Genomic DNA, 132,639 nt, shown 5'->3' on the forward strand with positions numbered 1-132,639 from the left:
CGTGGCTTCTGCAGGGGATAGATTCCAGGACCCCCATGGATAACAACATTCAAGGATGGCCAAGTCCCTTATATAAAATGGTATGGTATCTACACATAACCTACGTACATCCTCCCATATACTTTAAATCATCTCCGGATGATCTCTGTAATACCTAATATAATGTAAATGCTGTGTAAATCATTGTTATACTATTTTTTCAAATTGTATTACTTCTTATGGTTGTACTTTTTTCCCAGATATTTCAATCTGCTGTTGGTTGAATCCGTAGCTTCGAAACCCACAGACATGGAGGGCCGACTATACTCAGTAACTGTTACCTTCGATCGTAGTTATTAATCCTCCATCTCTCTGAGAGGACCTCAAAATTGAGGTAGGGATCAATGAGAGAATGAGAGTGGGATCCTTTTGTGGACTGGGAAGCACTAATGAATACGAGTTGTGGTTATCACACAGAGTTCTGGAATCAGAAAGCACACCCAACCCTATCCCTGGCTGTGCCTGCCTACCCAGCCCAAGAGACCTCGGGCAAATGTCTCCCCTCTTTAAAGTATGACCCCTTGCCTTAATAAGATGAGGAGGTGAGCAGAGGGTTTCAGCTGTCTTCTATACCTAGTTGTGGAGGATGAGAAGAAACATATAGAAGAATCCCAGGATCATTCAAGCCTTTAATGAGCCAAGACCTAATTAAACTAGAGCAGCCTGCGTCCAGGTGCAAAGACAAGCAGCCCCCTCTACTGGCCACAGAAAAACACAGGCTTTGCTTCGGCTCAGGGTCCACCATGATGTCTTTATAGGCTGAACTGACTCTTTGTGGGAGCTCTTTCTGGAGTCCACGTCATGAATCCTAATCTGAGCAGTAGGACATTACAACAAACACACAGTAAAGAGTTGCCAAACCAGATAACATTGCAAATGACAAACAATTCCTTTTAATTAAATACAAACAAGGGAAAAAGGCACCATGGCCCATTCAAGTATTTTGCATAGATGTACAAATATTGTAAACAATTAATAGGTGGACAAGAGAGAAGATCTGTTTCCCATGAACAATCTCCCAAATAAAAAGAAAATTCACATTGCCCTGGATCCCAGACACATACAAACACACAGTGGACGGTGTGAGAGGACACGCGGGGTGTGGGGGTGTGACTTTGGAAATTTGGGTTTGGATTCTGCAGAACCTCTCCTTTAGCAGGCTTCCCTTGGGAAGGGGACCTTTCCAGTTGGCATTCTTATGGCTTTCTTGGGTGTCCAGCAGGGCTGTTCTACACATGATTAACATAAACACTGACTTTGGAACTGGTCCCCAATTTTCAAAATTCAAGTTGTCCATACCCTCTGTCAAGAACAAATGAGGAAGTAGGCAGGGAGAGACTTTATTCAAAAGGGTTACTGCAGGAGGTGGTGAGGGGCTATTGCAATACAAAGAACACTCAACCAGAAAATCGGCAAGTCTCAGACCTTAAGATCTGCAAGCATCTCAGAGTTGGGGCAGAAAAGGGCTTTACTTTTATAGGGAGAAGTCAGCAAGGCTGAAAGGAACCTATGGCTAGCAGACAAGATGGAGCCAGGTGCCCAAGCTAAAGCTTCCACAAAGACAGGGCACGAAATCTCCTGAGGTTTGTTTTAGAGATGGCTCTAAGGCCTCTAAAAAAATGATTGGGTTGTAAGATTGGCAGGTTAATTCTGTTTTTAAAGAAATTTACCGACATCTCCATCTGCATGAAGAGCTTGCTAACTCACTAAGCCAAACTTGAGTTAAGCTTCCCTCCTCCCCACAGACCCTGGACTTTGGCCCACCCTCAGCCTGAGCCAGCAAACAGCCCCTCCCCTGAAAAAATAAAAGGCTGGGCACAAAGTGATTCCCTGAACGCAGCTCTTTCTAGCCATGTTTATTTTTTCCAATAAAAGAAAAGGCCTTTTCTGCCTGGGCTTTGAGATGCTTGCAGATCTGCTGTCGGTAGGTCTGAGCCTTCTCGCCATTCCCATAGGCCCCTTCCTCTCCCTTTTACAGTATTCCCTCTCCTCTTCTGCAATCATGCTTTGGAATAAGGTCTCACCTTCCCTAAGCCCAGATTTATTTGTATTTGACACCTCAAAACAGCACACTGGGCAGTGGAGAGAGAAGGGGATGCGTAATGGCCAGTCTTCCTCCTGGGCAGCCTCCCTGAACAGAGCCAGGAGTGAAGCATCAGCAGAACTGGTTGCTGCAAGTCTCCATCAAATGCCAAAACATTCCACCATCTTCCAGTTCACAGTACAATTTGATGGGATGGAGGTGATATTAAAATAAAACAAAACAAAAAGCCAGAAAACAGCAACCCAGGTCTCCTTCTGGTGTGGTTCCAGGGAGGACGAACTGCAGTTCAGACGGCTCATGTAGTCACTATGGCTGTGGCGCTGTCACTTCAGAGCCATCTACCTCCTGATGTGAGGGAGAACGGCTGGAGAAGCCACAGGAACAATGTGAGGCATGGGGTTGGGTTTTGAGGATGTCGTTCGTTTGTTTGGCAGGGGGGTGAAAGGGGATATTTTCACCTTTACTTTTCTGGAACCAAGCCTTGAGGCAGAGGGTGACAAATTTAAAGAAAAGGTGGTCTCCTGACTTAATCGGGCCACAGGAAAGGTGGGGAATGAATCTCTGGAGCAAGGATGACCCGCAGCAGAGAAATGGGGAGCCTATATCACAGCCACCCTGAGGGAAGAGAAACTCATGTTCCTGAGATCTTTCTAAACCCACCCCAGGCTTTTCCCCAGGGGTACATCGGACATTTTCCACTTATTTCCAAACCCAAGAACGTCCACAAAGCACCTATTGTGTGTAGAGAACTATAAGGAGGCCCTGGGGTGGTGAACCAGAAGCTCAGCCACAGCCTTGCAGTGAGGTTTTCAAGAGCAAACAACTGCTCATTGCAGGAGGGGAGGAGGCCCCAGGAAAGCCTCAGAGGAGGACAGTCAGGCCAGCTCCTATCCGGAGAGCCACCCAGCACCTTTGTAGGGGTGAGAGTCAGTCTCCCAGAAAACATCTCCATAGCAAAGCACCACACGGCCCTCGTTCCCTGCTGCAGGGAGGACAGGAGCCACAGTGGAGCCCCTCACCTGCTCAGAGGGTCCGATAAGGGCAGTGAGCAGAGAGAGAACAAAAGGAAGTGAATGACAAAAGGCTGGGTGGGGAGACACTCCCCAGCTCTGACTGCTCCAGCGCAGCTGCTGCTGGCTGCCTTCTCCAGGGATCTCGGGCAGCTCCCTCGGTCAGAAACGGGTCTGTCTCTGCTCAGAGGGCAACAGTCCTGCTCGAGGTCAATGACCAGCCACTAGGGCAGGCTGGCTCCCTCACGTGTACTTTGCAAATAGCTGGGCTTCTTAAGGGGGCACCTCGCCTAGATTTAGCTCAGAGAGTAAGGAGGAAGACCCCCTCACCGTGCTGAGGTCACAAAACAGAATGCATAATAACGATATGACCCCAGTGGCCATGTCCCGAGTCTACTCTGGTCACACTCCTGAGAGCCAAAACTGAAATCCAGTGGCTGACTGTGAGAGAGGACTCTGACTTGTAGGTCACAAGCACCTGGTCACCAGAAGGTCAGGACTGCTGAGGGTTTGCTCACCAAAGCACCACACATTAGAGCGGGAATGAGAGGGGAAGGAAGAGAGCAAAGCACGGGGCACCGGGAAATGCGGCGGAGAAAACAAAGGGCAAAAATTATCCAGAGTCGGGAGTCGCAAGCTTTGGCATCACGGCTCAGAGGAAGCCCAAGCCCGGTGCGCCTCCGGCTGTCTACACTGCCTGTGAATAGTACCTGTCTGAATCAGAGTGACCCGTGTGAATACGGGGACGCAGGGGTTTGGGGAGAGGTGGGAGGGGACTTGGCTTGTTACATGCAGCCACACAGCCAGAAGCCATTACCTCAACCAAGCCCTGGGCAGAGCCACCACAGTGGCTGGCTTGACCCCCTAAAAGCTAAAAGGAGTAAATGCCAGTCTCTGTCCAGCCCAGGACCTCTGAGGAGGGCAAAAGCAATGGGAAGCCCTCGTGCATGCCCTGTACCCCAGGAGTGGATGGATGCTTCTACAAGCGCATGTTGGCCTGAGGGGCTGGGCAGGACTTTTCCCAGTGGGCTTGCCAGCCTTGACTGTCTCCATCAGCACCTCAGGGCTGGGAGTCTGGAGGAGAAGCTGCTATCCACCCTCCTCCTGGTCTCCCCTCCCCACCTGGGGCTGTATATTGCACAAAACAACACCTAGAAGCCATTGGATCGTAGTCCCTCTGGGCTTCCGAGGAAGCCGAGGAGGCACTGAGTCAACAAGGAGATTTTTGAAGATGTGGAGGTTCCCGGAAGAAGGTGGGAGGAGCTCATAGGCAGCCAGACATGCTTCTTCCGGATTCCATGGCCATGGGTCCTCTGCAGTGTCCAGAGAGCTCAAGAAAAGGGAGGAGCCCCTTGGACAGGTCTAGATTTTCGAGCTAATCATCCCTCCAGCCCTCTGTGATCTGTATTCTGGAAACTGGAAAGAAAAAGAAGGGAAAGAGAGAGACGTCAGCTTGACGCAGATCAGTGGGATGAAGGAGGAGCTGTCCTTCCGATTTAACAGCTTAGGAGGGATGGAGTAGCCACTGAGAACAAAGGCTTCTTGTGGAAGTCTATCCATATGTCTGTTCACCCAGACTGTCAGTCCTGCAGGGAGGGGTGTGGTGGGTTCCCCCGTCTCAAGCTGACCAGTCACCCCTCCTTCCTCCCTTCCCTGCTAAGGCAGCAGCACAGTCCATAGATTTCCCAATGCCTCGTGGGAATACAGGGTGGTCAGCCAGCTTCTTCACCTCAGCCCTTTCTGACCCAACTCCCAGGACTGGCAAACTGAGACTATGTCAGCGCACAGAGAAGAGGTACGAGGAGGGGCCCTGTGTGCACAGCCTCCCACAGGCCAGGTGGCTTCTACCAATGCACTGCCTTGCTCGTCACAGCAGCCTGATGGGGCTGGTACTACTGATCATCATCACCTGTGTACAGATGGGGAAGCAGACTCAATGGGGACTTGCTCAGGGTCCCTCTGCAGGTCAGGGGCAGGGGCAGGGCTGAAGCCACCGGAGCTCAGGACCGTAAGCACCACCTTTCACATGAAGCCAAAACACCACAGTCAAGCAGGCACCAAGACATGTGAATGGTTTGCCCTTGGCTTTTGTTCTGGAAGTTCAGTACAGACCACAAGAAATATGAATTGCTTTGTTTTCTTAACTCCACACCTGCCCCCTGAGAGCCCTCTGGTACCAGCTTTCACCCTGAGGGCTTCCCATGGACTCACCTTTGGGGCAGGTGCTGCCACAGGCTGGGACTGCCGAGGGCTAGCACCAGGAGGCCACAGCGTGGCTGCACCCCCTGGCCTGGGGAGGGCCCTGCGGCCTGGCACTGGGTTTGCTGGGAGCGCCTTCTGGGGTGGTCGAGGCCTGGAGAAGTCCTGGAGAGAAAGCAATAAGCCTTACTTGAAGGCCAGAGGCCTGTTTGAAAGAAAAATATCCCTGCTTTCTTACCAGTCAAAATCAGACAGGAAAAAATTATAACTGTATGGTCTCATTTAGAAAGAAACTGTGCGTATGATGTGTTTATATTCTCAAGAGGAAGTCAGGAGAGCAGCTGGCAGTATCTATTAAAATTACAAATAACCATTCTCTGATATAGTAATTCCACTTCTTCTGACCTATGCTAGAGAACTATTTGCACAAGTGCACAAAAATGAAATCGCAAGGGTGTTCCTTGCAGCACTGTTTGTAACAGCAAAGAAACTATAAATAAGCAGAATTTCATCAGCAGAAAAATAACTAAAATTATAAAGTGACAGATGATATAGCACTTAAAAAGAATGAAGTAGGCTGAGAGGGGCTGGTATGGGGAGATGTTCAAGACTTGGCAGGTGGAACAAACAAGCTGTAGAGGATAGCTGATGTACAGTAAGTCACCACGCTCCCCACCTAATAGGAATGTCTACGAACAGAAAAACGAAAGGCTACAGATACAATTGGGAAGAGGTTATGCTGGGATGGGGTGCGAGACGGGAGGGGTGTGCTGCAGGTGAACGCTCCGTTTTTTTAACAAAAGCATGTATGTGTATTTCCTGTTCAGATTAAAAGAAAATTTCGTTTTCTTTTTCTTTTTTTGAGACGGAGTTTTGCTCTTATTGCCCGGGCTGGAGTGCAGTGGCACAATCTCGGCTCACTGCAACCTCCAACTCCCTGGTTCAAGCGATTCTCCTGCCGCAGCCTCCCAAGAAGCTGAGATCACAGGCACACACCACCATGCCCAGCTAATTTTTGTATTTTTAGTAGAGACGGGGTTTCACCATGTTGGCCAGGATTGTCTCAATCTCTTGACCTTGTGATCCACCCGCCTCAGCCTCCCAAAGTGCTGGGATTACAGGCATGAGACACCACACCCAGCTAAGAAAATTTAAACAGAGAAGCAGCTACATTTTGTGCATGTTGGCTGTCTATGTGTGCGGCACGTTTAATGGATTCTGTCCTTGCTGTGTTACTATTACCTTCATGTTCTCACCATTTCCACAAGGCTTTGCCCGGACTACCTTATTTAAAATCACACAGCCCCTACCCTGGCATTCCCTGACCTTTTTAGCCAAATATACCTCTTCTTTACTTTTCATGTCACTTACCCCCTTCCAACATACATAATTTATTTACTTGTTAAGTTGATTTTTACTTTATGCCTCCCCACCCCCCTCTAGAGTAGAAGCAGGACGGGGTCCCAGCTGTCTGGTTCACTAACACAACTTTGGCTTCCAGAACAGTGCCCAATATATAGAAGGTGCTCAACACATATTAGTTGATTGATTTTTTTTTTTTGTTTTTTGAGAGGGAGTTTTGCTCTCTTTGCCCAGGCTGGAGTGCAATGGCATGATCACGGCTCACCGAAACCTCTGCCTCCCGAGTTCAAGGGATTCTCCTGCCTCGACCTCCTTAGTAGCTGGAATTACAGGCATCTGCCACCACACCTGGCTAATGTTATATTTATAGTAGAGACAGGGTTTCTCCATGTTGGTCAGGCTGGTCTCAAACTCCAGACCTCAGGTGATCCACCCGCCTCGGCCTCCCAAGTGCTGGGATTATAGGCCTGAGCACCGAGCCTGGCCGATCCATTGTATTTTAAAGGGCAAAGAATGACTGGGCCACCCACAGGCCCCCAAGCTGTTGGGGTTTAAGGGGAAGCTAACTGCATAGATGGGAGTTCCAGTGCCTGCTCTTTCTGACTTGCTTCCCTTCTCAAGAGGGTCACGACCATGTATTAAAGTGGACAAAAGGCAAGCATGTAGAGAGAGCAGGAATGACTCAAAAAGCTGAGACCTCCCCCAAGAGCTTCACAGCACTAGAAACTGAAGCAAATTCTTAGGACTGAAAAGCCATGTTCCTCAGCTCCACCTGGAAGGACAATGCAATCCCACCCACCTTCCCCAGCCCAGAATAGCTGCCAAGTTGCAGTGGTTGCTGGAAGCCAGGACAGAGACCTTCTGGGGCAGGTGACAGCTGGGTGCAAATGCCAGGTTGCAACTGGGAAAGGCTGTGCTCCCAAGGGAGCTGTGCAAATGGGCCACTGAGGGGCTGGTGTTTGGGCAGGAGCCTCATCAGCATGTCAGCGCTGGGCCTCCCAGTGCAGCAACCAGCCACAGGCCACATCTGCAATGACCCAACTCAGCCCTGGCAGGTGCCTCGCCCAGCACTGTTTTCCTCTGCCTAAAGCAGAAACAGTCCTTCAACCACTCTGGCCCATGCTCCCTTCCATAAGGGAGGGCATCTCACTTGATCAGATTGCACAAGCCAGACACGGGGCATCATCATCCCCTACCAACCTCAAGTCCTGTCTATTTTCACATTTCTCATCAGCTTCACTCCATCATCCCTGCCTTCTCCCTGCTCCAAGCTTTTACCATCTTTCTTCAGGACAACCTTTAAATCTTGTAACTAGTATAACCATTTGCTGCTAGAGTAACTTTCTTTCCTTCTCTTCTTTCCCTTCTTTTCTCTCTCTCTCTCCTCTCTCTCTCTCTCTCTCTCAACGGAGTTTCACTCTTGTTGCCCAGGCTGGAGTGCAATGGCGCGATCTTGGCTCGCTGCAACCTCTGCCTCCTGGATTCAAGCGATTCTCCTGCCTCAGCTACCTTGGCCTCTCAAGTAGTGGGGTTTACAGGCATGCGCCACTATGCCCAGCTAATTTTGTATTTTTAGTAGAGACGGAGTCTCTCCATGTTGGTCAGACTGGTCTTAAACTCCCAACCACAGGTAATCCACCTGCCTTGGCCTCCCAAAGTGCTGAGATTACAGGTGTGGGCCACCGTGCCCAGCCCCCATTTTTAAAAACTATTTTCAAAATGCAAATATAATCACAGAAAAAGGTGAACAAATCACAAATATACAACTAGATGAATTATCACAACGCAAATACACTAAGTAATCCCCGTGCAGGTCAAACAGTAGATTAACAGCTTCAGAAGCATCTACGGGCCCCTTGCGGGAGCTACACCTCCCTCCTGCCTAAAGGCATCCCGAAGAGCGATCAATCCTGGTAAACAGAGAATCGCATTATGTCACCACTGTCCCCTTCCTATGGCATGCAGACCAAAGTCCTGACCCGCCAGGCCTGAGCATACTGTGGCTCCTCCTGGCCCTCCAGCCTCATCTCATAGCTCCTTGGGCTCCAAGCACATGAATCTTTAAGTCCCTTCAACCCACAGGGCCCTCTCCCATTACAGAGCCTCCCTATTAGTGGGTCCCAGCACCAGGAAAGCTCTTCCGTCACTTGCCCTCACGGCCTGGTTAAGTCCTGTTCCTCCTTCATGTCTCAGCTCAAATGTCACCTCCTCAGGGAAACCTTCCTGGATTTCCCAGACTAGGTCAAATCCCCGTTACTTCCTTCTGAGCACCCTGAGCCTCTTGTTCACAGCACTTATCGCTGTTGCAGTGCACCTATCCCGGAGTCACTATCCCAGCAGAATGTGAGCTCCAGGAGGCAAAGCTGCCATCTGCTTTCCTCATCATCGCCTGGCCCAGAGTGGAAGTGCATACGCTGGTTTACAATAAAAGGACTGAAGCAGTGACGAGGTTTCATCCATCACTTCTCCAGGGGATCCATGTCCCCCAGCTAGGAGGTGGGAGATATTTGATGGCAGACTGGAGACTGTGAGTGGCCCCAGGGAAGGAGGCTGAGTGAGGCTGTCTTACTCAGCTGGGTGAGAAATGGGTTCAAGTCCTCGCTTCTCCACTCACAACTGTGCAATGTCAGGCAAGTCCCTTCCATCCTGTGAGGCCTGGCAATCTCCAAGAGAAACGAGGGCTGCACAACTCCCTTCTTTGAATGGCTGTGAGGAGGAAGGTGGCAGTCCAATCTTATCACAGGAGCTTCCACTCAAAGCAGCTGCCTCCCACAATTTGCTCCTAGAGAGACCCCCACCTGGACCCTGGGGCCCAGAAGGAGCTGTGTTTTGGGGCACCTGCCACTGGCTGGGTAGCTTCCTGCACCTAAGACTCCTGCCAGCAGCTGCAGGGGCACAGACACAGGGCATGTGCAGCCTCCACCACCTCCCCACCAGTTGGGTCCCCACTGTCCCTGACGCCTCCTGACCTAGGGCTCAGCGCCTTGGGGTGACAAGGGTGAGGCAGGCCCCGTGTTCTCTGAACAAGCCTCTAGTGTTCCTTTTTGGAACAATGGTCTGAGTGGACTGCTCCCCCAACCCACTCCATCCTCCCTCCACCAGCACCCCAAGTCTCTACACTCCCCCAAGTCTCTAGACTCCCCCAAGTCTCTGCACTCCCCCAAGTCTCTACACTCCCCCAAGTCTCTAGACTCCCCCAAGTTTCTACACTCCCCCAAGTCTCTAGACTCCCCCAAGTCTCTGCACTCCCCCAAGTCTCTACACTCCAAGTCTCTCAACACCCCCAAGTCTCTACACTCCCCCAAGTCTCTAGACTCCCCCAAGTCTCTGCACTCCCCCAAGTCTCTACACTCCCCCAAGTCTCTAGACTCCCCCAAGTCTCTGCACTCCCCCAAGTCTCTACACTCCCCCAAGTCTCTACACTCCCCCAAGTCTCTAGACTCCCCCAAGTCTCTACATTCCCCCAAGTCTCTAGACTCCCCCAAGTCTCTGCACTCCCCCAAGTCTCTACACTCCCAAGTCTCTGCACTCCCCCAAGTCTCTACACTCCCCCAAGTCTCTACACTCCCCCAAGTCTCTAGACTCCCCCAAGTCTCTGCACTCCCCCAAGTCTCTAGACTCCCCCAAGTCTCTGCACTCCCCCAAGTCTCTAGACTCCCCCAAGTCTCTAGACTCCTTTCTCCCTTTCTTTCATCTCTCTGTTAGGGACTGAACTGTGCACTCATCATTTGGAGAAAAAAAATCATATGTTTAAGCCCTAACCCCAATAACCTCAGAATGTGGCTGCATTTAGATATAAGGTCTTTAAAAAGGTGATTAGGATAGAATGAGGCCACTAGGATGGGTCTTAATCCAAGCTGGTGTTCTCATAAGGAGAGTTGGACATGCAGAGACCCGGGATGCAGGTGTGCACAGGAAAGGCCATGTGAGAACACAGCAAGAGGGCGGTGGCCACCTGCAAGCCATGGAGAGAGGCTTCAGAAGTCAACTTCGCCAGCACCTTGATCTTGGACTCCTAGCCTCTAGAAGTGTGAGAAAATAAGTGTCTGCTTTGCAGCCACCCAGTGTGCAGTACTCTGCTGTAGCACCCCCAGCACACAAGTACACTCTCTACCTCCTCTCTCTCTCCGCTCCTCGACCTCTTGCTTTTTTTCCTTTCTTCCCTCCTTCCCTCTCTCTTCCCTCTCTTTTCCTGCATGGATTTTTCCATCCTACCTCTGCCCCACACGAAAGGAAGGGGAGAGCAGCGGTTTCACAGCAGAGAAACAGAAGGATGCCCTCAGCTCTGCCAAAAACTGTACCACCGCCCCACATCCCAAGGACCCTCCAAAGCCTGCAGCCAACCCCAGAGTCCGTAGGGTCAGAGACAGCTTGGGTCCCACGGAGCCCTCTGGACCACACCCATGGAAAGCAGTCTCAGTTCAGGGGTCACACCCAAAACACACAAACCAGTTCCGGAAGGCAGCCCGCCCGGCCGCCACCCAGGAAACACCTGTGTCTGCACTGGGGGCTCTCCTGCAGGGGTAGTCAGCGCCATCACAGCACACACACGCAGTAGGAACAGGCTGCTGGGCAGGCTCTGCTTCCATGAGCACCAGCGGTGGGGGCCGAGAGTCTAGACCCCACTCTCACCTCCCAGAGGCTCCTGCCCCTTGGGATGGGCAAGGCATCAGGGTACATCCCTCAGTAAGACTTTCTGACTAGTAGAAGGTACCAACAGGTACAATATGGTGGGAAGAGTACTATGAAGACTGAAGTACAGCCCCATCAGCCTCAGCCTTGAGGAGCCAGAGCAGGCTTCCTGGGAGAAGGGACATCTAGGAGCAGACCTGAGGATGCAAGAGCTGGCCAGGCAAAGGGCAGAAGGAGTGTCTCAGGCAGAACAAGCAGCATTTGCAAAGACCTAGCAAGCAGATGAGCGTGAGGAGCTGACTGATGTTAATCTGGGGTGGAAGGCGGGTAGTGGCTTGTCATAAAATAGGCCAACCGGAAAAAATACTACGTGGTTTAGGAGCTGTCTAGAACATCTATTTCCCCACGTTCATTGCTCTTACCTGCTGTGTGCCTCCGTATTGACTGAACTGCAGAAAAGGCAGTCAGCTCATGACCCCACAAGTTTCATCATCCCCACCTTTGCCATTACCCACTGAAACCAGCCTTAAGATTATAAATCATTCTACTCTAAAGACACATGCACACGTATGTTTATTGTGGCACCATTCACAATAACAAAGACCTGGAACCAACCCAAATGCCCATCAATGATAGACTAGATAAAGAAAATGTAGCACATATATACCATAGAATACTACGCAGCCATAAAAAAGGATGAGTTCATGTCCTTTGCAGGGACATGGATGAAGCTGGAAACCATTATTCTTAGCAAACTAACACAAGAACAGAAAACCAAACCCTGCATGTTCTCACTCATAAGTGGGAATTGAACAATGAGAACACATGACCACAAGGAAGGGAACATCATACATTGGGGCCTGTTGGGGCATGGGGAACGAGGGGAGGGATAGCATTAGGAGAAATACCTAATGTAGATGACGGGGTGATGGATGCAGCAAACCACCATGGCACGTGTATACCTATGTAACAAACCTGCACATTCTGCACATGTATCCCAGAACTTAAAGTATTAAAAAAAAAAAAAAGGGCCAGCCATGGTGGCTCACACCTGTAATCTCAGCATTTTGGGAGGCCAAGGCAGGCAGAACACGAGGTCAAGAGACTGAAACCATCTTGGCCAACAGGGTGAAACCCTGTCTCTACTAAAAAGACAAAAATTAGCTGGGCATGGTGGTGCGTGCCTGTAATCCCAGCTACTCAGGAGGCTGAAGCAGAATAATCACTTGAACCTGGGAGGTGGAGGCTGCAGTGAGCCGAGATCGCACCACTGCACTCTAGCCTGGCAAAAAAGTGAGACTTCGTCTCAAAAAAAACCCCCAAAACCCCCCCCAAAAATGTAAAACATAAAGAAAAATCCCCAGGCAACCAGTATTGAAACATTACACCTTAAAATTTGGTATTTATTATGAATCTGAATTTATAATAAATGCTTAAGCTTAAAAAAAAAAAAGGAAACTGGCCTTAAAAGCAATATTCCCAGCCCCTGGTTGCTGACAATGCACTTACCTGGGAAAGAATGCAATTGGGTGCAGGGGGAACTGGCCGGCTTGGGGGCGGCCTCCTGGATGACTCCGTCCTCTCTATTTGAGATGTGGGCCCTGGGGAGTTCCTAGCAGCTCTGCTCAGGTGTGCCGGCAGTAATGCAGGTGGGGACCCACCACGCAGATAATCTGGAGGGGGCCGGGGAGGAGGCTGGGAGGGCTTCCGCAGGATTTCAGGGGTGTTGATCACCTGTATGCACAAGGCAAGGAACCACTGAGACAAGAAATCACTCAGGGCTGCCACTGTGTGTCTCTTTGAGATACACCAGAGCCCAAAGGGAGAACAGACACACCAATCTATTAAAACCCCAGGATCCCAGATGTCAGATGCAACCTTTAACGTCATTAGGGGATGTCAGAACCAAATGACAGGTCTCTCAAGCCAATAAAAGGGCTTTTATTACCAATCCCATGGGCCCGCAGAGGCTCTTAGAAAAATCCAGCATGGCCCCAAGGGATAAAGGAAAAGCAGCAAAGTTCAGTGGTGCAAAGCTCCTACCTTTCGCTTGCCCTGGGGCGTCTGCAGCTTGAAAGTTGGGTTGGCATGACCAGTCCCGCTGTTCTGAGAAACCCTGAAGGGACAGCTAGAAACAAGAAATGGGGGAGGAGAAGAAAGGGGCAGGTGTTCAGCGGGGGACGCTGCCTGAGTTCCCTTTTACCCAAGCACGGCCAGCAAGCAGCTAAACCTTCCCCGAGCCTGCTCTGGAGGGAGTGGGATTGGTCTTCACAAACCCCGTCCTCCTAAGTAGAAAAACGTGTGGCCAATGGCGAACTCACGAGGAAACAGAGTTGGCCTTATACAAAGCAGAGCTTTCTCAGCACCTTCTCTTCACTCTTTAAGACCGCTCCCCTCTGAGGAGACACAAGGGTATCATGAGCCATCAACCAATCCCCATCAGGCATAGAGCCAGAAAGACCTGGGATTTAAAACCCCCCCCCAGAACAAGTGTTATTTCACGTGTTAAACATAAAGACGCACAGAGACTGTACATCTTCCATATCCAAAATAATAAATCACTTTTCAAATGGACACCAAAAGCGAACAAGGGTAGCTATTCTTGTATTAGACGAAACAAACTTTAAAGTAACAGTGGTTAAAAAGACAAAGAGGGGGCTGGGTGTGGTGGCTCACGTCTGTAATCCCAGCACTTTGGGATGCTGAGGTGGGTGGATCACCTGAGGTCAGGAGTTTGAGACCAATCTGGCCAACTTGGTGAAACTCCATCTCTACTAAAAATACAAAAAATCAGCTGAGTGTGGTGGCACACACCTGTAGTCCCAGCTACTCGGGAGGCTAAGTCAGGAGAATCACTTGAACCCAAGAGGCAGAGGTTGCAGTGAGCTGAGATCACGCCACTGCACTCCAGCCTGGGCAACAAGAGCAAAACTTCTACTCAAAATAAATAAATAATTAAATAAAATTGGGAACAAATCAACTAGATAAAGGGTGGCAAACAGATTTTATTTTACGTTTTAGCTTGAATTGGTTGGGGATATTCTGCTGAGAAGGACTCAGGAGTGATGACCAGAATCAGTAGACAGTACTTACAGTAAGATCAACTAGTAATGCCTGCCACAGTCACAGCAGGGGAGAGGGCAGTGTGTACCTTGCATTTGTCTCCCCTGAATTAGACCCACTATCACCAACACTTTTGCTAAGTTCCGCTTATGGAGACCTTTGTGACCATAAATTGACCTTGAGTCCTCCACGGAACCCTGTCATACCTGAACTGCTGCCTCAGCTTGGAAGGGAGAGCTGAGGGCTTGAGTTGGCCTAGTGTCTTGTTCTGTCTGCAGCAGTAGTACATCAGCAGGAGGACCACCAGCACGAAGATGGCCGCCAGCACTCCAGCCACCACAGAGCCCACACCTTTCAGAAACACAACCCAAGTGGGAGATTTAGGAGCTGTCTGGCTTAGAGCAGATTTCAAAATAGGTATCCCTGCTTCTTCTTCAGGCATTCGATTTGCATTTAATTTGTATTACTTATTTTAACTTACAAACTATAATTAAAAACACACATTATGGTCTGAGTGCGGTGGCTCATGCCTGTAATCCCAGAACTTTGGGAGGCCGAGGTGGGCAGATCATGAGGTGAAGAGATCGAGACCATCCTGGCCAACGTGGTGAAATCCCAGCTCTACTAAAAACACAAAAATTAGCTAGGCGTGTTGGTACTAGGTCCCAGCTACTCGGGAGGCTGAGGCAGGAGAATCACTTGAACCTGGGAGGCAGAGGTTGCAGTGAGCCAAGATCGTGCCACTGCACTCCAGCCTGGACAACAGAGCGAGATTCCGTCTCAAAGAAAAAAAAAAAACCACACACACACACACACGATATAACACTGGGAAACCACTAATGGTAGCTCAAAGAGCCAAGTCAACTTGCTTTGCAAAGACTCTACAATACAAAGCTTCTATAGCCACTTGTGCTCAATTGAAGACAGTCCCTTTTCAGACAAGCAGTCAAGCTCTGTTACAATTTGCCACTAGTTTTTAGCCTGAATCATGGTTTTCCTGGACACAAAGGAACCAACACAAATAATGCACAAAGACTTGGCCAGGTGTGGTGGCTCATGCCTGTAATCTCGGTACTTTGGGAGGCTAAGGTGGGTGGATCACTTGAGGTCAGGAGTTCGAGACCAGCCTGGCCAACATGGTGAAATCACGTCTCTACTAAAAATACAAAAATTAGCCGGACATGGTGGCAGGCACATGTAATCCCAGCTACTTGGGAGGCTGAGGCAGGAGAATTGCTTGAACCCGGGAGGCGGAGGTTGCAGTGAGTTGAGATCACACCACTGCACTCCAGCCTGGGTGACAGAGCAAGACTCCATCTCAAAACCAAAAAACAAAAAAACTAAAAGGCTCAGACTGATTTAAGACTAGAACTCTCACCTATAATCTGTAACTTTACATTTGGTTTCATCAAAACTACCCCAATATTCTCTCAAGTGGTTAATATAAATACACAGAATATATTTGTACTAACAAAACATACCTTTTATCAGTTTTACATATTGAGGTTTCTTCCTTGAAAGATTTTGGTGCTTTTTTTAAAAAGCTATTTTTTTTTAAAGAAAACTTTAGAAACCACAGTGCTAGGATTCTTGAGAGGTCCACTAAAATACTATAAAACTTTGCTGAGTGTCTGGTTCCCCATTTTAACTTGTGTCCATTGGAAGAAATCTAAACCACTGTGTGTCCCAGGTTCATGATTATTTTTAAATGCCCAAAAAGAAATAGTCACTGTGCCCCCTAAAAAGGACGGGAACATTCAATGACCTACAGTCTCTCTTACTCTCACTCTACCAGGCAGGCTCCCCCTCCTCAGTAGAAAGGATGGGCGAAGAGAGACTGAGCCATGTCCCCACACCACACTACGGGCGGTCGCTCCTCTCTTGGCCTCTCTGTATTGTGATTTCCTCTCTACAAAATTGGGACAATGAAGCTGACTCAGTGTGGATGCTCTGCAGCCTGCCACCTGCCCCTGATGCCCACTCTTCTCACAAAAGTGGGCAGTGGCCCCAGCAAGCTGGCACTCACTCTCAGGAGGCATGGGCCCACTGTCGATGCTGCCCCCGTGACCTGGTGTGTTGCAGAAGGGTGGGGCCCAGCCTGGCAGGCAGTGGCAGTTCTGGTTGTTGTTACAGACCTGGAGCGAAGAAAGAGCAGAGGCATCAGCACCCCTGAGAGCATCAGCCACCCACAGGGCCTGCCCCCATGACGCTCCCATGACACAGAGAAGCCAGAACCCAGCACGCACCCCATGGCCATTGCACTTCTTCCCGCAGCCTTCGGTTTCAAAGAAGGATGTGTTCCTGCACTGCCCCTCGAAACAAATCTGCAGGGGGAGAAAACGGATTGATCGGTGCAGTGAGAGGGACACTGGTTGGGAATTAGGAGGCAAGGTTTTGCCCTTAGAACATACGGGGACCCATGGCCTGGTGCGGTGGCTCACACCTGTAATCCCAGCACTTTGGGAGGCCAAGGTGGGTGGATCACCTGAGGTCAGGAATATGAGACCAGCCTGGCCAACATGGTGAAACTCCGTCTCTACTAAAATTACAAAAATTAGTTGGGCATGATGGCCTGTACCTGTAATCCCAGCTACTCAGGAGGCTGAGGCAGGAGAATAGCCTGAGCCCAGGAGACAGAGGTTGCAGTGAGCCAAGATTGTGCCACTGTACTGCAGCCTGGGCGACAGAATGAGACTCCGTCTCAAAAAAACAAACAAAAAAACCATATGAGGACCGAAAAAGGCAGACCCCTTCAGGTTATCATCAAAGTGAAAAACGGAAAGCCGCCCACAACGCTAAGGACAGGACAGCAGTCAGCTAAATTTGCTATTACTTTTGTGATTAGGGAGAAAACAACAAATATCTTGTTAAAGTATCATATTTAACAATAAAATATGTACTACTGCATACACCTATTATGTTGATGATGTTAATTAATTGTCATTAGTATGTACTAATTTTAATATTATATCTAAAAATAATGATGGTGACAGTACTCTGTGCCAAGTGCTATGCTAAATGCTTCCTGTTTTTCACAGTTTCATGGTCAGAACCGACTCTATGGGATAGTTACTATTATTTTGCTCAGGCTTCCCTAACTCCTAGTCCATTTTTAATTCCCATGATAATTAAGGATGAGGATAAAAGTGGCACTAGCTACGCCACCTAAGTGCTTTACCAGGGTGATTTTCTTTAATCCTTCCGACAGTTCTCTGGGGTGGGTGCCTGTTGTCACTATAAAGCGTCATGAAGGGAGCCACTGAGGCTCTGAGGTTGGGGAGGTGGCATCTGAGCCCAGGCATCCTTTCCGCAGTGCTCACTTCTCAATCCCTGCTCTGCAGCCTGCTCCTGGGTGAGCTGGGGGAAGGGACTCACATGGTTGTAGCCACACTTGGTTCCGGTCATCACCAGGCCTGGGTCCAGCATGTCACTTTCCTCCTCAGGACCTCGGTAGACGTGGGTGCCCCGGCACTGGATCTGCCTCCCATTCATGATGATAGTGGTGTCGATGGGCACCGCGTTGGACTCCAGGGGCCGGGCCTCGGAGCTCTGACACTGGATCTTCCCACACTTTGCATCTCTGGGCACGAGAGACAGGGAGGGAAGGAGGTGGAATCAGAGGCAGGGGAAGAGCTGGGGCACCAGAGCTTCAGTCTTTCTTGACCAAGACAGCAGGCTTTCGTGGGGTGGGGCAAAGGTTGAGGGCAGTTATATGCTTTGGAGACCCACGAGGAGAGACTCCATGTGGACTGACACCAGGGGAAGAGAACAGGCTCCCTGACCTGAGCAAATCTAGACCAGAGAACTGGCCTTGAAATGTCCTCTACTCCAAGAACAGCCCCTTAAGCTGAGCAATCTGTCTCTTTTTGCTCCTTACCCTGCCATCCACCCAGGAGCTCCAGCCAGAAATCTGGGATCATCTCCAACTCCCATTCTCCCTCATTCCTGGGCTCAAGCCATTTTCAAACCCTATCAATCTTCCCTCCTATATATCTACCTTAATTCATACTGCCCCATCCCGCTTACCTGGTCTGCAGAAGACTGATTTGCCTGCCTCCAGTCTTGCCCCAGAGGAGTCGAATTTCCACGCTGCTCTCAAGCTAAAGTCCAAACTCCCCTAGCCATGCATTTGAGGCTTTTCGTGATCTGGTCCATGCTAAACTATCCAGGCTAATTTCTCAGCAGACCTTCTCCTTTGCACCCCAACATTATACTTTAATTGTATCAAACTGGTCTCAGTTCTTTCAACTGCCAGTTTTTCTCTACTCATCTCTCTTCCTGTATCACCCTCCCATGAACCAGTACCACTTTCCACCCTGTCCACCTAGGTAACTGTTCCAGATGTCAGTGTAGGTATACGTTCCTTTGGGAAACCATTCTGACACACTAAGATGGGTTGGGTGGCTTTCTTCACTTTCCCATTATTATACTGTATTGTTAACTAAAAGTACCATGCACTCAGCACGGTATCTTACACATGGTAAATCTTCAACAGACAGTAGATGGATAGATGGATGGATGGATGGATGAATGGATAGATGGATGTATCAGTGGGTGAGTGGGAGCTGGAAGGATGGATGGATGGATGGATGAGTGGGTGAGTGAGTGGTGGATGGATGGATGAGTGAGTGGGTGATGGATGGATGAGTGGGTGAATGGGTGGATGGATGAGTGGGTAAGTGGGTGATGGATGGATGGATGAGTGGGTGAGTGGGTGGATGGATGAGTGAGTGAGTGGGTGATGGATGGATGGATGGATGAGTGGGTGAGTAGATGGAGGGATGGATGAGTGGGTGACTGGGTGGATGGATGAGTAGGTGATGGATGGATGGATGAGTGGGTGAGTGGGTGGATGGATGAGTGGGTGAGCGGGTGGTGGGTGGATGGATGGATCAGTGGATGAGTGGGTGGTGGATGGATGGATGGATCAGTGGGTGAGTGGGTGGTGGAGTGATGGGAGGATGGATGAGTGGATGAGTGGGTGGTAGATGGATGGATCAGTGGATGAGTGGGTGGTGGATGGATGGATAAATCAGTGGGTCAGTGGGTGGTGGATGGATGGATCAGTGAATGAGTGGGTGGTGGATGGATGGATGGATCAGTGGGTGAGTGGGTGGTGGATGGATGGATGGATCAGTGGATGAGTGGGTGGTGGATGGATGGATGGATCAGTGGATGAGTGGGTGGTGGATGGATGGATGGATCAGTGGATGAGTGGGTGGTGGATGGATGGATAAATCAGTGGGTCAGTGGGTGGTGGATGGATGGATCAGTGAATGAGTGGGTGGTGGACAGATGGATAGATCAGTGGGTGAGTGAGTGGTGGATGCATGGGAGGATGGATTAGTGGATGAGTGGGTGGTGGATGGATGGATGGATCAGTGGGTGAGTGAGTGGTAGACGGATGGATGTATCAGTGGGTGAGTGGGTGGTGGATGGATGGGAGGATTGATTAGTGGATGAGTGGGTGGTAGATGGATGGATGGATCAGTGGGTGAGTGGGTGGTGGATGGATGGATGGATGAGTGGGTGAGTGGGTGGTGGATGGATGGGAGGATTGATTAGTGGATGAGTGGGTGGTAGATGGATGGATGGATCAGTGGGTGAGTGTGTGGTAGATGAATGGATGGATCAGTGGGTGAGTGGGTGAGTGAGTGGTGGATGGATGGAAGGATGGATCAGTGGGTAAGTGGGTGGTAGATGAATGGATGGATCAGTGGATGAGTGAGTGGTGGATGGATGGATGGATCAGTGGGTGAGTGGGTGGTGAATGGATAGAAGGATGGATCAGTGGGTGAGTGGGTGTTGGATGATGGATCAGTGGGTGAGTGGGTGGTGGATGGATGGATCAGTGGGTGAGTGGGTGGTGGATTGATGGGAGGATGGATCAGTGGGTGAGTGAGTGGTGGATAGATGGAAGGATGGATCAGTGGGTGAGTGGGTGGTGGATGGATGGATGGATTAGTGGGTGAGTGGGTAATGGATGGATGGATGAGTGAATGAGTGAGTGGTGGAGGGATGGATGATCAGTGGGTGGTGGATGGATGGATCAGTGGGTGAGTGGGTGATGGACAGATGGATGGATGGATCAGTGGGTGAGCAGGTGATGGATGGATGGATGGATGAGTGAATGAGTAGGTGGTGGGTGGTGGATGGATGGATCATCAGTGGGTGAGTAGGTGATGGATGAATGGATGGATGGATGGATAGATGGGTAGCAGATGGGTGGATGGTTAGTTGGAATGATGAACGAATGAATGAGTGAATTAATGAATGAGTACCTATTCAAATTAGGGCATGATTAGCATTTTGCAGAAATGACCCAAAAGGGCTGATTCCCTGCCCTACTATAAAATGGTCCCCAAAAGAAGCCTGATCAGCTTTCTAGGAAGCAGTGCCAGCCACACCCTCCTCTGATTTCCTTAGAGCTGAATGGTGCATTGTCAAACAGGGGGCCAAGAATAGATGACTGACTTCAACTGATTTACATAAAGGTGCAGCTCTGGGGCCAGCCATGCTGCTGAGCTGGGCAGCAGTGAGTACAGAGCAGAAGTGGCTTTGTCACCCTTATTTCATGGGGCCCACCCTTTGGTCATCACCTCATGTTGCACTTCCTGTGTTCACCATTCATGTCCTTTCCACAGTTTCCAAAGGTGTCTCCGGCCACATTCACCTTCTCGAAGCAGAGATCAGGGGCAGGCCGGGCTCCTGGGTGGGCAAGCAACATCTATCAGTACACTCACCTGTCAGAAGCCCCCAAGGGCAAAGGTACCTTTGGTAAAATCGTGAAGTGAAGAATATTTTCTGAGAGGGAATACTCAGCCTCTTCTTCCTGTTCCCTGTCAGGTTACTCCATCCCCACATTCTCATCAAGACCCTTTCAGAGAAGAATGTTTTATATAAACTCTTCCTACCTCATTGAGGATTTATATCTGTGTGTGGGGAGGGTTGCATACTAAGCAGGCTCTCTGATGTAGAAGCCATGTCTCATTTCAAGATTTTAAAAAATAGGTCATACGTGCACAGTATTTTAAAGATATAAGTATGTCTTAGAAAATTTTTCTTGTAGTCATACTAGTTCCTACTACTTCTCTACATTCTGGAGAAATAGTACTTATTAACAGTGCATTTTCTAAAGATACTTATATCTCTAATTTCTATATCTCCTACATATAATTCTGTGTGTATCTTCTAGAGATAATCTCTCTAATAAAGAATGGAAGCATATCAAGGGATTCTCCTGTCTTAGCCTCCCAAGTAGTTGGGATTACAGTATCCACTACCACGTCTGGCTAACTTTTGTATTTTTAGCAGTTACAGGGTTATACCATGTTGGCCAGGCTAGTCTTGAACTTCGGACATCAGGTGATCCACTGGCCTCGGCCTCCCAAGTACTTACTGGGATTACAGGCATAAGCCACTGTGCCCGGCCTTTTTTTTTTTTAAAAGAGATGCTACCTCACTCTGTCACCCAGACTGGAGTCCTACAGTACGGTGGCTCACTGCAGCCTCAAACTCCTGGGCTCAAGCCATCCTCCCCACTCAGCCTCCTGAGTAGCTGGGATTACAGATGCAAGCCACCACATCTGGCTTGGAAGCCCATTTTATTCACTGTTCTACACCTCGCATTTTTCACTTAATTTTTTGTGGAAGATGATTTTATTCAGTAAATATAGGGCTGCCTCCTTGTTTAGCCACGAAGCATTGCATTATGTGAATGTACCAGAACTAATCGGTCCCTACTGAAGGACACATAGTTTGTTGTTGGTATAGCTGACATGGTGCAGTAAACAACTTTGTAAATATATCCTCACACACATGGACAAGTGTTAGCTTCATTTCTAGGTATACCTCCAAATTGCTTTTCATAGGGGCCATACCTACCTGTTTCTTCACACCCTCTATTCACAACACTATCTATTCACAACAACTATTGTTGTTATATTATTATTATATTAACTCTCAGTCTTTGCAATCTGATACATGAAAAATCTCACCTCATAATAATTATAATTGGCTTTCAATTGGTATGACTGAGGTTAAAGGTCTTTTCATAGCTTAAGGGCCATTTGCATTTGCGTCTCTGTCTCCATCCTCTACTCATTTTCTTTTGGATTACTCATTCATTTGTCCACTCTGAGAATGAAAAGCATCAAGGGGCTGGGAAGAAACACTGTCCTCTGGTTGTCTCTGAACATCTAACCTGAGTCAAGGGGCTAAAAGAGGTAGTATCTAGAGGTACCATCTTGAAGCCAAGATTCCAAACTACTCTGAGGGCCAGGGGAGGCTGGATGGGAGATGATGGGCTGGGGAGAGCCATGCTCCCCAGGAGAGCCTTACCGGGTCCCCACAGCTGCTGGCACTGCTCCTGGTAGGTGAGGCACATGCCGTTGTAGCAGTAGGCCTGGCCACCCTCACAGGGGGTACCATCCATCTGGTAGAAGTTGGTAGGGCAGTGGGGAGACTTGCCCGTGCAGAACTCCGGGAGGTCACACTGCCGGGCCTGCTCACGGCACAGGGTCCCAGGAGCCAGCAGCTGAGCCAAGGAATGAGAGGAAACACACAGTCAGTCTCCTCCCTGCCCTCAACCCTGTTGCCCAAGGGCTATAAGCATCACTCTCACAGAACAGAAGTTTCCATTACCATGATTTCATAGCACTTTTGACATGACCTCATTAGCTCAAACCGTCTTCAGCCTTCCCATAGGAATACTGACAGAATTTCAAGGTGTTTTCACAAATGCTATCTCACTTTCTCTCATAGCAGTCTTAAGAAAGAGGCAAGAAATAATACCTGTACAATTTACAGTCCGCTACATGCTTTAGTAATAGCTGCTTTTATGCAGCTCCCACTGAAGTGCCCAGTACAAATATGACTTCATTTAGTTTTCATGACAGTCCTATGTAATATAATTATCCCTTCTACAGATGATAACATATGTAGGCTTAAAGAGGTTAGACTATGTATCCAAAGTCTTATAAGTGGCAGAGGAGCCAGACCCACTAACACACACACACACACACACACACCCACACACCCCTAGCATTCACAGAACATCTGTGAGTTTACAAAGCACCTCAGCAATAATACATCCCCACTATGGAGCCGGGCACTGGGCTGAGTATGTGACATACACGTATCTTGTGGGATCCTCACAACTTCCATGAGATAGATACTGCTATTTGCCCCACATTGCAGATCAATAACTTGCTCAGCAGCACACCTGGGGCAACAGGTGACGATTTTTAGAGCCTCCCTGAGTAATCAGTGTTACTAATACTCGCCCCGTTTTCCAAATAAAGAACCTATGCTTAGATAGTTACTAGGCTGCCCCAAATCACATAGTCAAAGTCAAAGTCTCGAACATCAGGGAATCCTTTCTGAGGCTCAAACTGAAATTCTGGGGTGCAATGAAGGGGCCCACTCCATACTCATGCTTAGGCGTTGGGCGAAGAGTGGAAGAACTCGACCCAGCACAGCCGCCCTGAGGGAAGCATGGCCAGACCAGATGCTGTGCAAATTCTGACAGCCAGGCTAGGAAACCTGTGACTGAGAATAGAGCCCCCTCCCCTGCTCCTGGGCAACTCCTCGTCACCCACAGGGTCCTCCCGGGAAAGAAGGCAGACAGGTTTCTCCACTGACCACTCTCAGGCTGAGAAGCCAGCTGAGCAGCTTGCTGAATGGATGCCCAGTTGCAAGTGTAGGCAGGGATGGTATATGCAGGAGGAGGCTGGAGGACACACCTCTGCCACCCAGGGCCAGGTGGAGGCAAAGAGGACCCGCCTCAGAGCCAGCCTGCCTAGGCACAAATCCCAGCTCCTTAACCATCAGCGGGGCCTTGGACATCTGCTGTGTAACCTGTGTGTGCTCACTCACCCACAACTCAGGATGATAACCTACTCATGGGGTGATTAAACACGAGTTAGAACAAAGTATGTGAATGGTAATCCGGCACATGACGAGCACTCAGCAAGTGCTGGGCAGATGCCTGGGCCCACAGTTCCTGCCTAAAATGTTGGGGCCAGATGGGGCTCAGGCTTTTCAGATTTAGAAAGCAGGCATTATAATACATAGGTTCATATGTATATGGGTGTACATATATAATTACACATGTATATATATATATGGATAATTACATATGTCTGCATATATAACTACATATGTATACTATATCAGCAAGGCCGGGGATAACATCTTCTGATCAAACATATTAATTTTTCTGCAATGGAATATAAATATTCACTTTAGGAGTGATTTTTTAAAAAGATTATAATTCATCTCATGTCAATCCAGGTCAAGTTTTGTCACCAAATATGTTTACATTTTTTTTCGGCTTTTAGAACTCTCTGAATTACAGAACCGTGGATGAGAGATTGTGGTTCTACAGTAACGCTAGCGGTAATGGACGATTTATGTCCCACGTCAATATTACAGAAGTGGGCTCCAGAGTCAGGGAAAGCTGGATTCAGGCCCTTCCTGACTGCCTGATTCCCAACAAACCTCTTATCCTTGATAAGTGCGAGTTTCCACATCTTAAAATGAGGATGATAATATATATTTTATGGGGTTTTTGTGAGGAGCAAATAAGATAACGTACATAAAATTCTCAGCACAGTGCCTGGCATCTACTAAGAGGTCCATTAATGCCAATACAGATTATGATACTTATTATTGTTTACAAGCTCAATAAAATCAAGCCCACTCTCTCTGGACACTTCTTTAAATAATAATAATAAAAAAAGTACCATTCCCAAAGAGCCACCAGACTCCTCTGGGATGATCTGAATTCAGTGCGGCCCAGTATATGAATAGTAAATTTTACTCAAGGCACCTTTCCTGCTCCGTGTTTCTGAAACTCTTGCCATCACTGCCCCAGGATGCAGGCAAATCCCCAGCAGAGCAGTCCTGTAGTCCTGCTGTCAGATCAGGGCCCACGGCGCAGGAAGGAGGAAAGGGCCACTTACCTTACACTGGTGGCAGCAGGAGCCGTGGGCACACTCCGCCCCTGGCCTCAGGGTGCAATTAGAGGCATTGCAGCAGGGGTTGTTACATTCCTGGGGAGACAGTGGGGTGGATGTGAGTCGGGGAGGGCCTTTACCACCCCCAACACTTTCTTCAACCCCTGCCCCTACACCCTGGGAACCCCAGCTCTCTAGCAACTCTTTTTTTTTTTTTTTTTTTGAGACGGAGTCTCGCTGTCACCCAGGCTGAAGTGTAGTGGTGCAGTATCTCGGCTCACTGCAACCTCTGCCTCCTGGGTTCAAGCGATTCTTCTGCCTCAGTCTCCCAAGTAACTGGAACCAGAGGTGCATGCCACCATGCCTGGCTACTTTTTGTATTTTTGGTAGAGACTGGGTTTTGAACTCCTGACCTCAAGTGATCCACCTGCCTCGGCCTCCCAAAGTTCTGGGATTACAGGCACGAGCTACCGCATCTGGCCTAGAAACTCCTGATCTCAAAAATCATGTGACAGCTTTGTCACTAAGCTAGTGGCATTTATCACAAGAACCATATATATGCACAGTCATTAGTAACATGATTTGGACACAGCTACATTTTTTTTTTTTGAGACAGTCTGCAACCTTCTCCTGATTTCAAGTGATTCTCGTGCCTCAGACTCCCAAGCAGCTGGGACTACAGGTGCATGCCAGCATGCCCGCCTAAAACACAGCTACATTTTGAGTATGAATATTTTCCCAGGCATTTTCTACACACATACATATGTATTTATATTTATTTTACAAAATCGTAGTATCCACAGTGTTTTGTTTTGTTTTGTTTTTAATTGTACTTTAAGTTCTGGAGTACATGTACAGATCTTGCAGGATTGTTGCATAGGTACACACATGCCATGGTGGTTTGCTGCCTCCATCCCCCCGTCACTACATCAGGCATTTCTCCCAATGTTATCCCTCCCACCCCTTTTCACCCCCCGCTGTTCCTCCCCCAGTTCCCCACCCCACAACAGACCCCAATGTGTGGTGCTCCCCTCCCTGTGCCCATGTGTTCTCATTGTTCAACACCCGCCGATGAGTGAGAACATGTGGTGTTTGGTTTTCTGTTCTTGTGTCAGTTTGCTGAGAATGATGGTTTCCAGATTCATCCATGTCCCTACAAAGGACATGAGCTCATCCTTTTTTATGGCTGCATAGTATTCCATGGTGTATATGTGCCACATTTTCTTTGTCCAGTCTATCACTGATGGGCATTTGGGCAGGTTCCAGGTCTTTGCTATTGTAAACAGTGTCTCAGTGAACATACATGTGCATGTGTCTTTACAATAAAACCATTTATAATCCTTTTGGTATATACCCAGTAATGGGATTGCTGGGTAAAATGGAATTTCTATTTCTAGGTCCTTGAGGAATCACCACACTGTCTTCCACAATGGTTGCACTAATTTACACTCCCACCAACAGTGTAAAAGTGTTCCTATGTCTCCACATCCTCTCTAGCATCTGTGTTTTTAACTTAATATGATATGCATATTTCTCCCTGTAACCATGTATTCTTCTAAAACTGACTTTTTAGCACAGTATATGGAAATGTTATGATTTGTTTTTCTCATCCCCAGTAGAACATCCAGACACTTTGTCTTTCATGGGCGCCCTCCTGCCCCAACCCTCCTCACCTTTCTTATCTCATAAAAAGGGGCTGGCAGTGCAAGGGCCTGCTGGGACAACCTCTCTGGATAGTTTATGTGAACTCCTGGGTCTGTTTCCTCAGACTTCCTTCTCCATCTTGCTTCCCTTCCTAAGCCCTTCCTGGCCTGGACCTTTCTGGAACAGAGGGTCTCCAAGGGTTCCTTGCTCTCCTCTCTTGCTTCCTTCTCCCCAGTCTGAGATTTTCAAAAGATATGATGAGGTGCTCCAGTGACCCCGAGTGTCCTCATCATACTCTTAAGTAGTCACAGGCCAATCCATCAGCCAGTGATGAGTGTGTGGGGTTCCACACATCTCTCCACCACAGCCTTAGGAGGCAGCCTTGTCCCCATTCCACAGATGGGGACGCTGCAGCTCAGGCAAGTCCAGTGGCTGACCAAGGGACATACCTGCCGAATTCAAGTCAGGTCTACCTGGGGCCCGCCTCAGGCTTATCAGCCTCATCATATCCACAACTGTCCGGAGCTCTAGCCTATGGAGAGCCACATCCCATCCCCTGACCACAGACACCTGTCCACCTGTCTCCCCCAAGAGAAGAAATACAACACTTTCCTCCCATTAATCACCCACCATGCTGGGCTCCATGTTCCTGCCTTCCTAATGTACCATATTTCTTCCCACCAAGGCACAGGCTCCCCTTCCACCTGCCTTCCCTCCTGCATGCCTTGCTAACTCCTAACACAGCCTTTAGATAGGGGTTCCACGTCACCTCCCACCCAAGCAAGGAGGTTCCCCCTCACATTATATATGTTCAAAGCGCTGTGTAATTTGTCTTCCTAGCATTTGCCATGGACTGTACATATATTCTTTTGCAATTATTTCAATCTGTGTTTCCCCCACTAGACTATCAGCTCCCGAAGGACAGGAACTATGTCATTTTTGCCATTCATCCTAACCCTAGGACCAGACACAGTAGCCCACACTCAGTGTATCTGTTGAATGAGCAGTTGCTCAGAACATAAGCCAACTGGCCAAGCCCACTCTCAGGCCATTCCTCAACCCCACTGGGCCCTGCATCCTCACACCACTCCCTCCTTTCTGACGGGTCTGGGTTGATCTCTCTGGGCTCACAGTGATGGGGTGCCATCCTTGACTAGTTCTTGTTTTATTCTGGAAGTTACATGCTGGCATTAAAAACAGAAAATCACATCATAGGCTGGGTGCGGTGGCTCATGCCTGCAATCCCAGCACTTTAGGAGGCTGAGGTGGGTGGATCGTCTGAGGTCAAGAGTTCAAGACCAGCCTGGCCAATGTAGAAAAATCCTGTCTCTACTAAATATACCAAAAAAAAAAAAAAAAAAATTAACCAGGTGTGGTGACACACACCTGTATTCCCAGCTACTTGGGAGACTGAGGCAGGAGAATCACTCGAACCCTGGAGGTGGAAGTTGCAGTAAGCAGAGATCATGTCACTGCACTCCAGCTTGGGTGACAGAGCAAGACTCTGTTTCAAAGAAAACAAAACAGAAAAGGCCATAAAATCAAATTGTTTTTTCCCATATAAACACAACTTCAGTCTCACCCCTTTAATTTATTGTTACTTGTTATCGATCCCAAATTATTACACATGTATTAACATACACATTTTCAGCCTTCAAAAAACAGAGATGAAACAGTCCAGGTCTGCTTTCTGCAGAACCACCTGCATTTGTTAAAAATGACCAGGGTCTGCTGTGCGCCCTCCACACTCACTGTGAAGATCAGAAGGAAGTACAGAGTTTACACACAAACAGCTCTGTCCCATCTTCCTCCCAGCAGCCCTTTCAAGACTTGACAGCACTTCCTACATCCCCTTTCCATCATCTCTCCTCCAGCCTAAACAGCGCGAGCTTGTTATTTTAAGCATCCTCATAAGGCCCCTGTGCAAGTCCCTGTATCCGGCTGTGTGGCCTCCAGAATAAATTCCGTGCAGCTGGAGGGCCAAGGAGGCATGTGCAGCTCCATGGAGGAAGAGAGAGTCAACATGTCACGTGATCGTGGTTTCTGGTTAGACCAGATGCTCACAAGGAGAACTGACTGTGGACACTAACGAGGCCAACCACCAACTGGAAGAGGCAGCAGAAACGTCCATCTGGAAGGCTTCCTCTCCACATCTTATTTGTCATGGGCTATTGGATAGTTGTGTGGAGGAAATGCCTGTGACTAAGAAAGTTTCAGTTGTGTTCTCTTTTGACCTTGAGCTTTGAAATCAACGCAAATTCTTCCCCTCCCGCCAGCATCACTGTGGCCCCCTCACCTCTTCTTCTCCACAGTCACACTCTTCCCCATCTTCCAGGTACCCGTTTCCACACCTCCGGCCTCCGTACAGCGTCCTGGTATCTGGCATGTTGGAGAGACACATTCCACCGCCTGACTGCAGATACCTGTCCAGCTCCCTCCTGTTGCATCCATTGAACACTCTGGGAAAGGGGTGTCTGGCAGAGGACGAGGCGGGAATTAGTGAGGAGTCTGAGCGTCCAGCAGTCAGGCAGGTGTCACTCCTGATACCCACGGGGCTGACTCCACCTGGGCTCAGACTCCCATAGTGTCACACACACACATTCTGGCCTTTTAGAACATCTACCGATATATTAATTTAGAATTCTGTCATCCTTAGTGATGACATATTAACCACATAGCATTTTATTTTTCTCATTTTGCATGGAGGAAGTGTTTGTGAATCAGGAGTAGCAATTTCTGCCCATTGCATGAGGGGGCTAGAATAGGGAAACGGTTGTGAGTGTGTTACAATAGGTCTTCCGAGCCTTAGAGCCGAAGAAAACACCAGCCAACTCAAACTTTTCCTGAAGCCGATATCAGGTGAATATTCTCTTGCAACAGAGGACCAGGCCAAAAAATGCCAAGATCCTAAGTTTCATTTCTTTTTGGGCCAGTGATCTCATCTCTGTTCTAAGGATGCAGAGGGTACTCCAAACTCAACCAGCCAGCTCACAAACACATGCTCTTTATCACAGGCGTATAGAAGAGCCTGGGTCCCACTTTGGTAAAAAGGACAAAAAGTACAACCATCTGGGTCTACAAAAGGAGAGTTATCCTGCTCCCAATTCTCTAAACCAATTGAAGGTTAAACCCTCCAAAAAACTGGAGGTTTTCCTTCAGCGGGAAGGTATGCTACAAGGCATTTGTTACTAATAATTGCTCATCTATCCAAATTTGTGAATAACTTACAAATGAATTGGAGTAGTAATCAATATAACTCCCAATAATTTGTCTTCAGATATGCTTTTGAGATTTAGAAAGAAAGGGATAGGCTTAATTAACCATGAGCTCCTAGGGATCTGTACATAACTATGAAGCTGTAGCATAATCTTTTTTTTTTTCTTTTTTTTTTTGAGACAGAGTCTTGCTCTGTTGCCCAGGCTGGAGACTGGAGTGCAGTGGCACAATCTTGGCTCACTGCAGCCTCCGATTCCCAAGTTCAAGTGATTCTCCTGCCTCAGCCTCCCTAGTAGCTAGGACCACAGGCATGTACACCACGCCTGGCTAATTTTTGTATTTTTAGTAGAAACAGGTTTTCACCATGTTGGCCAGGCTGGTCTTGAACTCCTGATATCAGGTGATCCACCCACCTTGGTCTCACAAAGTGCTGGAATTATAGGCATGAGCCACTGCACCCAGTCAACATCATCCTTTCTATGTCACAGCTGAGAAGGTTTTAAAAATGGACACCAGAGCTCTAAGAAAGCTTCATTGTTTCTTGGAGACATTGAAACACCATTCTCTAAGAATCATAAGCAGGCCCTAATGGTCTGGGGTGAGGGAACTTCCACCACGATGCCTTCCAAGGAACCTGGAAGAACCCAATGCTTTGTGCTACTTGAGTCCAGATGCTAGAAGACAAGTCCTTTGAAGAAACTCTCTAACTCTCTTCAAAAAGGCTCCGGTTTTAAAATTCCCTCATGACCACGGGGAGATGTAGCTGCCTTGTCCTGTTCCTCATGGGTAATGCAGCCTGCAGACTCCCTCAGAAGTCATTGTGGGGTGTGGGGATGGTTCCCTTCTTCAACTTGTTCTGTTACACTCAAGCTTTCAGTGAAGCCTGGAATTGAAACAGCACTGATCCAACACTCCAGGAATACAAAAATTAAGGGTTGTGGCTATGATCAAAATGAATCTTCTTCAAAAATTCATGAAATAGGCAGGGCGCAGTGGCTCACACCTGTAATCCCAGCACTTTGGGAGACCAAGGTGGGTGGATCACCTGAGGTCGGGAGTTTGAGACCAGCCTGACCAACATGGAGAAATTCAACCTCTATTAAAAGTACAAAATTAGCTGGCCATGGTGGTGCATGCCTATAACACCAACTACTCAGGAGGCTGAGGCAGGAGAATTGCTTGAACCCAGGAGGCATAGGTTGCAGTGAGCCAAGATCATGCCATTGCACTCCAGCCTGGGCAACAAGAGTAAAACTGTGTCTCAAAAAAAAAAAAAAAAATTATAAAATAAAAAAGATATATATGGCCAAGCCAATTTTATAACTCAACACCTGAAAACAAAAATTAAGTAAATCTAGGGTCACACCAGCACCAAACCTCCTGCTGAAAACTTAGGTTCTTGCCACACATTTGCCTTGGTCTTCTCTCAATTTCTTTGTTGTAAAAACCACATTTTTTGGCCCCATCAGAAGTATAAGGGAACCTCGGTGGGGCTAGCTGTGAGGAACTCCTGGGTCACACTGTTCAGGTGTGCCCGACTCCTCCCCATCCTCCCTCTTCCTGTTTGACTCACCCAGTGGCAGCCGCCATGATGCACCCACCGTCAGCCGCACTGGCTGAGCAGCAATCGACAGAATCATGGCTCATGCCAAAGTTGTGGCCCATCTCGTGGGCCATGGTAGCAGCCACACCAATGGCATTCTCGGAGTGATCCTGCTCAGAAGACAGAATTGAGGTCAAAGTCAAGGGGACAGATCCGCCTCTGCCCCTCATCCCTGCCTTTTCCTTAGCCAAGTCTTGTAGGTCTCCACCAATTCCACTGTCACTGAGTATACAGACTCTCCATGTGGGCCTCTAACTGCAAGGCTGAATCTGCTGAAACTAAGAGGAAATTAAATGCTTAAAATTCCACGTTTCTGAGTTCTCAAAGGTTGCAGACCACAACTGACCTACTGATGAACTTCCAGACCAATAAATGCTTTCTGAATAAATGAAAGAGGAAGATGTTTCCCCCATTCTTCTTCTTAACGTATCTCTCTCTCCAGACACAAGGGAATCGACATAGAAAACACAACCTTGATTCAAACATGCAGTATACTTGGCTTAGTGTTTCCTGAAAGCCACACAAGACAGATAAACTCCAGGCATAGCACTTTACATACCGTCTGATGTGTAACTGTCAGATGCAAAAGCTAAAGAAATCAAGGAGAAAAACCCCAACAGGAAAGAAGCAGCAGACAGAGATTTACTAAACATGGATGTGTGTTTCCTGCATTATTTCATTTAATTCACATTCTTATCCTAAGATGATCAACTGTAAAACCATCTGTTTTTTACAGCTGAGGACACTCATTAACTCACCCAAAGTCACACAGCTGTTCTTTGAACCCAACAGGCTCAGACCCTAGAGCCTGTGGTTTTGGCCATCATGCTACTTTGTCAATAAATACAGAATGGATAGAGGGACGGACAGATGGAGAGAAGTCTTCCTTGAAACGCACTTCACAGGTCAGAAATGAAGAGTCAAAACAAATAGTCTCACAAAGTCAGAGTGAATTTCAAAAGAAGGCAGCAATTTTCTAACCATGACTTTGACACAGGTTCTTCTTTCTTAATGACATACATAACAGTGCAAGACCTGGAATAAAAACACTTTAACCTCTAGTCTCTTAGCATTTTCCAGCCCCTGGTTTGGAACATATGAGATCCAGTGATGTGTTTGTGTAATCTCTTCAGGGTTCCTGAGCTTGAAAATACAGAATGAACTATAATAAATGAAAATTCACCCTTGGGTACCTCCATCTCTTAGAGCTTAATGACTCCATTTTAAACAATTGCCCTTCCTGATGTCAAAGCTTTTTCTGCTACAATAACAAATATCAACCTATTTTTCAAAACATGACCTCTGGTCTTGTAAGGCTGTTCAGCGCCTTCTGCAGCACATACATATGGTCTGAGACTCACCATGTTGACTCCTCCAGACTGGTACACGGAGCACATGGCCATGAGGGGGGCCAGGCCGATGGTGGTGCCGTGGAAGGACATGCCCCTGCAGGAGGCAAGGAGAGAGGGTGACTGGGGAGGGGACTGAGAGGGCTATTCCAATATGCCTAGGAGTAGGTGGCCATCATGGTGTTCCTTGGCTCCACTGACTTTCCCAGGTCATTCCCAAGGAGAGAGCCCATTGTAACCCGGCCAACTGGACAACTTCCAGCTCACCACACCTCTCACTTCCTGTCACCTACTCCCTCATGGCTCCAGAGAAACATAAAAAGAGAAAGGTCACTTATCCCCCACAATATACCCATAGCCGATTCCTTGGAAGGAAATGGGCAGGGTTTGCAAAGCTGCATCGCATTCCTGCTGCACAGGAAAAGGTCAGAGGGAAAGGTTGATGGAAGGGAGGCACAGATTCTGATGCTGAAGTGAATCATGCCCACTTCCACCAGCTGCCAGGATCCAATGCCTTATCCCTGACTCTGTGGTGTGAGTCCAGAGGTGGTAGGGGTGGGGGCACTGGGGCAGCAGCTGTGGGGCTGATGATGCTTCATTCCCACATAATCAGGGGCCAAGGAAACAGCTGTGTCCCATCAGGAGCTTCACAAAGTGCAGCTGGGTGCAAGAATGAGCTGTTTCTGCCTTTGTTTTGCAATGGGATCCTAATCTTCCAGCAGCAAGCTGCATTTTCTCCAGTTGAATACATCCCTCTTTCAGTTATACACATCCAGGTAGGGGAGAAGCGAAAAAAAAAAAAAAAAAAGACTACCAGTGTTTCTGTGCATGCCAGAAACGTAATGCATTTAAAGAATCTATGTGGAAATTCATCACATGGTACTTATCTCCATGCTTGTCTTCTTATCTAGACCATGATATATCTGACAGCCAGACTATCTTAACTATTTTAGGATCACTAGAACCTAGCACAGAATCTAACACATAGTGGGTCTATAATAAATGTTTGCTGAATTACAGGCAGACTTATCTTCAGAGAAACAATCTGGAAAGAAATATGCAAAATCTATGCAAATTGATATGAAGTCCTACTAGTTATTTGCTAAATGTTCCAAAGTTCAGGCCAAAACTTCTAATAACCGAAGACTCTTCTTGGGTGAATGTACTGTCATGGAGTAACTATTCACAGCCCAGTTATTTTTGGGACAGTTATTTTTCCCAGTGTCTTTAAAAGGATAAGCCAAGGTTTAAATGATTATTTACTCAGTTATATTTAGGGAACAGAAGAAAAATGATTTTAAGGCCAGGTACTGTGGCTCATGCCTGTAATTCCAGCACTTTGGGAGGGTGAGGCAGGCGGATCACTTGAGGCCAGGACTTTAAGGCCAGCTTGGACAACATGGCATAAACCCTGTCTCTGTTAAAAATACAATAATTAGCCGAGCGTGATGGCACATGCCTGTAATCCCAGCTACTCGGGAGGCTGAGGCACTAGAATTGCTTGAGCCCGGGAGGCGGAGGTTACAGTGAGCCGAGATCCTGCCACAGGCGACAGAGGGAAACTCTGTCTCAAAAAAGAAGAAGAAAGTGGTTTTATTATCTATATGCCTTTTGTTGTAACTGCCTGAAAATACCTTCAGAAGTCAACACTAATAAATACCAAATAATCACCTTGGGGCACTGTCACATGCTACTGCCACCCCCATCACTGTCTCTCTGGGGCTGATGAAAATCCAGCACAATCCGTCCTCAACGTCTCCCTCCCACCAAACCCTCAGTTCCTGCACTGTCTGCCACTTCGACTATCTCAGACACTCAGCCCTGAGCCCCTTGGGAACCAAGTGAAGGACAACACAGGAGCCCCCTCTCCTGTGCCTGTGTTGAGGGATCAGCTCATGTACTAGAACAAAGTGGCAAGAAGATGGAGGTGAGCCTCTTAGAAAGTCTAAGACCTGACTAAGAGTCAGTCCCTTCCCAAATACATACTCAATTATTTCAGATGCTCAACGGAATATGGGTAAGTCTAATTTTCCCATTAGACTGTAAACACTTCTTAGGACTATTGTGACTCAGGGTTTTAAACATTTTCTGGGGTATGCTGGGTACAGAGCGCATGCTTAGGAAATGCTCTCTGGACCAGGGAGTCAGAATGGCCTTGTACAACCAACACTCACCATGGGGCAAACTCTGAGCACGTGCACAGTGGGCAGAGGCTTTGCAGCCAAAGACAACACAACATATGGAAAAAGGCTATTTACGTGATTAACTGGGCATTGTCGTGGTTCTTCTGGGAAAGCAGCTTGCGCCTCCAACTAAGAAAGGACCAGAGGGTAGAGTATGGATTCTCTGAAACTTCACACATGTTCCCATGAGTCCACACTTCCAAGCCCACAAGAGCAATCCGGATGTTCAAGGATCGGTAAAACTGAAAGGACACAGGAAAACCACAGTATCTGTCAATATCATCTGGGATTTAAAAGCCCCTTCCTTTCATTCTGTTGGAGCTTGAGATTAAAAAGAAAAAAGCTAAAACTAAAAAATAAAAATAAATTGAAAACAAAAAGCCCCTTCTCAGTCTAAGAGCTCACAGCACAGATACCAGATTTCTCTTCTGCCCATGGCTCCAAGGGAAGGAGGGAACTGGTGGTATTGACATTTTTTAGAAAGAGAAAATGAGATCTTGAGAGAGAGCACAACATTCTGGTGGCAGAACTGCTGTGACTTTGCTTAGAGATGACTGAGACAGAAGATAAAATTGCTTTCAGATATGAATAGGTCTATCATGTGGAAAAATGACGAGCGTTGTTCTGCATGATTTTCAAGTAGCTTAGGTCAGTAGGTAAAACAGACAGGAACATAAATTTCATTTTAAAATAGGAAGAAAGTTTTCAAACAAAGCTGGTCATGAGTAAGCTCAGAGCTGAGCTTTGCTGTCTTCTGTAATCAGTGCCCTTGGCCAGGCTGTCTGGTACAATTTTTTTCTCCTAATTCCTTACATGGGCCTTATCCTTCTCATGGGTATCTAAAAAGTTCTCTTATATATGAATTTTTTTAAACTGCTTCATTGAGGTATAATTTGCATACCATAATGCCCACCTATTTTAAGTGTATGACTCAATACTTTTTGGTAAATTTACCAAGTTTTAAAGCCATCACCGGCCGGGTGCCATGGTTCACACCTGTAATCCCAGCACTTTTGGAGGCCAAGGTGGGCAGATCACCTGTGGTCGGGAGTTCGAGACCAGCCTGACCAACATGGAGAAACTCCGTCTCTACTAAAAATACAAAATTAGCTGGGTGTGGTGGCTCATGCCTGTAATCCCAGCTACTCGGGAGGCTGAGGCAGGAGAATTGCTTGAACCCGGGAGGCAGAGGTTGCAGTGAGCCGAGAGCATACCACTGCACTCCAGCCTGGGCAACAAGAGCGAAACTCCATCTCAAAAAAAAAAAAGCCATCAACATAATCCAGTTTTAAAATATTTTCATCACATCAGTAAGAGCCCTCATGTCTATTTACAGTCATTTCCCGTTCTCACCCTCAGCCCCAGGCAACCATGCAGCTACTTGGTTTTTACTCTGCCTTTTCTGGTCATTTGTTTTACAGTATGTGGCTCTGTGTATCTGGCTTCTCTCACTTACCACGATGTTTTTGAGATGTATCCATGTCGCAGACTGAATCCGTTTCTGATTTCTTTATTACTGAACAATATTCTTTTGTATGGATATACCAAATTATATTAATACATGGATATTTTATTATAACATGGCTCCCTCTCATTTTGAAAGTAAGTAGGTATAAATGACGTACAAGTGCGTCGATACGCTTACTCTTCGAATTCCCTTCCCCAACCCCTGGATAGTCTCAGGGTTTGTCAAGGATACAATAAGCAGGTTGCAAGCAATAGACTCCTTAGTAACCTTCAGGGTTTTGTCCAACCCAGACATCCTAAAATTCTATAAGCAAGATCTGACTCAACTTCCTCGAGGCTAGAGCTACATCTAATCTTTAGGGCCTGACATCTTTCATCTCATACAAATGTAAGCAGGAGGAAGGTTTTCTTTAAAGCTAAACCACTGAAAGGTGTGGGTGCAATGGGTTTTTTGATGGGTTCACCCTACAAATACTGAGCCAGTGACTTAATAAAAAGCCCCACGTATGGAGAGGTCACATGAGCAGGAGATACCACCTTAATCCAAAATTGGTAGAGACTGCCCAGCTAAAGAGAATAATCATAGCACCAACATTTTCCCACCACTTTTTATGTACTAAGCGCTGAGGCTTAGAGAATTTAAGGAACTTGCCCAAAGTCTCAGCAAGAAGATGGTGGAGCCAGGATGAAGGCCCAGATCACCACCCAGAGATTATATGTGACCCTTTACTGCTTCAGTGCTGCGGTGTCTACACATCCAGATAATCCGCTCACTCCAGAAAACACTGGTCAAGATGGGCTCCAGAGTCAGTGAAATATCAGTTTATTTCAACAGAAATTTTGATTTTTCTGTTTTGTGCCAGTTCAACCATTACAGAAAATTAGAGGTTCAGATTCCAATTTGGATTTGCTTTACTAGGGAGCTTTTGAAGGAAGTAAACTTGGCTTTTTTTCAGTTACAGAAAAACATTTTGGATTGGGTTCATGATTCAGCAAACGAGTACAATTCATTCCAGTTTTAGTTCAGCAATAGTTCAGTTCAAGTAGCTGGGTCAGCAAGTTCCAGAGAAGTGGGCGTGGCTTCCCTCACCCGCCAGGAGGGACTAACACCAGTCCCGAGGACAGACTGCACAGGATGCGCAGGCCACCCAGGCTTAGGGCTTCCAGTAAGGACTGGGGCTTGCTGGTGCCTCCTCTTCTCCCTTCATTGTTGCCAGTGCCCTTGGTTCCATCACCTAGCCCACAGAGGGGATACTCAGCCAACTCCCCACCTGCCAGCTCTCCAAACAATAGATGTGTCACATGGGTGAAAGCAGAGTCAGCCTCCCATATTCTCCCCAGGGAAATAAGCTTCCCTTGTTTTCCCAGATGTTGAGTGTTTGGGTTGTATGATGATTTAAATGTTATTCTTGAGTGAGTCAGGAGCTAGAGAGAGGACTGGACTGTGTCCCTAGAGTCTGTCCTTCCAGGAAATGCCAGGGTTCGACTTTCACCTGTCACTGACCACTGACCTGTGTTTCCAGAGCCATCTAGGGCAGAAAAAAAACATAGGCATAGAAACTGCCATCTGATGTCTTCAGAACACGAATATATTTGGTTATTAATCCCTAAAAAATATTTTAAGTGATCTCCTATATGCTCTATAGAGTTTAGAAAAAAATAATTTTCCCTTTAGGCCTGGAATTCATGAATCCCTAGCAGGCCCAAGGTTAAGCTTCATTAATTTTACGAGTGTTCTAAAATTGCTCAATAAATGTTACCAGATTCTCAAAGAGACCTGTGATTCCCAAACACATTAAAGCCTACTTTTAAAAACTATATACTACTAGCCTATCAAGAGGCTCCTGTCATTCTAGGTTACCTATTCTGCATTTTGTACTATAACAAATACCCTCTTTCACATATACAACGTATTTCCAAGCCCCAGACCAGCCAGTTTCAGTAAAATTCAAAAATGTAGGTATTTGCCAAAAACATCTTCTAAAAGGTCCTAACCTAGGAAAGCTAACCATTTGCACATTCTTCCTAAGAGACAAGACATAATTTTAGGACCGTTTTACAGATGGAGACTTTACAGATTCGCCCCAAACAACACAATTCTCAAGCAGCCCACTTCTCAACTTTTAAGGCTGTGTCTTTCCCACTCTGCCATTTCAGTTCCCTCCTAAGTCAGACAATACTTGGGCTTATTTCTGGAAGGAACGTTAAAGAACCTTAAAGGATTCTTAAACGGGGCTCTTCCATGCCCCAGGCCGCTCGGGAGCCCCTGCAGGGGTAGGAGGAAGGGGTCAGGAGGACAGTGTTCTGGGTCCTCATCCCTGCTCCTGCTTAGAGCAGTCTGTTTTCATCTAACTTTTACATTAGACGTTGGCATAAAATTTCATTTTTTAAAATTCCACCAGAAAAATAAAAATAACAACCAAAAAAAAATAGTGGATTTAGGACAGAACTTCTAAGTTGAAAACAAAACAAAAAAATTGCAACACAAAGAAAATGAGTTACTTGCCTAAGAATACATAGTTCAGGGCTCCGTCATGACCGCCCTGGGCCTCTATGGCATTGCTCACTCCCTTCCAGAAGCTGGTTGGGGCGGCCAATCCAGCAGAAAGCAGCCCCAGTGCCCTTGGAAGTGCTGGCACCTGGCACCTTTCCCACAAAGTACACACCTGGTCTCACCTTATCAACGTAGTTGGCGATCTCAATGAGCTTGTGTTTGGTGGCGTCCTGGTCTCGTCGATTCTTCTGAAACTAAATGCAACAAGCAGAACCGTGTGAGATCCCAGAACCTCTTGCAGGACGCTTCCTGCACCCCATTACTTATCTTTGAATTTGCTCTTATTTTCTTCTGTCTTCTATGAGCAGTCATTTTTATGCAATTGTCTTCCCTGCCACAATAAGAGCTTATGGAGGGCAGCACCTGGCAAATCCATCTTCATGTCCTCAGCTACTAGCTCAGTGCAGCACACATAGTAGGCATGCAATAATTATACTTATTGAATTGCCTCCCTCTAACCCTTGAAGCACATCTTATTCTCCTGCCCTTCAAACTACAAGGCCTCTGGCTAAGTCCCACTGGGGCTTAGGAGGATGACCCAATCCTCACTTTGGTCATCACCCCAACACAAAGCCACCATCACATAGATCTCACGAGGCTTCCCTACATGTGGTCAAACAGCAATGCTCGAATTGTTGCTGAATGCCTGCTATGGGCAAGGAATTGTGCTTAGCACTATGTAGGACACAAAGAAGTGTGAGATCTTGGTCCTAAGCCTAGAGGAGCTTCAATTAAAACAGAGAGGGCCAGAAATAACTGTGGCAGATCCTGAGTGACAGATCCTGTACTTAAGGAGTATACAATTGAAATGGCCTAAGAACACCTGCTGGGAAAATGTGCACAGAAATAACCACAGTGGGAGGCCATGTGCATGACATGAGTGCTAACAATGAGGACCATATGACACTGGCAAACAGGCTTCATCTTGCACGCCACTCAGACCCATTGGCAGTGCCTTCTACAGTGAGAAGAATTTTGAGACTGCATCAGATTCAATCAGACCTTTCTTTCTTTCTCTTCCTTTCTGTCTTTTTCTTTTCTTTCTTTTTCTTTCTCTTTCTTTCTCCTTGTTTCTTTCCTTTCTTTTCTTTTCTTTTTTTCTTTTTGAGATGGAGTCTCACTCTGTCACCCAGACTGGAGTGCAGTGGCACGATCTCGGCTCACAACCTCCGCCTCCTGGGTTCAAGCAATTCTCCTGTCTCAGCCTCCCAAGTAGCTGAGATTACAGGTGTGCGCCACCACGGCCACCTAATTTTTGTATTTTTAGTACAGATGGGGTTTCACCATGTTGGTCAGGCTAGTCTCAAACTCCTGACCTCAAGTGATCCGTCTGCCTCAGCCTCCCAAAGTGCTGGGATTACAGGCGTGAGCCACCACGCCCGGCCACAATCAGACATTTCTAACCAAGCATAGGAAAGAAAGCTGTGTTCCATTAAAAATATCTGCCATGGGTACCAGAAAGAGGACATTTCAGTATGAATACCTCCTATTTACCATTCCTGCCTCAAAAAGACAGATCTTTCTCAGCTACAATAATGAAGGAAATCTTCACAATGTAAAGAGAAAATCTGCTACAACTGTCAATTCAATTTGCAAATGAAGGGCACGTCCTATACACTGCCATTGTTACATAGAATCTGGGTCCTCTCTAATTTACCTTGGGTGTCCACTATACATGTTACTTTAATTCCAAACCTTCATGTCCTTTTCCTCCACCCCATTCCGCAAGAGTAAGCAAGAAACAGGAACAGCCAAGTAAAACACCCGTATTTGTTTGGCCAGAGGTGTGTCCCGGCCCTGATACAGGAAAGAAATCCACCATTTCCCTTTCTCCCACTGCTCACGGATATTCTTAGGCTTCCTTAAAACTGCCACTCATCAGAAGGGAATCTGTCACCACCGCTTTCTGGAGTTAGATTCAGTGTGACACTGTAACTTAGACCTTTCCAAGGTGTTAATCCAGAAGTTTCTCATTATAGAGGCCTCCCGTTTCTAAACTGGTCTCTTGGCACAGACAGTGTTGCAGCATTTCCATTCATTTAGTAATATTTATTAGAACATCAGGGTCAGATTTCATCGTCTTTCAAAAAAATATTAACCTTTTCTTCAAAGAACTGCCCAATGAGACCACCATAATTTAAGGAACGTATTCTGCTGAAGCAGGAGTTGGCAAAGCTTTTCTGCAAAGGCCAGGTTAGGCTTTGTGGCCATATAATCTCTGCTCCAACTCCTCAACTGTGCAGTGGTGGCTTGGAAACACCCTGGATAATACAGAAAGCAATGGGCCTCGCTGCGTTGCAGTAAAAGATTCTTTGCAAAAACACAGAATAGGCTGGATTTGACCATGGGGTATAGTCTGCAGACCCCTGATCTGAAGAAAGGACTGGCGCAAGCTTACATTTTCCAGGGTGACACAGCAAGTACCACACGCAGCACCGACCTTTCCCAGACACTTTGCAGTGTGCCAGCATCATGGAAATCCTTCACAGGCCTGTGCTCACAGCTATCCTGTCCACCCTACAACAGCCCACTTTACTCTTTATTCCCCCTTGGACTCCATTCCACCTGGGGAACGAATAAACTGAGAATCACCCTAGAAGCTTCCACCTAGGCCCAGGGAGGGAGGAGCTGCCTGCTCATTTTTGCCGCTGACAACTCTTTCTCTAAGCAGCAGCAGTGTCTCGCTCTCCCCATCTGTGTCTCCACTACCTCCTCTGCATTCAGAGCCCCGAGGTGAAAGCTGTCCTGTTTCTGCAGCAGGTTATAAATCATAGTAAAGCAGCCCTCCCCTTTCCTGCCTTCCCTTCCTCTCAGATTAATTAATTAATTGTCAAGAATACGTTTCTGTCTGCAGAGGATGGAGACAGGTGGAGAGGGGTGGAGAGCGGGTGATTCGTGAGTCTGTGAACCCAGCCTGGTCTGTTACACCCCCACCTCAGTCTCTCCCATGAATCATTCAAAGCTTTCAGCGGAGGGGTGCCCAGGACTCTGAGAAATGAGCACATTCCCTTATCTGCCACAGCTGCATGAATCACAGCCCTGCTGGGAACCCAGGGTTGTTGCTGAGACACTCTCCTTTGTAAGAGAAAGATGGCTCTGGGTGACACCAGAGTCCTGGAGGCACCTTGAGCAGACACTTTTTCTCTGGAGGTGACCTGTGACCCTAGAGGTCAGAACACAGAAGATGCTTAATCCCTGCCTCCCACCATGCTGCCCACTCCTCCAGCTCCTGGAGATTCACACCCAATGGGTTTTAAACTCTGCACAGAGATTCCTCTGGAAACAGTGTAAAGCCAAAGGCGAAAAACACCCCACCTTTAAACTAGAGCAGCTGGGATCTACATGCTTAACTATTGGGGTTCTCAGGAACTTCCATCTAACCAAAGGACTCTGTAGCTGGAAAAAAAGGACTCAAGATCATTGTATTAGATGATCACAGATGCAAAGCTTAAATGGAAAAATGTCCCAGAGTCAGAGGAGCTCAGTTTTCTTCCACCAGTCCTCCACTACGGGCAGTCATACAGAGCAGGCCAGTCAGTTACCTCCTCCCACAACTGTGGAGCCCCAGTTGGCTTTTAAACCAGCTTTGGATTTTGCTCCTTACACTATTCCCCCACCCTGTACACACACTAGTCTTTGGAGAGGAAACAGAAAACATAGAACACACGCACGGGCGCACACACACACACAAACAGCGGTTGGAAAAACCAGTATCAACATCAATTAAAAAGCTAAATGCTTTTCAAAGCAGAGCACAATGTTCCCTCGGCCCGGAATGCCCTTCACCTCCACTCCTCTGCCCAGTTAACTCCTCCTTGTCTTTCAAGACAGCCCAAGGGCCACCTCCTTCTGCCACTAACATCCGGTGACTAACACTTGAGGACCTTCTGGCCTGCAGCCTAGTGCTCTTCCCACTACCAGGCCCTGCCTCTAGGACACACGCTTTGGAATTGTGACTAGGTTCAGCCAGCCGCCTTAGAATGAGGTCTTTAGGGAGACAGTAGCTAAACCATGTGGACGGGATACAGACAGACTGGAGTTGTGATGGGCTCTATCCTCAGGGGACACCGAGGCCAGTGTGCGCCCTGCTTGAACACAGCGAGCACTCAGCTCATAATGACATCCAATGCACAGAAGATGCACTTAGCAGTTATATGGTGGAGTTGCTGCACAAAGTGAGAACTGGAGGTAACATCTGGCTAATTTAGGCAAATATGGGCTCTGGGGCCTAAACTCACTCTTTAGGTATCTGCTTCAACATCAGAGAAGCTTTCCCTAATTCGCAAAACCATGTTGGATCCCCCACTATCTGCTCCCTCATCCCTCCCAATGGTCCATCTTAGTGGTTATCACACTTTGGACCTATAGGTTTGTGTGCTGTTACTGCAAATTCTGCGATGCCAGGGAAGGGTCTGTCTTCTCAAGATCGATATGTCCAGGTGCGTGGCACATAATAGAAAATCAGAAATCATTGATGAATAAATGAAATATATGCTGAGCCAGGTGAGGGTTCATCAAATCCTAGAACCTATCTGATTTGAGGAATATGGAGTTAAAGGCTGAACTACTATGCCTTTAGGTCAGTGATTCTCAAACTGGCCTGTGCAACCCAATCGCCCAGAGGTCTTGTTAAAACATGGATTGCTGGACCCCACCCTGACAGTCTGGGATTCAGCAGGGTGGGGCTAGGGCCTAATAATTTGCATTTTATACAAGTTCACAGGTGCTGCTGATGCTGACATTCTGGGGACCACATTTTGGGGACCATGGCTTTAGGTCATCACTTGGCATCAATATGATTATAAAAATGGACCCACATACATGGGCAAGAAAATAGTTTTCAATTGGATGACTGGGAATATATTTATTATCTTTGTTAAAAAAAAAAAGAGAAAGTTTTAGAATTTCCATAGACAATTCATAGACTCCTAAGAATAAACACCAGAACCTAAAGGTCTTCAGACTCAGTTCAAGAAATGTTAATCAGATAACTGTCTCAATTTTCTATGTGATTGATGTAACAAGCCAGGAGAGGCTTAGCTGTATGTCACAGGGGGAGTGGAGGGAGTTCCCCATAACTATGTTTAAAATGGCAAAAAGAGCCTTTAGTCAGAGTTTTTTTTTTTCTTTGAGATGAAGTTTCGCTCTTGTTGCCCAGGCTGGAGTACAGTGGTGTGATCTCAGCTCACTGCAACTTCCACCTCCCAGGTTCAAGCAATTCTCCTGTCTCAGCTTTCCATGTAGCTGGAATTATAGGCACTTGCCACCATGCCTAGCTAACTTTGTATTTTTAGTAGAGACAGGGTTTCACCATGTTGGCCAGGCTGGTCTCGACCTCCTGACCTCAGGTAATCCACCTGCCTCGGCTTCCCCAAGTGCTGGGATTACAGGCATGAGCCACTGCACCCGGCCTTTGATCAGATTTAAGGTCAAAATCATAGATGAACTGGAGAAAGATGAATGGGCAGCATTTCCCCAAAGCGGTAGGGAGCCTGGAATGGAAGTGATCAAGACAACAGTTTTTCTGCAAAACCCATGGCCCTCCCCCTTACCTCTGCATAATCAGCCACGAGGTAAAGCTCCACGTACTTCATGGAGTTTAAATCTTCCCTTTTCATCTAAGAAAGAGAAACAGATCAGTGCTGTAGAAATAGTGGACTTGGCCTCATTTTTTATAAAAACTGCTAAGAAATAGAGCTGCTGGATAAGCAGAAGCTACCTCCATAATGATTTTGTCATTGGGTACTAGAGATGTTCCTGGCTGTGGTGGCTGTCACTCATGTAACACTTTCCACTGACATTTGGTTATTGCTGGAGGCTTCTTTGGGACACAGGATCTGGTCCTTCATTCTCAGAAAATACTGAGATGAGCTGGTGAGCACAGGAAGGACAGAGGCTAGCGTATGAGAGGGAGTGTGCTAAACACCACGTTCCCACAGAACCTCCAAACCTTGAAACACCTTGCTGTTTTCAGTATGAATCAATATGAGAACTGTGTGCACATAGTGAAGTGTCTACTCCAACAGGGAAGGCATACTTTTTTTTTTACTTTTTTATTTATTTTTGAGGCAGGGTCTCACTCTGTTGCCCAGGCTGGAGTACAGTGGCACCATCTCGATTCACTGCAACCTCTGTCTCCCGGGTTCAAGTGATTCTCGTGCCTCAGCCTCCTGAGTAGCTGGGATTACAGGCACCCAGCCACCACGCCCGGCTAACTTTTGTAGTTTTAGTAGAGATGAGGTTTTGCCATGTTACCCAGGCTGGACTTGAACTCCTGGCCTCAAGCAATCTGCCGGCTTTAGCTTCCCAAAGTGCTAGGATTATAGGCATAAGCCATGGCACCCAGTCTTCTTTTCACTTTGTAAGCTTTCTGACGTCAGCATCTGACTGTTTTAAAGGTAGTAGTGCTTTCCCTCACAAGCAGTTATTCTATTATGAGGGTATTTCACACTCAACAATGACTTAGAATAGGAGAAAAACACTCTTTCTTTCTTCTTAGCCAGACCCTTCAATTTAGAAATACTGGATTCAAAGTTAGCATTCTCAGAAAGCCTGTCCCAAGTTGGTTTCTGCACCGAGAGCCTCAAAACTCACCCTGCGAGGTCGTTTCTTGGTCTGTTGTGTAAACTGAAGAGCCCAGTCCCTGGTGGTGGGCTTGGAGTGCTCGATCCCACAGTTTCCCGGGGGCAGCTTGAGATGTTCAGATCTGTAAATTAGGTGTTGGCCCTCGCTGTCAGGGAGGGGCTCGATGACATAGCTGAGGTTACTGCTCACCGTAATCAGTCCTCTGTTGATAGGAAAAATAGAATCTCTGGTCAAAGATTATGGTTCTGTAAAAGTTCCTTGGGTAGGTCTTAGTTTCTCCACATGCAACATGACACAGTTGGTTTTGATCATTGGTTCTTAACCTAATTATGGGGCCATGTAGCCCTTTGTGAGACTCTGATGCAAACTCACACTTCCTCTCTAGAGAAATGCACATACACATAAAAAGTGGTTCATGATCTCTTGGACCCCCCCGTCCCTACCACCAAGCTCATTGTGAGACTCCAGGTTAAGAATCTCTGGACTGGGAAATCTAAAAAGTTCTAAGAAGGCTGTACCTGTGACACTTAAAACTTATAAAGGATGGTATGTCCAGGATCCCAAAAAGCCTTCCAAACCAAAACACGGGATATGACAAATTATGGGGCGAAACTTTAGAGACTCAAAAAAAGCAGTACAGTGGCCAGAGAAAGACCAGGGCCTGCAGGTGAGGTGACCCAGGTTCTAGATTTAGTTCCAACGTTCAATTGTCACATGCTTTTCAACAACCATCTTAAATCTCTCCAAGCGTCAGTTTCCTCATCCCTAAAACTGCAATGATAACTTATCAAGACCCTTGGATGATTAAGTGGAAAGGCAAGGGTCTTTGCGCTTGGAAACCAAAGCTAGATGCAACAGTGATGACATGACTACCTGTCCCAACTGCCCCACATCAGCACCGCAGTTATTTGCTGAAGTGACATCCACCACCAAGCATGAGTGACTACTCTTTTCTCTCCTTGATTATAGATACTAGCATTGAACTCAGAATAAACTCATGGAGCCCTCACTGTGTCTTAGACATAATCTAGACATAATCCTTGTCCTCAAGAAACTCACAGTCCTCTGGAGGACAATCATACACATTTACTGGGGGCCCACTACGGACTAGGTATCATGCTAGTTGCTGAAGATGGAATAGTGAACAAGACACACTAAGTGCCTGCCCTGATGAAGCTTTGAATCTAAACATTGGAATAAGTCACTCTAATATGTAACAGAGAGAGCAAAAAGTTTCATCACTCCTAACAGCGATGGCCTGGAGGCAGCCGCGTCAAGTGTTACGTCACCAAGTCTGCTGAGGACTTACCTAGCCTCAGCAAGGAAGAAGACCATGACCTATGATCTATTACTGCTGCAAATGATCAGTGAAGGCCCAGGCAGCAGACATTTGTCATCCTTGATACAGTGAGATAAATATGATAGCAGAGGTATGTAAGCAAGGGTCGGGGGAAGGAGGAAGCCCAGGAGGAAGGCCCACAGACTCTAGCAGCATTTTGTATGCTCTAAAACCTCAGGCAGGCTCTCATCCATCCAGAGAGCTCAGAACCTGTAGCATCTCCAACCCAGTCTTTGCCACTGTAAATCGACAGGACCTCTCTCTCTTAGCTTATCTCAGCTTCCACCTCTACCACAACCCCCACCATTCCCGCCCAGATTTTGCCCTTTGGGAAGAGCCTGTGACGCTCTCAGGAAAATCAGCGCCAGGCCGTGATGGGCAGCAGCCATTCCTGGATCCCATCCCTGGCTGACCTCATTCCAGATCCAGGAAGCCTGATGACTTCCTGGCTGCCTCACCCAGGCTGACACAGCGATACCCGATCACCTTCTTTGACAGACATCTAAGGTACTCCCTGAACATCTAGGGGTGGGAGTAGGGCAAAGAGCAAGGGTCACATCCACTCCCTAATCCAGGCAGGAAAGGGCAGAGGAGAGAGCTGTGACACACATCCTGTTCCCAAGTTATCTCTTCATCCCAGCCAACCAAGCCCTCTCCCATCAGCTCAGTTTCCCCTAATGGCTACACACTTTGGGAACAGAGGGCTTGACCACAAACCAACTGATGGTTCTGTGTGCACCAGGCTGTGGTTGCCGAGATTACACCCAGTGAGTGGAAAGTTCCATAGAGGAATCAGGGAAAGTTCCAGCAGAGGGTCGCAAGGCGTAATTGATCTGGCATCGCTTGAACAAGCCTGTGAGCTAAATAGGACAGAGACCAAGTCAAAGTGTAGTGCACAATAAATAAGAATCATCATAGTGGCTGCAGATTATTGAGCCTTTACTATGGACTTGGCACTGTGCTCGGTAAGCATTTTATTATTCTCACCACCTTCCTAGGATCCTTACAAATATTATCCCAATGTACAAATGGGAAAACAAAGGCTCAGCAAGGTTAATTAATCCAAAGTCACACAAATAGTAAGAGTAGGGATTTGTTTTTGTTTCTGTTTCATCAACTTTTAAGTTCCAGGGTACATGTGCAGGCTGGGCAGGTTTGTTACACAGGTAAACAAACGTGTGCCATGGTGATTTGCTGCACAGATCAGCCCATTACCTAGGTATTAAAGGAGTCGGGATTTGAATGGGAGCATTCTAGTTCCAAGTCCTGCAACCTTACCCTGACCTTCCACTGCCTCAGGCACGATATTCCTGTAGAGTAGAGGCTGGGCACGGTGGCTCACGCTTGTAATCCTAGCACATTGGGAGGCCGAAGTGGGCGGATTGCCTGAGCTTAGCAGCTCGAGACCAGCCTGCACAATATGGGGAAACACTGTCTCTACTAAAAATACAATTAGCCAGGCATGGTAGCAGGCACCTGTAATCCCAGCCACTCAGGAGGCTGAGGCAGGAGAATTGCTTGAACCTGGGAGGCAGAGGTTGCAGTGAGATGAGATCACACCACTGCACTCCAGCCTGAGTGACAGAGCAAGACTCTGTCTCCAAAAGAAAAAAAAATAGCCCTGTAGAGTGAATCAGAAAAATACCATGAGTTTACAGATGGCTCCAAGTGATGGTGCCAGCAGCTCTCCTCTGAGGGGTGACTGGCCTCACCTCGGTTTCCCAGGAGAAAAGGCAAAGGAGGCATGAAGCCTACTTTTCACCTTCAGATGCCATTGATTGAGCTAACCGGGTGCCAGGCACTGTGTTTACAAACATTATTCTTACTTTATTCCCACATCATCATTATAAAAAGGCACCCTCATGAGTCCCATTTTATAGACGAAGAAACTGCGGCTCAGAGACATTAAATAACAAGCTCTCATGGTTAAGGGCAGAGTGTGGGCTCCAGGCATGGGGACCAGATAATCTGGAGCCAAAGATTTAAGGTCCACACACTGTGGACCTCATGCCCTTAAGCTCTATGCTGTCTGGCTCTATCAGTGTGTTCCAAGCCTGTGTTCGAGATCTCTAGCAGCAGAGGTCCCAGGGCTATCTACTAGAATATTCTACAGTGTATTAAAAACACGGGTATCCAGGTCTGCTGTGGATATGGTTTGTTTGGCCCTGCCAAGTCGCATGGCAGAATGTGGTCCCGTGTTAGAGGTGGGCCTGGTAGGAGGTGTTAGGATTGTGGGGTGAATTCCTCATGAATGGCTTGGTGCATCCTGGTGGTAATGAGAGTTTTTACTCAGCAAATTCCCATGAGAGTTCCATCAAGAGCTGGTTCTTAAAAAGAGCCTAGCATGCCTTCCCTCTCTCTCTCACTTCCTCTCTCACCACTTGATCTCTGCACACACGGGCTCCACTTCACCTTCTGCCACGAGTAGAAGCAGCCTGGGGCCTTCACCAGAAGCAGGTGCCGGAGGCATGCTTCTTTACAGCTCACCGAAGTGTGAGCCAGATAAACCTCTTTTCTTTATAAATTGCCCAGCCTTGGGTATTCTTTTACAGCAACACAAATGGACTAATACAGGGCCCAAACTAAAACACCTAGCTCTGCAGGCCTGAGTGTCTGCACCGTTATCGAGGCCCATGAGTAATTCCCTGCCCAGCCATACTCAGGAACTTCGGCCTGCAGACCACACTCTGCAGCCGGCGCCTGCTTTCCACCAGGCCCTTAGCAATTCTGATTCAGGGAGTGGGCAGATTACAGTTTGAGAGAAACACAGGCTCAGAAGGACACTGAAGGTCCTTCCAGCAATAAATAGGATTCTGTGGCCACTTCCCTCCCTTCCTCCAACTGCTGTTCTGGTAATTTGCTCATGTCACGGCTGCAATCCTCTCACACGGCCTGGGGATGGAGGAGAGGCTGGCACGAGCCCCAGGACTGTCAGCGGTCAGCAGCTTTGTTGCTGGGGGAATGTCTGAGAATGTGGTTCCAGGGCCCTCCCCACCCCCACCCCCACCCCCCACCCCTTTAGCTGTCCTCTTCCAAGCACCACCAGTCGTTTATCCTTCTAGGAGCCTTGGTTGATCTAATTTGCTGAATATTAGCACTGGCAGAGGCAGAACTCAGCCAGGAAGCATGAGCCAGGGCCCAGGAGGCTGGGTGGCCAGGACCTCACATGCCGTTCTCCATTCTGTTCTCCATCCTATTACTCATCGTTAACAGATGGATGCAAATGAAATGGTACAGGAAAAACCCGGGCAGGGCAGGCCAGGCAGGAAACAGGCAACTCATGTCTAACCCCTGAATAACTGAAGGATTCACCAAATGCATTCTTTAAGGAACTAGGCCAAGAACTGCTTCCTGGGGACTTGTCCATTCAGAGCTAAACCCAAGGGCACACATTCTACATCCCTATACCCAGAGGTGCCCTAAAAGGTAATTACTGGGCCGGGTGTGGTGGCTCACACCTGTAATCCCAGCACTTTGGGAGGCTGAGGTGAGCAGATCATGAGGTCAGGAGACCGAGACCATGCTGGCTAACATGGTGAAACCCCATCTCTACTAAAAATGCAAAAAGTCAGCCAGGCGTGGTGGCACGTGCCTGTAGTCCCAGCTACTCAGGAGGCTGAGGCAGGAGAATCACTTGAACCTGGGAGGTGGAGGTTGCAGTGAGCCGAGATCACACCACTGCACTCCAGCCTGGGCGACAAAGCGAGACTCCATCTCAAAAAAAAAAAGTAACTACCCTGCTACCCTTCTTTCCTCTGCCCTTCCCTGCAATTTTTATCCATGCCAAAGGAGTTACAGGAAACTCCAAAGACTGCAAAAAAGAGAAGGCTTGTAGGTCATGTGCTTTCTCAGGGATGGGATACTCCCATATAGCATCTGGATTCAAACTCTAGCTGTGCTGTCTCCTAGCTGTGTGGTAAGTGATGTAATAACACAGCCCATCTCACAGAGTTGCTGTGATAATGGACTCAATAGGCAATGTTTACTAATAACCAAGGCAGGATTTTAAAAGAATAGCTAATAGTCACTGATCATGTATTATACATCAAGCAAGATGAAAAGCGTTTTATTCAATAGCAATTCCACACATCTGTACTGAGAACCCACTGTGTGACAGGAATTGTTCTCAGCACGGGAAACAGCATGATCAAAGCAAAGTCCCTGCTGTCAAGGAGCCTGCATTCCTCACCTACTGTAAATCCACCAAGGACGTCAATATTGTTATTCCCATTTTACGGATGAGAAAACTGAGACTGGAGAACTTAAGTAGCTTGGCAGGGTTTAAACCAGGAACTATCTGGCTCCAGAATCTAAATTCATCACAACTTAATGATACTGCCCTCTGAGGGCTTAATTTGCACAATGCCTGACAGAGGGGGCATTTAAGATCCGTTCTGCAGAAGGAAGGCAGAAAGGACTTGCCACTTCTCGTCCAGGGCTGGCTGCGTGTATCTGAGCCACCTCCTTCTGCCCCTGGCTCCCACCTCCCTGAGACTCTGCCCAACCTCTCTGCATCCCAGGGCCTCCAACAAAGAGGGAAGCTTTTCTTTCTTTTTTTTTTTTTGAGACGGAGTTTTGCTCTTGTTACCCAGGCTGGAGTGCAATGGCGCGATCTCAGCTCACCGCAACCTCCGCCTCCTGGGTTCAGGCAATTCTCCTGCCTCAGCCTCCTGAATAGCTGGGATTACAGGCATGCATCACCGTGCCCAGCTAATTTTTTTGTATTTTTAGTAGAGACGGGGTTTCACCATGTTGACCAGGATGGTCTCGATCTCTCGACCTTGTGATCCACCTGCCTCAGCCTCCCAAAGTGCTGGGATTACAGGCATGAGCCACCACGCCCGGCCAGAAGGAAGCTTTTAATGGTCTGGTCTACGCTCGTTTTACAGAAGAGAGGAAAGCCCACCCAAAAAAGAACTTGCTCAAGCTCACCTAGTGAGTTAACGTTAGAGCTGGGGCAAATCCCAGCTCTCCTAACATCCAGGCTCGTACTCTGGGGTATGCCCCTGACCACTCACCCCACTCCCAGGACTTAGCCACCTTTTGGATAGAGTAGGACCTCGGGAGGGACCAGCCTGGCCACGGCAAAGACAAGGAAAGAATTTAATGGGGAGAGGAAAACACAGAGGTCACATAGCCAGGAAGTACAGAGCTAGCTCTTAAATGTGGATCCCTTGCTTTAGATGTTGAGCTTGTTCCAGGCCATCATGCACACTTTCCCACACATTCTCCTGCATTCATTCTCAATCTCATATTGTCCCTCTCTCCCTCTCTCACAGAATCTGAGTCCAGGGACCAGGGTTAAGGTATAATTACAGTGAGTGTGAGCCCTAAATTTTTGAAGGCAGAGTTGCTGTAATATAAGGGTGATCCATCAAATAAACCACTATGGATGATTTACTGTATACCTCTGAAAGACTTTCTATATAATGAAACCTGTCAGACATTAGTACAAAAGATATTATGCAACCATTAAAAGAATGAGATAGATCTATGCATACCTAAAACATAATGCTATGTTTGAAAAAAAACACTAAACTGTATGCATAGGGTAACCTCATTTGGATTAAATATGTTCATATGTTATATACATATATATACACACACATACAAAAATTATGTATTTCAATTAAGAATACCTTAATATATATATATACACACACATATATATATACACACATACACACAAAATTATGTATTTCGATTAAGGATACCTCCAACAGTAATTACAGATGGAGAATAGGACTGGTTGGAAGGGTAGGACAAGATAAAGAACTTTCACTTCTTAACGCTTATATATTCCTGCATGATTTGAACATTTAACACTAAACTTGTATTAGCTATATAATGAAAATTTTTAACAAAAAAAATTTTTTAAAGTAAACAACTTACCAATTAGGTACAACTTCTGCTGATAGGCAGTGAGCTACAGACACACACACACTGTTTCCCAGAATACACAGGTTCAGTCAGAGACACCTTAACCCAGTGTAATCGTTAAGAGAATGTCTTAATCTTAGACAGGCTTGGGGGAATGACATTTGACATCCCCAGTGAGATGGGATGCCACATCTTTTTATTGGTGTCATTTTTTTTTTTTTTTGAGATGGGGTCTCGCTCTGTCACCCAGGTTGGAGTGCAGGGGTACGATCTCAGCTCACTGCAACCTCTGCCTCCTGAGTTCAAACAATTCTCCTGCCTCTGCCTCCCAAGTAGCTGGGACTACAGACATGCACCACCACACCAGCTAATTTTTGTATTTTTAGTAGAGACAGAGTTTCACCATGTTGACCAGGCTGGTCTCGAACTCCTGACCTCAGGTGATCCGCCCATCTTGTCCTCCCAAAGTGCTGGGATTACAGGTGTAAGCCAACCATGCCTAGCCTATTGGTGTCATTTATAAGTACCCATAGTTTCCAATCAATTCTCAAAGGGTCCAGGTCCCAAATAAGATTACAGACATTATATTCCTGTATTAGTCCATTTTCACACAGCTATAAAGAACTACTTGAGACTGGGTAATTTATATAGGAAAGAGATTTAATGGACTCACAGTTCCGCATGGCTGGGGAGGCCTCAGGAAACTTAGAATCATGGCAGATGACAAAGGGAAAGCAAGCACCTTCTTCACAAGATGGCAGGAGAGAGGGAGCGCAGGAGAAACTGACACTTTTAAACCATCAGCTCTTGTGAGAGTTCTCTCACTATCATAAGAAGAGCATGGGGAAAACCGCCCCATGATCCAATCACCTCCCACCAGGTCCCTCCCTCAACACGTGGGGATTACAATTCGAGATGAGATTTGGTGGGGACACAGAGCAAACCGTATCAATGACATATCTATGTTATTTTTTTCAAGGAATATTCCTAAAAGGATATACAAGAAACTGGTAACAACGGCTGTCTCTGGGAAGGAAGGAAATCTGGAAATCTGGAGTGAGAAAGAGACCTGTTTTTCACTGCACACTTTTGTACTTTTTTGAATTTATTTTTACTAAGATCATGTATTACTTCTTCAACTAAAGTAACCTAAAGAATTGCTTTGGAGAGAAGAGGGGGCTCAGCAACCATCTAGAAGCTCAGCTGAATTCCTCGTTGTGTCATTAGCCCCGAAGATCTCACTTGATATAAATTCTACCTATTTTCTCCAATCACAGGAGCATGTTTCCAGGAGAGAACAATCACTACGGAGGTTTTCCGCTGCAGCAGTGCTTTGTGAGTTTTGTGAGGCACCTTGAATTTTGACGACATGGGTTTGAATGCTGCTGCTGTTGCAGCTGCTCCTTCTCCAGGATCTGAATGGAACCATCTGGCAGGAGTCTCCAGCTCTTAAATCAGTCCACCCACAGCCTTGGCTTCTTAAGGTGTGTGTAGTGAGAAGGCTAGGAAAGTAAGGCAGGTGGACCTCACCAGACAGAAGTGTGCAAAACAGAAACACACAGACGGCTCACCGAGTACCCCCATCCGTGCCAGCACTGCTGCTGGAACGATTTTAACAAGAGGCCAAGCCAAGTTCCCACTGCTCCGGACTGAGGGGATAGAGGAAGAGGCAGAGAGAAGCAGGTCACACCTGCATGTTCTTTTTCCTCCTTCTTGGGACAAACTTTGTTTACTCACAGACTGCAGGTGGCGGTGGCTGGGCCTATAAATACCACTGTGAGGCCAGTTGGCTTGGCTCAGCCGGGTCATTTAAGCAGGGGGGATTTCAGGCCACTCTGTTAATGCTTCCCATCCAAGGCCCATTTCCTGCCTAATTTCCTCCAGCCAACTCACCATGCAGCATCCAAACGAAGTCATGGCTCAATTTATAAACAGACAATTGGGACCTGCAGTGTGAGAAAACTTCGATCTGTATAGGAGCCTGCATAAGTCTCAGCATGGTTTCACTGATGTAAGATGAGGAAAATCCTTTATGTTTAAAAGTGCTATAGTTACAGCAATAATCTCTACCATGCCTAATACTGATGTTCATTTTATTGATAAGGAAACTGAGGGCTCCAAAATTACAGTGCTGGTGTTCCCTCCACCTGTGTAGGGCATTGGCATTAGGAAGACACCCAATTTCAATTTGTTGAATGAAAAATGCAATAATTGAATGAATCAATCAATCAAGAGAGGAAGAACACACAGTGGAGCCACCTCCTATCAGCTCACAAGAGCCAATCAAAAGCATATCTTCCCAATTCTGCCTTCAATAACATCGTATTGGGAGCTTGAAATTGATTATGGTGGGAGTATCTTTGCCAGCATAATTGGCAGATGCTACGAATCAGGGCTTTTTCCTTTTTTTCCATAGAGCTAGTTTACACTGGGCTGAAGTGTCTCTCACTGAGCCTGTGTATTCTGGGAAACACTGTGTGTGTGTCTGTAGCTCACTGTCTATCACTACACAGAGGCACCACATAGTACAGTCAATCAAAACCCAGGCAATTAGTATATGCAATGAGATACCAGGTTTCTCAGATCATCATCCTTCTTCAAAAAAAAAAAAAATACGGGATATTGAGAGGGGTCTATGTAAAATAATACTTATTACTTCACATTCATTTATAGATCCTACTGCATGCAGGCTGGAGGAGAGAAACAGACATTTGAGATATACTCCATATTCTCAAGGAACACACAGTCTCAGGTACAGACTATAATGTGCACACAAATCACTTGGGAATCTTGGTAAAATGCAGATTGAAATCCAGTAGGTCTGCGTGGAACCTGAGATGCTGCACTTTGAACCAGCTCCCAGGTAAAGTTGATGCTGCCCATCCACAGACCGCACCTAGAGAAGCAAAGGCCTAGGAGGTCACTGCATGCTGACAGTGCGCCACTGCAGTTCTTAGGTAAGATAGCTATTCACAAGCTGAATCCTCACAACCGCAGGCATATATTCTTTTTATCCGCATTTTACAATGAGACCATTGAGACCCAAGATCACCCAGCTGGTAAATTGCTCCTGGCTCAAAGCCAGGTAGTCTCACTCAGAGAAGGAAGGGTCACTCTCAAAAGTACATTCTGGTTGGAACTTTTCAGTTGATTTTCTGTCTCGAAAATTATCCCTGTCTCTCCTTCCTCTTCCTACTCTCTGTTCATTAACCATCCATTTCCTATTTCACCACCTCCAAGTACTTCTACAAAAGAAGAACTGAACAGATGTGGAACCAAATGCTCAAACTCATCCATCCGGAGTGTAGTAACTATGTGTCTTCTTTTTTATCTTCTGTTGCTTTGACATCTGGTCTTGCTGACAGTAGAGGGACTGCCTTTTCCAGGGTTAGCTGATTCCTAGAGATAATCAACAATTGCCCAGCTACCTTGCCTTTCAAATGGAAGCCAACCAATCCAGAGCCTGTACCCTAGCCATCTATTTTATGGGGCTCTCACCCTTTTGGCCACTGTCTCCCTTCCCTAATCACCCCAGAACCAGGTACGGGACAACTCAGAACAGAGAGCCCATAAACCCCAGGAACCTGCTGAAATTATACGAACTAACCAGTCCTAAACCTGCTTACTGTGCCTCACCCATTCCTTCCTGCAGAAACCACAATAAGGGCTCCTGCTGACATTTCTCCGGGCTCCCTCTGCCTCCTGACCAACCCCAGTGCTTCCTGTGCTGCCCCCGACAGCATAGCTGGCCCCCTCCTCTTTCTGTGAGTATAGCCATTTTTTTAATGTCAGTCATCCCCTGATTTTTTGGCCTTACCATATCTAAATAATAACAAAACCTGTATTTTAAATATCAAGTTCACCAGGAAAGTTAAATCCCAATGGATTTGTGGGTTACCTAGGCTTTCCCTTGCCCCTCGTCCTCCCAGGCTCAGCCCCTCTCTGGGGTAGCTTGCACACATTCTCAATGGACTCCTTCCCAAGGTCCTTGCCTTAGCCTTGTCTGTTTGTCTTGAAACTTCCATTCCTGGGGAGAGTGCCAGGTGCCACCTGCAGCCTCAGGGTCTCTTACCTAATTCCCCGGCAGGTGCTGAGCGTGACGCTGGACAGTTCTGTCTCCCTCACCGTGCCGTGGTAAAAACAGTGATCCTACCAAGGAGAAAGGAGGTGGTCAGCCCAAAGAACACTGATAAGCATGGCAACATTAATGTCTCAGGACAGTGATTGGTGATGCATGGCTTACTATATACCTACCCAACCTTATAGCACCTTACAACCTGCAACGAGCTCTCCAAGCCACCATTTCATTTGATGGGGCAGGGCAGATGCCCTTATCTCCATGAGCAGATGAAAAGCTGAGGCTCAAAGGAGCAAAGAGATTTTCCCAAGGTTTCCCTGCTGGTTGGGAAATCCAGAATTTTCCTAGCGCAGACCTCTTTCCATGGCGTGATGTTGGCCACAGAAAACACTGATTCCTGAAAGAATCTGCCTCCCCAGCGACGTTATCTTTGCAACCCCCTGCAGTGAGTTGAATAGAATCCCCCTAAAATTCACATCCACTTCAGAATGTGATTTTATTTGGAAATAGGGTCTTGTAGATGTAATTAAATTAAGATAATGTCATGCTGAGCCAGGTGCAGTGGCTCACACCTGTAATCTCAGCTGTTTGGGAGGCTGAGGCAGATGGACCACTTGAGGTCAGGAGTTCAAGATCAGCCTGGCCAACATGGTGAAACCCGATCTCTACTAAAAATACAAAAATTAGCAGGGCATGGTGGTGCACACCTGTAATCCCAGCTACTCGGGAGGCTGAGGCAGGAGAACCGCTTGAGTCTGAGAAGTGAAGGTTGCGGTGAGCCGAGATGGCACCACTGCACTCCAGCCTGGGCGACAGAGTGAGAGTCTCTCAAGGAAAAGGAAAAAACAAAACAAAAACAAAATGATGTCATGCTGAATTAGAGAAGGTCCTAAATCCAGAGATTTCTGTCCTTCTAAGAAGAGGGAAGGACACGGAGACACACACAGTAAGAGACGAAGGCCATTTACAGATGGAGGCAGAGACTGGGGTGATGAAGCTGCAAGCCAAGGAACGCTAAGCATAGCCAGAAGCCACCAGAAGCTAGAGGAGCGCAGAAGGATTCTCCCCAGAGGCTTGGAGGGAGTACGCCCTGCCAACACCGTGAGCTTGGACTTCTAGCCTCCAGGACTGTGAGAAAGTAAAATTCCATTGTTTTAAACCCTTAAGTTTATGGTGCTTTGTTACAACCCTCCCTTCTCTTCCACAGCTCTTGCAGCTCTTCCACCCGGATCACACTTGATTTGGCACCTGTGCCCCTGAGGCCTGCTGCTGCGCTCCAGCCACGGCGTCTCACAGCTGTCAGAAATCCTCCATCACTACAAACAGCTGTGAGCACTACACCACGCCAGGCCCGGGCTAGCCCCGGGAGACACCATAATGAGCAAACAGAGTCACAGCTTCAGCCTTCGCGGGGCTTATGGTCTTGTGAGAGGCAGTCATTAATGAGAAATCCAAACAGATGTAATTACAAACCAAAAGGAGGGGTCTGAAATAAACATTTCAGGTGGTGGCAGAGTGTTTTATAAGTCAGGTAACCATAGAGCTTAGGAAGCAAATACGCACTGCCGAACATGCTAAAGTGCTAAACCAGGTAGACGGGCATGAAATCAGGACCGTCTCCAACAAATTGAGGAGTAACAACAAGAGACACATTCCTAGAGGCTTCCTCCCAAATAGGTCAAGAGAGATGCACTGGGCAGAACAAAGAGAAGGTAAAACCCTCAGGGGAGAGCGGGTTCTGAAAAGATTTCAAGAGGGACAGATGTAAACCACACGGTTGCAGACACAGAAGCTTTCTCTTTTCCCCCATCTCAGGACCATGCTGCTTGCCGTTGCTTCTTTGTCCCCACCAGACAGGGATGTGACCCAATCCTCAGCTACCCCGTGTGTCTGTATTGTCTGGCTCCACCTCCCTCCCAGCTCTCAGCCTGAGTATAGACAAATAATTAAATTCAAGTATTTTGGCATAGCCAGGCCAGATTTAAATCCAAGCATAAGCAGTTGTACGACCTCTCTCTGACCTTCAGGGTCTTTAGCCTCTACCTCCCAGAGTGGTGGTGAGAATATTGTATGTAAGGGAGCTAGTAGAGTACCTGGCCCAGAGTGGCACGCAATAAACATCACATCGGCAACCATATAATCATGCAATTCTCCTTTAACCAAGAATACGGCCTCAAGGGACCTGGAAGCCCTCCAAGAGGCTGAATCCACAGCCCTAGCTGCGCCATCGCTCCATCCTATCCAGCCAGTCATGCAGCCAGATAAAAGGATACAGGCCAAGCTGACACTCAATGAGGCCTCGTTCTCCAGACCACAGGTGCAAACCTTTCATCTGCAGGCAATCCATCGGCCAGCGATGTGGCTCCTCTGCCCATTCAAACTCAAGCAGTCAAGAGGAGGGACAGTCAACCCCTATCTTTGCATCAAACTCTTCTAGACTTTAAACAAGTCAGATGCCACCCTTGAGAGGGGCACAAAGGAAAGCCACTGTGCTATGATTATGAAAGAAGCTGTGGCAGGCAAAACCCTCCTTCTGGCCAGGATTCCAACTGCTTTCAAATGCCAGCCTGTCATGTGGCTTCTCTACCTGTCCCTGGGATCTGGGATTTTGGCGGCCCCTCATGAACACTCAAGTCCTGAACCTGGTCCTTAGAACTCAACAGGGAAGCCACAAACCCCATAGCACAGGATTATTCATGGGAAGAAAAGGGGCTGGGCCTGTGTGGGTTAAATGGGGCTCAGAGAAGCTGCAATGACAGAGAATCAAGGAATTCAGAAATGTTTATCAGCTACAGTTTCAAAAAGCTGGTTAATAGAAAGAACAGAGGCCAGGCGCGGTGGCTCACACCTATAACCCCAGGACTTTGGGAAGCCGAGGCAGATGGATCACAAGGTCAAGAGACTGAGACCATCCTGACCAACATGGTGAAACCCCGCCTCTACTAAAAATGCAAAAAATTAGCTGGGCACGATGGTGCACGCCTGTAATCCCAGCTACTTGGGAGGCTGAAGCAGAAGAATTGCTTGAACCCAGGAGGCAGAGGTTGCAGTAAGCTGAGATCACACCACTGTGACAGAGTGAGACTGCATCTAAAAAAAAAAAGAAAAGAAAAAAAAAAACGAGAGAGAAAGAACTGAAACCCAGAAACCCAGAAATGGCTGTGAAGAATCCCTGTACCTCTTCCTATCTTTGAATGGATGCTAAGAGTGTTCATAGCCGTAGTACTCTTAAAAATTGAGCACCTGACTTCTGTAACATGCTTTACAATTTACAGAGCTCTCACATACACTATCTCATGTGACGATGACACCTATAACTTACTATTAATAACAATAAGAGGTCAGGTGTGGTGGTTCACACCTGTAACCCCAGCACTTTGCGAGGCTGAGGCAGGCAAATCACTTGAGGCCAGGAGTTTTGAGACCTGCCTGGCCAACATGGTGAAACCCCTATCTCTGCTAAAAATACAAAAATTAGGTGGGTGTGGTGGTGAGTGGTGGTGGTGAGTGCCTGTAATCCTAGCTACTTGGGAGGCTGAGGCAGGAGGATCGCTTGAATCTGGGAGGCAAAAGTTACAATGAGTTGAGATCACGTTACTGCACTCCAGTGTGGGCGACAGAGTGAGACTGGCTCAAAAAAAAAAAAAAAGAAAAAGAAAAAAAAAAGACAAACAATAAGAGCTAACATCTAACCAGGTATGGCGGCTTATGCCTATAATCCCAATGCTTTGGGAGGCCAAGGCAAGAGGATCACTTAAAGCCAGGAGTTCGAGGCTGCAGTGAAGTATGATCGCATCACTGTACTCCAGCCTTGGGGACAGAGCCAGGCCCTACGTCTAAAATAAAAGAGCTAACATCTACCCAGCTCTTACTGCTTGGTGAACAACTTAGACAGATTTTTTCCTTTGATTCTGACCAGTCTTATGAGGTAGATATTATTATTGCCATGTCTTAAAGGGAGGAAATTGAAAGAGAGGTTCTGAGTCATTCACAAGGTGACACAGCAAAGTGGAGGCTGCAACCCGAGCAGCTTGTCCCTAAGCTCCATCCTCTGCCTCTCCAAGTAGTAGCAAAGGAGGAACTTGGTTTGTCAGAGTTCTTATCCCAAGCTTCTCTAGCAACAAAGGAGACAAGTTTTAGCCTACGCCTTGCCACTTACTGGTTATTTGAACTTGGGCAAATTACTTTTCCTCTTCTCCTCTCAACTGCCTCATCTATAAAATATGGGGTTGGAAGAGATGTTTAGGAATTCCTCTAAAAATCAGTGATTCATCTTACCCTTCCACAGCCCTGAGAGTCAGATATCAGCATATCCAGTTTACAAAGGAGAAAACAACACTAGTGTGGTCAAGGGGAGGGGGTTGTTTAAGGTCCTATAACTAGTTAAAGCCAAGATGATAACCCTGGCTTCAGATTGCAAACCCTGTAGCTTTCTGTTAGAACATATTCACAGACCCATCCCCCAGCCACCTGACCTAGATGGGTCTGTAGCCTAAAGGCCTGGCTGATGAGTCTTGAAAAGGTTCCCAGAACTCCAGCTACCCCAGGCCAAGTTTGGTAGTAGAGTGCAGTCCTCAACATTTGGGTCAGGGGCAGCTGAGTGGTTTACTCCATTCCCATTTTTCATTGAGATCTCAGCTCCCAAATGAGAAGTCTGACGGAGAACCCCACGGGCCTGGGTGGGAGCTTTGCAAGAGTCTAGTAGCAAGGGATGTAAGAAAACAATAAGTTGTCCTCCCATGGTTCAGCTAGGATGTGCTTCAGTCAACGAGACCTTCTGGAAGGAGGGGATTCTGGGGATGAGGGGGGTTCTCTTCCAATTCTCTGTTTCTGAAAGGCCCTTACAACATCTCTGCCTAATGCACAAGCTGAGAGCACAAAGAACAAGGAAGGACCAGTCATGAAGTCATTGCATTCCTCAGCTTCTCAGCCTGATGAGGCCACCCAGAGGGGACTTTCACAGCAGAAAGCATGAGCTCATGGCAAATTTGTGGACTGAGACCCATTCTTGAGCTGTGGGTACAGAGTGGCAGGATCCAAACTCAGAGGAGGGTGTTTGAAGGAGGCTGTCATGGCTAAAGGCCTTCTAGGCATGCCTGTTCCCCCATCCCACTCTGCTCCTGGAGGCAGAGAACAGAGGTCTCAAGAAGAGAGGAAAAGCTTTGACCAAGGGGCATTGAAGAATATGAAGTCACAGCTGGACAGCCTCCCTGGGTATGAGAAGACACAGCCCAGCTTTGCTGCAGGCACTGGCCACACTACCAACTCTTTCCCCATCCAGGAAAGTCTTGGTGAAAAAGGCAGTGCTGGTCTTCACAGCCAGCCATATAACACAGCCCCTGAGCTACCCGGTTACTATGCTTCAGATCTCTCAGATCTATCAAAAACTGTGGCCAGGCACAGTGGCTCACACCTGTAATCCCAGCACTTTGGGAAGCAGAGGCGGGCAGATCACCTTAGGTAAGGAGTTCGAGACCAGCTTGGCCAACATGGTGAAACCCCATCTATACTAAAAACACAAAAATTACCCAGGTATGGTGGCAGGTGCCTGTAATCCCAGCTACTGGGGAGGATGAGGCAGAAGAATCGGCTGAACCTGGGATGCGGAGATTGCAGTAAGCCGAGATCGAGCCACTGCACTCCAGCCTGGGTGACAGAGTGAGACTTGCCTGTCCTGTATCTCTTTCCCCACCCAGGGGTAATCTGGCGAACCAATCTGAGCTGTTAATGACTGAGTGGCTAGTGTTTATCTTGCTGGACACTTGCACTCCAGCAGGGATATTTTAAAGAATGGGCCCGGTAGAATACTCAGGTTCCATGGGAAGCTGCTGGAGGCGTCCTGAGGCAGAGGGACTTCTGCTGTTCTCCACACCACACCTCCCAGTCTGTGTGCCTCAACAGTCCATTATGTCCTGCCCCAAAGGCAAAGGCCACCGCTGCTCCTGCCAGCGTGCGTCTTCCCTTCTTCACCCTATCTCACCAGCCCAGATTTTGAGAATGGTCATTAGAATCCAGGGTTTCTCAACTTGGGAACTATGGATATTTGGGGCTGGATAATTCTGTTGTTTGGGGGGTGGTGGGTCTGTCTTATGCATTGTATAATACAGATGCCAGTAGATCCTCTCTGCCAGTCACGGCAATCAATCAAAACTGCCTCCAAACATTGCCAAGTGTCCCCTGGGGTCGGGGAACACCATTGGTTCTCCTGGTTGAAAATCAATGTTCTGAGCCTAAAATTCCAATAGGCATCCCTGTAAGAAGAGCTAGCCACCATGAAGTGTGTATGATTCATTACCTAAAATGTCTACCAGTGGAGTGTGGCAAAGCAAACTGACATGTGATGATCTGAAAGACCATTTTCTAAATGAAAGATCGTTGACGTTGTGTAAACATCCCTACTCAAAAACAACTTTGAGGGAAAAAATGTCCAATATGAAGACAGAAGCAAATTAAGAAAATCTTCATAACTTAAAAATCACATCGAAATAGCAGACTACAAAATGTATGCACAGTTATTACAACTCTGTAAATGTTATGCATCCATTTAAAAAGGAATAATCAAATGTCTAATTGGATGAGAAGACAGGATTATGAGTAAGTCATTCCTTTCACTAAAACATTTGTTAATATGTAGGTAATTAACATAAAGCAAAGAACATGTATGTTTTACAATAATTTGTATCAGTTGTAATCAGATGCAATTACCCTAAAATATTCTATATTTCTTTAGCCATTTTAGTCAGCAAAGGAGGAGGAGCACCTATGAAACATCAAATATGTGTTTTGCTTCTCTTGTTTGCTCCCTTGTTCTAAGCTTGGGGGAAACACCTCCTTCAGAGGAGGGACCAACTCCATCAGGCATCTCCTCTGTCCCTAGGAGTGGTGTGGGGAGAGGACAGCTGCTGGATAGACACTTGTGAACCTGAACTCACCTCCAATTTCAGTGTGGTGATTTGAGGGTTGCCACTTGAAGTATAGTGGGTTTCTGTGTAGGAAGGAGCAAAAAGTTGCCTGAAAAAAATAGAAAGAGACATTATATCATAAGTGGATGAATTCCATCTCCTAGCAATGACAACTAGTGATTTTAACTGAATCGGTAGGACTGTCCCAAGCATCTCCATGCAAAAGAAATGGGCAGCCACAAGGGGCTAAGGGGCAAAAAGGAAAACCAGAAGAAGTTTGTTATTAATTTTATATTTAATGTAAATTAAATATAATTTATCATCACTGTGGGAACATCACTCCAACTAGATGTAATTGACAGAACTAAAGCCATGATTTAATGTTTGTCTGGGTCCTGGAAAACATGCGTGCAAACACAGGCAAAATTTCCCAGGGCCTATGAGCCCTATTGTGTACCTTAGTTGATTTTTCCAGCACTGGATCTACCAACTTTTAGTATCTGCAGACCAATTTTTCATTAAGGGAATACCTCTTCTCTGATGCATATTTTGGTGAGATTGTCAATCAAGGTGTCCTACTTGGCCCTGGCCAGGGAGTGACCCGTGTTTCAAGTGAAGCCAGTGGAGTGATGCTGCCAGGTCTGAACAGATGGAAGTGACACATCTGTTCCTCTGTTCCTGCTACAAGGGTTCCCTAAGATGCTGTTGACTGCCGTTTCTGACACCTAGCGGTTCAGATTCCCTGAGACCTGGTAATTCTATATGTTACCTTTTCAATAAATTCCTTTTTTTCTTTTCTAAACTTGGACATTGGTTTCTTTCTTGCAACAGACCCTTTGCAATAGAGGTTAAGAATCCCTTACCAAAGGCAAGGCAACTCCAAGAAATGTTCTTAGATTTTTCTCTAAAAGTTAAAAGAATAATGTAAGAGCCAAATGGATGTTTCGACTATTAATAGTTCAGCCACATTAAGGCAGGATTGATCTACAGAAAGTCAAGGTCGGCCAGGCGCAGTGGCTCACACCTGTAATCCCAGCACTTTGAGAGGCTGAAGCAGGCAGATTGCCTGAGATCAGGAGTTCAAGACCAGCCTGGTCAATATGGTGAAACCATGTCTCTACTAAAAATACAAAAATTAGCTGGGTGTGGTGGTGGGTGCCCGTAATCCCAGCCAGCTACTCGAGAGGCTGAGGCAGGATAATCACTTGAACCTGGGGGGTGGAGGTTGCAGTGAGCCGAGATCATGTCACTGGACTCTAGGCTGGGCGACAAGAGTAAGACTCCATCTCAAAACAAAACACAAAAACAATTGGAGAAACAAGTGCCCGTTGTTGGTGGTGATTATCTTAGGGGTTGCAGAAGATGTTCACAATATAAGTTGCATATTTCTGAAGTTGGTTGACTTTTAAATTAATTATCAGAGAGGTGTTTTGAAAACTGAAAATCTAATTTAAAACAGTTCTTAAAAAGCAGAAAATGTAGGCTGAGGCCAGCACAGACAGCCAAAGAAATCTTCAGGGATAAGTCAGGTTTTGAAAGAGGTGACATTTCCCAGCAAGAAAAGGTCATTGTAGAGGGTCTTTAAAATCCCTCTAGAGTCACTTCCCGCTCTGAGTTCCGGGACCTCTCCAACCTCCCTCCAACCCCAGTGTATGATCAGAAGGCAAATGCCACAAGAACTGTCTCCTGTACTGCATTAAGGCCTTCCACATCTTGCCCTGGACAAGAAAAGAAGCCCAACAGGAAAATGTAAAAATGAAGCAAAGCACAAACCCCAGCTTGGTGAAGAGCAATTCTCATTCACACAGAGACTTAGGATCAGTGGCTAACTTGCAAGAATCTGTCTCCCAGTCCTTTCTCTTTCTCCTTAGCATCTGACTAGCCCAAGAGTCAAGGGAGGAGTCACCCATTTGTCTGAGTGAGAAGAACTGTAAGCCTCATGAGGGGAGTGGCCAAGCAGTTTTACTCACTGGTTTATGCCAGTGCTTAACATTTGTTCAGTGAAAAACCCTCTTAACTAATTACTGAATGAATAGATGGATAGTAGTTCAGTGTACTAAGAGCTTAGAGCATGGTCTGGACACTGGAAAACTGAAGTTTTGATTCCAGCTCTGACATGTACTGTCTCTACAGCCGTGAACAACTAAATGCACATTTCTGAACCTTTGTTTCCTCCTATGCAAAAATGAGAACAATACGCTCATCTGATAGGGCTGTCATGAGGATCAAATGACACAATAAATGTAGCAGGCTTAATGCTATGCTTGGCACAAAGCGGAGCTGGGTAAAAGTTAGTGACAACCATTATTGCTTTCAACAGGCATTATGACAGAAGAATCCGGGAAAACAGATGGAATTCAGCGGTTTCTTCTCTCTAACTTACCCCGGCCATGATCTCTCCAGTACATCACTTAAGAGAAGTGGTAAAATGCAGTTTGCTCATTCCTACAGCCCATTTCCTGGGTCTGCTTTCACAGATGGCGCCAGGTACAGCTGGTCAGGAGTTCAGAGTTTAATGGTGCCAGTGGGGAGATGTGAATTTTCCCACAGAAAATGCACTCCTGGTAAAAACATTCTCAGCCTCTTCTGAGTCTTAGCAAGGGAGAAAAAAAATCATTCATCCAGGGACATTACCCCATCATTATAGGACTCTCCGAGCCTCGGCACTGAAAGGAACCCTACAAATTATATAGTCAAACCCCAACTACACTGTAAGCTCTCCAAAACAGGGACCTTGGTGTCTTTGAAGGCTTCTCCCCAGCCCCCAGCACCTAGCAGGCAGGCAGTACGTGTGAATGAGTGAATGAGTGGATGAAGTGAATAAACTCGCAAACAAATGAATGAACCTTCTATCTAGTGCAGCAATCTGCCAGATAGCCATTTGCCACTGGACACCTCCAGGGACAGGGAGCTCCTGAGACTGTCCACTCCATTTCTGACTACATATAGTAGTTAAAATTTTTACACTAGATGAAAAACTATTCCTCTGTCCCTGGCACCCACAGGCCTTCATTCTGGTCTCTGAATCTACATAAAACAATCCGCTTTCCTCTTCTACCTAATCACCCTTTCTGAAGCAGCAGTATCAGCATCATCTAGAAACTAGTTAAAAATGCAAATTGTCGGGCTCCACCCAGACTCATGAATCAGATAGAAACTGTAGGGTTGGGGTCCAGCCATCTGTCTGAACAACTCTGCAACTCCCCCAGGTCAGGTCTATATATGCCCATGTGTCCAGGTGCTGCTCTTAGGACCAAAGGATGCTGCTATCCCACAGAGAGGAGGGCACATGGCCACTGAGCAGCCTGGCTCCGCCCAGCTGCCCCATTCTCTGACCACATCTTGTTCTCATCTCCTCCCTGACAAGGGGCTGGCTCAGCAGACCGGCAGGAAGCCGTCTCTCACCACTGGATTGCATTCGGATTTTCAGGAAACGACTTGTGAGTGATGTGCATCCAGGAAGACAAAGGACTGTGCGAGATTTCCCACTCCGCCCACTCCTTCTTTCTAGCTTTAATAGAAAAGTGATTTCTGTTGTACCCCGCTGCCTCCTGCTCTGTCTGCTGCATGCTTAGGAGCCCACAGACAGGCAGAAATCAGTAGGACACTCTGCCACGTCTCGGCACCAATGTAACAGTAGCCAGCACTAGAATTGAGCAAAATCCAGGTCATTTAGATCCCAAAGTCCCTGAGCAAAATCTGTGTCTTCAGACTCCCACCTAGGAAAATAAGCTACCCCCAAATACTGGACATAAAACATCAGGTCACTCTCTAAGAAAGAAGAACTGGAACCAGTACAAGCAGCCAGGCCCTGAGAGTACGCTGCAGCCTGAAAGCAGCTCAGACCCATCGCACCTAAGGCTCGGAAGCTTCAAACTCAGGACAATCCCTTTAAGTTCTATTTATCGTCAGACAAATTTCAAATGCCTCTCTATGCTAAAACACCCTCCAGAGAGGAAGGAGCAGTGACACGAAAATGAATTTGCAAAGCATCTTCTGCGAGCTCAAACTGTCTTCCTCCTGCTTCAGATAAGCAAACCAGTGAAGATAAAGTGATAACGATTTCCAAATTACCTTGAAAAATACCCTTCTGCAGACAAGCTCAGCATAGGCGAGGAACACTCTGCTCATATAAGTAGCGATTTTTGCTGACACCTCCTTTCCCTGGATCTTTCTCTATCTAATTCTTCCAAGAGTCTCCATGCATTTATACCCTGATGCCTTGGGAGGTCCTGATCTGCTGTTGTCTCTTATTTCACCAGGAGGGTCTTCATCCTGTCTGTGTTAGTAACAATGTCCTCACCACGCGACTTAGCACAGCAACTGCACAACACCCAGAAAGACTGTTAAAAAATACAAAATCCCCTCCCTTCTCTAGGGTAGAATTAACAAATCTGTATTTTAATTTTTTTTTTTTAGATGGATTTTTGCTCTGTCATCAGGCTTGAGTGCAGTGGCATGATCTCGGCTCACTGCAACCTCTGCCTCCCAGGAATCAAGCAGTTCCCCTACCTCAGCCTCCTGAATAGCCTGTCTACGGTTCTCTGGACTTTATGGGAAGAATGTGGCTTTGAAAGATGTACTGCTTACAATTAATTATGGCAGCCCTTGTTCCACTCTGTAAAATCAGATGTTAACTTGTAAAAACTTAATAAGATACAAGAGAAATGCAAATATTTCCAATTAGTAGAAAAAATAACCTCAAAGGTTATAGTTTCACAGCCCCTAGGATATTAACTAGTTTTGTATCTAATTTAGCAATCTTATCTCGGCGTTCCTTTTTTCACTATTAAATACACACACCCCCACACAAATATGTCTTAGTTTCCCTTATCCAATTTTAAACCAGTTTTATCATCTTGCTGGTTTCCCCATTAATCAGATAAATAAAACTTGGAGAAGTGCTCACTATGCATTTGTTTAAAAATTGTTTTCACGTGAGCCACATAATCCCCCTCCATTTTCTAGACTGCAAAATGAACAAACTAATAATCATCATCAGTATCATAGCAATGCTGAGGATCAAATGAGAAAATACATTCAAATCCTAGCTCTTATAAGTCGTGTGAGTTCAGGCTGGTCAGTAACTTCTCTGTGCCTATGTTTTCTCATCATGAAATGAGGAGAATGATGAAATCTACTTCATAGCACTCCTGTAAGATGTTAGAATAGTGCCTGGCATACAGGAAGATGATATGACTATTTGTTAGATAAAATGAACAAATGTGAAAGAATTACTTGTAAAGTAGAAAGTATTTGTGCTTTACATGTTGCTATCATTTTCTCCAACACTAGCTATATACACACTTGGCAAAATCTTGATCATTGTTAAATCTAGGTAATGGGCGTCTGAGGTTTGTAATGCTAGTCTCTCTGCTTTTGAGTATGTTTGTAAACTGACAACGTTTTTAACTATATAGGTGATACAGTGCAAATCACAAACTACTCAGCCTCAGTTTCCCTTTCTGTCTAACAGAAATAGCAATGCCCAGGACAGACAGGCACTGGAAAGTGCCTCTGAAAAGTAGAGTGCTATTCTGCTGTCACGGCCTGTGCTAGTCTATATTTGGGATAAAAAAAAATTCAGTGAGTATTGTTTTGTTTTCTAAGATGCTGAAGGAAAAGCAGGGAAGAGACAGCCAGAGCTGCTTCAGAATCAAGATTTCTGCCTCAGTACTCACTCCACCTCTGACTCCAAAGGAATGGAAACAAACCAGCGTGCCAAAGGCATGGCCCCAAAGCCAAATAAGGGACTGATGAGTCCAGTCCTCAAAAAGGAGGGAACAGAAAGGCCAAGGAAGGGGAAACTTTGAAGGTTGTTCCTAGTGTAAAAAACTGGGACCTCCTCCTATCCAGGGGCTCCCATGAATAAGCGCCATCATTGCCAGAGGACCAGCTTTGGAAGCATCACTCCGAAGGCAAAATGGTGCCATGCAGAAGCCTCGCAAAAGGCCAACACTACTCAGTATGTTTTCTTTAACCTCCTATTAAGGAAGTTTCCAAACAATGTGTTAAGTCAACACTCCCTGTCACCAACCACTTCCCATGACATCTTCTCCCAGTTCCCGCAAGACCTGGCCCCCTTCCGACCAGTTTCTGTTCCTGTGTTTTGCTTTTCACGTTATATACCAAAGGATGTTTGGATGAGCACCACTGAGTCTTTATTTAATCCTCTTCATGCCTCCTGCTCGGCTGCCTCTATGAAGATGGGTAACCTCTCTGCACAAATAGAGCTGACTTCTTGGGATCAGGCAACTCAACTGGCAGGGACCTGAGGGGCCCTCAAAATGGGTCACCCAAGAAGAATTCACAAGTTTGTTTTCCAGTGTCCTGAACAGCCCATTATGTGTATTTATTGGAATTAGATAAGAGCAGTTCGGGGAAACGAGGTGCTACCTTTAGTATTTCCGAGAAAAATTTAAAAGCGAACATGGTGAGTAGGAGCAACTTCTCTAGCAACCGGTTTTTGGTAAACAACCACAGCGTTTATCAGATTAGCCAATACCACAGAAAAACCTACAGGGAAGGGCCAAGGCAAGAGGGTATGAGGAAGCAGCCATATCATAAAGAAAAACGGTGTAGATAAGACACAGGGGAAATGAAGAGAGGGACCCTCTGAGATCATTGGAGCTGTGAGAATATGCTTAGAAAGAAGAGAATAAGTGGACTACTCCCTGAAACAAACAAACAAACATAACACAGGTAGGTGAGGACCACAAACCAGCCTGCTAAATGTAGGTGCTTAGCCCTTTTTAGCCTCTGATTAAAAACTTTCATAAACTTGCCCAATGTTTCTTAGCATACTAATGCACATGCCACACCCAAAGCATGAGTCAAGGATGTCAGAACTTGGAAAGCCCTCCTAGATCATAGTGGATACCTACTGTTGGAGCCTGCCCAGCATCGATGCCACCTTCTAGAGACAACAGTGGCCCGATTTGCATTTAAAGAAATACTCCCCTCTCATTGCATTGCTGACTAGGGCACCTGGAGTCAAGGTCCCTGCCCTTGCCTGGCCAAATGACTGGTTCCTGATATGCCTGGACAGTCAGATCTCATCTCGGAATTTCAAGATGATAATATATGAAGGGATCGTCTATTCATTCTGGGATCTCAACCTTTCCAAACCTTAGTTCTTCAACTTTTCCCTCATTCTATGTGTTGCCCTATATCCTTCCAAAAAGATTTTTAAGGAGAAGCGAGGGTTAGTGCGTAAGCTACAGAGTCTACTGCAATGAAACATTATTTATATATCACCCTCTCTGCCCAACCCTGCCCTCCACTTTTACAGATGAAGAATGAAAAGAGCAAAAGCAACTTGCCCAGCATCGCATGGTTATATTTTGTTTCTAAACCCATCATCTCAATAAACTACAGTAAGCTAAATGTTAGTGGTAGACAAGCCAAGAGTTGGGCCATCCAGACACACCCAGAAGGCAGGGAAAGGCTATTCATGCAATCTCATGAATAACTGCATATTACGCAGTGTAATGTGGTACAAACTGCAGGGCACATGGCATTGGGAGGCCAGAGTTTCTCACAGCTTGATTTCATCACTATTTGCTGGTGGGGTCCCTGGTCAAGATGCAGTACCTTTCCTGAGCATCAGGCCCTGCATCTGCAAGCCCACTTGCTCATTTCACAAATATTTATGGAGGTTGGTGATGTGCAGGCCCTGTGCTAAAGGATGGGGCTTCAGCAGCCAATGAGGCAGGTCTGGGTTTCCTGCCCTTCTCCTAGCTTGGCACCTGCAGCTCCTGAGTGCTTGGCAAATGCTGACAGACCATGCAGAGGGCAGGTGTCACCTTACGGTCCCCAGAAGGCAAGCCACTGTTTCACAGCTCATCTTTCTTCCTTCCTTCCTGTAACAGCTGCAAACCAGTGTGGTAACCAATTTCCAGTTTCTCCTAACAAGCTGTCTATACAGTTATGGAGGAGGGGGGTGTATGTGCACACGTGTGTGGGTGTGCATGAGTGTGTGTGTGCGTGTATGTGCGTTTTGAGAGCAGAGAGCAAGGCCAGTCTAGGGATCAGGAACAAAGGATACTCACTCAACATGGCTGCTTTCCTTTTCCAAATCCATATTCCTATCACCACATCCCTGAGAGGCCAGTTTGACCTCTGCATTCTTATCCAAGCCCCAAATCCCAAGCATCAGCCAGTCAAGAGATAAAGAGCTTCTAGAATACAAAGAACCTGACATCCCTTCCAACACTTAGATCACCCTTTTCTCCGGCACTCCAGTCTCCCTCCAAAAGAGTCCCTTTCCATGACTTGCCCTTCCCTTCCCCAGAAGTGGGGCCTTGGAAAAAAAAAAAACATACTTGATATAATGCAGCCATTATAGCCCCTTGGCCCTTCTGGCCCTCTCCCCAGGGAGACTGATGCAAGAAGATAAAATGTGGAGACTGTTAGTTTTCTGCAAACTCGCAACCTTGGGTGAAAGGAAGAGGAAAGGGGGGAAGTGGGACACATGGGAGCCACGGAAGAGGCTGGAAAAGAGCCATAAATACAGAAGTCATAAAGACCGCATTTCTCCTTCAACTGGCTAAGGAAAGTCCGGCCCAGCTCCACCCACTCAATGATATCATTGTTTTCAACAAAAGCTGGTTTGAGAATCCCTAGAGAGGTCCCCAGTGAAGCCTTCGCTACTGGAATGAGCAGAGGTCTCACCAGTTCCTGACAGACCAAGTGCTTAGAATTTTAGATAAGGAGGAAAAAACAGAGAAAACCAGGGGAGGCACAGATTTTGCTTCTGCTGGGCCTGTCAGCATTATGGAAAGAGTACAGGACACTGCTTTTCACATAGGTTTTATTACTGCATCCCCAAGATGATCTTGCCAAGTTGGTGACTAGGAATTATGACCTAGTCTAATTAGTCTATTGAGTCTCATTACCTATCTAATGAGGAAACTAAAGATCTGAGGAAAGAGGTGGCTTGTCCAAAGTCCCACCACAGGCTAAGGAAAACTCCAGGGACAGACACCACCATTGCTGTGGTTTGAATGTGTCCCCAACCAAAGCCTGTGTTGGAAACTTAATCCCCAATGCAACAGTGTTGGGAGGTGGGCCTGATGGGGGGTGATTAGGCCATGAGGGCTCCACCCTAATGAATGGATTAATGCTGATTATAAAAGGTCTTGGGGCTGCAAGTCTGCTCTCTTGTTCTTTCTTTCACGTGCTCTCTTGCCCTTCTGCCTTTTACCATGGGGTAACATAGCAAGAAGGCCCTCACCAGATGCTGGTACCTTGATATTGGACTTCCCAACCTCCAGAACTGTGAGAAACAGATTTCTTTTCTTTATAAGTGGCCCAGTCTCTAGGATTCTGTTTTGCTAATGCAAAATGAATTAAGACAACTATCCTGCTACTTATTCAAGTTAGAAACTTTAGTCTTATCCTTGAAACCATCCTCTCCCTCAGCCCACATGCAACCCATTTCCCAGCCTTCATGATTCCACTCTATAAATATTTCTGGAATCTATCTTCTTCTCTTTATATCAGCTACCTCCTCCCTAAATTAGTTTTCTCAAATGCAGTTTGGATGCTGTCACTATGTGACTTATAAAATATTCTTCATCCGCTTCCCATTGCCCTTGAGATAAAAGCTCAAACTCTTCAAGGCGCCTACAAGGCCCTTTAAGGACGTACCCCTGCCTCCCTCACCAACTTCTCTCATCATTTCCTTCCTCCTGCTCTCTAACTATAGAGAACTTCTTTTCATTTTTAATGTCATTCTTGCCTTTGGGCCTTTGATCCTGTGATTTGTGCTGCTTGGCACATACTCCCTATTGTATGAGCCAACTCTGCCACACTCTTCACACCACCAAACTCCCCTTTTCTTTACTTCCTCCTAGCAGACTTCCCATCCCCCCAATACAGGGGAAGTTCCCCTTTTCCCCGTGTTCCTACAGTACTCTCTACCTTCTCCCTCCTAGCAGGCCCCATGTTTAATTATCTGTCTCCTCTACTAAGTTTTATGCCCCGTGATAGCAGACTATTTTGATCACCATTGATCCTCCTGGGAATAACCAGGACCTATCCCAGTGCCTGCCACATAGTTGGCACTCACAATATTTGTTCGATGAAGGAAGAGAAGAAAGGAAAGACATAAATTAGGAATTCTCAATGAGTAGTCCAGAGCTCAAGCCCAATACACTGGGAATAGTCTTGCCAGAAAAGCCAGGGATTCTCTGACTCGACACCTGCCCCCAGTTGACTTTATGCAAGACCTGGCAACTTGCCCCAGAGTACCCAGAAGACTATTCACTTAGTTTATTCAAGGGGTCATCCAAAGTTCTGTGTAGGTCACTGAGTATTAAACAGAGAAAAAGTGAACCTTACTTGCTCAAAATCAAAAATATCTCCTGGGCGAAATGTAAATGTAGTTTTATTTTCAGGACAGAATCCATCCAGGGGCCACATTGTCAGCCTCCTCTCATTTGTCTCCAGGATAGTCATGCTCCACTGCCCCAGCACAAAGGCTGAAGAGTTGGGAACACCCTCCAATTTCCGTAGAGCCTAGATGAAGAGTTTAATCACATCCTTGGAGCTAGGAGAAAAGAGAGGGCTGAAAGGGCCTGTCCCTAATCCAAATGTATATCCATAAATTCACCTGCATCCTGCTTACCAGCCTTGCATCTCAGTAGGCTTCCCCATCTACACAAGTTGTGAAGACGTTATCACTGCCTTGTGCTCAGCCCCTTCCAATCCATGGGCTCCATCCACCCAGTACATTCATCCACTTGGTTCGGCCCAAATTGCTCTTCAGTGAGGAGGGGTGAGAGGAAAGCTGCTTCTCATCCAAAGTGTAGAAATACAGCCTAGCTTTAGCATGCACTTCAAGTATGTTTCCTAGAAGTAGCTCACCTGCTTCCCTGACCACGTGGTTCTATATGAGGCAAGAGAACCCAACTCAAAGTAAAAAATGGGAGAATTTAAATATTGAACTCTATGCCACTCAAATCTCTGGTAGCCCACCAGTGGAAGGAAAAGCAACCCCTTCCCTAACCTCAACATACCACTCTTCTGAATTCAAATGATTTGGGTAGTTAGGGATACTAAATTCCTAAAAGATTAGTAGCACTACAGTTTTAGGTTCCCTTTAATCCAGACCAAATATTTACATATTATCTTCTCAGTCAGAATTCCATTCTCATTCTCCATTCTTCTCATCTCCCTCCCTCATCAAAAGCCTCCCCTCATTCTACAAGACAGTATTCCAAGTAACCCTCATTAGGAAAGGTTCCCCTCTTCCCCAGTCACGAATTCCCTTTCCTCTTGCCGTTGCGGTACTTTACTTTCAATTCCATCATGTAAATTTGTAAACTGTCTTAGATTATGCTGTTTGCATGTTGTTTTCTCTCCCACAGAGTCTAAACTGCCAGAAGATAAGGATATCCTGTTTTCATCCCTAATCTCTACAGCACCTAGCACAGGACTTTACATAGAAGGGCTCAATCAGTATCCCCTGAAATTAAACTTGTAGAATGGAGAAAAATTAGCTCAAGCTAAAAGGCAGATCTATCAACTAATGAATGGATTAGCAAAATGTGGTATATCTATACAATGTAATACTATATAGCAATAAGAAGAAACACTGATACATACTGCAACATGAATAAACCTCAGAAACATTATCCTAAGTGAAAATAGCCAGTCATAAAAGACTACTTATTGTATAATCCCATTTAGATGAAACATCCAGAATAAGCAATCTAAAGATATCAGATTACCAGCTTTATAGGACTGACATGGGGTCGGGGAGAATGAAGAATATTTGTTTCCTAGGACTACCCTAACAAAGTGACACAAACCAAATGGCTTAAAAATCGGAAGTTTATGTCACACAGTTCTTGAGGCTAAAAGTCCAAGATTAAGGTGTCACTCTCTCTCTCCAGGTGCAAGGAAAGGGCTTATCCCAGGCCTCTCTCCCGGCTTCTGAGTTCCTTAGCCTATGGTGGCATAACTCTAATCTTCACATGGCATTCTCCCAGCATGTGCGTCTATTTCCAAATCTCCCCCTTCTGAAAGGACACCGGTCATGTCGGATTAGAGACCTGCCATACTCCAGTATGATCTCATCTTAACGAAATACATCTACAACTCAATCTCCAAATAAGGTCACTTTGAGGTACCGGAGTTTAGGACTTCAACATATGAGTTTGGGGAGCCACTATTCAACTCATAACACTGCCAATGTTTTCCTTTTGGAGTGATGAAAATGTTCTAAAATTAGATGATGGTGATGGCTGCATGACTTTGTAAATATACTAAAACAGATCCAATTGTATACTTTAAACGAGTGAACTATATGGTATGTAAGTTATATCTCAGTAAAGCTGTTTGGAAAAAAAAAAGACGAGAGAGTTTAGGTTTAAAGAGTTTGCCCAGTCATTGCTCAATAATCAACTCAATGGTGTGTTTGTGAAAGCAGGATCTCTTAACAAGGGTAGTGAAATATAAACTTACAGAGGAGCCAAGGGCAACTTGCCTTTATGTATCCACATTACATGTAAATTCTCTTTGACTCAGTGATGAGTATGCAGTGACTCATAACATCACTCTCTCTACTCTGCACATTTGATAATTTTTCATTATAAGAAATTGTAAGAGTTAATCATGCATACACATAATATAATATCACCCAGTCATGAAAATGATATGATAGTCTCTTCAATAAGTGGTGGGAAAACTGGATATCCATATGCAGCAGAATAAAACTACACCCCTATCGCTCATTGTATACGAAAATCAAAGCAAAATGGATTAAAGACTTAAATCTAAGACCTCAGGCTGGGCACGGTGGCTCATGCCTGTAATCCCAGCACTTTGGGAGGCTGAGGCAGGTGAATCACCTGAGGTCAGGAGTTTGAGACCAGCCTGACCAACATGGTGAAATCCTGTCTCTACTAAAAATACAAAAATTAGCTGGGCATGCTGGTGCGCACCTGTTATCCCAGCTAATCGGGAGGCTGAGACAGGATAATCCATTGAACCCAGAAGGCGGAAGTTGCAGTGAGCTGAGATCACGCCACTGCACTCCAGCCTGGGGGACAGAGCAAGACTCGGTCTCAAAAACAAAACAAAACAAAAAAAAAAAAAAAAAAATCTAAGACCTCAAAGCATTAAACTGCCACAAGAAAACGCTGGGGAAAATCTCCAGGACATTGGTCCAGGCAAAATTTCTTGAGCAATACTCCGCAAGCACAGGCAACCAAAGAGAAAATGGACAAATGGGACAAATGGACAAATGGACACAACAAGTTAAAAAGCTTCTGAACAGCAAAGGATACAATCAACCAAGTGAAGAGACAACCCAAAGAATGGGAGCAAATATTTGCAAACTACTCATCTGACAAGGGCTTAACAACCAGACTATATAAGAAGCTCACATGACTCAGTAAGAAAAAAAAAATCTAATAGTTCAATCAAAAGATGGCCAAAAGCTTTGAATAGACAAGTCTGAACAACAAAAAGGCATAAAAATGGCAAACGAGCATATGAAAAGGTGCTCAACATCACTGATCATCAGAGAAATGCAAATCAAAACTGAAAATGAGCTGGGTGCAGTGACTCATGACTGTAATCCCAGCACTTTGGGATGGATCATTTGAGGCCAGGAGTTTGAGACTAGCCTGGTCCACATGGCAAAACCCAGTCTCTACTAAAAATACAAAGTACAAAAAAATTAACCAGATGTGGTGGACTGAGGCATGAGAATTGCTTGAATCCGAAAGGTGGAGGTTGCAGTGAGCTGAGATTGTACCACTGCACTCCTCCAGCCTGGGTGACAGATCAAGATATTTGTCTCAAAAAAAAAAAAAAAAAAAAAAAAGAAACCACTACAGTGAGATATCATCTCACTCAGTTAAAAGACAGGCAATAATCAATGCCAGTGAGGATTTGGAGAAAAGGGAACCTCTGTGCACACTGTTGGTGGGAATGTAAATTAGTACAACCACTATGTCATGCTACCATATGATCCAGCAATCCCACTGCTGAGTATAGACCCAAAAGAAAAGAATCAGTTGGCGGGGTGTGGTGGCTCATGCCTGTAATCTGGAGGCTGAGACAGAAGAATCGCTTGAACCGCGAGGCGGAGGTTGCAGTGAGACAAGATCGCACCATTGTACTCCAGCCTGAGTGACAGAGTGCGACTCTGTCTCAAAAAAAAAAAAAGGAAATCAGTATACTGAAGACATATCTGCACTCCTATGCTTGTTGCAGCAGAGTTTACAATAGCCAAGATTTGGAAGCAACCTAAGTCTCTATCTGGGATGAATGGATAAAGAAAATGCAGTACATATACACAATGGAGTACTATTCTGCCATAAAAAAGAATGAGCTCCAGTCATTTGCAACAACATGGATGAAAACCGGAGATCATTATGTTAAGTGAAATAAGCCAGGCACAGACAGAAAGACAAATATCACATGTTCTCACTTATTTGTGGGGTCTAAAAATTAAAATAATTGAACTCATGGACATTGAGAGTAAAAGGATGGTTACCAGAGGCTGGGAAGGGTAGAGGGGTGTAGTGGGGACATGCGGATAGTTAATGGGCATACCAAAAGAAAGAATAGAAAGAATGAATAAGACCTATTATTTGATAGCACAACAAGGTGACTATAGTCAATAACTTAACTGTACATTTTAAAATAAGGAGTATAATTGGACTGTTTGCAACTCAATGGATAAATCCCTGAGGGCACAGATATCCTCTCCTTCATGATGTACTTATCTCACATTGCATGTCTATATCAAAACATCTCATGTACCCCATAAATATATACACTTACCATATAAGTACTCACAAAAATTAAAAAAGGAAAAAATAAAATTACTGAGGCTTGTTTTATGAGCTAAAAAGTAAAAATAAAACTTCTAATTAATTTTTTAAAATATGATAAATGTACACGGAGACATATTTCTAACATACTCAATCAGCTGTATAAATGCAAAACGGTACATTCAGCCTTTGGGGAGGTGTCTATGGAGTGAGAGGTCCAACTTGTTAAAATTTAAGAACATTTTAATTGTGTCCTCCATAGGAGCCTGTAACTCTACGTCTAGGTATCAGTCCTACAGAAATACTTGCAAATGTGCTTAAAGATTATGTACAATCCTATTACTAGGATTATTTGTAATAACAAGAAATCAGAAACCTGTCAGTTAATAAGGAAAGTAATAAATTTTGATTCACCCAATCAGTGAACTCCTGTGCCACCATTAAAAAAAAAACAAAACAGGTCTATAAATGTGCTCACGTGGAAAGACACTGAAGACAAAAAATAAAAAAGCAAATTATAAAATAGTAGCTAAGGTACTATATCATGCATTTAAAAACTCTATAACTTGTTTAATTTTTCTCTTAAGTTTTATTATGAAAAATATCAAACACTCCAAAAAGTTCCCGTGTAAAATGTTTTAAATGTTTTTATAATGCCCATGCTATATTTCCAAGTGAAAAAAAAATAGGTTACAAAACCAAGAATATAGTATGACTTCATTTGTATAAATATACATAGGGATCTTTTAAATCTACATAAAATATTAAGTTCATGGTAAATGCTCACTCCCTCAATCCCAGCTATTGTTGTTATCTGAAGGTAAACAGCCCTATGATAAAGGGATCCCCAAACCCAAGCACTCCCGACATCTTCTAAGTCCACAGCTTCCCTTAGTTCCGATAAGGGTCCATCTAAGGCCAACAGGGCAGTTGACAGCTTCCTCCCATTCATTTTACCCCGTGCTCCTGCTGAAGAGCAGCCAGGAGAAATAAGCTTGAGACAAAAGAAAACCGTGGACATCCTTCCTGGCTGCACAGGCAGCCCTGGCTGCGGGTCCCTGGAAGGGGAGCCGGAACCAGTGAAGAAATCCCAACCTCATATCCGACAGTTCAGGGCCTCATCCAATTCTGCAGGCACAGAAAAGAGGTACAGTTTGGCCCACTGGAGGACACGGCAAAGCTGTGTTTTCAAGATACAATTAGGTCAAACTGGGCATCGCTGGAGAGCAGAAGTAATTTCCTCCCAGGGGCAATGGGTTTTAAGGTCAACTCTTCTTAATTACATTTGGAAAGCAACTCAGGGGAATTCCCTCTGACTTCATTCTTAAATGTTTCTCTGACCCTGCAAAACACAAATAACAGTGTCTATTTATTGTGCTCTCATAATGCAGCAGGCACCATGTAAATCCTTTAAGAGCATTACATTACTGAATTCCACACACATTCTATGAAGTCATTATCCCCATCACGTAGATAAGAAAACTGAGACACCCAAAGGTTGAGAGAATTGCCAAAACGTACACCTCCAGGAAGTGCAAGGAGCCAGGCTCCCTGCCTGGATTATACCATTACATTACACTGACATGCAAATTCTAACCAGGGCCTGGGAAAGGTAGGAGGAAAGGGAAGGGAGAGAGTGGAATAATGGAGAAGCACCTGGCACAGTGGCTCACGCCTGCCATCCCAGCACTTTGGGAGGCTGAGGCAGGTGGATCACGAGGTCAGGGGTTCAAGACCAGCCTGGCCAAGATAGTAAAACCCCGTCTCTACTAAAAATGCAAAAATTAGCTGGGCGCGGTGGCAGGCACCTGTAATCCCAGCCACCTGGGAGGCTGAGGCAGAGAATTGCTTGAACCGGGGAGGCGGAGGCTGCAGTGAGCCGAGATCGCGCCACTGCACTCCAGCCTGGGCGACAGAGGGAGACGCCATCTCAAAAACAAACAAAATAAAATTAAAAAATGGAGAAGCAATGCCAGTGCTAACCAAAGAAGAGCCCAGAGCATACTGAGCCAGGACTGTGCATCTGAGAGGGAATATACTGCCCCAGTTAAAAGCCTGGGCTTGGGAGTCAAACAGATCTAGCTTCACATCCTGGCCCTGATCCCCAACTGCCAAACAGGGCTAATGCAGGATCTACTCTTCACAATTGGTTGTGACAACTGAATTAGATGGCCCATGTAAAGACCACAGTAGAATGCCTGTTACACAGACATTGCCTACATTTTAGCTATCACCATTTGTTCGTATGTGACCATCATCCCTAGTTCTCAGCCAGAAGTTCCCTAAGGGCAGACAGAGCGAATTGAAGAACATGACCCGGAACTTAGGAAATGTAGATAAGCAATAACCACACAGATTATTGCTCAATATGTTTTTTGCTCTTGTCATTTTCACGGGTGAAGAAAGCTACAAGGGCCACATGTCACGGCTTGCATCACCAAAACACTTGAAAACATTTGTTCTGGACTTTGCATTAATACAAATTAGTATGTATGAAAACCTGCTAGCTATGTGCCAGATGTTGTAATAAGCACATTGTAATACATTATCTCCTAACCGCACAAACCCTATGTGTATGTTTCCTGGGGCTAGTGTGTAATACATTGCCACAAATTTTGTGGCTTCAAACAACAGAAAGTTGTTTTCTCACAGCTCACAGCTGAGGAGGTCAGAAGAATGAAATCAGTATTACTGGGCCAAAATCAAGGGGTCAGCAGGGCTGAGCGCCCTCTGGGAGAATCTGTTCCTTGCCTCTTCCAGCTTCTCCTTGGCTCGTGGCTGCACCACTCTAATCTCTGCCTCTGTGGTCACATCACTGTCTCACGTTCTGTCTATAGTCAAATCTCCTTCTGCCAAATATACTTTGGATTGTATTTAGGGCCCATCCAGGTAATCCAAGATAATCTTCCCATCTCAAGATCTTTAACTTAATCACATCTGCAAAGATTCTTTTTTTGCCATATAAGGCAACACTGTCACACGTTCCAGGCATTAGAATGTGGTTATCTTTGGAGGGGAGAGAGTGAATTTTTCAGCCTTCCACACCCTGCAATGAAGGTATCAATGTCTCTATTTTCTATGTAAGTGCTATGATGTAGTAAGAGGCAGGCAGGCCTGAGTTTGACTCCCAGCTACGCCCAATATTAGGTAAATTACTTAAACTCCTCATGTTTGAGTTTCATTATAAAATGCAGACAACAATATCTCATTCAAAGGGTTGCCATGAGGATTAAATAAGACACTGTGTGAAGTGCCTATTCTCAGGCATTTATTCTCAGCAAATGCTCACAAAGCAGTATTGTTGTTGTTATTATTATTATTATTTGAGACAGGGTCTGGCTCTGTCAACCAGGCTAGAGTGTGGTGGCATGATCTCAGCTCACTGCAACATCCACCTCCTGAGTTCAAGCGATCCTCCCACCTTGGCTTCCTAAGTAGCTGGGACTATAGGCATGTGCCACTATGCCTGGCTAATTTTTGTGGAGTCTGTTTTTGGTAGAGACAGGGTTTTGCCACGTTGCCCAGGCTGGTCTCAAACTCCTGGGTTCAAGTGATCCACCCGCCTCAGCCTCCCAAAGTGCTAGGATTACAGGCATGAGCCACTGCGCCTGGCCAAGTAGTATATTATTATGAATATAGATGAAGAAGTAAAACTTAGGAGGCAAGCGACTTAACAAAGACCACCTAACCAGGAAGTGTCAGTATCTGGAATTGAATCAGGGTCTCTGGCACCAAAGTCCAAATCTGTTCTACTCTATGGATTAGGATGTTTAAGGTTTGTGTGTGCACATGGCTTTCAGAAACAACACATCTAGGCTATTTCAATTTTGTATGCTCTCTGATGCTTCCGCAACTATATCATGAAGCTACATCCCTTCATATCACCAGCCTTATTGCTGAGCCTGCGCTTAAGCAACGGACCCTAAGAAAGTGATATCATGTTTCCAACAATTTAGAAATAATGGTGTTTTAGTCCATTCGGGGTGCTAAAACAGAATAGCATAAACTGGACAGCAAATAAGCAACAAATTTACTTCTCACAATTCTAGAGTCTGGGAAGTCCAAGATCAAGGGATCAGCAGATTTGGTGTCTGGTGAAGGCCCTCTCTCTGGTTCATAGATGGTAGCTGCTAGCTGTGTCTTCACTTGGTGGAAAAGGTGAGCCAATTCTCTGGGGTCCCTTCTATTAGGGCACTAATCCTATTCAAGAGAGCAGAGTCCTCATAACCTGATCATCTCCCAAGGCCCCACCTCCTAATACCATCACCTTGGGGACTAGGATTTCAACATAAGAATTTGAGGAGAGACATAAACATTCAGTACTTTGCAAATGGGAGAACCTGCTTATGCAGGGGTGGGGCTGAGAGCTTGGCTTATACAAAGATCACATCAGATTGGCTGGCAATTCATTTGTTCTGCAACTCCAGGCATTTGGGACAACATGGGAATTGCAAATGAAATCATTCTCAGTCTACAAAGTTACAATTAGAAACTACATCTCAAACAGGACTACCAGGTCTCTCTGGGAAGACGTGCCTAGCACAACACTTGGAATTTAAATCCACTCATGCATTCAATGCCTTCAGCGTCAACATAGCAGGGTTAAATCAGTTCTTGATACTTCCAAAGAATGTTTAAAGAAAATTTCAGACACCACAGGCAGCTCTCATCAAATTCTTGTGTCCCCACCCATTCATCCAACTGCTTCCTCAGCACCGGTCTCCCTGGGTTACACAATCTTAGCCATGGGGAATGGGGAGCCCAGCTGCATGTAGAGTTTGGAAAAACATTTTGAATACTTTAGATCTGCCAAATACTTGGTTAAAGAATGATATCCTTTAATTTCTTGAGCCATGTGTATTTTCAGTGCAATGTAATCCATATGTCTGTGACTCACTTAAATGCAACTTGGCGAAGCATGGTTTACTAAGAGCATTGGGATACTATCTAAGCCTTTCTAAGCTACTCTTTGATCCAGGAAATTGAATTTTGCCAACAACAAATGAAGATCCTGACAAGAGAGAGTCAAAGAGAGCTGTCTTTTGTCGTACCTAAGATGTTAAAGCCTACTCTTGACCCAAGAGGAAGCTGGGAGGGTGGAGGTGGGGAGAGCTCCACTGACTGAGTGGTATTCAGGGTTTTGCTTTGGGTCTGGTACATGTTTCTACCAGGCCTCCTTGAAAAAGGAGGAATAAGAGATGGCAGCTAATCTGCCCTGTGTGTTGCTGAAAAGTTCCTTTCCTACCTGCTAATTCTGCCCTTCTTCATTCCACCAGTGTTATGCAATCCAAATTATATAATGGGCTTGAGGGAAAAATGAGAATGTTAGGGAGCACTGAATGACTGTTAATTTTCCAGATTGTAGCTTGATTTCCAGGACAACGAAAGCCTTCTCCTTCCCTATGATAACACTGAAGGACTGATAAGAAGTTAGAGATAGGAAGAGAGATTAAAGTCAGAAGTAATGATAGGTATTAAAATCAGTGAACCTCTAAATGCCCGCATTCTGCCTTGACAATCTGCCTTGACAATCGCTGTTCCCCAGGTGGCTGGGAGGTAGACTCATTCACAAAAGAAAACAAACACCCATTCTTATTAGCTAAACTTGAGCAAATAGGATCTCTCTTTAGCTAACTGGGCTGGAGCACAAATGGATGGGGTGAGACCAAAGGACATCTCTCCCTTTCTCAAGCCATCATCATTTGGACTTGAGGAAAGACAGTATATTGAAGAGATGAGAGTCCTAGAACGTGTTTAAGACATTAGAAGACAGAAGTATATGGCCAAAGAGCCTCTGGGTAAAGTGCCTACTAGTTGAACTGCTCATTTGCTTTTAAGGTGGCCTTGTAATGGAGTGACCCTGCTCACTAGTAATGCCGCCCAGTGAGCATACAGGAAGCTGGTTGAGCAATTCGGTGTGCCTTCCTCTGGGGAAAATGCCAAGAAAGGAGAAGAGACAGCACCAGGGCCCACACAGCCCTAGAGATGTTCATCTCCCTGGATGCCTATAGCTAAGGAGGATTCCATTTGGATTCAGCAAACAAGTTTTTGTCAAATATGGTTCCTGGGTTGGTGAGGTAGTCTCAGAACATGGAGGAAAGTACATGAAAAAAAATATGAATTAATGCCTCCAATCTGTGGGTTGTGCAAATAGCAGTCTATAATCTCTGCTCTGTAGTTTCCCTTCTTGTATTTTCTGTTGCCTGAACCAGCAGATCATGACCTAGAAGTTCATCCATCCCCAACTTCAAGGTCTCATGATTTGGGGCACTATTTCCCTTTATCCCTCTGCTCACTATTTCCCAGGATGTCTCCACAGGCAGAGCAAATTTCCTAAGGCAGAGACTTCTTTTCCATTTTTCTACTCACACAGCATCCTTTAAATAGGGAGCGTAGGAAGAGCCTTCAGAGCCTATCTGGGACCAAAATCTGCATTTTACAGATGAGAAAGCTGAGGCTCAGGGGAGCTGGCTGGCCTGTTGACCAATTCCACATCATCTGTCTCTGAGGTCAATGCTACGTCCACTGTACCATACTGCCTCAATCACAAGTTTCTTCAAACAACAGCTATGCACCAGTCTTTGCAAATTATGTGATTACATGTGTGTATATTAAACATTGTAATAAATACTTTATTAGAGCACAAGACTGTCTTCATGACATCCAGTTGAGTTCAAAAAGGAAGTTCTGGAACAATATGTCTGGCACAATCTCATTACTGCTCTTCCCCCCCACAACAAAAATAGCAGCTTCTGTGTGACTGTGTCTGGATGCGATTGTGTCTGTGAGGACCCACGTGCATGTTTTTGTACGCAGAGAAAAGGTCCAGGGTTTGCTCACCAAACAGCAGTGGATTTTCCTTGTGGGAGGGAAAGTTCCATTCTTTTGTTTATTTGGAATTGCTACATGTTTTACATGAGCATGCTTTGCTTTTGCGATTTAAAAACAATGAGTAAGAAATAATCATGGCTAACATGAGCTTGGAATACACACCAGGCACTCTGATAGGTCTTTTACATGTACCATCTCATTTCATTCTCCCTGTGGCTCTATGACATGGGACTATATTACACCCCAGATTCGGAAACTGAGGCTTAAAGAGGCTACAAAGTAGTAAGTGGCAGAGCCAGGATCTGAACACAGGAATAACCGACACAAAAGCAAAGCTCAGATTATCCGGAAAAGGTCACTGTTTTTCACCTACACTCGACAGAAAAAAGAATGTGTGCCTCTCACGGGATGTCATCCCATTGCTTCAAAGCAGAGAAAGGGCTGCCGGCTGCCGTGCTACTGTAAGACACCTCGGTGAGTCTGCTGCCTGAGCTGAAGCTCCCTTTGCTGTGTTCCCCCCTCCTCTCCTGGCCCATACCCCATGCCTTTCCATCCTCACCATTCTTGGCGATCTCTCCATGTGCGAATTCCATTGAAGGCTTGCTCACTGCTATTTTGGGCCATGCATTAACACGTGGGCTTTGATTTGATGGGGGAAGGCCAGACACGGCAGGATGATGAAAAAGAAATTTAAAATGTCCTCTCCCTTCCCTCAGAGTCCCAGAGCCCTTGCTCACCGCTCCTGGGAGACCTGAGAATCCAGTGTATGGGGAAATGCACAGAGGGAGAGTGGAAACCTTCAGAGTCTATTAGGGCTTTAAACGTGGCTGTTCCCTCTCCTCAGAACTGTCATCTCTCAGCTGTCCATATGGTTCACTCCCTCATCTCCTTCAGGTCTTGACTCAAGTATCAGTTCACCAGCAAGGCCTTCCCTGCCTGCCATTCAGAAACAACAGCTCCCATTCTACCTCCACGCTCCCCCGGCCCCACTCCCTATGTTCCTGTCTGCTGCACAGCACCAGTCACCTGGCAGACGGTGCATTCACTTGTCTTCTTACTGTTTCCCAATAGAATAGAAGTTCCATGAAGGCTGAACTGTTTCATTCACAGCCTTATCCCCAGTACCTGCACTGTTGCCTAAAATGTCACAGAGGCACAGTAGATGAAAAACAATGAACTAGTTGATCAAGGAGGTTAAGAAGCAGAGGCTGAGAAACGGCTTGGCCCAGGGCCTCATTTCCCCCAAATATCATGAGATTACAGAAACTTCAACGCAGTGATTTGAAACATCAGCCCATTCCAAAGCTGTTTTGAATCCGGACTCACACACACCATGAATGAGAAGGCTTTGGGAAATAAACACACTAGGAAGTCGTGTGCAGTTGGAGTTCCGCTCACTAACACATGTTCAAAACAAAAAGCCCAGTTTGGATGAAAATAGCAGGAAGCCGTCCCCCAGGGACACCTGGTAAGGTCATATTGCTTGGCTCTGCTGCTTCCATTTTTACCAACTCTCCTGTCTTCTGCCAACTCAAGGAGGCCAGGAACCACATCCAGCCCCGTGCTGCTCAATGGGAAATGAGAGCTGCTCTCAGAAAAGCAGATGCTAGAGTCACAGCCATGAGCTCTCCTCGGGAGCCTCAGTGTGGAACAATATAAATCCCAACAGTGGCTGGCCACTCACCATGTGCTCTGCAAACATTTCCTGCACCTCACCTCATTTATCCTCACAACCATCCCACGGGGCTGGCCTCATAACCCTCATTTTATAGACAAGGACACTGAAGTTCCAGGTTTAGTCATTTGCTCTGGGTCACATTCTGTAACTCTAGACTCACACCAAGAATACATATGATCCTAGTCTCAGCTCTTTCATTTGCTTGCTGGGTGGCCTCAGACAAATGCCTATCCCTCTCTGAATCAAAATTTCTGCATCCATAATTTCGGTGTTTTCTAAGATCATTCCATTCAGTGTTTTTTAAGGCACCTTCCTACTTTTAACATCCTATGGTTTCTAGCCAATGTTTCAAAACAGGAGTGAAGGATAGAGACTTGAGTCCTGGGACTCCTGCTGGGCCAGCCAACTCCTAAAGATTTTCCCACAACACCAACACTGTCAATAGGGCTAACCAGAGGAAGTTGAAGAGCCACAGGCTCTCCTGGGGGCAGAACAGGAGAGATTAGACGCAGGCAACAACAGGGAACACTTAGACTAGAGCTAATGGGTTGGGTCCATGAGAAACAAAGCCAGGCCCCCGAGAGACACAGTCAAGAACAGACCCTCTTGGTTGGGCATGGTGGCTCATGCCTGTAATCCCAGCACTTTGGGAGGCCGAGACAGGTGGATCATGAGGTCAGGAGATTGAGACCATCCTGGTCAACACAGTGAAACTCCGTATCTACTAAAAATAGAAAAATTAGCCAGGCGTGGTGGTATGTGCCTGTAATCCCAGCTACTCAGGAGGCTGAGGCAGGAGAATCGCTTGAACCCGGCGGGCAGAAGTTGCAGTGAGCAGAGATTGTGCCACTGCACTCCAGCCTGTGTGATGGAGAGAGACTCTGTCTCAAAAAAAGAACAGACAATAACAAAAACAGACCCTCTAAAGGCCTTTTCTTGTAGACCAAAGGAAGACAATGAAAGGAAAAATCCAGGGCCAGCAGAGGCTGCACTGTCTGGGGACGCAGCTGGCCAGGTCTGTTCCAGGGACCCAGGAGAGAAGAAACACAGCCTAAGCTGGCTTTACTCTCAAGAGGAGAGAAACCAAAATGACTGTGATCCCCATCGTTCTGGCTTCCCGAGGCCACCACATCCTGGAGGCAGAAGAAGGATGCGGACGAAGCCCCACCACTGCACAACTGCAAACTGTATTTTAACCACACTCGGACCACTCATCCTCCTTTGCAAGTGCCCAATAAGCCCAAATTTGGAATAAATTATATTCTCCCTTTCCACTCAAGCCTAAAAGCAATTCCCATCCTTTTGTATACAGGAAGGTCCGTCTTCATCTTTTTCTTGGCAGTGATGCATTTGATTACTCATCGGCTTCCATGGGGTTCTGGAGGCTGCCAAGGGGAGACAGGCAGCTCTCCAAGCCATGCAGCCTTATCTGCGACGTCTATGGGTCAGAATGAAAAATGGGACAGTCGATGGGGAAATACCAAAGGTTTTCAGAGTCCCTCGGCCAAGTAAGGAGAAGTCTTCACAGCTAAGTAGACGGGGAATGGCCAAAGAATGGGCCACAGACATAGCCATGCATTGTGTCCATTCACTTCCTCCATCACATGAATCCAGATATGACGGCGTCTGATAGCAAATCAATGTGGAAGTGCCTCTGAGCCAGGCCACCACCCGAGATGAATGAGATCAGGAAGATGAAGAGCTGGGCCGATGAAGCCAGGAGACTGCTGACGATGCCCTACTGGCGAAATCTCTCAAATGCGGCTGACCCAGAACACATGGAACAATCTGAGTCTGAGGCGCCAAACCCCAGCATACCCTGTTTTGCTCGCTCCTCTCTGCTGTTTTCCTCTGATCTCCTTCATTTCCTGCCACGCACTGGGCTGGCTCTAGTAAGGCAACTGCCAAAGACCTCCGGTCCATCCACTCCCGTAATCTCACACACACACAGACCTCTGTGTGCCCGCAGTGAACTCCAGGGGCCTCCAAAATACTGCCTAAGGAAATTTTAGCAATACATTTAACAGTCCAGCAATCTCACATCAAGTCAAGAGGCTGTGGAAAGGCTCTGACTTTGCAAGATGCTGCCTGAAAGGAACCAAGGACTGAGAGCTCGGGGTCAACTCCATTAACTGCTTCCTTCCAGAACAGCGACACCTGCGTCCGGCGTTGACACGGAAGTTATTTGTTTCATTTTAGACAAAGAAGGAGTCCACTTACTCATTCTTCTCCAGGTCCAGGATCAGTTCTCGCCCCTCAGCCATTACCCTGAGCTCAGCTTTGAGTGGATGCTAAAAGCAACAACAAAACAATGTCAGTTCCTAAAAGCCAGCACCCAGGCGCCCAGGTTGGGCAGAGGCTCTAGCACAGCGCTCTGACATTGATCCACAGGAAGTGAACGAGCAAAGGTCAACTGCATTTCCAACCCACGTGTAAAACGACCTCAACCCCAGAATCACCCAAAGCCTTCCCCCATCTGCTTTCTTCTGAAAGGCATAGGGAAGAAACTCCAGGCTGCAATGTGGTGTAAGTGTACGTGTGGTGTGGTGAAGGGAAACACGGGAAAACATAGTCTCCAGCAGTAAATGTCCTGCAGAGTTGGCTCTGGATTCAAGCGCCAGCTCTGACACCTGCAGTTGTGTGAAGTTGGACATGTTGCTGAGCCTCCCCACATCTGTTTCTTCATGTATGATACGGAGATAGTAATAGTCAACTTGATGGGGATCTTGGAAGGATTGAGTGAGATACTGAGCATAAATAATGTATCACAGTGCCTGGCACACAGCAAGCCTCAATATATGTTGCCTATTATCTTGTAAAATACTTGGGGATCCTCTTCATAGTGGGTTCTTATTTTATTTTGGCCCTCAGTTTGGAAAACCCCAATCATCTCAAGATGGAAGCAACTAAGAGATCCTCAAAGTAAGGTTTCATAGGCCAAAAGGTAGATAATATTTTACACATAAACAGTTTGCTAGTGGCCACAGGTGCTACACATCCAGAGTGAATCACTTAAGATATACCAGTGGCTAAAAAGCACAAAAAATATGTTCAACATTACTAATAAACCACCTCCTCACCTCCAGAAAAATAAAACTAAAAATAATAAGGTACCTTGAAAAAAATCAAAGTGCCAGAGGTTATCTAAAACTAAATCACAATGCACAATGCCCACCGTAAAGTGGGCACTCGCAATCCCTACCGCTGAGAATTTAAACTGACAACAACTCTCTGAAAGATAATGACAGTATGTACCGAGAGTTTAAAACCGTTTCGACTCAGCAAGGCACAGTGGCTCACACCTACAATCCCAGCACTTTGGGAAGCCTAGGCAGGTGGATCACCTGAGGTCAGGAGTTCGAGACCAGCCTGGCCAACAGGGTAAAACTCTGTCTCTACTAAAAATACAAAAATTAGCTGGGAATGGTGTTGCATGCCTGTAGTCCTAGCTACTTGGGATGCTGAGGCAGGAGAATCGCTTGAACCAGGAGGCGGAGGTTGCAGTGAGCTGAGATCACACCACTGCACTCCAGTGTGGACGACAGAGCAAGACTCCGTCTCAAAAAAAAAACAAAAAAAGGAATGAATAATGAAATATAAGCTAAGTGTCCTAAATATAACCTGTTAGAGAACACTTAAATAAATGATGATCCATTCATATGACAATAAAAGCAGCAACTTTAAGTAGTTGTTGAATTATTGAGAAAATGTATACAATAATCATTAGTCTTAAAGCCTCAAAATATAACACTGAGTATTTTATTCAAATACACTTTGCAAAGAGAAAAATGTAGAGAGAAGTAAGTCTAAAGGTTACCATAGTTACTCTAGGCATTGGAATCATGAGTTAATTTTTTTTGAGCATCTCTCCATATTTTTATAATTGCTTTCATAGTTTAAGAAAAGAATGTTTATTAATCTCTTTTTACCTTATTATTGTGGAATATTTCAAAGAAATTTAAAAACCAAGTCATAATAAATCTCCATACTTCAACAATTCAACTTAAAAGGCTACTGAACTTTTTTTTTGAAGAAATAAATTATTTATTTAAAACAAGATATTTACATATTTAAAATAGGACAGATTCTTTGGGGTGTTTTAAACATAAGCTCTCTACCTTGGGACTAAGGAACTGACAACTTTTTTTTTTTTGAGGCAAGGTCTTGCTTTGTTGTGCAGGCTGGAGTGCAGTGGCACAATCATGGCTCACTGCAGCCTCAATCTCCCAGGCTCAAGCGATCATCCCCACCAAGCTCCCTGAGTAGCTGGGACCACAGGTGCATGTCACCACACTGGGCTAACATTTTAAATTTTTTTGTAGATACTGGGATATCATCATGTTGCTAAGGCTGACCTTGAACTCCTGGGCTCATGTGATCCTTCCACTTCGGCCTCCCAAAGTGTTGGTATTACAGGTGGGAGCCACCTCATCACCCAGCAGATAAATTGTTGAAGTCCCTTTCAATCTACAAAAGTCACTGCTAGAGTAGAGCTTCTAGCCCTTCTAAGATTGACCTCAAAGTTTAGTTTTTGAATGTCTGAGAAAGTAGGTCACCTGTTCTGCCACCTCTGGTTAGAGGTCTACCTCGTCTAAGCACATTCCCCTTCCTCAGTGCAAACCCCACTCTGCATTAGGATTTGGGCATTTCTGACACCTTGAGGTCACCAAGGGCTCTGATGAGACCTGAACATTCCGATCAAGGACTCTTGGGCATCCCTGACGATTGCCTAATCAATCTTATTACCTCATCTCAAGAAGGAGCATTTCAAACCCACCGGAGTAGGAAGCTGGGGAGATGTTTGACCAACAACTTTCATTAAGAGATTCACTTCTGTTTGTCATGCCCTGATTCAGCTCTGCCAACACTGGTTGTGGATCCTTTGCCACGTCATGGAGTTTTTGAGCCAGTGCCCTGCCCAATCACACTGAGCATCAGGGACCCAGCCCCAAGTGGGCATTTAAGAAAGACTACATAGCAATAGAACTATAGCAATTCCCTCATCCAAGAGGTAGGTGACCATGTGACAGCCCCCACAGAAAATGAATACCGCCCCAAACCAAAGCACTATCGCCCCTCCCTCAAAGAGACATAAGCTGCAGCAGGAGTAGTAATTTTTTTTTTTTTTTTGAGAGAGAGTCTCGCTGGAGTGCAATGACCCGATCTCAGCTCACTGCAAACTATGCCTCCTGGGTTCAAGCCATTATCATGCTCAGCCTCCTGAGTAGCTGAGATTACAGGTATGCACCCCTATGCCTGGCCAATTTTTGTATTTCTAGTAGAGACGGGGTTTCTCCATGTTGGCCAGGCTGGTCTTGAACTCCTGACCTCAGGTGATCCACCCATCTCAGCCTCCCAAAGTGCTGGGATTATAGGGCATGAGCCACCATGACCGGCCAGGAGTAGTAATCTTTATTTTTATGTGGGTGACCCAAAAACAATTCTCTCTATTCTGGAAGGTACTCAGACACTGATATTTAAAAAAGGATGTTCCCTGTTTCCATGGGGCATTTTGAGCAAAGCAATGAAGCAGCATTTTAAAATCTAGGAAGCTTTTCTGTCCAGCTCTACTGATAAGCTTTTCTGATGTAACTCCACTCTGTACTAAGAAGGGGCACCGTCAACTCTCCTAAGAAGTACAGAGAGCTGACCCACCACTTATACCTCTCCTGGGGATGGGTTAAAAATCCCTTCTCCTTCAGTCTAAAGATTTTCAGCTTCATAGGGTACAGGAAACCTGTCCTATATTTGCATCCCCTTTAAGATCTAGTACAATATTTAGTATACAGTAAGTGTTCAGTTAATGTTTAATGAATGTTTAATGAATGTGAGCTTTAAGTCAATGATGAGAAAAAGAGAAGAAAAAAATGTTTAATGAGTGAATTAATTACATAAATGAGAATCAGAGGCCCAAGTGAAATCCAGCCTCTAGTCTCTCTCTCTTTGGCATTCATTCATTTGTTCATTCGACAAATATTTATGGTGCCAGGCACTGTGCTGACTATTCCTACAGAATACAATGACCCATATGCTGGGCAGACAATGGTTGAGAACAAAGACAGGATCTCGTCCTCTGCTTTGTTCTCAGGTTCTTCCTGAGGATGCCCGGCATCCACATCTGGAGAGAACAAAGAAGCCTCTATAAAAAGTAGCAGGTCCATTCCTCAGGCAATATGAATAGGTTGCAATATCCAAGATTGTAATTGTTCAAAGTAATCTGCTCTAGGATGACCATCCATTAATTTGCCGAGAATTTTCCTGAAGCTATTTTCAGCCTCTCCTACTTTTTGATGAAATGAATTCCATGTATTTACTGCCTTAAGGACAAAATGTTACTTGCTTTTATTTGTCCTCATTTTTTTTTTTTTTTGAGACAAGGTCTAGCACTGTCACTCAGGCTAGAGAACAGTGGTGCAATCATTACTAGAACCTCAAACTCCTGGGATCAGGCGATCCTCCCACCTCAGCCTCCCAAGTAGCTGGGACTACAGACACACCGCTAGGCCTGGTTAATTTTGTTTTGTTTCCTTCCTTCTTTATTTCCTTCCTTCCTTCCTTCCTTCTTTCTTTTTTTTTTTTCTTTCTTTTTTTTTGCAGAGATAGGATCTGAGAATGTTGCCCCAGGCTAGTCTTACACTCCTGGCCTCAAATGATCCTCCTGCCTCAGCCTCCCAAAGTGCTGGGATTCCAGGCGTGAGGCACCACAGCTGGCCTGTTGTAAAATTTACACTGTTAGGTTCCCTTGGTAAATCCAAGTTGGAGCCTTTTTGGACATGTCTGCATTGCTCTGGCCAGAGCTTCAAGGATCCTGGACATTTATCCTTTCCATTTATCTTTCCAGATTCAACAGCCACAATGTCAGAAGTCTTTCCTGACACATCTCTTTCCTGCTGTAATCTTGTCCTATATGTTGCCCAATAAATCACAAATCGTTTTAACCCAAAGAGATCTTAGAAAACAACCCCTCTCGACCGGGCGCGGTGGCTCAAGCCTGTAATCCCAGCACTTTGGGAGGCTGAGGCGGGTGGATCACGAGGTCAAGAGATCGAGACCATCCTGGTCAACATGGTGAAACCCTGTCTCTACTAATACAAAAAATTAGCTGGGCATGGTGGCGCGTGCCTGTAATCCCAGCTACTCAGGAGGCTGAGGCAGGAGAATTGCCTGAACCCAGGAGGCGGAGGTTGCGGTAAGCCGAGATCGCGCCATTGCACTCCAGCCTGGGTAACGAGCGAAACTCCGTCTCGAAAAAAAAAAAGAAAACAACCCCTCTCCCCAGCTTTCTTTTCTCTTTATTCTCTCTAAGCCCTATTTTATAAATGAGTAAAATCTACTCTTTAGCAAGTGGTAGATCACAGCTGGTTACTGGCACGCAACAACCCACAACTTCCTTTCTTGCTCTTTCAGGTCTCACTTAAGCTGTAAAAACCAAAACCACAGTGGGGCACAGTGGCTGACGCCTGTAATCCCAACACTTTAGGAGGCCGAACTGGGCGGATCACTCGGGGTCAGAGTTCAAGACCAGCCTGGGCCACATGGTGAAACCCCGTCTCTATTAAAAATACAAAAATTGGCCTGGCTTGGCAGTTCACATGTGTAATCTCAGCTACTCAGAAGGCTGAGGCATGAGAATCCCTTGAACCTGGGAGGCGAAGTCTGCAGTGAGCTGAGATCGTGCAACTGCACTCCAGCCTGGATGACAGAGTGAGACTCTGACCAAAAAAAAAAAAAAAAAATCAAACAAAATCCAGAACCACAAAGAATATACTAAATGCACTAGTCCTCTCTGCAAGAACAGGACAATGATTTTTGTTTTCTTCCCAATCTTTTTGATAAAGCCTATGCATTTTCCTGGTGTTCTGGTCAGAAGAACCTACTGGATTTAAGACCCAGTATTAGGTCTCTACCCTGCCTCTTATTAAAATAGTTTATATTATTATCCTTTTTCTCTCCAAGTACATTATTCCATCAAGTAAATGTATTATGCAGAGCAAAAATAACAATGACAATATTTAATTAATTCCAATCAAGGGTAAGTGATTCCTGTGACACCAACACATTTGCACTTAGCTTGTGTCAGCATTAATGTGAATTTTCATTTCCTCAACTAATAGCATTTGGAAGTGTTTTAGAAGTTTGTCATACAATGAAGGAAAGTCCCGTCTGTGATATCCAAAATGGGCACCCAGAGGATAGAGTGAGCTGGAAATAGAATTAATGGTGATGACTGGGATTCCAAGAAAGTGGAGTAGGTAGCCCAAATCTCTAGTTGCCAGCTCCTGCCAATGTAAACGAGAGCTTTTGAGTCTTACCTTTTCTCTCACGGGGCTTTCTGAAGTCTTCCACTGAGGTATTATTAGTTCATGCTGCAGCTGGGGGCTGCCTTCCCCACTTCCTCCTGCCAATGCAAGATGCAAAACCATTGGAATCCCAGACCTCTATACCCCAGCTAAGGCACACATGCACTCTCTGTGAGCTGTCCCTGCACCGGGTCGTTAGAAGACTTGCTGGATTCCAGCCTCTTGGCACTTACTAGGAACCAGGCACTGTAGGTGTTGGCAATATTGTGGTAAACAGGGCAAATAAGGTCTCTGTACAAGTTTGCCTTCTAGAGGTGGGAGACAGGCGACAAACAAATGTTCTCAGAAGGTGATAAGTACCCTGAAGAAAATAAGCTGGGGTCATGGGATAAAGAGACACCTAGCAGGGGGCGCCTATTTCAGACAGGATGATCAACAAAGACCGCATTGGAGTTCTGAGGGGTCAGAAGAAGGCAGCCATGCAAAAACAAGAGGGAAGAGTGCCCCAGGTAGAGGGAACAGAAAGTGCAATGGCTGAGCACAAGTGAACTTGGCCTGTTGAAGGAACAAGCATAAGGTAGGGTAGCTAGTAAATGAAAGAGGAAGTTGGTAAGAGATGTGGTCGGCAAGACAGCCATGGGTCTGATAATGCAGAGTATGGAGAGTGTCTGGATTTTCTTATAAATAGACTTGGAAGGCACTGGGTGTTTTAAATACAGAGCAATATGATCTGTGTTAAGTTTAAAAAAGACCACTCTGCCTGCATGGTGGAGAATGGGGGTGGGGTGAGGGAGAGTGGCGAGAGTGAGAGCAGAAGCAAGAAGGCCAGGCTAGAGATATGCAGGATCCCTGGTGAGAGATGATGGTGGCTCAGATTAGAATGACATCAGTGGAGAGGAATGAAGCAGTGGGATTCTGGGCATATTCTGGAGGTCAAGCCCATGAGTATTGCTCTCGTGGAGCTGTAGTTTTCTTGCCTGTAAAATGGAGACATCGATCCTACCTGCCCATCTCACAGCTTTATCGTGGAGAGTCAATATGAAATTGCCTCGTAAGCTGCAGAGCATTGTTACGTTAATTGGAGCTTCCTAATAGCAAGTTTGCATTTGTATTCCACTTTCTACTTCCCAAATCATTCTCACCACCCAGTTCTCCTTCATATTCAGGGCAACTCTGGGAAGTAGGAAGTAGGAGTCCTGTTTGGTAAGAAAGACAATTTAAATTACAGGAGAGACTTGTTCAGGGCACTGAGAACTCAAACACTGGCTGTAGACCATCTTAATAAAATGGTAATCTCCCAACACCTAAACAGTCTGGTCTCCGTAGTACTCCTGGGGATGGGGCTGAGGACTGCAAAATCTATTCTGTCTAAACTGACCACAGCAATCATACAGAATATGAGTAATACAAACATGGCCATAGTTGTTCTGTTAGAATGGTGATTATGAATGATTATTAACATTCCCTTCAGATTGTCAATATAATGCACTTGCAATCAACATGGATTTTAAAAATAATCCCACTGGACCAACACCAATTCATCAGACAGGTAAAGAAGCAATGCATTCATATATTTATCAAATATTTTCTGAGTACTTAACTATGTGCCAAGTATATGCTATGAATATGTGCTTAATATTCATGGAGGAACAAGACAAGCATACGGCCAGGAATGGTGGCTCACACCTGTAATCTCAGCACTTTGGGAGGTCCGAGGTGGGCGGATCATCTGAGGTCAGAAGTTCAAGAACAGCCTGGCCAACATGGTGAAACCTCGTCTCCACTAAAAATACAAAAATTCACTGGGCGTGGTGGTGCACGCCTGTAATCCCAGCTACTCAGGAGGTTGAGGCACAAGAATTGCTTGAATCTGGGCAGCTGAGATTTCACCACTGCACTCCAGCCTGAACGACAGAGCAAGACTCCATCTCAAAAAAATTGACAAGCATAGTCCTTGCCCTGGTGGCTCTAAGTCTAGATTCTTTTAAACAAAAAGGGAATTCTATAATATTTAATAGAACATTTAAAGGAATTAAATGTTATATTTATGGTTGTAAAAAAATAATGAAAGCAATCTAAATTCTCACCAAAAGAGGAACACAGTACATGTTAAGAAAAAGTCTCCAAAACTTGGAAATAAGGCAAAGAGCAAGCAAGATGTCTTCTCAATGTCATATTGGAATATTTAACAAACCTGCCCATGGATTATTGCATTAACTTTTTTTTTTTTTTTTTGAAATGGGGTTTTGCTGTGTTGCCCAAGCTGGAGTGCAGTGGCACGATCTCAGCTTAATGCAACCTCCACCTCCCAGGTTCAAGCCATTCTCCTGTCTCTGCCTCCCAAGTTGCTGGAATTACAGGCACGAGCCACCATGCCTGGCCAATTTTTGTATTTTTAGTAGAGACAGGGTTTCACGATGTTGGCCAGGCTGATCTGGAACACCTGAGATTACAGGTGTATGCCACTGTGACCGGCCTGGATTATTGCATTATCTAGGGGAATGTACCATTGACTAATTTTTATTTATCATTGATTAAAGACTATACTCTGTGAAGTTATATTAGATAGATAGATAGATTTCTGTCTGAGAGGTGAGTGATTTCAGCATAGTGGAAAGATAACCTGGCTGAGTGCAGTGGCTCACACCTGTAATCCTAGCACTTTGGGAGGCCGAGGTGGGTGGATTACCTGAGATCAGGAGTTTGAGACCAGCTTGGCCAACAGGGTAAAACTGTCTCTACTAAAAATACAAAAACTAGCCAGGTATGATGGCACATGCTTGTAATCCCAGCTACTCAGGAGGCTGAGGCAGGAGAATCGCTTGAACGCAGAAGGCAGAGATTGCAGTGAGTCGAGATCACACCACTGCACTCCACCCTGGGCAACAGAGAGAGGCTCTGTCTCAAAAAAAAAGAAAAAGAAAAGAAAAGAGAAAAAAGAGAAGAAAAAGCAAAAAAAGGAAAGGAAAGGAAAAAGAAGAAAAGAAATGATAACCAAAAATTATGGTTTTGCTTCATGGGCATCCACCATTTCTGCATCTGTCCAGGGCCATATGATTTCAACATTCTTTCTCCAATGTCTGTATCACCCCTTTCTAATGCTCCTTGAATCAGCTTTACTATCCTGTTGGCTACCTCATTAACGAGTTGAATAAATCTTGGCCGCATTGGTATGAGTTGTGTGTTTAACTTTTGAAAACTTTGTATAGCAGCGTCATTAAAACCATGTTTTTCGGAGAATTTTATGATGTGGAAAATGCTCATGGTGTGAAGTGAAAAATGCAAGACACAAAACTGTACTTACGGTATGGTTTCAATTTTATCAATATATATTTATATCCATAGGAACACACAAACAATGGAGAGGGAAAACATATCAATAGCAACTGTGGATTTGGGAGTTGCAGATCATTTTATTTCTTTTACACTTTTCGTTATTTCCCAGATATTCTACAGCGAGAGTTCTCCAAGGACTCAGAACTCAGAGAAGGCGCCTGTGCTGGGAGTAGTAACTTGCTTTCCTTGTCTTTCTTCATGCTTGTCTCCTGCACTAAGCACTGACCCAGGCCTGGTTCTACCCTAGAACCTCCTGTGCCTCAGTTTCCCCTTCAGTACAATAGCTCAAAGGGCGATTCCTGTTTGCCCGCGCCGGACGACCGCTGGACCTTGGCCCCTGGAAGTTCTGAACTGTAGGACGAGCTCAGCCTCCGGGCTTGAGGCGGCTCGGGAGGGTCCAGCCAGCCCTCCCCCACTCCGCCAGTGCTCGCTTTCTTTGAAAACGCTGACTGTTGGTCCCGCAGGCAGCAGTCTGGAGTCAGCCCAGCCGCTCTGCAGCGGTGGAGCCAGGGCTAAGCCTTCTCCGGTCACAATGACAGAACCCGGGCACCGCACAACTCCCCCCCGCCCCCGGGATCATTCCTTACGAGAAATCTGCGAAGAGCCCCCGAGGGATGGGGTCGGGGAGGGGTTGGTGTCTGGGAAACTAGTTGTGAGAAACATGGACATCACCAGTTGTCTAAGCTGGAAACATCGAGTCCGATCCCTTCGCTTCACAGAAAGGGAAACGGAGGACCAAAGAAGGCGGCCGTCGGGTTGGCGTGGAAAGAGACGCCTGGTTTCCAGTGCCAGCGCGGACCTCAACCCGTGGCGTGGCCATGGGCAAGTCCTTTCCCTTTTCTGGGCCTCGGTTTCCTCATCTGTGAAATGGGTGTGTTGGACTTGGCCTTCGGTAGGGCTCCTGCCAGCTCATGGCTCCGAAGTGTACTGCTGGAGATACCGAGCGAGCCACCCCCCAGCCAAGGCTACCACAGTCTCCCGCAGGGATTTTATGTCCTACCCCACCAATGTGGCAGGCACTGAGCCTGGTCCCAGGAAGCCGCTCCCAGGCCACAGGGGCAGGACGCTCGGGATGCTCTCGGCACTCGGGCGCAGGCGAGTGCAGCGGGCGGGAGAGAGAGAGAGAGAGAGAGAGAGACTGAGAGAGAGGCGGAGCGGACACCAGAGACCGTGAGAAAACGGAGGAGGATAAGCCCCGAGAACAGCGGAAAGAGAAGCCAAAAGCAGAAAAACAGAGGAAGCAGAAGGCAAGAGGGGAAGGCAAGCCAGTGAGCGGACCGGCTGTTTTCTGGCAGCGCCGGGTTGCCCCGACCTCCGCCACCTCCCAGGTCGCACAACGTGGGAACAAAGCCCGGGCTCCCAGGCTGGGGGCGGCGGGGGCGTAGGCCGCTCGGAGTTACAGGAGGCGCAGGGGTCGCAGTCCCGGAGCTCGGGACGCGCAGGTCGACTCCCAGGTCTCCCGGCCACCCAGATCTCCGGGCCACGCAGCCTCCATCCCCCCGCGCCTGGCCACTTACTTGTCCATCCAGGCTCCTGCGCCGCCCGCGGCCGGAGGAGCTGCAGGGCGAGCGCCAGCAAGCAGAGCCGGGCGGCGCCTGCGCCCCCTGGCATGGTGGCGGCGGCCCCTCGCGCTCGGTGCTCACACACCCTCGGCCATGCCTGCCCCCGGCCCGGCAGCGGCGGCGGCTCGTCTGGAACCCCCGGCTCGCCCCGCGCCTCCCCACCCGGCTCTCCCAGCCCTCGGCAGAGACGCTCCGCCCCCAGCCCCTCGGGGCTCCGCTAGGGGATGGAGGAGGGGAGGCTCCCGCCCGGAGGGGGCTGGAGGGAGGGGCCGGGGAGGAGCTGGCGGGACTCGGGGGAGCGGGGCTGGCTCGGGGAAGCGGGGCTGGCTCAGGTGAGGGAGACCGCAGGGAAGGGAGAATCCGAGCCCAAGGAGGAGGGATTCGTGGTGGACGCGGCCTGGGGAGGGTCGAGGACTCGGGCTTCTAGGAGTTAAACTGGACCCCTCTCTGCACAGCAGCCGGTTTACTGTCCCACACTGTGCCAGACGCCTTGGGTGACACCCAGAGGCGACTCACCCAGCGCCGTCCCCCAGAGGCCGCCACTCTCTTTGGCAGGCTCAGAAAGAGTTAACCCAACCATCAGGCACAAAGAGCTAAGCGCTATATGGACTTTTTTTTTTTTTTTTTTTTTGGTAGGACACAAATCGAGGAGCCGTTCCTTCTGCCTGGAAGGAGGGAGTGGTGAAGACCAGAGGAATCCCAGAGGAGAAGACATCTAAGATGGGGAGGGGAGAAATGGAGCATCGGGAGGAGGAAACAGCCCAGACAATCGCACTGGGACTTGAAAGCTCTTAGGCTGTATGGGGGGAGAAAACCAGAATTGGGGATGGTTAGGGTTTTGGAGGGAAACACAGGGAGATGAGACAAAAAATAATAACTACTGTTACTTATTGAGGACTTTCTATGTGCTAGAATAAGAAAATCATAATAGCTAAGACTGATAAAGCGCTAAGTGTCAGACACTGTCTTCAGCACTTTACACATAGTAACATTTAATTAATCGAAGAAAAGAACTTATTATTAACCAGGGACTCTGCATACGTTATCTCTTTTAATTAGCCCAATGGGGTAGGTACTAGTACTATCCCTGTTTTAGAGATGAGGAAATCAACCTTAAGAGGCTAAACCACTTGCCCAAGGTTACACAGCTAATGTCAGCACCTGGATTCAAACCCACGTGTGTATAACTCCAGAGCCTGATGCAACACGCCTTATTTTCCAGGTGGATAAACTGATAATGAGAGAGAAATGACTTGCCTAAGATCCCTTAGCAAGTTTCAGCAAAGCCTAGTTCTAGAAACCCAGCCTCAAACCTCGTCCATCTGTTCCTTTTTCTGAGTCTCTTTAGTCAAACCCATGTTGACTGGAGAAGGTGCTGTGTGTTGGAGAAGGCGAGGCACTCCTGGAGATGATGGGTCGGTAGGTCTATCAAACCCTACTCATGGGCACCCATGAAGGAAATAAAAGATGTGGTTCTGGCCATTAATGTGGTTCAGGATTCCATTAGTCTCCTCCAGCTGCCACAAAATTCGTACCCTTCTGTGAACCCAAAATATCTGAGATAGGACTCAGTCAATTTAGAAGGTTGATTTTGCCAAGGTTAAGGACGTGCTCATGGCACAGCCTCGGGAGGTCCCAACATGTGCCCAGGGTAGTCGGAGTACAGCTTGCTTTTATAAATTTTGGGGAGACATGAGACATCAATCAATATGTATAGGATGTTCGCTGGTTCCCTCCAGTAAGGTGGGACAACTCAAAGCGGCAGGAGGGGCGGTGTTTCCAGGTTATAAGTAGATAAGAAACAAAAATTGCTGCATTTTTTTGAGTCCTTCATCAACCTTCCACTGAATACACAATTTAGTCTAGCTCCGTGAAGCTGCATTTTTACATAAACAATAGGGCAGAAGAAGCAATCGGATATGCATTTGTCTCCAGCGAGCCTCAGAGGGGTGACTTTAAGTTCTGTCTGTCCTTTGTCCACAAGGAATTTCCTTGTGTGAAAATTATGAGGAAGGTATGTAGCTGTTTATCTTTGTAGCTATCACATTTAAGAATAAAACAGTGGCCAGGCACAGTGGCTTATGCCTGTAATTCCAGTACTTTGGGAGGCAGAGGCAGGCGGATCACCTGAGGTTAGGAGTTCCAGACCAGCCTGACCAATGTGGCGAAACCCTGTCTCTACTAAAAATACAAAAAAAAAAAATTAGCCAGTTGTGGTGGCACACCTGTAATCCCAGCTACTGCGGAGGCTGAGGCAGGAGATTCGCTTGAACCTGGGAAGTGGAGATTGCAGTGAGCCGAGATTACACCACTGCACTCCAGCCTGGGCAACAGAGTGAGACTCCATTTCAAAAAAGAAAAGAAAAGAATAAAATGGGAGGCAGGTTTGCCTGACATTGTTCCTAGCTTGACTTTTCCCTTGGCTTAGTGATTTGGGGGTCCTAAGACGTATTTTCCTTTCACATTTCTCACATGCAGAATACATTCACCCCATCCCAGTAGCCCAAACATCTTCACTCATTCTAGCATCAATTCTAACTCTGAAGTGTCATCTAAATTTCATCTACATTAGATATGGCTAAGACTTGAAGTTTGATTCATCCTGAGGCAAAATTCTTCTCAGCTTTCAAATACAATGTGGTAGGACAGGCATAGGACAGACTTGCCGATTCCAAAAGGGAGATACTGAAAAGAAGAACAAGGCGGCAGGTCCCCAAAAGTGCAAAACCTAGCAAGGCAAATTCCATCCAGATCTGAAAGCTCTACAATAATCCTCTTTGGTTGGATCTTCTGCCCTCCAGGCCCACTGGGTCAGCAGTGCCACTCTCCAGCCCTAGGCAGTGGCCAGCACCACAGCTCTTTGTCACAGTCCCCCACCCCAAGGCACTGGGTAGGAGCAGCCTGGCCTGCTTAAGGAGACCACCCTTTCACTCCCTGCCTCCCCAGTGCCCGCTGTGGTGGGAGTGGCAACCCTGATGATCTGTGAATCACTTTGCTTAAAGGATGAAGCAAGCTGTATTGTCTGGTCCTACAGAACAGAATTCTGAAAGGCTTCCTTTGTTTCATCCTATCTTTATTCTTTTTGGTCTAAACTGGTAATGTCTTTGCTGATTTAAAAAAAAAAAAATCTCTATTCCTGGCTTCTAATGAGACGGCTGATTAGCTCCATGGGTTATTGTCCAGCCACACCCTTAGTGTCCTCTCCAGAAATCCTTTTTTATTTTTTTCCAATATGAATAGGCTGATAATTTGCCAAATCTTCAAGTTCTGTTTCCTTTTTGTTTAGCGAATCCTTCCATTTATCTCCATCCACTCACATTTTACATCAGTACCGAGAAGCCAGGCCACATCTTCAACACTTTGAAAATCTCTGCAGCTGAATATCTAAGTTCATAACTTGCATTTTCTACTTTCCACAAAACACTAGAACACAGTTGGTGGTGGAGAAAACACAAACTCAAAGTGCTTTTTCCTCGTCTCACACTCAACACAACAATCAACAGAGAAGACTTCTGTGATCAAAGATGCAGCACACCAAGCAGCAATCGATTCGGACACTGTCCACCTACAGATGGCATCAGATCCCACAGGTTGAGGGCTCAGTTTCCAAGACTGGGCCCCCTTCAGTCACCAGACACAAGTCTAGGCCCTCAGAACTTCTGACTGACTGGCTTCCAGTTGGGGTTCCCAGGATGCCTCTTTGGGTTCAATTAATTTACTAGAGCAGCTCACAGAACTCAGGGAAGCACTTGCTTACATAAACCCAGCGAGGCCTATCTCTCCAGATTCTTGTTGGCCTCTCTGTGCAACATTCCTTCCTCAAGAGTATAGGGTGGCTGGCTTCAGCACTACATCTATTACATTGGAAAGATAGAGATTAGCCTGGCCCCTGTGCAAGGATGACATGAAAATTCATAAAGAAGCCCATATTTTCAAAGTAAAAAATAAAGAGTATAGGGCAGGACCCTCTCTGCAATGAGAGTCTATGACCCACAATGAGATTACAGTCCTGCTGTAGGCAGGTGAAAGGAGGGCAGAAGAAGTTCAGATTCTGTTTCCTGACACCTGTTTCTGAAGCCTAAAGTGCCCTAACGTCGTAACAAAAGACTATAACAAGGGCTATGGGAGTTATGAGCCAGGAACCATGGAGAAAACCAATATACATACATATCGTAGTATCACAGCAATTCAGCTGAGTCCTTTGCCATGTTATAACTGGTATTGGAGTTCAGAAACCAATACCCCAAAAGATGGCACTTTGACACGTTAAACTGGAGAAGTCTCATGTTCTCTCTGACCTTTCCTTTCATGCCCCTGTCTCTAAATTCTTTGTCTCTCCCAAAGCACAGGATGAAATTGTTCTCTGAATTTCCCCTATCTGCCTAAAGTCTGGACCTGCCAAAGAAGACAACTGTCTCAGGTGCCTTCTCTGTGTTTTCATTAACTGCATTCATATTGCGGGAAGACTGAAGTTTGCCAACACACCTCGACAGACTTTTGTTGCAAACCATTGTCAGCTTTGTGGGCCAAAAGACGCTGTCTGAGGCCATTGTATGTTCTTCAAGCCCACTGAATTCCCCTAAAAATCATTTACTCTCGCCCTAAAGTCATCCGCACTTCCCTATCTCCCTTTCCCCTAAGAAGCGGGGTATATACGCATCCGTACCCCAGTGGGATATTGGGCAATCACTCTGTGATTCTCTCCCATGCATGCTAATAAATTTGTATGCATTGTCTCCAGTTAATTTGCCTTTTGTGAGTTGATTTTTCAGTGAAACTTCAGAAGGCAAAGGGGAAGTTTTCCCTTAGCCCCTACACAAAAATCACCTTTCCTCCAGTTTCCAATAACATGTTCCTCATTTCCATCGCAGACCTCGCTGGAATAGCTCTTAATATTCATATTTCTACTAATATTCTGTTCCTGATGATATATTCTTTCTCTAAGATAACAGAAGTTTTCTCTTCAGCTCTCTTTCTGTCTTCCTGAGCCCTGGCCAGAATCTATTATTATAATTATAGGCAAATGTGGTCCATAATTGTGGCTATAGTCCTAGACCCATGGACTAAAATTCTAGTCCCAGTTTTCTCTCCAACCAGCTCTGTGACCTTGGGTGGATCACTTCTCCTTTCTGGGACTGAGTTTCTGCTGAATAACTTGGCAACAGGAATGGCTGCCCCCAGTGCATCTCACCCAGGAGCTGTGAGGAGCAACTGACATGATGGCAGTGAAAGTTCTGTGACAAGTAGAAAATGCTGAAGTGCCATTCCTAACTGACTCTGTAGACAGGCCTCCTTGCAAAAGACATACAAACTCCATACTCTAAGTTCACTTCCATTTGCTGGCACTCAGCTGATCAATATTTAATCAGCATATAGCCCTGAAAATTGGGACATAGCTCACAAGACAAAAAGTCCAGTGGTTAATGTGACCAAGGAGTCACAAAGGTCCCAGTGTAGTCTCATCCCACCCCCCTCCCCACTTATCCACAGCAACGAGTATGTATACAGCTTTGACCCTGTAGAAGCCTCTCCATGTATTTTTAAAGAACGTATTTGTTATTTATAAAGAATATTAAGTCACTATATAATCTTTGAAATATTCATAACATTTAACCTAGCAATTACATTTCTGGGAAACTATCCTAAAAAAATAATCTGCAATGCACACACAGATTTATGGACTAGAATGTTCATAATCGTGTTATTTAATAGTGAAAATATTGGAAACAACCTAAATATTCAACTGTGGAAGACCAGCTCATAAATTATAAAATATCCATATGATGGATTATTATGCACCCACTTAAAATGATGGGAGTTTCTGCTTTGATGGTAGGTGAAAAAAGCAGGGTCCAAAATTACATTTAAGTATGAGCTCAGCTATGTAAATAAAAGACATTTTTAAAAAGACCAGAAGGAACTGTGCCAAAATGTTAGCAGTGGTTACCTCTGCATGGTTAAACTATGAACGACAGGGGTTTTTTTGTTAGTTTGTTTTTGTTTTCCTGTTTGTGCTTTCTCTCTCTCATTTTGTACAATAATGAAGTACAGTCATATGTTGCTTAATGACACGGATACATTCTGAGACACATCATTAGGTGATTTCACCATGGGAACATCACAGAATGCACTTACATAAACCTAGATGGCTTAGCCTACTATACAACTAGGCCATATGGTATAGCCTATTCCTCCTGGGCTACAAACCTGTACAGGATGCTACTGTACTGAATACTATAGGCAACTGTAATACACAAATGTAAGTATTTATGTATCTAAACATAGAAAGTATAACGCAGTGCACTATGACTGGCTGTGATGCCACTAGGGGACAGGAATGCTTCAGCCTTACGGGATCATGCATCTGGTCCCTCACTGACTGAGATGTCATTATATGGCGCATAACTATGTTACCTTAGTCATGGGAGGGGAGGTAAATGTTAAATACAGAAAGGAACACAAAAGGAGAAAGAATTGATCCTGGTATCTAAAACAGAAGAGTCTTGCAAACTTGACCTCTGTATGTATGTCTGGCGTTCTCCTCTGATGATGGAAAAACTGCGCTGAAGTTACAGCAACCAGCTCCAGAATGTGGGATTTGAGGTGACACAGGTTGCTGTTTATCTCTAGCTAGAGTATACCATTAATACTACTCTTAGGAAGTGGCCATCCTGCCAGGGGTTAAATCCCTTTTCTGTCCTTTCTTAGCGGTGTGACCTTGGGCCACTAAATTTTTCTGTGACATTGTTGTCTCATCTATAAAGGACAATAATAATGACAGCTTTTGTGAGGCTTAAATGGGTATTTAGAATAGCACCCATTACATACCAGGCAGTCAATAAATGCTAGCCAGTATGCCCCTCCTTCTACTGCTAATAAGTCCTGAGAGGTGGGATATTATTTATAATGCCTGGCTTATGCTTCTAGTTGTATAATATGTGAAGGGTCTAACTATATACTTGTTCTCTAATTATTATCAATGATAATGGTCATGTTATCATCCCCTCGCCCTAGATTGTGAGCCCCTTGTGAATAGGAGCTGGACCTTGTTCTTCACTCAGCCCTCCCGCATTTGGGAGGCACAATCAATGTTTAATTAAACAAATTAGAAGTTAAACAATTAATAATAATTATCTCATCCTGGCTCAGCACAAACTTCCAAGCCACTCATTGAAGAATCATCTTTGCTGAGTCTCTGTTATGGGAATAATGTTGGACCTGTGATACCTCTGCTTTTGTGAACCATTTTCTCAGCAACTCACTCTTTTCTTTAAAGTTCTGTTTATTGAGGTCTACTTTACATATATTAACATTCTCCATGTGTTACATCTGTGGTTCTATCAGTTTTGACAAGCACGCGCAGTGGAATAACCACTTGCACAGTCAAGATCACACCCAAAAACTTTCCTCCTATCTCTTTGCATTCAACCAGTCCCCTCACTCCTGGAATCACTGGTCTATCTTATGTCCTTCTCAAGTTGCCTTTTCCAGAACGCCATGTAAATAGACCCACACAGGATATAGACTTTGGATTTTTTTTTTTTCACTTAGCATAGTGCATTTAAGATTCATCTAGGTCATCACATTATCAATATTTCCTTCCTTTTTATTGTTCAGTCGTACTCCATTGTGTAGACGTATCATTGTCAGTTCAGTCACCAGCGAAGGATATTTGGGTGTTTCAGTTTTTGATGATTACGAATAAAGTCACTAGATACATATGCAGGTTTTATGTGAACGCAGTCTTTCATTTCTGTAGGGTGAAAGCAATTCCACTGGGTATTGTGGTTAAGCATATGTTTAACTTTACAAGAAACTGCAAAAAATATTTTCCAAAGTGGCTGTACAATTTTGCCTTCCCACAAGCAAGGCATGAAAGTTCCAGTTGCTCTGCATCCTTGTCAGCGCTTGGTATTGCCAGTTCTTTTGATTTTAGCCATGGTAATGGATGTGTAGCTGCTTAGCAATTACCTTGCTCTTCAAATACTCCATGAGGTAGCCAGGTAGGATGATTGTATCCATTTTGATGAAAGGAATTAAAGCCTAAGTAGAGTCTTTTAGTTAAGTTTTACAGATATGTTAAAGACTTTAGTCTTATTTCTGTGTGTGTTTTTTTAATAATTCACAAGAGAAACCCTGGAAAACTCACAACGTTCTTGAAATCACTCATTCAGCAAGTGTTAATTGAGTACCTGTTATGTGCCCGGCATTTGCCAGAATCTACAGAGTCTGAGATAAGGTTTCCACTATAACAATCACAGTAGGGGGAGGGGAGTAAAAGAAAGGAGCTGGTAGGAACTGACACGTAAATTAAGCGACCCTTTCCAGAGGGGGATCAAGTTTCTTCACATGTGACTTGTGTCCTTTGATTTGTCAACATTGAGTACTGTCCTCAATGTGGTGCATAATAACTACTATCATGTATGGAGTACCCTGATTGGTTCCAAGCACAGTGCCTACATCATGTCATTTAATGCCCGTAACAGTCCCATGAAGAGATCTTAGGTTAAACCATAAATAAGTGTCAATTTTGTAGGTCAGAAACAGTTAAATATAGGTAATGACATATGGTTCAACTGAATAATGATAGTTACTATTGATTGGACAAGGCTTACAATGTACCTAGTGCATTATTTCATTTTATCCTCTCTGGTAAGTCCTACTGATACTCCTATTTTTTGGGTGAGGCCGGAGGCAATGGTACAACAGGAACTAGAAAATATTCATATGGTAGCCAGGTTGGAGCCAAAGCCTGGATTCAAACCGCAATGTAACATTAAAGTCACTGTCGGTAACCACAGTGCTACTCTGATATTACCATAGATGAGCAAACGGAGGCCTGAAGAGGTGATACTGCCTGAGGGAGCCATGGACTGTCATGCCCAAGGTTCATGGGTCATCCCAGCTTCAAACTCCTGGCCAAATAAGTTTTTCTCATTGTCTCCTTGTCACTCTGGAAATTGGCCTGAATTCAGAAGGCCTGTCCTTGGAAACATATCTGAATGACGCCCCCTCAGCTCAAAGAACAGCCAGGAAAGAGACATCACACCTGTTTGCTCCCCTATGACCCTAATAGAAACTTTTTGTAGAACATTAATAAATTTTATTTTTAGAGAAGCTTTAGGTTCATAGCAAAATTGAGAAGATAGTACAGAGTTCCCATATATCTCCCGGCACACATAAACAAAACCTCTCCCCAACTATCTACGTCTCGCACCATAGATCTGTTACAATCGATGAACTTACATCGACACATCATAACCCCAAATTCATAGTTTACCTTTGAATTTTAATAAATGTATGCCATGTATCCACCATTACAGTGACATGTGGAATAGTTTCACTGCCCTAAAAATCCTCTGTGCTCTGTCTATTCATTCCTTCCTCCCCACTAACTCTTGGCCACTGCTAATCCTTTTTACCATCTTCACAGTTTTTCCTTTTCCAGAATGCATACAGCTGGAATCATACAGCATGAAGCCTTTTCAGACCGGCTTCTTTCACTTAGTCATTGGCATCTAAGTTTCCTCTATGGCTTTCGTGGCTTGACAGATTACTTCTTTATTCCATTTTCTATACATACTGCAGTTTATATATGAATTCCCCTACTAAAGGTGCTTCCAAGTTTTTGGCAATTATGAATAAAGCTATATTATGAATAAACATTAGTGTGCAGATTCTTGTGTGGACATAAGTTTTCAATTCATTTAGGTAACTATCAAGGAGCCTGATTGCTGGATGGTAAAATAAGATATGTTTAGTTGTATAATAAACTGCCAGACTTTGGTGGGGCACGGTGGCTCACGCCTGTAATCCCAGCACTTTGGGAAGCCTAGGTGGGTGGATCATCTGAGGTTGGAAGTTCCAAACCAGCTTGGCCAACATGGTGAAACTCTGTCTTTACTAAAAGTACAAAAATTAGCCAGGGGTGGTGGTGCATACCTGTAATTTCAGCTACTCAGGAGGCTGAGGCAGGAGAATTGCTTGAACCTGGGTGGCTGAGGTTGCAGTGAGCTGAGATCACGCCACTGCACTCCAGCCTGGTGACAGAGCAAGACTCCATCTCAAAAAAATAAAAATAAAAAATAAAATAAACTGCCAGGCTGTCTTTCAAAGTGGCTGTGCCATTTTGCATTTCCACCAGCAGTGAATGAGAATTCCTATTGCTCCAAATACTCACAACATTTGATCTTGTCAGTGTTTTGTATTTGGGCCTTTGTAATAGCTATGTCGTGGTATCTTCCTGTTTTAATTAGCAATTCCCTAATAACATATGATATGAACATATGCTTATTTTCCATCTCTGTATCTTCTTTGGTAAGGTGTCTGTCCAGGTTTTTTGCCTATTTTTTATTTGGGTTGCTAGTTTTCTTATTGTTGAGTTTTAACAGCTCTTGATATATTTTGGATAACCGTTCTTCATCAGATATGTTTTCTGCAAATATTTTCTCCCAATTCATGGCTTGTGTTCTCATTCTCTTGATATTGTCATCACAGAGCAGAAGTTTTTACTTATTTGTTATTATTGTTACTGTTATTTTTTTAGACAAGATCTGGCTCTCTCACCCTGGCTGGAGTGCAGTGATGCACTCTTGGTTCACTACAACCTCTGCTTTCTGGGCTCAGGCCATCCTCCCACCTCAGGCTCCTGAGTTGCTGGGACTATAAGGCACATACCACCATGACTGGTTAATTTTTGTGTGTATATATTTTTTTTTTTCTAGAAACCGAGTTATGCCTTGTTGCCCAGGTTGGTCTTGAACTTGGGAGCTCAAGCAACCCATCCGCCTTGGCCTCCCAAAGTGATAGGATTACAGATAGAAGACCACGCCCAGCCGAAAGTTTTTAATTCAATGAAGTCCAGTTTATCATTTATTTCTTGCAAGAATCATGTCTTTGATGTTGTATCTAAAACATCACCATACCCAAGATCATTTAGGTTTTCTCCTACATTATTTTCAAAGAGTTTCACAGTTTCGCATTTTATATTTAGGTCTATGATCCATTGTAAGTTAATTTTTTGAAGAAAGTAAGGTCTGTGTCTAGAAGAATTTTTTTTTACATGTGGATGTCTAATTTTCTTTGTTGAAATGACTATCTTTACTCCATTGCATTTGCCTTTGCTTCATTGTCAAAGATTTGTATTTTATGAGTTTATTTTGGGGTTCTGTTACTGCTCATTGATCTATTTGTCTATTCTTCCTCCAACACCATAGTCTTGACCACTATAGCTTTATAGTAAGGCTTGCTGGGTAGGTCCTCCAACTTTGCTCTTCTTCAATATGGAGTTGGCTATGATGGGTCTTTACCTCTCCATATAAACTTTAGAATCAGTTTGTTGATATCCACAAAATAACTTGCTTAAAAAAAAAAAGTCTCACTCTGTCACCCAGGCTGGAATGCAGTGGCATGATCTTGGCTCAGTGCAACCTCTGCCTCCAGGGTTTAAGCCATTCTAGTGCTTCAGCCTCCCAAGTAGCTGGGATTGCAGGGACTCACCGCCACACCCAGCTAAATTTTTTTTTTTTTTTTTTGTATTTTTAGTAGAGATGGGGTTTTGCCATGTCGGCCAGGTTGGTCTCAAACTCCTGGCCTCGAGTGATCTGCCCACCTTGGCCTCCCAAAGTGCTGGGATTACAGGCATGAGCCATGGCACCCCGCTGGTTTTTGGTTTTTTTTGTTTGTGTGTGTGTGTGTGTGTGGAATTATGTTAAATCTAAAGATCAAGTTAGGAAGAATTGGTATCTGGACAATAATAATCATGAGTCTTCATATTTGGAACACGGAATAGCTCTCTATTTAGTTCTTTTACATACTTCTTTAGCATTTTGTAGTTTTTCTCATCTAGATCTTGTACATACTTTGTTAGATTTATACCTAAGTATTTCATTTTGGAGAAGGTGCTAATATAAATGGTGTCTTAGTCTGCTTTCTGTTGCTTGCAACAAAATACCTGAAAACTGGGTAATTGATAAAGAAATGCATTTGTTAGAATTGTGGAGGCTGAGAAGTCCAAAGCTGATGAGCAGCATCTGGTGCAGGTCGTCTTGCTGGTGGGGACTCTCTGCAGAGTCCCAAGGTGACACAGGACACACACAGTGAGAGGACTGAGCATGCTAGTCCAGTTCTCTCCTCCTCTTTTAAGCCACCAGTCCCTTCCACGATAACCCATTAATCCATGAATAGATGAATTCATTCATGAGGGCAAAGCCTCTTGAAAGCCCCACCTCTCGCTACTGCCACATTGTGGATTAAATTTCAACATGAGTTTTTGAGGGGACAAACATTTAAACCAAAGCAAATGGTCATATGTTTTTAATTTCAAATTCCAGTTGTTCATTGCTGGTGTATAGACAAGTGACTAACTTTTGCATATTAACTTTGTATCTTGTAACCTTGCTATAGTTACATATTAATTCCAAGAGTAGTGGTTTGGGTTATTTTGTTTGTTTGTTTGTTTGTCTGTTTTGGTCAATTCTTGGAAATTTTCTTTTTTTTTTTTTAGGCAATTCTCACTCTGTTACCCAGGCTGGAATGCAGGGGCTCCATCTTGACTCACCACAACCTCAGCCTCCTGGGTTCCAGTGATTCACCTGCTTCAACCTCCAAAGTAGCTGGGATTACAGGTATGTACCACCATGCCCAGCTAATTTTTTGTAATTTTAGTAGAGACAGAGTTTCACCATGTTGGCCAGGCTGGTCTTGAACTCCTGGCCTCAAGTGATATGCCTGGCTCAGCCTCCCAAATGCTGGGATTATACAGGCGTGAGCCACCACGCCCATTGAAAGTATTTTTTTAAATCTCCAAGTGTCTGGGGATTTTCCAGCTGTTTTTCTGTTATTGATTTCTAATTTCATTCAGTTGAAATCTGACTGTAGCCGTTATATACTTTGTATTGTTTTAAATTTGTTAAGGTGCATTTTATGGCTCAGAATAGGGTTTATCTTGACGAATGTTCCATGCCATCTTGAGAATGTATAACATCTGTTGTTGAATGAAGTTCTATCGAGTTTCACTATGTCTTTACTGATATTCTGTCTGCTTTATCTATCCGTTACTTATAGAGGAATATTGAGGCCCCCGACTATAACAGTGCCTTCATCTATTTCTCCTTGTTGTTCTATCAGCTTTTGCCTCACACAGTTTGATGCTCTCTATTAGGTGCACACACTTTAAGGACTGTTACGTCTTCTCGGAATATTGACACCGTCGTCATTATACAAAGTCCCCCTTGATTCTTGCCACATTCCTTGCTCTGAAGTCTGCTCTGTTATACTACTCTCACTTTTGATCAGTATTAGCGAGTGTATTTTTCTCTATCCCTTTCCTTTTAATCTATATGTGTCTTTACATTTAAAGTGAGTTTCTTACTGACGACATATAGTTGAGTCTTCTTTTTTGATTTACTCTGAACTGTCTTCTAATCCATATATTTCGACCTCTGACATCTAAAGTGATTATTAATATAGATGAACTATTACCTATCATATTTCTTACTGTCTTCTATTTGTTCCCTTATTCTGTGTTCTTATTTTTGTCTTTCATATTTTCTCTGGCTTTTGTGGCTTTGAGCAGTTTAATGATTCTATTTCTCTCATTTTTTAGCATATCAATTATAGCCCTTTTTCTAGTAGTTGTCCTAGGGTTTGTAAAACACATTTGCAACTAATCCAAGTCCACTTTCAAATAACACTGTACCACCTCCTTTGTAGTGCGAATACCTTAAAATAACAAAATAGTCCTAGTTCCTCCCATTCCTTGTATTATTGCTGTGATTCATTTCTCTGACAGATAATCATGCACACGTATATATAAACATTTATAATTGAAGGCATCATTGCTATTACTATTTTGAACAAAATGTTATCTCTTAGAGGAATTAAGAATAGGAAAAATAAAAGTTTCAGTTTTACTTTCATTTATTTATTCTCTGTTGCTCATTTTTCTTTATGTAAATCTGAGTTTCTGACCCTATATCAGTTTCTTACTCTCTGAAGAACTTTTAAAAAATATTTCTTGCAAGGCGGATTTATTGGCAACACATTCCTTCAATTTCTGTTTGAAAAAGTCTTTATGTCTCCCTAGCGTTTGTTGTTGTTGTCGTTGTTTTGTTTTTGTTTTTTGTTTTGAGACAGTTTTGCTCTGTTGCCCAGGCTGGAATGCAGTGGTGCAATCTGGCTCACACCCCCAGGGTTCAAGCAATTCTCTTGCCTCAGCCTCCCAAGTAGCTGGGATTATCCCAGCTAATTGTTTTTTTTTTGTATTTAATAGAGATGGGGTTTCACCGTCTCTACTAAGGCTGCTCTTGAACTCCTGACCTCAGATGATTCACTCACCTCGGGTCCCACAAACTGCTGGGATTACAGGTGTGAGCCATAGCGCTCCGGCCTCTCCTTCGCTTTTGGAGAATTCTATACCGTGGTGTAGAGAATTCTGGGTTGGTGGGATTTTCTCTTAACACTTTAAATATTACACTCAATTCTCTTCTTGCTTGCATGGTTTCTGAAAAGTGAGGTCCAATTTTTTGCTCTTCCTTAAGTAAGGTGGTTTTTCATCCCTAGCTTCTTTCAATGTTTTGCTTTTGTGTTTGATTTTCAGAAGTTTGATTATGATACGCCTAGGTATAGTTTTTCATTTGTTTGTTCGTTTTAACATATTCCTTGTGTGTGACTAGATGTCGCTGTTTCTTGTTTGTTTGTTTAGCATATGTCCTGCGTGGTGTTCTCTAAGCTTTCTGGATCTGTGGTTGGTGTCTGGTATTAACATGGGGAAATTCACATATTGCTTCTGTTCCTTTCTCTTTTTCTTCTCCTCCTGGTGTTTTCATTGTGTGCATTTATACCTTTTGTACTTATCTTACAATTCTTGGGTATTCTGTCTTATTTTTTCAGTCTTTTCTTCCCTTTGCGATTCAGTTTTAGAAGTTTCCATTTTCACATCCTCAAGCTCAGAGATTTTTTTTCTTAGCTGTGTTCAGTCTACTCATTAGCCCATCATATGATTCTTCATTTCTTAACAGTGCTTTTAATTTCTAACATTTCTTTTTCTTAGAATTATTTCCTCTCTGTTTACATTATCTATCTGTTCTTGCATGCTGTCTCTTTTGCCATTAAAGCCCTCAGCATATTAATCATATTTAAAATTTTTTTCAGTTGACTGGGCATGGTGGCTCACGCCTGTAATCCCAGCACTTTGGGAGGCCAAGGCAGGCAGATGGCCTGAGGTCAGGAATTCAAGAACAGCCTGGCCAACATGGTGAAACCCCATCTCTACTAAAAACAACGAAAATTAGCTGGGAATGGTGGCGCGTGCCTATAATCCTAGCTACTCAGGAATCTGAGGCAGGAGAATAGCTTGAATCTGGGAGGCAGAGGTTGCAGTGAGCTGAGATCACGCCACTGTACTCCAGCCTGGGCAACAGACTGAGACTCTGTCTCAAATAAATAAATAAAAATATAATAAAATTTTTCAGTTGATAATTCCAACTTCCAGGCCATATCTGACTCTGGTTCTGGAGCTTGTTCAGTCTCTCAAACTGTGTTTTTTAAATTTTAGTGTGCCTTTTAATTTTGTGTTAAAGGTAGACATACTATACTGAGTAAAAAGAACTATAGTAAATAGTCCTTTAGTAATGTCGTGGTAAGGTATGGGGGAAAAAGAAGTGTTCTGTAGTCCTGTGATTAGGTCTCAGTCTTTTGGTGAGCCTGTGCTCATGGACTGTGAACTTCACAAGTGCTTCTCGTCCTCCACCCCAACTTAAGTGTGATGAAATGGCTAGAGGGAGTGAGAGTTGAGTATTCTTCTCTCCCCCAGGTAGGTTAGGCGCTGTTAGCAGGTTAGGGCTCTGGTAAAATAGTTTCTCCTGAGGGCAAGCCTTAAGAACAGAATGCTCCAGCCTGTTTCAAAATGATTCTTTTTGACCTTCTCCTCCCAGAGTACAAGGGGATTTTTCTCAGATATTCACTATGAAAATCTAGTAGAGTTTCTGGAGGTAAAACCCACAAAAGTGTGGGGACCTTCTATGACTGGGTCCCCCTAGAGTTTTAGCTCTCAATTATCCAAACTGAGTCTCTAGTAGTTTGTCAATTGCAGTTCCAGTTTTCTTCCCCCAGCACCTCCCAGGAGGTTCCTGCTGGTCTGTTTCTGCTCTGATAAATTGTGATTCTCTGTATCTGTCTGTTAGTCCAGTTTTGTGGGCAGCAGTCTGCCATGTCACCTCACTTCTCTGCTGGATCTAAGAAGAGCTGATAAAAGTTCGTTAAGCTTTTACTTGTTGTTAGGACAGAGGGGTGACTTCTAAGCTCCTTCCATGCATGACTAGAAACCGGAAGTCAAATATTTTTAATAGATAATGATGCAAATATATCATAGGAGCCAGCTTCCTGCAGCTTTTTCCCTTCCTCAGCTAGCAGCCACCCTTCCCCAGGTGGTTTTCCCCTTTTCCTGTTAAAGCCTCGGTGGGATTTAGAGATTATGCCAACCTTTCCAGGCATTTCGCTTTATTATCTTATTTGATCCATTCAAAAAGCCATATGGTGTTAGGATCCCATTTCACAGAAGAGAAAATTGGTATTTTAGGGGTGAACAACTTCCCCAAGATCACATGGCCAGGACACAATTCCAAGAGGGAAAAGAAAGAAAACAAGGTAGAACAGTAGCGTGGACGTTTTCTCCCACGGGGATGACACGTGGATACAGATCTAGGAGCAGGCACATTTTGCATTTATAGCCACACCCGAGGGACATTTGGGTCTATGAATTTTTCATTCAGCTGTATGCAAAGCACTATGACTTGGCCTGAAAACAGAGGTGCCCTGGATAAGAGCCCCTGCCTTCTATAGCCTCACTGGTCCAAGTGTGCTCCACAGATCAGCAGCATCAGCAGAACCTGGAGCCTATTAGAAATGCAGACTCTCAGTCCCCACCCAGACCTCCTGAATCAGAAGCTGCATTTTAATAAGATCCAAAAGAACTCAAGGTGATTTGGCTGTTACTTAAAGTCTGAAAAGCATTGCTAGGAGATAGTCCAAACTTGATTTTACATATGGTAAGAGAAAACAAGCGTTTTCCTGTAATGGAAGCTAAGGATTGGGAAAGCCCAGAAAAAGGAGAGATTGGGTATAAACAAGGACTGTAGAAGGCTTCATGAAGGACGGAGTTTGAAGTAGAGCCTTGAAGCAGGAAAGTGCATATGAACAAAGGTACGGAGATGGGAAATGTTTAGTGTTTGGGGAAAGGCAAATGGCCTCATGTGACCAGAGGGAGAGAGTGGGAGGGGAAATTAAGAAGAAGAGGAGCAAATGGTAAAGGATGTTTTCTGTATAGATAATAAGGCAGGTGGAATTCCCTAGGTCAGAGGCCATGAGCTATGACGTGTGGGCCAACATAGTGTTTTAAAATAATCTGGATTGTAGTTGTGCCTGAAGTATTTTCAAAATGTTAAAAATTTAATTATCAAAAAAATACTTAGTGAGCATTTTCCAGATTTTAATTAACTAATCAGAGAACCAGTAAGATGACCAAGGTGGCTCAAAAAAGGATAGGCAAAACTGGACCAAAGGAACTCTAAAATAAGATTGAGATTCAAACTGGTTAATGACCTACAGGGCAATAAAACTATATTCTTTGGGGTTATCCTCTCTACCAGATGATAATCACTTACATACAGCTTTATTGGACAAAAGAAAACATTGACAATTTATTCATTTTCTACAATTTAACATCCAACTTCACAGAGTTATAAAATGTCAGACCCCTAATTAATCATAAACAGCAAACAATAGTTGAAACAATCCTGTGTTCAGACAATGCCCTGAAGAGAAAAGACAGTGAGTGGTTGAGGGCAGTGATTCTCAAACCTAAGCTTAAAGCAAAATTCCCTGAAGGACTCATTACTACACAGAATGCTGATCTCCAGCCTCACAGTTTGATTCAGTAGATCTGGGGCAGACTGATGATTTGTTCTCAGATTGCAGATGCTGTTGATCAGGGAGCACACTTTGAGAACCACTGCTCTTAGATGCCACAGATTGAAAGAAACTGCAGTCATTCTTTTGCCTCATTTCCAAATTTTGAATATTCTTTCTGAACAGTTGCCAATGTTGAAATATCAGAGAAAAAAATCCTGATTCTGGCTTTTCATGAAAAATTAGAAAGTCAGACAATGGTAAGTCTAAATTCTCCCATGGTGACAATTGCTTGAAGCTCAGTATTAGCTGCTGCTTTTTTTTCACCACTGCCCCTAGCCTATATCATTCATTTATTTTGTGGGCATTTGATTTTGATATCCCACAAAACACAGTGGAAACAAAATGCAGAATTTGTAGGAGGAACATGAGCGCAGTTGGTTACTGCCTATCTCTGTTTCACATCTGATCAGCTCAGGCACCCAGGGCCGGCTTCCCGGAAGTACTACCTAGGCAGTTGCACAGGGCGTCACTCTCAGAAGAGCCCCACACTTGATTTAATGCTCTGGTATTGCCATTTTGCAAATCTTACTAATTTTTGGAGAAGGGGTTTCACATTTTCATTTTGCATTGGGACCCACATATCATGTAACTGTTTTGCAGCCACCTCAAAGTTTGGAATTCACACTTAAAGGTGACCCTCTCATCACCAGATTGTGAAGGAGAGAAAGAGGTAATTCCAGAATCAGAAATCTAGGGGGCACTTTAAAAGCCATCTTGTCCTGCAGATAGGGTCACCATTTCTTTTTAAAGCTAGGGCTACTAAGTTCCAGAAAGAGGAAATTGACTTCCTCAAGGTCATGGACAAACCTTGAAAAAGGAGCCAAATTAAAAGTCTGAAGTGGTGAGTCTGCAAGGCTGTGAATACTAAGGTTGCCAGCAAGTTTATGTATCTGATATATTCCTGCATACCAATGTGAAAATTCCTGTTTTTCACTTAGCTCAGGTTGAAGCAGGAGAAGGATGCGGATAAAACGAGAAGAGTGAAGTGTGACGTTTAAACAGATCAAGAAACTTTTATAAACAGACCCGTTTAGAATAAGGATTGTGAAGGGAAAACACATTATATATAAACTCCACCCCTATGTTTGCTACAATGGACAGACTTCCACCTAAACTCCTAGATAACTTGCAGAGGCAAAAGCATTCAGGAAACACCCAGCAATTTACTACCCAATTAAAAAGGGCAATCAACTCAACATCCCTAATCATCAGAGAAATGGAAATCAAAACTACAATGAGATACCATACTCTAGTCAGAATGGCTATTGTTAAAAAGTCAGAAAACAACATATGCTGGTGAGGCTGTGGAGAAAAAGAAATGATTATACACTGCTGGTGGGAATGTATATTAGTTCAGCCACTGTGGAAAGCAGTTTGGAGATTTCTCACAGGACTTAAAATAGAACTACCATGAACCCAGCAATGGCATTACTGGGTATATATCCAAAAGAAAATAAATAATTCTACCAAAAAGACACATATACTCACATGTTCACTGCAGCACTATTCACAATAGCAGAGACATGGAGTCAGCTAACCTAGGTGCCCATCAGTGGTGAACTGGATAAAGACAGTATGGTCCGTATACACCATGGAATACTATGCACTATAAAAAAAGAATAAAATTATGTTCTTTGTAGCAACATGGATGCAACTGGAGGCCATTATCCTAAGCAAGTTAACACAGGAACAGAAAACCAAATACTGCATGTTCTCATAAATAAGTGGGAGCTAAACATTGAGTGCACATGGACATAAATATGGAAACAATGGACAACGGGGATTACTGGGGGGAAGGCAGGGAGGGGCAAGGGTTGAAAAACAAGCTATTGGATACCATGCTCACTCCCTGGGTAACAGGATCATTCATATCCTAAACCTCAGCATCATGCAATATACTCATGTAACAAACCTGTGCGTGTACCCCCGAATCTAAAATAAAAGTTGAAATTATTGTTTAAGATGGCAATCACGTTTAAGAAAGCACTTAATTTTTGCTGGCTCCACTTAGCTGGAAAACAGTTCAATGACTTGTAGGTCTCGGCTGCCTAGTTTTAGATTAATGGGTGCTCACACTTAGAAGGTCAAGTTCCTGCAGCTAGTTGAATGGTAAGTTGAAGTGAGCGGCAAATGAGTCAGCCCTTGCTCACATCTGCTCTTGTGGTCTGAGTGGCTGAATCTTCCTCTCCTCCCCAGCCACTGCTGAGGAATAGTCAAGGACATAAAGCTGGGTGTAAACTGCATCATTATACCCACTGTGTTTGGCTCAGTGATGGGTATATAGTCCTAAGCTGGACCAATGAGCGTCTTCCCCAAGACTCTTGACAGCCCCATCAAAAATTTGCTTTCTTCTACCCTGAGACAGTAAGCAATGTAAATTTGGGGATGAGTTATCGTCTTGCTGCCATGTCAGAAAAGAACTGTCTAAAAAATGAGTCATTTTTACTAGTATTATTATTTTCACTAGTAGTATTATTACTATGCGTGAAGTCAGCCCCCTCAACTTTTCAACTACATGAGCCAATAACTTTCTTTTTTGCTCAAGCTAGTCTGAGCTAGGGGGTCTGTCACTTGTGAGTGAAAATATCTCACTCGTGCAAAGGCCTCCTCCATTCTAGGCACTGTGCTAGCTGCTGGGATTACAAAAGTGAACAAAGACACATGTCATTCCTATCTTCGTGGTACTCGATGTCCAGTGGGAAAGATGACAGTAACCAAGTGAGCAAATACACAGATACATAAAATATCAGTCACATATTGAGATTTATAAACAATTGATGCTAAAACAGAGAATGAGAAAGGAGGACTACTTTAGACAGTCCTGTACATACAATGGTGGGGGAAGGCTCTCTTGAGTTGTCTCTCGAGCTGAGAGTTTGCGGGATGAAGAAAGGGGAGAAGAAAGTTTCAGGTGGAGAAGATGGCAAGTGTTCGCAGGCTTGAAAGGCCTCTATTCATTCCAGGACCTGAAAGAAGGCCTTCATTCATTCGCCCATTCAACAAACATCTGTTAGACAGTGTCAAGTGCTAGGTACAAGGAGATGAAAGCAGCCCCTGGAAAGTTGGTAAGAGATATCATAAGCTATGCAAATGTTTGAACCCTGTTATTCAGCAATTCCACTTCTAGAAATTTAGTCAAAAGAAAAAAACAGGAATTTCTGCAAAGGCATAGCTACCAGGATGTTCATTGCAATGTTATTTATTTTTTCAACTGTAATTGAAGTACAATGTACATACTGAAAGACTGCCCATAGGCCAGGTGAGATGCTCACACTTGTAATTTCAGCACTTTAGGAAGCTGAGGTGGGCAGACCACCTGAGGTCAGGAGTTAGAGACCAGCCTGGCCAACATGGCAAAATCCCATCTCTACTAAAAATACAAAAATTAGCCAGGTGTGGTGGTTGGCACCTGTAGTCCCAGCTACTCAGGAGGGTGAGACAGGAGAATCGCTTGAACTCAGGAGGCAGAGTTTGCAGTGAGCCGAGACTGCGCCACTGCACTCTAGCCTGGGCGAGAGAGCAAGGCTCCATCTCAAAAAAAAAAAAAAAAGGAAAAAAAAGAATGTACATATCACAGTAAACAGTTCAACTATTTTCATAGCCTGAATACACCCACATTATCAAAAAAGAGAACATGCCCTACACTCTAGAAGTCCCCTTTTGCCACCTATAGTCACAAAGCCGCCTTCAATCAAGGGTAACTACAAGGCTGACTTATAATAATATATCTTAATTTTGCCTCTTTTTACTTTATGTAAATAGAATCATCAAGTATGTAACTTGGGGGAAAGGTTATGGGAGGGTCTCGGATTCTTTTGCTTAAGTTTCGTGTTTGTGAGATTTCACTATATTGTTTATGTAGTTATAGATTGTCTGTTCTGCATAGTATTCCATTATCAGAATGTACCACTGTTTATTCATCTGTTCTACCATTTATAGACATTTGGGTTGTCTCTAGACTGAGACTATTACAAACAGTGCTGTTGTGGGCATTCTTCTGATTAGCATATATCTGCATTTCTTTTAGGTATATATCTAGGAATAACATTACTGAATCACAGTATATGATCAGCTCCAGAAAATACTGTTAAACAGTCTAAGAAAATGGTTGTATCCATTTACACCTCAATCAACTTTGTAAGAGAGTTCTGGTTTCTTCACATGGTTGATAATACTCGATATTTTTCATTTTTTTTTTTAAATGTAGCCATCTGGTGGGTATGTGTTGGTATTGACTTTTGGTTTCAACTTTCATTTCCCTGATGGTAAATAAGATGATTTATGAAAACCTTGTCATCTGTTTACTGGCCATTGGATATCCCCTTTCCTGAGGAGCCTATTCAAGTCTGTTTTCCATTTTTCTAATGGGCAAGCTGTTTTTTCCTGATGGTTTGCAGGAGTTATTTAAATATCCTGGCCACAAGCCTTTGGTCAGTCATAAATATATTCTTCCACTTTACAGGGCACCTTTTTACTCTCCTTTGATTCAAAGCAATTTTTAACATTAATATCTTAGAATTCATCATTTTTATGACTTACTATTTTTTGTATCCTATTTAAGAAATTGTTGGCCAGGTGCTGTGGCTCACCCTTGTAATGCCAGCAATTTAGAGGCCAAAGCAGGCAGACCTCTTGAGCCTAGGAGCTCGAGACCAGCCTGGGCAACATGGCAAAACCACATTGCTACAAAAAATACAAAAATTAAGTTAGTTGGTCATGGTGGCCTGGGAGGATCACTTGAGCCCAAAAAGGGGAGGTTGTAGTAAGCCAAGATCACACCACTGCATTCCAGCCTAGGTGACAGAGCCAGGCCTTGTCTCAAAATTAAAAAAAAAAAAAAAGAAAAGAAATTGTTTGCCACCCCAGGAGCAGAAAAATATTATATTTGTTCCTCAAAAAACTTTGCTACATTCATTTTACATTTAGATCTATGACCTATCTGAAATTTATCTTTATGATGTGAGGTAGATTCCATATGGCCGTTTCCCAGACTGTGTACCAAGTCACCCTTGGGCACTGCAGTAAACTCACAGAGGGCCCATGGGACATTTCACCTTTTTGAGGGAAGCACAGTGACAACTGTTGGATACCATATAAACTGTTAGAATGAAATAGTTCACAGGTTCAATGTTAAATCATACTCCATTCCCTTAAATGACATAATATTTTTGCAAAGCAGGGTTTTTTGAGATTGCTATGATAAAAAGTAAATACCACATGAAATCAGGATGTGAAAATGATGGTGTTGTCTCGTTCTAGGACCTGAGAAGCTGTGCAGTGCCCAGCAGGAGCACAGTCTACAATCTATTGGTCAGTGTTGTGGTTGCTTAAAAACAAAATATTTTTTCTTTTAATTTACGAGTATTTTTTCCAAACAATTACTAAGTTGTTAAGATATAATTATTCATTAATTTCTTTGAATATAACTACTTAATAAATAGAATTGGTAGGTATTTCTTTTTTCTTTCTTTCTTTCTTTCTTTCCTTGTTTCTTTCTTTCTTTCTTTCTTCCCTTTTTTTGTTTTTTTTTGAGACAGTCTTACTCTGTCACCAAGGCTGAAATGCAGCGGCATGATCTCAGCTCACTGCAACTTCTGCCTCCTGGGTTCAAGTGGTCCTCCTGCTTCAGCCACCCAAGTAGCTGGGATTACAGGCATATGCCACCATCCTCAGCTAATTTTTTTATTTTTAGTAAAGACAGGGTTTCACCATGTTGTCCAGGCTGGTCTTGAACTCCTGAGGTCAAGTGATCCACCTGCCTTGACCTCCCAAAGTGCTAGGATTGAGACCTGTTAGGTATTTCTTTTGACTGAGGGGTGCCACAAAAAAAATTACTGAGCCATTAAAGATATCATATATGAAGAAAGTATGGGAACCTCACTGAGGCAGACAGACTCCAGGGCAGTCACAGTTCCCACCCTAGTGTGTGTGTTCTTCTGCGGTCCCTGCTCTTGAGTGTGGATGGGATCCCTGACTTATGTGTAAGCCATAGAATACAGCAAAGGTGACTGATGTATGCAATTGTATGTACAGTACATAATTGTGTTATATGATTGTAACACTCGACTTGAGAGAAGACTCCCTGCTTTGTTGGCTTTTAAAAAGCAGGCTGCCTTGTTGCGAGCTACTCCATGGAGAGGGCCATGTGTCAGGAAGGTGAGGGAAGCCTTAACCCAACAGCCAGCAATGAAGGGAGACCCTTACTTTCCATGCTGTAAGGAATTGAATTCTGCCAATAAGCACATGAGTTTGAAGCAGGTTCTTCCCTAGTTCAGCCTCAGAAAAGACTGCAACGCTGGCCATCACCTTTTTATTTTTTAAAGTGAGGTCTTGCTCTCTGCCCAGGCTGGAGTCCAGGAGCACAATAATAGCTCACTGCAGCCTCCAATTCCTGGATGCAAGTGATCCTCCTGCCTCAGCCTCCTGAGTAACTGGGACTACAGGTGCACACCACCACACCCAGCTTTTTTTTTTTTTTTTTTTGAGACAGGGTCTTGCTATTTTGTCCAGGCTGGTCTTGAACTCCTAGCCTCAAGTGATCCTCTTATCTTGGCCTCCCAAAGTGCTGGGATTGCCAGCATGAACCGCTGTGCCCGGCTGCTGGCTAACACTTTGACTGCAGCTTTGTGAGACCCTGAGGCAGAGGACCCAGGTAAGCCAGGCCCAAACTCTTGTCTACAGAAGCTGTAAGATAGTAAGTGTGTGTTGTGTTAAGGAGCAAGTTTGTGGTAATATTGTTACACAGCAATAGATAACAAATGCACTTACCACATAGATACCTCACCGATCCAGCATCATTTAGTAAAGAGACCATTCTTTGTAGTGTCAAGTCTTTTTCATAATAGAAGTAGAAACCACCAAAATTTCTTTTTTAAAAAAATGTGTTCCTTCTTTTTTGGTTTTTCTAAGCTCTTAAAACCACCAAAATTTATAATTAAAGTTTGATTAATAGACCACGATACATTTCATCCACATGACAGAATAACAGACAACCCATAAAAATTATATGGAAAATATCTAATAACATGAGAACATTTTCACAGTAGATTCCTAAGTGAAAAATATGAGTTATAAAATCATAAGTTGAATCATATTCTAATCGTGTAAAATGTGAGTATTATGTGTATCTGCATTGTAAAAAGACTGTTAAGAACTGCCTTTGGGAGAGAGAGGATTACAGCTGTTCAACAACTTTTTTGTGTGTTTTTTCCACAGAGAAATTGACAACAAATTTCCTATAGAGAGAACATACTCGTTTATACACATACAAATTCATACACATTTTTTTTTCTTAATATAGAGATGAGGTCTTGCTGTGTTGCCCAGGCAGGCCTCAAATTCCTGGCCTCAATCAATCCTTCTGCGTTGGCCTCCCAAAGTTCTAGGATTACATGTATGAGCCTCCACACCCGGCCCACATACTTTTTAAATCAAAAAACAGTCCCTGTGTTGAAGGCATTTATAGTGTGGCAGAAGGAGACAGGATGCAGAAGAATAAGAGTGCTGTAACGTTAGAGACATTCAGGACCTTTTAGAGACCCAATGGAAACCATCTTAATACAGAAAGGAATATATTGGCTCATGGACTTTGATTGGCCTTGCTTGGGTTATATGTCATCCTTGGACCAATTATAATAGACAGAATATGGCATCTAGGCCAGGATCAGGAGCCTGTGCTACAAGCCCTGCCTGTTGTCAGCACCATGTGGCAATGGGTAGAAGGTGGCAAGATCTTTCACCTTTTCCCAAGAAAGGGTGTCATGACTGTAGAAGAAGGGGGATGAGAAAAGGTAATTGTGGGAGACCAAGCAATTACCCACAGTTGCCAAGCAATTGCCTGGAGGAAAGGGGCAAAGGGACAGAGGAAGTAATACTCACACTGAGTGTTCAAAGATGGGGAGGTGTTTCCAGACAGCTAGTGTCAGGTCATCTGTAGAGGAAGAGGGGGAGTGTTATGAGCAATGAGGAAGGTAGCGAGAGAGATAGGTAGAGGCCAGATCTGGATGTGGCTTCTGGGTCAGGTGAAGGTGCTGAGCCTTTATTCTGAGGGTCAAGGGGAGCCTCCCAAAAATAAAGATGAGGACGTGTTTCTTTGATCGCCTTTGCTTCTGCAGCAAAATACAATGCCTGGCAAACACCATTACAAGCAATGATAGTAATAATATGGCTGCCTCCTGTACTAGACTCTATGACTCTCCGATGGCCATGAGGAGACAATAGCCTCCACTAAACCAGTGTGTTTTCAATGTTTTTGACCATGATCCTCAGTGGGAAATACATTTTACATTACAATTCAACTGAATTTCACTGAATTATGTTTAAAAAAAAAAAAGCCCCACCCTACACTACCAACTCCCTCATGGCAGTGACCATGACATAACTCTTGGTAATTACCATGCTTTTGATGTCTGCCTAACTGTCCCATGGTGGGTCCATAATAGTACCGTGACTACTAAGTGCATATTTACTGAATGAACAGGGGCAGATACGATAAATGATTCAAAATATTTGCAAACTACAAGTAGTTACACAGATCCAAACAACTGATATTAGCAATCAACTCAGACTGTATGTTAGGCCAATTGCCAGAGCAGGCAGTGGGAGGTGATGCTGAGGGCGGAGGAAGAGGGGTAGAGGGAATTTACTGTCAATAGTGGGTGTGTTCCATGCACCACATTTCAATGATTCATGCTACTTCCTGGGCCACGATTCTCCTCCATAACCACACATCTTTTTTTACAGACTGAGTGATTTCAATGGTATATGAAAGTCATGACTCAGAGACTGGAAACAGAGGGTTTTCTTTGAAGCCCCAAAAAATTTCATCTCAAAGAGAGTGCAACAAACGCACAACGTAGTCTTTTTCTCTGAACAGAGACATGGGTTTAAAACTAGGAATAGTAAATGACACAGGCACAGAGAGGGGGAAAAAGGCCACTGTTGTAGATATCTTGAAAGTGCATTTGGCTCATGGAGGGTCTCCAAGGACCACTTCAGCCCATCATTTCCTTCCCGCCTCTTGAAGCTTATTGATTAGTACACTTGCAAAACCCTTCCCATGTGTTCTCTGTAACCAAAGTTCTCTGAGTATAAAGCCAAGCCAAGGAAACAGCTTTAAAAGGAGCAGTTTGCCTAAAGATTAGCAATACTAACTGGGCTGAGCAGTGGCTTCCTCCCAATGTCAATATTCCTGCAAGGTTTAAGAACTGGGATCCCATTTGAAGAAGCACTTTTCGGAAGAAATAATGATTTTCTGTCTTTTTTAAAGAGTTGGAAAGCTTTGTGATGAATGAGGTCATCATGAAAGATCTTTAGTTCAGGATTGCACTAATAGTTTGATAGTTACAGATGACTGTGGAGAATTTCCAATACCAATTACATGGAACCTTTTTTTTTTTTTTGAGACAGTTTCACTCTTGTTGCCCAGGTTGGAGTGCAGTGGCTCAATCTCGGCTCACTACACCCTCCACCTCCTGGGTTCGAGCAATTCTGCTGTTTCAGCCTCCCAAGTAGTTGGGATTACAGGTGCCCGCCACCATGCTCAGCTAATTTTGGTATCTTTAGTAGAGACGGGGTTTCACCACATTGGCCAGGCTGGTCGCTACCTCAGGTGATCCACCCGCCTTGGCCTCTCAAAGTGGTGGGATTACAGGCATGAGCCACTGTGCCTGGCCTACATGGAACCTTTTTCATTCAATAAACAAGCAGAGAGTTAAGATAATATTCGAAAGAGGCCTGAAAGTTCCAGATTAAGGGACCTTGGGACCAGGCAGACTTAGGCCAAATTCCACTCTCTCCTCCATGTCACGGGTAAGATCCATGGATCCAGACAGGGCAGTTTTTACCCTGAACATCTTCAGTAACAGCTTGAATTTTCTAAATGCAACTTCATCATTCTGCAAATCAGCAAGACTCACTTCAAATACACGGCCCTTGAGTCTATCAGGTATAATTTTGGTTCCTTGGGTCCTGGGGATTAGTGTCTTTCCAATATTTTTTATGCTGAAAATAGCATGTGCTTTCACATTATATCAGTCTTTCTTAGAAAATGGATCAACCAGCTGGGCACGGTAGCTCATGCCTGTAATCCCGGCACTTTGGGAGACCGAGTCAGGTGGATCACCTGAGGTCAGGAGTTCGAGACCAGGCTGGCCAACATGCTAAAACTCCATCTCTACTAAAAATATAAAAAATTAGCTGGGCGTGGTGGCACACATCTGTAATCCCAGCTGCTGAGGCAGGAGAATTGCTTGAACTCGGGAGGTAGAGGTTGCAGTGAGCCGAGATCATGCCATTGCATTCCAGCCTGGGCACCAGAGCAAGACTCTGTCTCAAAAAAAAAAAAAAAATCAGCCAGGTGTGGTGGAAGGCACTTGTAACCCCAGCTACTTGGGAAGCTGAGGCATGAGAATCACTTGAACCCAGGAGGTGGAGGTTGCAGTGAGCTGAGATCATGCCGCTGAATTCCAGCTTAGGGTATAGAGCAAGACTGTCTCAAAAAAACAAAAGAAAAAAGAAAATCGATCAGCCACTTCTTGGCTCCCTTTTTGCTGTCTTTCGTAAGGTGCTTGTTCTTGCCGACCACCATCACTGCTTAGAATGATCTTTTCAGTAAATAGTACTGAAACAACTGGACATCCATATGAAAAAAATGAACTTTGACCTATAGCTCACATCATACACAAATATTAACTTGATATAAATAATAGAGATAAAAGTTGTGAAAATAAATACATTCAAAAGCTGTTAGAACCCCCAAAACAGTTTTTTTTTTTTGTAGGCAAAGTCTCACTCTGTTACCCAGGCTGTAGTGCAGTGGTGCAATCTTCATTCACTACAGCCTTGACCTCCTGGGCTAAAGGGATCTTCCTACCTCAGCCTCCTGAGTAGCTGGAACTTTAGGTGCACACCAACACACCCAGATAATTTTTGTGTTTTTTTTTGTAGAGACATGGTTTCGCCGTGTTGCCCAGGCTGGTCTTGAACTCCTGAGTACAAGCAATCAGCCCGCCTTGGCTTTTCAAAGTGCTGGGATTATAGGCATGTGCCACTGCACCTGGCTTGCAAAAACACTTTAAACCTTGAGAGAGAAGTGACTGCGATCTGAGTCACTTAGCATGTAGTTACAACTTCTGCTTCTTAGATTATAGATCAACTCTCTTTTCTCAATGTTCTTGTGCTATAAATGACTGGAAGAGACCAGAGACCAGACGTCCTCCCCTTCTAATCACTGACCTTTGTTATAGATTGTCTCCCTTATTATTCTATACCTAACTCAAACCAGGTGGCACAAAAGATCTCATGACTGTTTATTCTTCAATGTGAAATGTTAAGTATATCTTTCCTAAAAGAAAAACACCAACTTGACCAATCAGATCATTGTAATTATGCATTAAGCCTTATATAAGGCCAGGCATGGTGGCTCACAGCTGGAATCCTAGCACTTTGGGAAGCCAAGGTGGGAGAATCACTGGAGCCTAGGAGTTCAAGACCAGCCTGGGCAACATGGCGAAAGCCTGTCTCTACAAAAACTTGACTGGGCATGATGGCACACGCCTGTAGTACCAGCTACTCAGAAGACTAAGGTGGGAAGATCACCTGAGCCCAGGTGGTCGAGCCTGTGGTGTACCCTGATGGTGCCACTGCACTCCAGCCTAGGTGGCAGAGTGAAACTCTGTCTCAGGAAAAAAAAAAAAAAGCCTTAAATAAAAAAAGTTGAAATTCTGTTTTTTCCCTAAACTTTGTCTACATAAACAACCCTAAACTTCTGCATTTCAGAATGCATCAGTACAATTCCATTTTTGGAATCTGTGCTTCCTGGGAGGCTGCCCTCAAGCTTTGTGCTCAAATAAACTCTACATTTAATCATATTTTCTAAATTTTCTTATTTTAGGCTGACAAAGTAAAAGCTAAAACTACAAAACTTCTAGTAAAATATCACAGGAGAAAATGTTCACAAACTACAGCCTTGAGGTGGGCAAAGAATTCCTGGACAGGACACAAAAGTATAAACCAGAAAAGAAAAAATAAGATAAACTAGACTTCATCAAAATTTAAAAATTGCATGTACTTTGAAAGGTACTATTAAGAAACTGAAAAGGCAGGCTACAGTCTGGAAGAAAATATTTGCATTGCAAATATTAGATAAAGGACTTGTACCCAAAATACATAAAGAACTATTAAAATTCAATGAAAAAAAGCAACTCACACACACACACACAAAGACAGAAGATTTGAAAAAAACCCTTCAAAAAAGATGATATATGAATGGCCAGAAAGTACATGAAAAGATTTTCAACATGATTAGTTATCAGGGAAATGCACAGTAAAGCCACTATGAGATACCACTTAGAAGAATATTCAGCTTTAGAAAACAATTTGGCAGTTTATTAATCCCTCACCCTATGACCCAGCAATTCAACTCGTAGGTATTTATTTGCCTAAGATAAATGAAATCACCTAGGCCTTTTATTTAGCTTCTCACAAATTTACTGATTCACTGTGTGACACTGGCCAGGTTCTTCCCGTCTCTGGCCCTGTGTTTCTTCTTTGAAAAGCAGAGGCATTGGTTGGTCTAGGTCAGGGATGGCAAATGACATTTATCTTGAGTACAAACTCCTTATCACTGCCAGGGACTGCCCAGACCACCTCCGTGATGAGAAGGAATGTCTGATAGATGGTGAGAGCTCTGTGACCCACCAACAATGTTTGCTAGGCACAAGAGAATGAGGAATAACCCAGAAAGGCCACGCACTTCCTATATGCTATATGCCCACAAAAAGATTTGTGCATGAATGTGCATAGCAACTGTATTCATAGCAATCAAAAACTGGCAATAATTCAAATTGCAGATAGATTGTGGTACATCCACACAACAGTTTATTACTCAGTAATATGAGCTATTAATACATGCAATAACGTTGATGATTCCTTTCTTCATACTGAGTGAAGGAAGCCAGAAATTACTCTATGATTCAATGTATATGAAACTTCTAGAAAAGGCAAAACTAAGCTATAGTGACAGGAAGATCAGTGGTTGCCTGGGGCTGGGGTGAGAGAGAGGACTGGCCGGAGGCGGCAGGAGACTTCTGAGGGAATGGAATTGTTCTAAATTTTGAATGGGGCAAGTGCACGTTTGTCAAGATTTAGCAAGTTGTGGCAGGGGGCAGTGGCTCACGCCTATAATCTCAGCACTTTGGGAGGCTGAGATGGACAGATCACTTCAGGTCAGGAGTTTGAGAACAGTTGGCTAACATGGCTAACATTTTTAGTCTCTACTAAAAATACAAAACTTAGCCAGGGTGGTGGTGGGCACCTATAGTCCCAGCTACTTGGGAGGCTGAGGCAGGAGAATCGCTTGAACCCTGGAGGCAAAGGTTGCAGTGAGCCAAGATCGTGCCACTGCACTCCAGCCTGGGTGACAGAGTGAGACCCTGTCTCAAAAAAAAGAATTTATCAAGTTGTATGTGCACTTAAAATGGATGTATATTAAGTATGTCAATTATACCTCAAAAATGATTTTTACAAAAGTAGCCTTGAAACGTGGTGAGCTGTTCCACGGGCACGTGGCAGGAAGAGGGCCTGCTGGCAGACATGCTGTGGGAGAAACATGGAAGTGAGAAAGGACAGGGCACCTTCAGGAGCACATTAGTTTGTAAAATCGCTCTCAGTTTTGCCGAGACCATTCAGGCGCACTCGGAGAGGCTGGCCAATCGCTTCTGAGATCCCGTGTTAGAAATTTGAGTGTGGGCCTAACAGGAACAGGGCTGCACGGTGCACGGAGAGAGGGACAGGAGCCCAGGACAGATCATCTGACTTGGTTCTGAGTTCTCCGTAAAAAACCTCGTGGCCTCTCTCCTTTTCCAGCCTCACGTGCCCCACCTCACTTCCTTAGAAATCCAGGCTCACAGCACTCAGGCAGGCAGCCATCACTCCCGAGCTCCTTCCCCTTCTCCTTGGGGAAGCCACAGAAAGCGCTGGATGGACTAAGCCCCGTCATCCCAGCGTTCAGACATCCTCATGAGTACTGTTCTTTTAAAAAGCTGGAAAGTTGGGTTGAGGAG

At 45.1% G+C, this 132,639-nt stretch overlaps 1 protein-coding gene and 1 non-coding gene across 3 annotated transcripts; one reads left to right on the forward strand and one right to left on the reverse strand.

The window, feature by feature from the left end:
* Positions 1-904: 904 nt before the first annotated feature.
* Positions 905-100,737, reverse strand: ADAM19 (ADAM metallopeptidase domain 19). 2 transcript variants are annotated; one of them, XM_064376486.1, is made up of 23 exons: positions 100,562-100,737; positions 95,721-95,806; positions 89,629-89,699; positions 64,138-64,216; positions 57,200-57,276; positions 45,918-46,110; positions 44,876-44,941; positions 39,446-39,517; positions 35,378-35,544; positions 33,132-33,216; positions 31,741-31,880; positions 29,248-29,425; positions 25,314-25,403; positions 22,690-22,885; positions 20,949-21,057; positions 17,725-17,929; positions 16,596-16,673; positions 16,376-16,484; positions 14,556-14,700; positions 13,330-13,414; positions 12,796-13,020; positions 5,305-5,457; positions 905-4,509 (listed from the first exon to the last, which is right to left on the reverse strand). In XM_064376486.1, exons 1-23 carry the CDS (start codon positions 100,653-100,655, stop codon positions 4,456-4,458), a joined length of 2,757 nt encoding a protein of 918 aa, XP_064232556.1. In that variant the 5' UTR covers positions 100,656-100,737; the 3' UTR covers positions 905-4,455. The 2 variants fall into 2 exon arrangements, with proteins under 2 accessions (XP_064232556.1, XP_064232555.1); XM_064376485.1 differs by having other exon boundaries at positions 905-5,457; positions 100,562-100,655.
* A 3,701-nt stretch (positions 100,738-104,438) lies between these two features.
* Positions 104,439-104,540, forward strand: LOC135275131 (U6 spliceosomal RNA). Its single transcript, XR_010342848.1, has one exon. It is a non-coding gene; the product is annotated as a U6 spliceosomal RNA (small nuclear RNA).
* Positions 104,541-132,639: the final 28,099 nt, after the last annotated feature.

The sequence above is a fragment of the Aotus nancymaae genome, unplaced genomic scaffold, assembly GCF_030222135.1.
Source record: "Aotus nancymaae isolate 86718 unplaced genomic scaffold, 86718_ANA_hifiasm-v0.15.2.pri h1tg000015l_0, whole genome shotgun sequence".
Classification (NCBI taxonomy): Eukaryota; Metazoa; Chordata; class Mammalia; order Primates; family Aotidae; genus Aotus; species Aotus nancymaae.

Bases quoted from the DNA above. Each gene is read 5' to 3' on its own strand.
- ADAM19 (XM_064376485.1), bottom strand. From the start codon at position 100,655: ATGCCAGGGGGCGCAGGCGCCGCCCGGCTCTGCTTGCTGGCGCTCGCC. The intron at 57,277-64,137 runs GTGAGTTCAGGT...TCTCCTTGGTAG, and splicing joins TCACCACACTGAAATTGGAG to GATCACTGTTTTTACCACGG. The intron at 17,930-20,948 runs GTGATGACCAAA...TCTCGTGCCCAG, and splicing joins CACAGGAAGTGCAACATGAG to AGATGCAAAGTGTGGGAAGA.